Source organism: Vigna unguiculata, chromosome 1, assembly GCF_004118075.2.
Source record: "Vigna unguiculata cultivar IT97K-499-35 chromosome 1, ASM411807v1, whole genome shotgun sequence".
Classification (NCBI taxonomy): Eukaryota; Viridiplantae; Streptophyta; class Magnoliopsida; order Fabales; family Fabaceae; genus Vigna; species Vigna unguiculata.
The window spans coordinates 1550924-1695102 of NC_040279.1; the positions used below are offsets into that span (position 1 = coordinate 1550924).

The following is a 144179-nucleotide window of genomic DNA, read 5'->3' on the forward strand; positions in this document are numbered from 1 at the left end:
TAAAAAAAAAAGGTTTAAATACCAAATAATCTCAATACAAAAGTTTCAATATTATAATAATTAATTACTTTTATTTTCATGTTTTTTTCTTCTTATATGCATTAACTTCCATGATCTTTTTGTATTTGATTTAAAGTTGAAGTTTCTTATAATATAATAAGAGTGAAGATGAAGATTTATTTATTAATTCAATTGAAAATTCATTATAATAATTTTTTGTAGGGAGAAAGTTAAATCATGTACATGAGTACTCTCTTTAACGAAGAGCAAGTCCGACGAGAAAAATTATTTTTTTTAACAAATTTAACAAAGTTTTCATAAATTGAATTAAAATATATTAATTTTTTACTTTTATTAACCAAAATAAAATATTAAAATTGTAACATCCCATTTAATAGTTTTTCACGCTATCAAATAAAATATTATATCATGATCAAACACAGCAGATAAGAGGAATAACAATGATATACATAAAAGTATATATATATATATATATATATATATATATATATATATATATATAGCTAGTACAATCATCCAAAATTTCCACACAAAACCCTCCTGACAAGTATAGAAAATAAAGGGAGGAGGTCTAAACTACAAGTCTCAAGACTTAGCAGAATCTGGTCCAAAAACTAACACAGTCCACAAGCAAAGAATCATCTCCTACTCAGCAGAGGGGTATCATCATCTGGACTCGGCTCTGCTCACACCAACCGTAGGGATCATTGCAAAGGAGAGAAATTACAAACACAGGCAACATAAAAACAAAAGGGTAAGCTAACTGAATTGAGAGAGAAAAATGAATGATACAATTCACAATGTAAACATCAATCATAACACACAGCTCAATTGCATAATTCTAGACTTGATATCTGGATTGTGTAAGCGACATTGGAGCTCTTGGTGGCTTGCACCTGCAACGGTTCCCAGACTCTGCAGAGTCTGGACACAAAGAGTTTTCACCCGACCGTTCCCAGGGTAAGTCCCCTTCGTGTCTAGGACTTGATCAAGTCCAAAGACTAGGACCTCCTGCTACTCCTTACAACATAATCCATTATGCTCTATCTGAGCGTGAATGATTATTGGAGTTTCAAGATACCAACCAATATGGATTTCACACGTCATTACACACAGACACACACACACACTAACAATTCCACATGAATTTCCCTTGAAATTCCATTCCAAACACATTTCCTCATGATACATACTCATCCAATTCCATCACACAACATGTTAATAATGACATTCCAGGCATATGAGATACTAATTGCACAAAACCACCCTAAAACACACAATATCATACTTTATAACAGAAAATAGAGCGTCCCACTGCAGTGACTCTCGCTCAAGTTAGACACTCTAGCCCAAACGATAGGTTATCTCGCTTAGGCGAGTCAGTCTCGCCTGAGCGAGGCTCTAACAGTGGCAAAAATTAAAAACTGGGCGAACTCTCGCTCAGGCTAAGCTGGCTCGCTTAGACGAGATCGTCTTCTCGCTTAAGCGACCTCAGCTCACCTAGGCGAGACTTCGCGCAGGATCAGGGGTGGGTTTTATATAGTTATATTTTTAAGTGAATTTTGATATATTTCTATAAGAAAATTCATAAACGATGATCAAATTTAGTGATAAAAATATGTTTGAAGTTCAATTTAGAGACTAATTTTCTAACTAGAGAACAATTTATTTGGTAACCAAAATCTTGATTGCTGATGTTAGTGAACCAATTTAAATACAAATTCATAATTGAAATTATTTAGTTACGAACATGGAAACCAATTTTAATTTTTTATTCATATAAACTATTTTAGTTACCAATAACTTTTAGTTTATAAATTGATATCTAAGTTAATCATTAAAATTAGTCATTATTCAATTATATTCCGTATATAAAGATGCTTACATCACTTCACTTTTAGTATTTACCGTGGGCACAATACGTTTTTCCTGATCTTCCCATACTGGAAAAATGTTAATGCTCCAACATCCACACTGAATATGAACCGAATTGTCTCACGATCTTTTGAACTCATTTCACGTACCAGTCTAATGGACAAACATACTATAACCTTAAGTGATGAAAAGCCGACATGTAGGTGTCAAATGATGTGAAAATTGTAGAAATTTTAATAATAAAAAAGTATAAAAATGTAGTTAAATATTTGAAGTAAAAAATAAAATAGTTAATTATAATTTAAAGGATTTATTTTCAAATAATAAAATTTGATGAATAATTATTTAATTAGAAAAAAATATTAGATATTATAAGATATTTTTTGATATTAAAAATTGTTAATATATTGTTATATAATATTATTAGATAATAATAATAAATGATAATGAAATATTGTATTTCCTTATAAGGATGAAAATTTGTGTATTTTATAAATAGAAACACATTTTAATGAAGAGAAAAGGGCATTTATTTTCATGGATGGAACAAGGATGTGTGAGTTTCATTGTGGAAAGAAAGGGAGTGGGTAACAATTTTTATCAACTATAGAGGAGAGGAAGGAAATCTTTTGTTTTATGCGTCACAATTTTACCTTTTCTTAGAGTTAAAGAGTACATATAATAAAATGATTATTTTAATATAAAAAAGGTTATTTAAAAAGTGAAATTAAAAATAAAATGTGTAGACAATGAAAAATATTTTTATATAATGATATAGCTCTTATTTTAAGTGTATAATTTAATATAAACTAAAATTTAAACTTAATTGAAATTAAAAGATATATAAGTTATACGGTAAAAAAATCAACTTAAAAGAATATATAAAAAATTTAAGATTCTTTATACTTTTTCTACATTCATAGTTTTGACTTACAACTTTCATCTGTACCTCGAAAACTTCTTTTATCAATAAACACAATATTTTAATATTAAAGAAAGTTATTTATGTAAAAACAAACTAATTTTAGGAAATCCATATTTATAATAAATATTAATTTTTTTTATAACAAATTCATTTAAGTATCTCCTTAAAACTTATACACGGCTTATTTTAATATTTAAACAGACATTTTTTTAGTATGTTTTAATCTCTAACACAAACTTAATAATACAAAAAACTAAACAAGTGATCAAACATATCATTTATATCGATTCTAAAATCCTACAAAATTTATAAAATTTATATTCATACACAAAATTATTTTATGCTACTCAAAATTTATAACTGAATTTCATAATATTTAGAATAATATAGTACATCCTTAAATAGCTGAAAAAAATGAAAATTTGTGTATTTTAGATGTAGAAGAGAGGTTGTCACTTTTTTTGTTTTTTTTTTGGTGCAATTGCTTTTCTAACTAAACCCCTTTGTTTTATTTTTTGAGTGCTGTAAGAGTTTTAATAATTGGGCTTTAATAATTGGGCTTTAACGGTTAATAACAAAAAAAAATCACTACAATTGTCAGCCCACTACCACGAAGAAACTCGTACGTGACAAGGCCACCACCAACGTTGCTACTGTGTGAGTCGCCGCCGCCGAAAGAGGCGCCACCGCCACGACGTCGCCGCTGACAGAGGAACTGCCGAAAGAGGCGTCACGGCCGTGAATTCTGTCCGCTTGTTCTCCCTTCCGTTGGGAGGGATTGCATCGCGAGAGAAGCACAGCCGCGAGCTCTGTTGGCTTCTCCGCTGACAGAGAAGCCACCGCCGTGAGATCTGTCAGCTTATTCTCTTTCACCGCTGGGAGGATTGCAACGAAAGAAGCTCAATAATGTTATTATATGCTTTTTCATGTACAAATTTTTTGAAACTCTACACAGAATCTAATCATATATAAAAACCTAGACAGGCTTTATATATTCTTGGAAGTTGTTTTGAAAAGAGTTTGACACTGCTTCGCAGCAACTCAATATGGAAGAAAAAATAGACACTGCAGACAAGAAGGTAAGCTTCCTTCGTTAATGCTTTCAATATGTTTGTTCTGTGTTGTTTCTAACGCCTTTGAAAAAATTAATTCAACTTGTGCATTTTTCGCTTTTAAGTTTCCTTAGATGCTTTTAGTATTTTGAATGTACTGCTGTGGAATCAATTGAATATTTTAGGTGGTAAATTTTTACGGGAAACTATGCTGAATGTTTTGGCATAAATGAGTTGATTCCCAAAGTGACTTCTAGATACTAAGTTTTCATCGGAGTATGTTAAATGATGACGGGATTTAAGAGTCGTCGTATACACTTTTAGTTTTGCTAAAATGCAGCTCAGAAAGATTTGTATTGTATATACTCTTGGTTTTAGTTGTGTGTTTCCTGTCACAGTTATTGTGGTGATGAAATCATTGGACTAAATGGTTATGCTTTAATACTTATTTAATAGATGAAAAACTACATTTGCTATAAACCTAGTGAATCAGTTCATATAGAATTAGGGATTTTAGTTTTAGATTCGTACGTTTGCCAAAATTATTTTCAACTTCTTTGGTTGTTGGTGATAGTGATGCAGTCTTTTGTAGTATTTTTGTTTCCCTTTCCTTCTTTCTCCTTTGTCCCAACAATATAACTAGTGCTTCCATATGGGTAGGTGCTGGCTGATATTGTAAAATTGGCACAAAAGAGAGGCCTGAGGGGTAAGCTAGGAGACTGGAAAGAATTCTTGGACAGTCATGACAAAAAGTTTGGGGCCAATTTGAGTGATCCATCAAAGCGACCCCATGAGTTATTGGCAACATTTCTAAAGTCTTTTTCGGAGGACGAACATTTGAAGGTAAATAACTTTTCAGTACCAAATATGTACACATAGACTCAAAAGATGTGAGTTTTATTTATTTCTTGTGTATAGTTTTTTGATAACATCATGCGACATCATGCAAATCAATACTTGTTGGAGCGGATGAAAGATAAATCCCACGATTCCCCGGAACAGGTTCGTTTTAATGGTGGTTGTTCTGCTAAAATCTTGTTTTAGATTTGTATTAAACTTTCTTTCTTGGATTATAGTTGTAAGTAATAATGTTATTTTGCTTGAGTTATGAAGTTTTGTTTTCATTTGTAAGATTTCTATTAAATACTGAGTTTCCTTTCCGTAAAAGTCATACTCACCGCATGTGTTTTGGGCTTTCTACCTATCCTTGTTATTTCTTTGAGTGATTCAACATTATCATTCAATTTCATCTGAGATTGTTCCAATCAATGTTGTCAAAACTGAATCAGGAACCAAACTAGTGTTTGGTTGAAGTCTTCCTAAAAGGCAGTTCAAATTTGAACCGGGATAAAACCGGTCAAACTGGGCATGAGCTGGAAAATTGGGAAAACTAGTGGGTTGGGAGGTTTGACTGGTTGTTTATGAAAACTTGATTTATTTTAAGTTATAATTTTGCTGTAGTTGGTTTTTGAGTTACTGATGGATTTAAATTCCAACCGGGATATAGTCGGTCAAACTGGCCATGAACTTGAAAAACTGTGAAAACTTGTGTGTTGAGAGGTTTAGGTTGTTGGTTCTAAGAACGTGTTTTTCCTGTTGTAGAGAGTTGTAGTTACTAATGGATTTTATTTTTTAGTTCTAAGAACATGTGTATATATATACACGATGTATTATACTTGCTTGCTTTCATATATAACTTCTAATGCTATGACTTAGGATGCATTTAATTGAAGTTTAAATTTTAATTTTGTAATATATATATATATATATATATATATATATATATATATATAATCTTTTTTATTAATACTACTTTGTATATTGTACTATCATATTAAAAGAATAAAATGATAATATTTTATTGAATCTGGTTTGACACTGGTTGAACTCCACGTTAAACCTTTGAACCTTAAACCCATAACTTCACTGGTTTAGTGACTGGACTGGTTTTAAGTACTATTCACATGTATCTTCTGCCCTATTTCTATAATTAATTTTTACATATTTCTAAATTTATACTTTTATGAATTATTCTTTTCCTCTTTTTTATTTAAACCATCATGCCAATTTGATATCAGCTTCCAAGTTGAATATTTCTTGTTTCTTCTAGCAAATCTGAATGTAGAACTAAAGTCTAAAATTGAAGAGAATGCAATTGATAGTGGCTTGAATCTCTATGATTCAACAAAATAAAATATTCTGATGTTACTTTTGCTGATAATTATCCTTTTTCTCCTTACTGGGTTGTGTAATTGATAATGGGTATGCACATTTTTTTTCTTCTTAATTAATGTTGTTGATTTCATTGACATGTGTATTTACAAAAAAAAGTTATACTATAATTTTCTAACAGTCTGATGTTTGCTGCACAGAGGCTAGTTCAAATAACTCTGCAGCATCCGTTATATCCATTGGACTATTCATTTCCATCAATTGATGAGGTTTGTTGACATCATCTGTACCTGAATTTGAAGGGGTCAATAGTTATTCTGATATATCATATATTATGCTTTTGATGTGGATTTGAAGGGGTGGATAGTTATAAATGTTAAAAACAAGCCCAAGGTGTTGAAGTCTACTACAATGCTAGCTGTTGATTGTGAAATGGTTCTTTGTGAAGATGGGACAGAAGCGGTAGTTAAAGTCTGTGTGGTGGACCATAATTTAGAGGTAATTTATGTACACTCCTCGTTTCGCATAGCCTCCCAAAAAATGGTTTCACATAATTGTTTTTAAAATTATTCTCCTTTTCGGGATTATAGATAGATAATTTTCAGAACTTTTCAGGTCAAGCTGAATGAATTCGTAAAACCCAACAAAAAAATTGTGGACTACAGAACAGAGATCACTGGTATCTCTTCTCAAGATCTAGAGGCAGTGACTTGCTCATTGGCTGATATACAGGTGTTTTGTGGGTTTCTTTGTTCTTTTATTGTATAGTCTTTCATGTGCCTAATGAAGATATGTCTTGCGCTTCCATAGAAATCCCTGAAGAAGTTGTTATCAAAAGGAACAATATTAGTGGGACACAGCTTGCATAATGATCTACATGGTAAGTTTGATAAACGTTTTAGTTTACTTTGGTCTGTTTTTAAACCTACTGCTAGATTTTGAGTATATTAAGGGACTAGCGCTTCTAATTTATTTACTAATACAAGTTGTCTGCAGTGCTGAAGCTTGATCATGTCAGAGTCATTGACACTTCCTATATCTTCCAATCCGTGAATGGGTCTATGCACAGAAGACCTTCTTTGAATGGTTTGTGTCAGGTACCAAAGTGGCAAATATTTTATATGCAAAAATTAAGGTTATCTCCATTATGAGAAAGGGTCACATAGTCACTCTTTTGGAGGAATCATGTTGTTTTGGATGCAAAGTTTCTTGTGCACTTGTGCTAGTTTATATCTTGAAATTTAAGATCTTTTTCATCATCCAGGCTTGCCCAAGAAAATTATAGCAACATGGAAGAATAAACGCAGAAATGGCAAATATTGATTTTTGATTTATAGTTTATCACCAATTGTTGTGACAGGCTGTTTTGGGTTGTGCTGTTCGGGAAAAAGGTGTTCCACATAATTGTCTAGATGATGCACGTGCAGCTATGAAGCTGGTTCTTGCAAAGATCAAACATGGCGTTGATAAGGAATTTCCAATTTCACTGGCTCAAGAGCGTGTAAGCGGACATATACATCTTAAGCATTCTTGTCGTTGTAATCATGTTGATTGGCGACTAAAGATGAATGCTATCACTGTCATATTGTTTTAGGTTCCAGAAAATGAGACAGCAAAGCTTTTTCTTCACATGATACCAAATACCTTAAACACTGAAGCACTGCATACCATTATTCCTGGAGAATTCAGAACAGAACTGCAGGTAGTGTGTCTCTCATGGCTATCTCAATGTTCTAGTGAATAGGTTCATTTGTAATTATTTAAATAGTGTGAATATCTTCAATTTGAAAACATTTAGTTTTGTCTCAAGGTAATCTTGTTGGAGGTCTTTTACTGGGTTACATTTTGTGTTTGAGATCTGATGCATCTGTTGCAGCCTAACAGGAAAGGTCCAGGAAGACATTATTCTGCCTTAGCTGTTTTTAAAAATACACAAGAGGCTGATGATGCCTTTGAGAAAGTCCAAGGAATCCTGTTAAAGGTACATATATATATATATATATATGATAAACTAATTTTGCAGTCACTGAAAGACATTTATTTTCTGAGATTGCTGATCTATTTCATACTATGTATATTACTTTATCTTAGGATAATCAAGGGCGTCCACAGAAACTTGTAACATTACTGTCAAGTAAAGTCATGCCTGTCACTCTATATGTTCGGAAAATGGCAAGTGATGAACCCAATGACCAGACTGAATCTAATAAGAGGGCTTTACAAACGGATGAGGCAGTTGATGTTTCCAAGAAAGCAAAGATAGATCAAAACACTGAAGAGGATGCCCATTTAAAAGAGATTGAAGCACTGAATCAAAGATTAAAGCAAAGTGAATTGGAGATCGAATCATTGAAGAAAGAGCTGACACAAAAAGATTTTGAAATATCCACGCTGCATAAAATGGTAGCCTCTTTAAATAAGCGAAGAAAGTAAAAAGTCTAGCCAGGAGATGAAATACTGGATTGTTTGAAGGGATGCTCCTCAGCATCTATGGCAATTTTCTTGAAAATCGGTTCCGGGAACCGTGCAGTTTTGAGACATTCATATTTAGTTGTCAGGTTAATTACTGAAGTTCCAAAAGTTGTTGTCTTTCAGTCCAAATTTGGATTTAAATATTTCTCGAAGGATGAACAAGTGTACCGATGAATTTTTAATTATATATGTATGTTCTATTGACATTATGTATGTTCTACTGACATTCCTTCATACTAAGAAAACTCAGCTAATATTATAAATTGTTAGCTTTATTTTAAATATTTGGAGACATCTATTTCACTGTTCTCTCTTAAATCAATTCTCTCAAATGCTGTAATAATTTCGTTTTCTTTTTCTACTGTAGCAGTAATCCGTTAGTGTTAGTACAAATGACTTATTCCAGTAATTATACCAGTGAGTGAATATAAAACAAAACATGCATATAGAAGAGGAAGACTAATATTATTCAATTTACTTTTTATTTGTGCTTTATGTCAGGATAATTATTAATTAAATCTTATCAAAATGAATAAATATGGCTAGATGAGCTTATAATGGAGTTTATGAAACAAATTATCAAAAGCATCAGAGCTTCTAATGTTACAAGAAGCTCAAATAAAATTATTTTAGTTGGTTAACACCATAAAGACTTTCAAAGCTTCTTTTATCAATAAACACGATATTTTAATATTAAAGAAAGTTATTTATGTAATGAAAAAAACTATTTTTAGGAAATCCATATTTATAATAAACATTATTATTATTTTTTTATAACAAATTCATTTAAGTATCTCCTCCAAACTTATGCAGTGCTTATTTTAATATTAAGCAGACATTTTTTTAGTATGTTTTAATCTCTAAACACAAACTTAAAAACACAAAAACTAAACAATATCATTTATATTGAATGTGGATAACTTGGTAAACCTATGAACATAAGAGAAAATGACAAAGTACTCTTGCTCAATTGAGCTATTGTGGATTGATATAAAGTCCTTTAACTTTTCAATTTCTATGGATTAAAAAAAGACAAAAAGTGAAAATATTAAAAAAATACAAAGAGGAAATTGGTGACAGAGGGAAAACAATTCTAAAGAGTCTTCTCAAGAAGTTAATTAAAAGATCTTTCATCAAAATCAAGTTGTATTTGATGAATGTTGTCTTTAGGCAACCTCTTCAAGATAGCAAGACCTGGTGAAAAAAATTGAAAATAGAATCAGCAATTTTTGTGGGAAAAACAGTGATTTATATTAAATCAACAAGTAAACTCAACTATAATCTCAAAATATAGTAAAAGGACTATTAGTTGCAGACACATTACTGTTAAACTTTTTACTTACTATTACTTCAGTTATTGTATTTTATGGTTACAACATCATTTTGTATTGGTTTGAAGGAAAAATTGTGGTACTAACAAATACTTTTACTTGTGTGTGAAAAAACAATTATCTCTTTGTTAAATAGTAGGATCTTGTTTGTACAAACTTTTTACTAAGTACTTAGAAGAGAAGAAAATAAAAACCAAAAACGAATCAAACTTCTTAAACTTGTTAAAATTAACTGATGCAGAGAGAGATTTGTGAGAGTAAATGGAAAGGTTGTACAAAAGTAAAAGTGAATAAGTTGATTTTAACTTAGCAAGAAGTTTATCATTCTAATCAAGACTAATAAGCTATTGATCCCAACTAAAAATTGGCAAGAGAAATGGCATATCATGCATATTTGATCTTATCATTCTAATATTTACCTTCAATAACTTTGTAGAGAGTAGACCACCATCTATCTTTAGGAATATGGTATCTATGCAGTGTCTCTTCTATGGCTTCATCATGCTTTCCCACCAGAACCTCTTGAAGTATTGTAACTGCATCCTTTGTTTTATGAAGGATATCTTCATTGTCTTCACTACTTGGTTTTGGAAGCAGATGGTGTAATGAAGAAAGAGTAGCAGCTATGGCAAACTGGGTAGCAGCAGTCCAGTGAGTAGAAGCTAGTTGTCTCATATGGTTTTCCAACTCCTTGTTATATTCATTATTGTTCTCTGTTCTTCCAAATACTAGGCTACATAGATACTCAGCATTTGCTTCACCAGTACTTTGAACCATCTTGTAGAAAGCAGTTCCTTCATTTTGTAGGAGTTCCTCTGGTGAACTGTATTCAAGAACCTGGAAAGAATCGAGGAAGATGAATAATCTTATTGACTTAAAGAATGTGAAAAAAGAATCCCCCAAATCTGATAGGAGCAAATATGATATGAGTACAGTAAATTCCTTGGATTCAAGGTCAAGGATTCCTCCAAAATGAACAAAGAAGCTGATAATTCTCTTCTCTTTGTTCATTACAATTCAAGGTTTATGTAGTAGATGAATTACTGCAGTAGTGACAAAATACGATAACAAAATGTCTAGCTGGCAATACAACAAAACAAAATGCAGAACACAATATCAGAATGGAAAAACAAAATTCCTCCTATCATAATATGACATATGAGTGGTACAACCATACATGGATGACTAAGACTTTGAAAAACTGACATGCCTTAGGTTTTCTAATTTTAACCATTCATGATAAGATCTAATGATCAATATTTATTCCTTTCACTTTCACAAAATAGGTCTTCCCACTTGAGTTCAAATACATTTCCTATATATGTAAGCTTTATTTCTTAATTCAGAGACTCATTTGCAAGTTGGTTCTAATAGTAAAAAGTTTTCACTTTAGTATAGTGTCTCTAGTATGAAATTTGATCTGTCCATTATAAGGTGGGGCTGTAACTTGTAATACAGTGAAGTATAGGACTATAGACACCAAATTGAAGATAGGTGCCATGTGTAGTGATTAAATGTAGTATATTTTGGTCCCTAGTCCTACGCCATGCAATCATTTCCAATTTGGTTCTTATAATTCATCAGAACTCCATGCCAATCTCATTGTTATAACAGTAGCCATTGAGGACAACATTCAGGTATAGAGAGGAAAAATATAGTTAATCCAATTCATACATGTGAAGATTGGTTCAGCAAAATCTTGTTAAAGGTTCTTAGACTGTCTACTGTATGAGACCATCCAGTGGATGATATGCAACATCTAGCATATGTGGTGGATAGTCTCAGTAGTCTCTCAGTAATCTCTAATTACAGTGAATGTTGCATTAGACGTAGATTGAAGTTCATTAACATTTCAATTGAACCATGTTAGTTCTGTGTGTAATTCTATGGACTTACCCGGCCAGAATCAAGCAGCAGAATCCGATTGCAGTCAATGATTGTATTTAGTCTATGTGCAATGATGAGCATTGTACATGACTGAAACTCCTGTCTGATAGTTTTCTGTATAAGGGCATCAGTTCTAACATCTACAGCAGCAGTAGCTTCATCCAGGACAAGAACCTTCGATCTTCGAAGCAATGCTCTACCTAGACTCAGCAGTTGCCTCTGTCCAACACTGAAATTGTCTCCTCCCTCTGAAACCTTCATTCAGTGCAAAAGATTACATTGTCATATTTCATATTTGTAGTTGATAATTCAAAAAATCTCTCTAGGAAAAAACCAATCAAATAAAGGTATTGAGAAGATTATGCCACAACAATCTGGGTACCTACCTGAGCATCAAGACCAAATGGATTTCTTCTTATTACGTCCTTCAGATGTGCCCTTTCTAAAGCCTCCCAAAGGTCAGCATCATTGTGCTCATTAAATGGATCAAGATTGAAACGAACAGTCCCTTAGAGAAAGGAACAACAATCTTAGAAGGAGAAGTTTCACTGAAGCTAACAATCAATTTTTATTCACCAGTAAATGAAAATTTAAAATTATACAATATTAATAATAATGTCTTAATCCCTATATTCTCAAAACAAACAATTCCTGATCTTCAGGCTTATTTCATGGTTATGAAAAGAAATAAAGGTATCAATAACAAAGCTTATGTTGTTCTATTTGCAGTTTTTTACAATATCATCCAGTCATTTATTGCCACATTATTGTGATAATTTGATTATCAGAACCACTTGTAATGTCTTTTTGCTCCAGTAATATGTTAATTCATGATTGGATGATAGTGTATAACACTCATGACATCTTGGCATAGTAATACCTTCATATGGATTTCAATCATAAGATCAAACTCATGTTTGATTATCAATATCTGAGATAGAACAAGAATTATATGTTCATGGACATACCAGAGAAAAGAACTGGAGACTGTGGTATGATAGTAAGAACTTTTCGTAGATCTGCTAGTCCAAATGTGGAAATATCACAACCATCAATGATGATTCTTCCTTTTGTCAGTTCCACAATCCGAAATAATGCATTAAGCATGCTAGATTTTCCTGCACCAGTTCTTCCAACTACTCCTATCTTCTCAGTTGGAGGTACCGTGAAGGACAATCCATGCAGCACCGGAGGAAGTTCAGGCCGGTATCTCAGAACAACATCCTCAAACTCAATTGATCCTGAGGTTGGCCATCCGGGTGGGGGACGGTTGGTCTCAATTACACCTGCAGCCTCAGTTTCCAAATTTATATATGTGTCAACACGCTCAACAGCATTGAAACTATTTTCAGCTCTACTTGCTTGCCTAAGGACACCACTTAAGAGATTTGTTATGTTTAAAGTATAACTGAGAAGTAAACCCATTGTAGATGCAAACAAAGCCTGGTTTGAAGCTCTTGCATTCTGCATGACTGCAGATGTTGCTATCAGCCAAATCATGAGGCCTCCTAATGCTTCTAGCCTTATGGTGAGCCAACGGTTTGAACTTATGTTCACAAGAGTGAATCTGATGTTGTTATCCATGAATTTTCCATTGATGTGTGCCATTCTGTCATATGCTTTATAAGCACGGATGCTTGACAAACCATTCAATGATTCACCAAAATGTGCATAAACAGGAGATCTTGTAATGGAATCCATGCGCTTTACCTCTCGAGCCGTGCTCTGTCAGGCAAGATGTTAGTAGAAAAATACCAATAACTCAAAGTAAGACCACATTGTGTCAATTCAAAATAACAAAATCTACTGGTCTTAATTTCCAGAAGGGTGTTTTTGTCCCACCTTCACTTGCACACCATTTTGTTAGTAACTTGTACTTTTCTTTACACTAACTTGTTATTCCACTCCATGTTGATAAATTTTCATTCATTTAGAAATTAGTAACTTTAAGAAACTTTAAATCAGAATAACAATATTGCAGAATGAGAATAATAAGAAGCAGGACGGTCCTGAATCAGGCTTTCGTTATGACCAGGAATCTAGCTGAGATAATGTTGCTGTGATTCAGTTATGAAGTTTGGAGACTGTAAACTATAGATCATGAAAAATGTTTCCAGTGGATGTAGAAGGACTTCAATCTCCAGATATGTGAAAGATTTTCCTTGTAGTATCTACTGCAACATAGTTCTTAAACTTTTAACCAAATGGGTTTTTAGATTATCCTGATCAGCCAATCAATGGCAGTGCCCCTAGCCTAGATTTTGGACAAAACAAAATCCTAAATTTCAATGTAAATTTCTCTGAAAAATATATAATGCCCATGTAGTGTTTGTACTTTTCCATTGTTTAGTTATTAGTTTTTATTCATCTATCTCTCTAGCAAGAAAAAAGAAACATCTTTATTTCAAGTTATCCAAATTGCAAAAGTAGATAAAACTAACTTGGCATGTAAATCATTCCAATGAGACAGGTCTAGAACTATGGAAAAGATATGGATCATACCTGATAATATATATAAGCTGCATAAAAGAAGATCAGAAGTGGCATTATGGCCCACAGGGAAATGGTGCTCACAGTGCCTATAAGAACAAATGTGGAAAGCAGTTGCCAAACTTGCCCCAGAAACGTGTTCATCAAGTTAAAAACATTGGTATCTATATCTCCCGTATCTTTTGCAAACCTATTAATTATCCGACCAACCGGATTAGTTTGGAAGAATACCATAGGAGCTCGGAGGATCTTATCCAGCATTGCATTGTGCAATCTTTTGGCAGCACGAAGACTTGAAACGATCAACCAATAAGAGTTGGCAAGTGCCACAGATACCTGAATGCAGCAAAAGAAATGTTCATTTCATTTTCCTTAAAACTGAAAAATGAGCAGAAAGCTACAATATGGTAAGTCAGATAGCTTGTTGAATGATGAATATTTTCTTGAATAATGCAAATTCCTTAAGAGTAAGGTGAAATATGCTGAGTACCAAGCAGAAAAAAAGAGACTCATTGAATAATCACCTGTCCAAAAGAGAAAAGTGCATAGATCAAAAGAAAATATGCCGGATTATTATCTGCAGTGGAATCTTGAGATGTCCACACGCTTAACCATGTGCTACTTGAAATTCGAAGAACTTCTGTTAATGTGTAACATCCAAAGAGTATGGAAACTACCCACAGTCCTCCCAGTGCTGATTTGTACCTGTAAATTTGGATGTATAATCACAGGTCATAATCAAACTAGAGCATCTAATTTCATTCAAGCAGCAAAGAAGTTCCAGTGAGGCTAAAAGGAAAAGAAAAGACAAAAATCAACATTTTGTCATTTTAATGGATAGAAAAAGCACATAAGGGATTGACTAAAATCATTTCCAACCCAAAATCTTAAAGGGTAATGGATTTATGGGTGTCTTTTTCCATATATGTTGCTCAACTTTCTTATTTTTATTCAATATAGGACTTAAACTCAGATTTCCTAACATTTTTTAGTCCTGATCATTTCACTATCAACATCATGTTGTTCATAGATAATAACAATAGCTCAAAGGAAATAGATTCGTCTTTTTCTGAGCTTTCACGGCAATCTTACCTCATTATAACTTTCCAACTAACCACGCCTGTTTCCCTTTCCTCTTTCTTAACAAGTACTGATTTTCGTAATTTTCCTTTCTTCTCATAGCTTACATCACTTGGTAATTCAACAATTGCTTCATTATTCAAGGGTAAATTTGTATCCTTGTCATGACTTTCACTATCTCCATTATTATCTGCTTGTTGTTCCATTTTCCCAGCATTTTCCATTAGTCTCTGAAATAGAGGCCCACTTTTTGATAACTCCTCAAATGTTCCCTGCTCCTTAATCATGCCTTCACTAACCAGAATGATTTTATCCACCTGAGGGAGAAAATGTAGCTGATTGGTGACAAGAACTCTGGTTTTTCCTCGCAGTCCTTCCTTTATACAGTTCCTGAAAACCTAAAATGCAACTGCAAATCAGACTATGTGAGGTATGATCATAGCCATTTACAAACTTTTAAATGGTCAACCATTAAAGGGGATTTCTAAAATTCAAATATTTATATATACTATAGAAAAGAAAGGCTAATCTAATAATCTAATAATGTACATGAGGCATTCCTTATATTAGTATCTTGATAGTAAAATTCAGTTGGATTTTAATCAATGTCAACGATAATAATTGTTAAGATGGAACTAATTTTTGAATTTGAACCAATGTACCCTGTATTATAACAAGGACGTGTGTTCTAAAGGATGATAAGAAATAAGAATGATACCTCTTGAGCAATATGAGCATCAAGAGCACTCAATGGATCATCAAATATATATACATCTGAATTTGAGTATACAGCCCTAGCTATGGAAACTCTTTGCTTTTGTCCACCACTAATATTGACTCCTCTTTCTCCAATCTCTGTAAAATCAAGTCCCTGAAAGGACATAAACGTGATGATTAAAAAATGAAAGTTCCCATTAGTTTAGAGAAGTAATAAAGAAGATGACATTTTATAAATCATCTTACAGGTAGTAAGTTGAGATCATGCTGTAAAGCAGTGATATCAATGACCTTCCGATATCGTTCATGCTCAAATTTTGATCCAAATAGTATGTTTTCACGAACCTGAGAAAAGAAAGCAATCAGAATATGGTAAATGATGAAATACATTTATGAAAAATGTGTTTAACAAGGAGAAATGAAACGTGAGCAAGCTTCAACTCACTGTGGCATTGTAAATCCATGAAATCTGAGGCACATAAGCAACAGTGCCTCTGATTGTAGCATTTCCATCGGCTAAAGGTGGTAACTCTCCAATCATTGCTGAAATAAGAGACGTTTTGCCTTCTCCAGTACCACCAATGATTGCAACTAAGCTGCCTACTGGTATTTCCACATTGATATTTGATAATGTTGGTTTCTCCTCCTGTGAAATGAATACAATTTTCATGTATAAAGTCAAGTGTGCATTACTAATTAATACCAAAATTATAACATGTATTTGAAGAAAAAGAAAACTGTAGGTCCACATTCATCAAAAGCAACATCATGGTTACATCTAAATCTTAGCAGGAATATATTAATATTCTTATTCCAGTTGACTGAGATTATGCTTATTTATAGAGGGTGTAAGGTAGAAGGAAAACCTAATCATAGCTTCTTGTAACATGATATGGCATCACAATACTCTTGTTAGAAATTCAAGGTGAGTTGGAAATTTGACCTTAGGATCCCACGAAAAGTATCCATTCTCAATAGAGATGGCTGGAAGACCAGGTTCAATAGGTGGATTTTGTTTTAAATCTCGTTCCTCAGCTAAGAACAGTTCCTCCAAACGCTGTAACGAGACATTTGCATTTGCTACCTGTAAGAAAAGAAAATCAGTAAGCAATGTCTTGACACATAGCCAACTAAAGCAAGTGTTAACTGAATCTGACAAGGGACTATGCCAACCTGACTGAGTAAGTTTGGTAGCATATTTAAAGGAAAGCGCAAAACTGCAAACAGAGATAGTGAGGTAAATGCTCTTGCAGGTGTCAATTCTCCACCCAGTAAAGTGAAAATTCCAAATGTGGTCACCGTCACAAGAACAGGGATGCTGTTTAGTATAAAAGAATTAAGCTGCAACAGAAGACAAACAGTTATCAGGAAAGCTATATCATTGATAATATGAATACTATTAATTATCCACAGGAGATCGAGAACTAGAAGCATAACAATGAAGCGTCATTTATCTTAGAAACCAGTTTCTTAAATCATACTAGATGATCTTTTCCTTGAAAACAATTTTATACTCATAAGGTATTGTATATTAAGTTTGAATGTACTTACTGACCCTGAAAACCATGAATCTTGGGCTACTTTTACTTAAAGTTTATAGTTACTTCAATTATTGTAAATGAATACTGCACTCTCAATACAAAATATGGGAAAGTAAAATTCTAGAATTGTGTCAAGGCTCATACAGCATATAGCAGTTGGGCTTTGCGGAACCATGATAGTTCGTCATCTCGTATGCTTAGAATTCTAGACTGAAAGCTTGTTTCCCATGCATAACATCTGAATCATATCAGCATATCACAGAAACTGTTAAAACACAAACTAAGCTTGAATGTTGTAAGTGGTGATTTTTTAAAGTGTTCATACTTTACAGTATCCATGGCAGCAAGAATTTCATTCATCAGACCAACCCTTTTGTCTGTCTGTTGCAGTCCTTCCTTTGTCAATTTTCGCATCTTGCTAATAACAAATGTCTGCTCGAAAAAGCAACAAATTTATTAATTTATTCATTAGACCAAAACCTATAAAATAAAGAGAATAATTATCATTGGGAAGACGAACAAGATACCAAATATACCAGTTTCAACTTATACTAAATTCAAGTCTCTCAAACATATATATAACAATAACTTTATTTATTTATTCATTGAGTCAAAACCTATAACACAAGGAGAATAGTTATCATCTGGAAAATGAACTAGAAGCCAAATATACCAGTTTCAACTTATAGTAAATTCAAACCTCTCAAACATTTACTCTTGTATATTAAAATTAATTGAAAGCATCTTAGAATGTGGGTTTAAACTTAAACTCATCCTACAAAATCAACTTGTAAGGTAAAAGTTGTCTTCAGTTATATAATTCAGGCATATCTCTAGTCTACATGAAATCTCCAACAACCATAATACTACACATGTCTGCATGCTACAAAAGAAGAGACAAAACTTGCCTGCAGTGGGATAATAAGGACTAACATTAGTGATCCAATAAGTGAAGCAACCCCTAGTTGCTGGTAGAGGAGAACCATAGCTACAGTGATACGGAATGGTGCTGACCATAGTCCATGAAGTTGTTGACATATTTGCTACAAATTACAAAACACAATAAGGTTCATACCATACAGCATTTTACATTCCAAATCATAATCACAAAAAATGTTCAGCGTATAAGTTGACTTGAATATTCTGTCTAAGCAAAAAAAGAACCTGCAATGCATTGGCATCTGTTGTTATCATATTCATAAGCTTCCCAGATGAGCACTTCTTTCGACCATCATTAGTTAGCCTTAAGGATTTTCTAAATATAGCAGCCACCTATAATTAGACAAGGTCACATCATATAAACTGTTTTGATAAATAAAATAATAAATAAATTTGAATAAACCAGTTTATTGAAGTCTGTCTAGATTGGATGAATAGGGTATCTGAGTTCTAAAGAGAAAGAGACATCATACCAAAGTTGATCTAAGCCGAAAACCGACACGCATAACATTCTGAAAATACTGTGCTTCACAAAGAACACCAGCTGTCTGGAAAGAGTTGAGTTGAACCACCAGTTAGTTGTTCTTTTCTTCATGTTCATAAATGCTATCAAGAGTATAAAATAGTTATGACATTAAAAACAAATTCTTCTCCTTGTGAGTAAAACAAATATATTCCTCCAACATTCTTCGTGCATCAAAGATATCAGGGAAATTCTAATCCTAGTTTTTGCCATGGAAAAAATTATGGCTGCAGAAAAAAGCTATATTGGAAATATTCATTTTGGATGAATTATTTGTATATGAAAATGCAAACTAGCATGAGAAGATAAGGGTAATTTCCCTTTGGTCTGAATAAATAGTACACCATTTAATTTTTCTGAGGCAGGCTATAGAGCAAATACTAAACGAAGCTTCTCTGTTTTGGCCAAGATCTTTGAAAAGTATGTACTCATGCTGTTCATATACTGTAAAACCCTTAAAACATGTTCTAAATTGGACCAAAACTCTTTAAGCTATAAAGCCATACCACTCCAACAAATATAGAGAAGGCGTAGATATAACCAATCCAGGATGGATCTCCTCTTTGCATTGACTGCATTCATGATAAGAGTAAAATATGATAATGTAGCTGGAACAAGCCAAAAACATACTTATAGAAATGAAATGAGAAACATAACAGCGAAATTATCATTTAAAAAGATGAGATTGTGATAATAACAAGCTTGAGCTTTTATTTATATATGAATGGTCAAGATTGGAGTAAATATTTATTTGCAATGAAATATCTCTGAACAAGGAAATTTGCAAGACAATGTAATCCATGTTTGAAATCGAACTCAATCTTCATGTTTTAGTGCTTAAGATTTTTCTATGTAGTAAAGGATGATATGATCTCAAAACAAGTAGGCATGTGAACTGACAAATTTTAATTTTTCTGTGTCCATTCTTTTATTTATCATGTCTATTCGGTGTATGCATGTGTTGATGGGTTTATTACTGTATGATTGTGCTTCTCTGTGCTCTTTATTTTCCTTTTACATCAACCCAATTTGGCTTTAAGGAGAAATAAACTTACATCTAAGAGGTGATTCAGCAAAATAGGTCCCACAAACTGAGAAAGATCATTACCAATCTGCAAAGACCATTAAAAATTTCAAGTTCCAAATGTGTCAATGCTATAAGCTCAATAATGTTATTATATGCCTTTTCATGTACAATTTTTTGCAGACTCTACACAGAATCTAATTGTATATACAACAAAGAAAACAATTGTACAAGATGCTCTAATAAGATTACTGGTTACTAGAAAATGCAAAAACAGGATGTTGCCATGTACATTGAATATCCTCATATTGCGTGAAAGACTGTTTCAGAGTTCTATTTCCAGGCCTTCACCAAGCTGCTTCAGCTTTTGATAATTCTTTAAGATGGTAAGCTAACTAACTTAAGTTTAGCTAATTTTTATTTTGTTATCAAATAAATTTATATCATTTATGTTTAAATTATAGGACAGATAAGCCTCGCAATGTGCAATGAGAAAATGTTTATTGATGCATTTGAGCTTTGAAGCAATCAAGTTAAACATCAACTGAGGATCAAAATGTTCACCTTAAAGAAGCCTCCCATCCAAAACCTAACCAGACATCGAAACCAAATCACATTAAAATATGAGAAAATAATATTACTAAGTTCATCTAGTAGAATCCAAACAAAGACTAAACAACTAGGTAAAGTGAGTCTAGATTCTATGCTGGTTTTTTGAATAGGATCCTCTATTGAACATTAAAAATACACTAATATCGATATATTAAAATATTTTTTAATTTAATTTAAAACATAAAAAGTCAGTATCTATAGGTGTATTTCGAAGACACAACAGTAAAGTAGCACAAAAGAACCTCGCAGAGAATCAAAATTGGAAAAGACAAAAAAGTATCATAAAAAATCTGCCAATAAGCACCTTTTCCCCAGGCTACTGTTCAATGCTCTTAAAAGACATGGGTTAGAGCTTTGAAATTCTAACATCCAACAGTTTTGGAACCTGTATTAACAATAAAGTAGTGTAAATTGTGTATACAGGATGTGAGAATTTCATAGAACCATAGAGTACGCATGGAGAAAACAATACAAACTTCTCAGTTAATGTCTCTGTTTCATCCCATTTGTCTAGCTTCCAAACATCCTTTTCAGTTACGGGTTTTCTGTAGCCTTGCTTCATGAGTGGAGTTATCCATCCAAAAGATATTCCTACACAGAATGCAGAAAACATGTTAGTGCATAGATTCACAAGGATAGAGACTACTTAATTGCATAAAATGGAAAACAACCAAAAAATACACTACAAATTGTGGTCAGTAAAACAAATTGTAAAGCTAAGAAGTTACTAATGCTACTCACTAGAGAACACATTGGCTTGCCTCTCAGGGCAAACTTGATCTTCTCCACAAAGAGGTTCATATTCACCATGGTCGGGTGCATCAGTTTGCATTGTTGAATGACCAGAATAAGGAACCAAATTAGGAATGTAAACAAAAAGTAAGGCACCAAACAACACCTACATCAGAAATTATGCAATGAATATCAACATGGTAGCCAGCTTTAATAAACCAACACACTTCCTAATGTTGCAGTCTAGAAATGAAATCAAGTTACAAGTATTATAGAGATTGCTTTCTTTGATCTTCATTAATGGAGGAAATGAGGAATTTACCTGGCAGATGACACTGCTAATGTACAGAAACAGAGCAGATCTGAAAAAATGAAATCAAAGCTTAAGTATCTTGCCACATATACTATCAAGAATTTTTTGTCATAGAAGTGAAAAGACAAGGTATTAGGCTTAAAATTGAAAGCTAACCTGCTGCAGTAATCTTTCACTGATAGAAGAAGGTTAAGCACTACAATATCTCCCACCAAAACATACATAACTCCACAACGCACCAACCATCTAAATTTTCTGATATAAACCTTTGTTTCCAAGAGAATGAGAGTTATCATTGAGCTCCAAGTAAGTGTTTCAACAAGCAGTGCCGCTATCTGCAAAACCATAAAAGCATGAAGCGGTTAAAATTGCATATTCCAACCAAATTGTACAATTTTTTGTTGCAGTATGGCATCTAACAAACTCCCAGGTATCAATAGTTAAACTGAAGGCATCATCAAATATCAACTTTGAGTGATGGAAGACACTGTGAATTCAAGCAAAGGAATCAATCTCATTGGAGTGTAGTATGCAACCAACTATGCATGATACACCCACCTCAAAAGGAGCGAAGCTGGTTTCACCACTGAGGTTGAAAGCTGAATTTCCAGTTAACAATCTCAACAAAGGTTGAGCAGCACAATAAGCAGCCAACATTCCCAGAAGATAATTATAGTAATTTGATCTCAAACAAAACCTCTGCACCTTTGCATTGCAAGTGATAAGCCATATCCTATACAAGCACAGGCCTATAAGAACCAAATTGGAAATGGAGATAACAAGAGTGTTGATTGCACAAGGTGTATAGGGTCCAAAAGCACTATCCACTGCTTTATCCCAAATGCTGTTTTCTGCTGGCTTGCAGTACCAATTCAATGGTTCAAACCCCATCTTTTGCTCACTCATCCAACACAAACCTTCCACAGATTTCACCAATAATGCTCCAAGATCTCTTTTCTCAATACAAAAAAAGAGTAGCTGCAACTCAAACCAAAATATAATCACATTAGAACAATAAAAACAAACTGGGGTGTGCAAAATAAATGAGAAGAAACACCACTCTGTACTTAACCATAGAGGAAAAACTTCAAACACAAGGAATGTGAGTGTGACTCCCACCTTTTCGGTTCACACGATAAAACCAACATGAGCCAAAGCTACACTTAACTATGTTAGTGTTACAGCTGCATGAAGACCCGTCTTAAATTTTTGTACTTAAACTGAAACCAAGGAAACTTATCAGTACCGCAAGTGAGGTTAGTTTCTGACTCAATTCACAGTACTGTGAACAGGATTAGTGTGTGAGTGTGACCCAGTTTACAATATCACTAGCAAGATTATTCTCTGGCATAAGTTTGAGAAACTGTGACAGGGAAAAAACTTAAAATATTGGAATTTTATAATTGGAAACTAGATATACCAGATAATTGACCACTTCTGATGTATGAGTTGTCTGTATAATATACCTGACACTACTTCCAGCATAAAACTTTAGGACATAATATTTGAGGATGTTGTTTTTCTTATATACTACTCAACTTTCTCTACTCAGACTCTCAACTCATATTTGGATTCTTAAGGACTAAATAGTAGCAAAAGTACAATGGCAAATGACAGTTACAAAAAGAAAAGTGAAGGTTGAAAAGAAGTGAGAGAGCACAATTGTGGGGTGGTGTGAGAGGGTATAAATGGAGTGTATCATTTGACATTATTGTTGCATGACAAACATTATTTGATACTTTATAGATAACATAATGTTTTAGACTTTGCGAGTGATGAAGATAGGTTCAACACAAGTCCTATGATACACGACAGAAGAACACGTTGAAAGGTTGAACCAAAATCTGAATGAGACAAACATTATTCCAAATGAAAATTCTTTGCTAACGTCACGGCTTACGGGTTAAATCCCATAGCTTAGTTAATTAAAATGAAAATAAAGATTCTCTGGTTTCAATATAGTTTTAGAACATTTTCCCCCAAGTTATGAAAATTGATAAAAAAATTGTCATGTCTTCAATAATGAGTTCGAATGTGGGACCAAATCCAGCACCTCAATGACGTCAATGGATAGTGGGAGTGCGTGGCCACTGTTGACTTCAAGAGAAATATTGAAAACTTAATCAATAAAAAAATTATTGAAATTCTTAAAATATGAGACTTGATTATAGAAGTCTTAAAGAATCTTCAAAATGAAACAAATGTTAGGTTTATATATGTCATATGGGTTATAGTCATAATCATAGAGAGATTGTAGTTTTATATGATTATATGACATTAATTTTATACATATAAGATATTTGATACCACTTTTATTTCCAAAACCTTAAGATAATAGTGTGTTATGGATCATTATTCTTATATAATGTTTAACTTTGTCTATTTTATTCAATGTGAGACTTTGACTCACATTTGGACTATTTCCGACAACAAATTATATTGAAAATGTGGCGTTAACATGACTTCTCATACCGTGTTCTTAATCTTTACTTCACCCACCTCATGTGAAACCATACAAGTAAAACCAATTTTGTGGTTTTTGAACTTTAAAAAGTAATTTTTGTTGCCTTTTTATGGTGAGATAATTTTTTCTTTACTTCTGTGGTGATTGTTGGATGTTAATAGGAAAAATAATTAGCATCTAATAAGGTAAACAAAGGTAAATAATGAATGGAGTAAATGATACTAAAGTAAAATAGTAGAAAAAGTTGTATGATGATAATTACCCTAATTATGAAATATAGGAAAAAAAAATTCCATAAGGCAAACTTCATTTTGCACTTACAAAATTTCTTTGTGTTCGTAAATTTTGTATTTTGAATTGTCAATCTAAAATATAAATTATATAATTCAAACTATATTTTTTGTTTTAATATATACAATTTGAAATATAATTTTTTATATTCTAAAATATGTATCAAATTATATAATCTAAAATATAAATATATTATGAATTGGTCCAAAATACATTATTTATTTTATATTTTAAAATGTATAATCTAAAAGGAAAAATGTTATATTCAAAATTGTAGGGTGCAAAATATAAAACATTTACGAGGAGAGTGGTTGAAATTAAGAAATTATGAAGGTGGAATGGAAGAAGAAGCTACTTTCCATAATATTGTGAAAATATGAACATGTGATGCCTATGCACGGCACTATATAGGGTAGGCATGGATTGACTATTTTATTAACATATGTTTGAAATAAAATAAAGAAAATGAAATGTCATTTACTATTATATTAACACATTTCTAAATAATGGATATATATAATCATGTGTTTAATGAATATTTTAAATATTAATAACTGTGTTTTTTTATCTTTGAATTATGAGAAATAATAGTTGGTTTATAAATTTTGTAAATAAATAATTATGATAAAATTTAATTAAAATTTATTATTAAATAAGTCGAATACTGATTTATTATATAAACTTCCAAGTATATCAATTAGGAATTCTCAGTAAATGCTAACTTCTTTATTAAAATAAAAATTATTAACATTTTAGCATCTATCCGAAGGAGAGGTTATTAAATTAGTAAATAAATATAAAAATAGAATGTTTTCGTTGTGAAATTATCCTTTAATTGTATAAATAAATATTTACCGGTGAAAATACTTTTCATAAAAAATATAAATAAATAGAAATTAGTAATGTAAAAAAATGAAAATAAAGAAATAAAAATAAAAAAATGTAACTTCAGTAAATATTAGCTATTTTAAAAGTAATTTGGAAGGCTTTAATGATTTCAAAAAATTGTCATTTAAATAATGAAAAAAAATAGAGACACTTGGTTATCTTATATTTTACAGAAACGATAAAACTTGTTTATCTTTTACATTCTATAGTGATGTTGGACCATATTCTCGAATACATTTATGTATTTCAAAATGCTTTTATTCCATTATTTATTATCTGATATGTCTAATTCAAAAGGTTTTAGCAATTGCGTCATGCACCTCATAATTTTTTTAATTTCATTCTTATCCTTTTGTGTTGTTTCATTCAGGGGAGACACTGGCTTGGTGAGCTTACTCCGGAAACTTGGTGAATGTCTGGTGAGTTGCTAGTAAGGTCCAGGAGAATGCGAAACTGTGGCATGCTATGATTTTCGTGGTCCAAAGGTAGGTTGAATGGTGAAGGTGATGTCACTCAAAAACAGACTCCTGCTGAATAGGTTTCTGAAAAACATAATCCCAGATATAGTTCCTGAATAGATCTTGTGTTGTGTTTAGAAAAGAAAATTCGAAAGTGCCAAAAGATAAATGTGTTTTTTGGAGAGGTCATTCCGATAGTGCCGGAATTTGCTGACCGGATTTAAATTTCACTACTCTCGAATGTTATTTCCCAGAACCACATTTATAATATTAGATTTTACTTTCCGGAATATACAAGACCTATTCTGAAAAATTGTTTCAAGAATTTGGTAAATAATGGTTTTTTTATTTCTTAAAATTGATTTATGGCAAAAAATAATATAGATCAATTTTTATTAATCAAAATATTTAATGAGATCCTTCATCCGCATTTGACCTAAAAAATAGGATGAATTTGTCCGTCTGACACAAAATATAGACTAATTTTTTTGGTTTGTCCACGTTAACATTTTGAAAAACTCTTTTTCGAATGCCTTTTTAAGAAAACTTGCTTTTAAAAGTATTATATACTAGAAAACTCATTCTAAAATACATTATATGCTATTCAGAGAGTTTATTCCAAAAATTCTATAAAAGAAAGTTTGTTCCGAATTACATTTTCCACATTTCGGAAATTCTGTTTTAGAAATCTTATTCTAAAAATTCCAAAAATACTTGTTCAAAAAAATTCTAAAAAATATAACCCGAAATTTACTTTTATGAAAAATAAAATAATATTTTGAAACTTTGGAAGGTGTGCTAGGAAATTGTGTGGCTGCAGAAACGGAAGCCATTGGTAAAACTTAACACCAACTACGAATTTAGGTAAAAAATCAATCCAATCAGACTTGATTCAGTTATGGATTGGTTCAGGTTGGATCTTTTACCCATCTGAAATTTAACCACCAAGAAGGTCAAATATAAAAAAATGTAGTCTAAACAAGAAATCCTTCATTTCTAGAATGGGAAATTACCGACTATTCGGGTCAGTATTTCTTACCAACTTTTACCGGCTGACCCTCCCCATCCACCTCCACCACCACCACCAGAAGGAGTTGCATTCTTCCCCCACCCTAAGTTCTCACTTCCGGATCCACCATTACCTTGTCCCAAATCTCTGTTGTCTTCCTTCCTGTTACCAAAATCAATTTTCACAATGTTCAATAAAACTAACACAGTTCAATGTACATTTGTAACTTGGTTAATTTGAGCACATATTCAGTTATATTCCAGAGTTCAAGCTCAATTCTAATGAACTTCAAAACAAGCTTACTCACCTCTCTTCATTAGAGTTATTCCCACCCCAACCACCAGATCCTTCGCCATTGGCTTGGCTTCCACTCCATCCTCTTCCTTGATCAGGACCTTGTCCCCAATCACTAGATCCTTGGCCATTGCCTTGGCTTCCTCTCCATCCTCTTCCTTGATCAGAACCTTGTCCCCAATCGCTAGATCCTTGGCCATTGCCTTGGCTTCCATTCCATCCTCTTCCTTGATCAGAACCTTGTCCACAATCACTAGATCCTTGGCCATTGCCTTGGCCTCCACTCCATCCTCTTCCTTGATCAGAACCTTGTCCCCAATCACTAGATCCTTGGCCATTGCCTTGGCTTCCACTCCATCCTCTTCCTTGATCAGAACCTTGTCCCCAATCACTAGATCCTTGGCCATTGCCTTGGCTTCCACTCCATCCTCTTCCTTGATCAGAACCTTGTCCCCAATCACTAGATCTTTGGCCATTGCCTTGGCTTCCACTCCATCCTCTTCCTTGATCAGAACCTTGTCCCCAATCACCACCACCCTTGTAAGCATCACTGTAGTCACCATCTGCATGGTTATTTCTACCCCAACCACCACGTCCTTGGTCATCACTACCTTGGCTTCCCCTCCTTCCTCTCCCCCGTCCTCTCCCTCTTCCTCTCTCTCTTCCTTGATTCTGGCCAGGTTCAAAACCACCATCATTTGTATCACCTTGGCTTCCTCTACCTCCTCTTCCTCTTCCCCTACCCCTACCCCTACCTTGTCTCCCACCATTGCCTTCACCAGAACCCCTCACTTCCCAACTATTGCCTGCTGCAAAGGAATCATCAGCACTATCATCACGAGAGCCAGACCTAGGGCCAAATCCACGTCCACGGTCTCCACGACCACGTCGAGGACCACGACCACCCCGTTGATCATTGTAAGCTAAAGAAGGCAGAGATTCAAACAAATCAGGTCAAAATATACAAACTAGAAAAAAAAAAGGAGAAAGAATAAAAAAATCTTCAATGATATTAGTAAATTTCTTCCAGGAATTAATGTCACACCATAAAATCGTAATGATAGCATGCATGTTAGACAATAGTATCTAGGGTTGTGTTATATTGCAACAACATTTTCTCTCTCTTTATCTCTTTATGATGCAATCTTTTGTACAGACAGATGCTATCGACATGATTGCTTTATTATATTGGAATTTGAACAAATAATCCATGATCATGATATTCTTTTCGGAGGAAGACTGCAAGAAAAATAAAATTTTAAGTTGATCACATGAGAACAACGCTTCTGGAAGAAATAAAATGTGTTTCATGTTTCTAAAACAAAAAAGAAAGTCATGTCGAAGTTTATTCATTTTACACGTTATTCAAACTTATCAACTGCAGATGCGAGTTAATCAAGTCAAACAAAAACTAAGAAATTTCCCGTTCCCGATACTAGTTTATTGGAAAGTTGTGAAAGATGTTAGACATGTGCAAGATCAACAACTTACAAGGAGAAAGACTCAGAAACTTAGTATCTTAATATTTTAGTCTTTTATAAGAATTTGTTTTGATATTAAATATCTCAAATGTCTCCAAAGAACTCCCAAAGGACTAGGTTTATGTTAGTGAGAAGGGAACATAAGTTCAAGATAATCATTGGCTTCAAAACAACAGTTTCATACTGCTTTATAAGAAAGATGGGGACTGATGCATGTGAAGCAATTGGTTGAACTAAGCTTGCGTATGAATGAAAATGATGGTGGAGATCATGAAATACAAGATTTCAGGTTGTTAATATTAATTAACTCCATTCCCAAAACGAATATGCACACTTTCCCCAAATTTCAAAACATCTAGGGACATATGTTAAATAAATTAAAAGCATCAAAATATAAAACTTTAAGAGTCCTACTTATACCATTTGATTCAGTGTGTTGATCTACATTGCTGTTTCTCCACCCTCCTGACAAGGAATCACTAACTGAACCAACTTTTATGCTGGATTTTGCTAGCGCAACATTATCATTGATATGATTTTGAAAATATGACACCAACAGCTCAATATTTTCGAAAATTTGCTTCCTGAACTTGAATCCTTTTGGATGGATAGCCACAAACTCATGATGTGGATTTGTACTTCTAATGTAAGACAAGATGAAAGTGCCAGGATGTTCATACGAAATGCCAAAACCATATGCTATCCTGTTTGGATATTCGTCTTTCTCTTGTTTTAACTGTTCATCAACCTCAGCTTTTGTACCATTCTTAAATTTTCTGAAATTAAGCATAGCTTTCAGATGAACTACCAGTGGATTGACATATAGTTCGATAACCTATTTTCACGACAGAGGAAATAATTAGCTGAAGGAAAGAAGTAAATCTCAAAAGCATCAAGAAACGACAGCCGCAAACACAAGATAAACAAATTCAAATTAAATTGCTTTTCGGAGTAATTATCCATGGACCAATATACAATTAACTAAGAAAAATAATCTAGCATTGCCTGCTAATGTCTTAAACGTATAGACATTTATTTTTTTTGCATAAATTTACTGAATTTAAAATAGGAGCCTAATAGTGACATAAAATCAGAAGCCTTGATTTTCATATCATGATTCATTGCTACAGGACAAATAAAAGAAATTTCAAGTGTGTAATAAATTGGTATGATTGAAAGCAAGGAGGAACAATAAGCACGTGGATGGTATAAGGAGGAATTGAGTCCAAATTCTTTACTTGATTTTTTGGTGTTGTCTTCTACTGAGAATTAAAAATACACTATATTGGTTCCTTAAAAATCTTTTTAATATATTTTAAAATTTCAAAATTAGTGGTTATCCGTGTATTTTGAAGGCACAGCAGACAAACAGCAAAGAAAAAATCAGCAGATAATCCAAATTTGAATTGAAACTTCTGAAATCTGAGTTAAGGATGCTGACCTGATTTATGTTCTCAAATGTTTCCTCTCCTATTTTTAATGTCTCTCCAAGTTCTGCCAAGTTTTTTAATTTACTACCCTTTCCACCTTCCACGATGTCTTTGTGTACATAAACACTATTACAAATTTTAAGAGAGAGGGTCAAATAATATAGACCCCTTGAACTTGGGTGAAAGATATATTTCCCAACTTCCTGATCTGCAAGGAACTGTTCAATAAAGAATATATGAAATGACATCAGCACAAAATGTTTGGAAAATTACATTAACTCAAATATCAAACAATAAATAAATTAACCTGTTTTGCTTGATCTCCAGTTATATTTTGAAAATTAGGGTGAGAAATCATCCTGGACAAGAAATGTTTATTTCCAAGCTCCATCTTTTCTGTTCCCTCCAATTGACTCAATGAAATGGTCTTTCCTTGATGGTAATAAGGATCCATGTCATGGAAATTTTGGTCGCCATCATTCTTCAACTCACTCACCTTACAAGTCAGATGTACCTGGCATCTGCTCTTATCAACTAATTTGATCTTGCATGCAAGCACAACACCTTCACGCAAATTTTCTGTTAAAGAGATATTCTCAGTTCCATCTGAAAAGTCATCCTTAAAAAGTACTGCAGCCATTCCGGAGTGTAGGACACAAAATGCCTGTCGAGGAAGCACCTTACGAACTGTTGCCTCAACTCTTTTTCCTTCTACTAGCACATCCCCAGTCTCTCCGGTTATCATGCAAAACTCTTCATCTTGAGTTGGTTCCGTGTAAGGCCTCCTAGGATCTTTAAAACCATGGAGTAATTCCATCTTTATGTCAAAAAGGGTAACCCTTTTGTTTTCACCGTTTTCTATTTCCAATCTATCAGCATATTCATTTAAATCAAATTCTTTTAGCAGGTTTAGGTCATTTTGAATGCATTCAATTGCACTCACTTCGGAAACATCAGCTTCTGGATTTTCCTGAACAAGTTTCCTGTAAACAGCTCTTGCTAAATCCTCTGAAAGATTGTACGACTCTGGATGAATTCTTGTACGGTCAAGAGTATTGTCTGCTATATCGCAAGAAACACGTAAAAAGCCAACAGCATTGCAAAAAACCTTGTTTGTGTTCAGCCCAAATTTAGCAAAATCCCTTCTATTTCTCACATCGGAACCCCCAAGCAATTGTCTACAAAAAATATCGGCTTTCTTGGGTCCAAGACCAGAAACAAACTGCAAAGGGGCCAACAGCCAGTCATGTCTGACTGCCAAATTTATGTCTATGCCTACTTGATTTGTAACATCTGTCATGACCCATTCAATCATTTTCAACTTCTCATCACTTGTTAGGAATTTCTCCAGGGGGGTCACCTTCCAATGGACAATCTTATTTTCCTCTCCGCATAGTGTTGCCACCATAGCCAGTGGGTTTAGAAGATAACGTCCAAGAGCCACAGCTCTCCTGACAATGCCTGCAAATTTTCAAAACGAGATTGTCAAATGGTATATTAAAATGTCAGTAAATAAAAGGCAGAGAGAAAATGCATGGCAACTGCTTTCTTAGCTTCTTAATCTCCTATGGATTACCATCTTGTCTAGGAAGCTGCCTCGTGGAAATTTCTGAATCTTCGTAAAGACGAGGCAAGCCTTCCTCCCCTAATACAACTGTAGGTAGTCCGTTCATTCCTTGACTGAAGTTTTGAACATTGTGCTCTGAGATCATGGAAATAATCTGATTGACAGTAGAAATAATGCATTCAACTCATGGTGTCTATTAACAAAAGGAACAAAACCATGAACTAAAGATAAAGAAGCCAAGGAAGCGGTTGCGATATATTGGTAACAGTAATATAAAATAAATAAATAAATAGGAAAATGGATAAATCCAATACAAAGGAAAATTGATAAATCCAAGTTGTTGTTGCAAAATTGAGAGACAATGTTTTGAAATACAGGAACCGCAATTCATAATGGCAGAGAAAACCTATGGAAAAAATTCAAGGCACCAATCTAATTTTCATACTAATGTGATCATATTGTGAAAAATCCTTTTTAAAATTAATTATTTTTACCTGAAAATGAATAGTATATTCGTACGTTTCACATTACAAAGCAAACTGTACAGAAAAAAGTGTTTCTGACATGGTGCCCCAGGGCATAGTGCTAAATATTTCATCCCAAACTATGAAAATAACTTGGTTTTAGCTACTTCTTTTTTACACAATAAAGCAGAAGAAAATCCAAAATAGTATCCTGCGGCATTTGCATCTCTGCCTCGCAACCCAAACCTTCTTAAAAAATGTAAAGCAACAAAGCGGTCAGGCTTTGTTGAGCTTTGATGTCTCACTCCAGCCCAATATATATACGATTTTCTTTAATTGAGATGCATTCACATCACTCAAAGATGCTAGACAGTTTCTTCCCACTAAAATGCATGATCAGTCTTAAGTGGGAGGAAGGGTTAAAAATGCATAATCGAATAATTGGTCCCATCAAAGAACCCAGGTCTGCTTAAGGATTTAGCTTACCTCGTTAATGTCCTCCCTCAACCTCAAACAGGACGCATTACCTGCTCCTATTACGATAACTTGTGGTTGATATGTCGTTAGGAACCTAAGGATACACTGTTGATCATTTTTCCTGCTCTGCTGGTCAATGATTTGTTGAGATCGTAGTGTAAGCGACCGAGCATGCATCACATCAACCAATTCTCCTCCAGAGTCCAACATGACAAATGTTGTACCTGGCTTTCCATTTCGCCAACAACAAGCCATTACTCCCTTCTGCTGTACAGTGTCATTCACATCTTTCAAATGCGGTGCCACGGAGACCCTGTTCCATAATTGCATTGCATACTTCATTAATACACAGTTTTTAGCCTTGGCATTTAACAAAACCCGTGCTTCCTTCTCCATTGAAGGCAAAAGGAAATTGGAAATGACATCCTGCAGGATTAATTTACGCTGTTCATTCCAAAGCCTAGTAGATATTCCTTCACTATCTTTGAGATAGGCATCATTACAGGTCATTGTCAATTCATTTATGGTATGATCAGGCAAATGTATTTTAACTTGAAGAAGCTTCTCTTCTTCAGCCTTCTGAATTAATAGCCACTGGTAATCCTCAAACTTCGAGAGAGGTTTGTCCCGCAACCACTTAACACCAGCAAATTCATGGAAAGAGTCTATAGCTATATTTCCTTCCAGTGTAGGGTTAGTTGAAACTAAAGCCTTGTCCATAAATATGGTGCGGATATATTTCCTGAAAGGAATCTCACTGCTTAGCATCACTGCTGCCTGAAAAAGAAAATTGTACATTAGTAAGGTAAATTTATCAATAGACATTGGGTTATGAAGACAGATTAATGAATTCAACAGTATACCATGTGCCTAGCCCCTTTAAGTACAGCTTCTGAAGTTTGAAAGGTTTCACACTTGTACATTGAAGCTATTTGCTCTGGAGATTCCTCTGAATCTTCTTCTTTGTTTGTTCCCTAGAGTCCAAGAATTTCTCGAGTCAATTGTCACCCAAAAAAGCAAATGTAATTAAGAAAATATTCATGCACATGTAAAACATAGTCAAAGTTTTACCACTTGAGAAAGAGTAACTAAAGAACTGAATTTCTCAGGATCGCCAAATTTGCTTGAAAGTGACCCAAGACCTGCCTTATTGCAATTGTAATACAATGATTTCGTCATAGGCCTTCTAAAACCGCAGTCAAAAGACTCCTCGACTGGGGGGAAATGCAAATTAAACCTCCTATCGATATCATCAATCTCAGTCTCTGTTTCAGCATTTTTGAGCATATTGATGATTGAATCAAAAATCTGCTCATGAAAACTGGATTCTTCAACAAGGAAAGACAGTTGATGTTTTTCCTCAAAATGTTTGTTATAGTATTCCATGAGCAGGTTCTTCCGCTTCCGAAGAAGCCACCACTTTTTATCTAATTCTTGGATTATCCAGAGCATCTACACGAAGAACGAAGGTATTCCATCTACTGTTATTGTATTCCATCAAGTTCTAATGCATTAATTTCTTTCATTCAGTAAATTTTCTATTTTAACCATCTACCTTCTTTCTATGCAACACAAACAGTAAATTTGAAATTACCTTGTGCATTTTCAGTGATATATTTTCTGATTCATCATTCAATTTTGGATCTTCCAGAAGACTAAGGCATTGTTCCTTCCGGTACGTCGCAATAAAAGGAATCTAAAAGAGTAAAGAAAAGACAATTTTAAGAAAATCTAAAAGGGAATCTTAATTGCTGTATAACCCAAAAATGTAAGTAAAATCATATAATCCTTACATCATATTTCATTTTATGATGTAATTCCAAGAAACTAATAATATCTTCCCTTTTGGCTGTATCGACTAGTCTGCAGGAGTTAACCTCACTAAATAATGGATTTATGTTAGATGCTAGTTGACCTAGTATCCAAGAACTTTCTTCTTCTAGACTCATTCTGTCAATTGGAGATCCTACAATGTCCTGAATCATCTGTAAAGAATTGGAACAGATTATACTTCAAATAAAAATACTTGTATTGAAATTTTTATTAGTAATTAGTAATCAACAAATATTTTGAAATTATGACCTGCATCCTCTCAGGCATATCTATATCATGATCCTCTCCAGGTACATACGAGTCAGCAGGGATGAACGATTTATACTTGTTAGGATCAACACACTGAATTTGATCATTCTCAATGCGCTTTTCCAACCGATCTTCCTTGCCAAAACTACGTTTGGCTCCTTTTGAAAGTGAAGGTGAAGGTTTTATGCCTTTCAACTTTTGTTGTCTATAGTAAAAGTTAACAAAAGAAATCACATATTAAAGAGGTAATAACTTATCTGACATAGGTAATGAGATCAGAGTAGCGAGCCATTGAAAAAACTACCGGTATATAATTTCATAAGTTTTCATATTTGTTAACCTCTAAATACCTGAGAAAATCTGCCTTCTTGAGGATCACAACCTCTTCATCCACTATGAAATCTGCCATGTCATCTTCAGCAATATTATCAAAGAGTGGTCCTGTACATAAAGGAATTCTTAATCAATTACAAACAATAGTAAACTAGATGATTATCGGATCACACTGCAAGATATCATACGTCATTTTAGTACCCAAACGAAAGAGAAAATGAAGATAATAAAAACATAAGCAAATACAGCTCACCTCCGTCATTAGAAGAGTATTCCATCAGTGCAGAGTCTACACCAGCCTTTCTGAGCCTCTTCAATTTTCCATCTCTCTAGAAAACCGAATGAAGATGGAAGAAGCATGTTATAAGACGAAAATAAGACTCTCTGGTGCTTAGAAATAAACATACAGAAGAACTATCTGTAGAGTAGAGGCAGAAACTAACCAATGCTTCTTGATTGATGCGCCTGTTCTCGCGAATTAACTCAAGATCCTCGTCATCAAGAACAATGGTTCCCAAGGATTTCCTGAAAATGGGTACCAAAAGGACCCTGTTGAATAAACAATGCAGATGTATGAAATTGCATAACAGGATTATACAACCTCTTTTTCTTCTTTTGTGCTTGTTTTCGACTTTCTTCTTCACCATCTTCTTCATATTCGGGGTCGTCGACAATAAACCCATCAGTATCAAAAACATCCAAGTCATCCTCTGCTTTTCCATGTGAAGCCAGTAAACAATAAATCACAATTTGTTCATTCAAAAGACCACTATCATCAATGATAATGTATGTCTGGCACCAATGTATAAGTATAAGTCTTCAAGCAACCATGAAAGATTCAACATGATGATGGCAATATGATAAAGCTAAAAAATGAACAACAAATATAGTTTGCAGAATTTAACAAAACCTAAAAGTGAAAAAAAAAAATGGTTATGAATTTTTCGCGAAATGGAGCAACGAAACAAAAGGGTACATGCTCTTGTATATATCTTGTTTGAATTCCCATGAAAAACACAACAAGACAGACAATGCCTAGTTCTACCGAAGATTTGAATAAGTATATTATAGAATTAAATTAATTAAATATAATAAACAATTACAATGCTAATATAGTGAGTTTGATTGGTATGAATATCATCGTAAACTTTTGTCCTAAAGGATTTTTTTCAAGAGTTCATTCCGATAATATATTTTAAATGAGTTAAATATATTTTTAATTATTAAATTTGACAAAAAAAAATTAGATTAAAATGATTAAATTCATTTAATTTAAAAATTTAAAAATTTAAATTGGATTAACAAAATTATATTCCTTCTATTTTAAAGTTTGGAAATTAAAATACATTAAAATATTAAAATCATGACAATTTCTAATCTTCCGTTAAAATTCAAGAATTAAAACCATACTTAATTCTATTTAAAAATTATTTGATAGTTTACACATTTTCTTTTTACTTATTCAAAGCGTAAAAGTTATGCATTACATCCGATGTATGAATACAATAAGGATAAAGACTCTGATCATAGAAGAAATTAGACCGAACAGTGGGTTTTTCGAAAATAATTTAATATTATATATTTTTTTGGGACGTTGAAGTTGTTTTATTTTTCATTCACGTTCATGTCTTTTTATACAATGGACTACCTTATTTGCGTTTAGTTTTTCAAAAATAAGTATTAATTTAAAAAATATAATTTATATTTATGTATTTTTTAATTTTTTTACTGTAAAGATAAAGTCTTTCTTTCTTTTTAATAAATAAATTTAATTTACTTCTTAAATAAGTAATTATTTTAAAATACTTATGTTTTCTAACAAAGGATACGTAATTTTTATAAATAAGGAACAAAAAGGACAAGAAAGAAAAAAAAATATCTAACACGAAGATCACCAGAGGTGATAACTGAGATGGGCATTTCATCCAAAATCCATATCAGGATATTCCTATATTAAATTAAAAAATGTAAAAGATGAATAAAGTACTACATTAAAAATTATATTATGACCCTTTCTTTTCAAAACTATCCTAAGGATAACATAGAATAAAATCTCTATCTTGGTTCTTAAGAACTCAGTCTAGATTGGAGGAACTATATTCTTAAGAGGGGGATGTTTTCATAACTATATTGAAATTCTTAAAAATTCAAAACAACTATTGTTGTGTTATTGTGATTCATGAGACTCCAATTCTTATTAAATTTTTAGGTTGAAGTGCAAAATATGAAATGTATGATAAATGTTAAGAATTCATAGGTTATATATAACTCTTAGCAACTTAAAGTTGTAGTTATCTAGGAAATTCCAGCTATAACATTCTTTATCATTGATATTACCGCATTTAAGAGTTTAGTTTAACAACTTGCTAAAATATTTCATATATTTAACACACACAAAAAAAATCACAGTCATTAACTTTTTTTACACTCTCATTCTAGGACAATCACCAATTAAATCCCTAAATTTTTTTTGAAAGAATATAAATTCTACTCTAGTAAGTAAAAAATTTACTCTTTCCAATTAACATAATAATCAAGCAGATTAATAAACAAAGTTAGTTGATTTTTGGTAAATTTTTAAAATAATATTACTAATGTACTAAGTTTATCTTAATTAATGACTTCTAATTTTTTATTATTTATTAATATACACACATATATTATTCATAGTACTTAATAAAGATATTAAAAAAATTGATGTTTCATATATAAACTATAAAATACACTACACAAGAAAGCATCAAAGTTTTTCTAAATTATCCCTTTTATAAACAACTAGAGAAGTATAGTAAGATATTTTTCCATTAAATTGCATCATTAAACTCCATAAATATATTGTTATATTTTTTAAATAGATTTGACATTAAATTATCTAATGCAGATATTTTTCGAAAAAAAACATCCACCATCATCAATATTGCCAAATATAACAGAAACTACTCACTACACTGTTCACTGCTATCTTACTACACTTTTTTTGTTTGTGAGAGACATAAACAACAAAGAGAGCAACTAATAAGGAATAAGATGATTGAGTTTTGCAATGTTCATAAACAGTTCTTACCGTCTCCTTCGTAATCAGGATCAGGTTCTGAACTCTTTCCTTTCATTCGGATTTTCTCTGGAAAACAGAAATCAGGAAGAAGAACCGAAGAACCACAACCGAGACAAGAACATGCAAATGAATAAAAGAAGAGAATGTGAGTGAAATAAGTGAAATAAAATACGAAAAGAAGAGAGTTAACAGGTGTTGTTATTGATTTTCACCTTGTTCTTCATCGGGATGGTTCTCTCTTCTCTCCCTCCCCATTCTCGCCGAAACTATCAAACCCTAGACTCTGGTGAGAGGTTACTCTGGTGAGAGGTTTCTCTGGTGAGAGATTTTGAAAATGAGGAAATGAAAAGATGCATTGCAATGCAGAAGGCGTGATATAAGTGGTGTTTCAGAAAACCGTGAGTGTGTCACGCTGGCGACTCAGGTTTTGATTCGGCAACGAATTCCGAATTTTTGGTGTACCAAGCGTGCCCTTGTGTTTCTGTTTATTTACACGAAGGTCACTGAAGATTTGCGCTTGCATGTATCGCTATGATCTTGCCACGTCAAGAGAGCGGTTACGTGACACGTGATAGAGGAATGGAAATTCAACAGGTTGGAAAGGATAGATGCGTCATTTTAAACACGACAAGGCCATGCATAGATTGGAAGAGCATTGCAGTACCTATGTTAAGATGTTTTCAATTTTTTCATAAAAAATGTTTTTATGTGTTCAGGTTGATGAATGATAACGTTTAATTATAGACTTTAATATTATTATTATTATTATTATTATTATTATATAAATTATGTTAACATTGATTTTAATAATTAAATAAATTCTTATAAATTTTGGACTTTTAGGACTAAATGCTGCTTCTTCTTTTTTTGTAAGGAACAAGATTGTACATTGGCAAAACTATAACTACTAAAATTTGAGAATATAAAGTTAATTTCTTTTATAAAGATTAAAGTTTGATAATATCATTATTAAAATCAAATATCAATACAAGATAAATGAATAACATAGTCTATTAAGTACAAGTCACTAGTAAAGTAGTGTTATTTTTTCCATATCATGTAAGCTATATTTTTACATAAGAAAAATAATCATTGAAAAATATTATTTCATAGACTTTAAAGATAAATTTTTCACACTTTCTATAACTTGAAATAATGAAAACTCTTTTTCATATTTTAAAAAAACAAATAAAATCATTAGGACAAATATTTCGTTCAGTTAAAATAATTAAAATGTACATTAGTGTATTTGAGTCAATTAATTAAGTTTATGATTGAGTACTAGTCTTTATATATAATGTTAGTGTATTTTAGATTTATCTAACATTTTTAAATATGTGTATAATATGAGTAAGATATATTTTTCTAAGACGTGAAGTTTTTACATATAAATTTCAAAAAGATAATATTTATATATATAAACGTTTTTCATAAAAAATTATATCTTTTTAAAATTATATTTTCTTTGAGATTTTGTTTTTAAAGGGGATATATTATTGTTATAGAAGTATGGTTACACATTTTTTTTTTTTTATAATTATGAAAAGTTCAAAATATGAATTTTGAAGGTAACATGAATGTTCAAGTGGCATTCAAGTTTTTGTTAGCATAGATTAAGATGAATGCTCAAGTTATGACATGATTGAAAAAGATTGAAACTATTATCTATCCTCTAGAGTAATTAAGTATCAAGTGAGAAAAGATCATTCAAAAACATTAAGATGTGGTGGTGGTGCATGAGATTCTGAAATATGTAAGATCATGCATCAATGTGTCGATGTTCAAGCACCAATATGTTTTGATGAGATAGTGTGATTGATGCTCTCAAACTTGTTAGGTTTTATAATAAATAGCATAGCTCATGTGTTGAGATGATACTTAAGTGTTAAGAGTATACTCAAGTGATGCTAAAGGGACTATTTGAGCGAAAAATGTCATATCTTAGTTAAATTGGATTCAAGATTAACTCATCTATTGTTGTACTAGTCAAATTCAATTTTCAAGTGTTCAATTGGACCGGTTAATAAGAAAAAATACATCTTTCAAAAACCAAATTTCATAAACAAAAAGAAAAAGGTGAGGGAAAAATTAATATATTTTTTGTTACAATATAACATAAGGAGGAAAAAAAAGAATTAAATACATTATTTCAAATGATATAAAATATTTCATCGATTTGTATAGAAAATACAATTCAACATGTATTTTTAATTCAAATACAACTAAGTTATAGAGCAATCTTTGGTACATACCTGTAACATTTATAAAGGTATACACAAATACTTAATCACAATAGAAATGTTTGAAGATGCTACAATAAAATGAAGCAACATGTTAACAGGGAAAGTTAAAAGGAAAAGGAGGACAAGAGGTATATTTGTCCACTTTTTAATTCAAATACAATAGTTACAAAGCAATCTTTTGATAATGTTTGTAACACTTATAGAAGTATTATACAATACAAATACTTAATGACAATTGAAATGTTTAAAGATAGTAGAATCAAAGAAAGGCACAAGGAGGTGGAGGTCGAGGCTTTGGTCCCAAAGGAAAAGGAAGCAATATGTTAAAAGGAAAAGGAAGACCACGAGGTGGTTTATTGTTCAATTGTGCTTTGAGTCTCTCAATTTCGTTATTTGATTGAATTTGAATTAACTTATAATGTTCTTCAGCTTTAACTCTAGCAACTCTCTCTTCTTCCAATTTCTTCCAAAGATATGCGGTTTCTTCCTTCAGCTTTGATTCCACCTATATATTAAAATTAAATTTTTTAAGGAACAAACCTAAAAACAAGTATTAATAAGATATGACATTAAATTTTAAAATGTTTATCTATAAAACGACAAGATTATACACAGATACAATATGTGTATCAGATACGACACGCATATGATACGTCGATACATTTATTTTGAAAATAGTAGGATATGATATGTGATATATGCACATTTAAAAGTGTATAACAATTTTTGAGAACATAATAAATATATGATTGTTATTGTGCGAATCCAAATTAAAATCATATATATCAAAGTTGTAAACATAAAAAATTAAAAATTATTGTCATTATAAAAGTATTGTTGCTTTAAATATCAGATACTTCATTTAGAAGTGTTGGTAAAGTATCTTAAAGTATTAGACACGGATACGTATACCAAATGGAAATGTCGGTGCATCATATATAGGTGATATCTAATATATAAACTTTTAATAAAAACATTTGTCTAATACATATGTGTGATTCTATTATCCATCAAGTACACATCCTTAATTATCTTATAATTCTACTTATAAGAATTTAATATCAAAACTAAGTTAATAACATGTTAACATGATTAGATTTAACATAATAATATCAAAACCAAATGCTATGAAACAAATATACAAAACATTAAGATAACATATACCACATTAGTCATTCGTTTTAGCTCATCCATATATTGTTGTTGCATTTGCATTTTAATCTCCATCATTTCTCCTTTTGAATATCCTTTAAGAGAGTCAAGAGCTTTTTGTTGGTCATCCCTTATTTTTGCTTTCTCCTATAGAATCAAATAATGAGTTAAATGTCATTATATGCATACACATTATCAATCTAAGTGTAAGTATTCAATAACCACTTTCAAGTTTATAATTTCACCTTCAATTGCATAAACAATTCATTTGTAAAGGGTTGTCCACTATTATGTGATATAACCTTGTTCACAAGATGAAGAAGTTCTTGAACTTGTCCAGATTGTTTTTCTTTATCTTTAGTCTTGTTATCAAAAAGCACTTTTCGATTGCCGCATAGAACCAAAATATCCTACAAACATGTTACAATCTTATCAAAGTCAACAAAAATCTATAATATATATATATATATATATATATATATATATATATATATAAAAGATATTTGGACAAATAATACTTGGAACAGTATGAGTGATGAAAAATGATTGAAGAACATGAATTAGTTAAATATGAAAATACAATTAAAATATTAAAACATAAGACAAGAAATATTTTATTAATTTACTTTTTGTAAAAAAATAATTTTAATAATTATAACTTTATTTAAGAAATTATTTGGAAAAATCATAAATTAGGTAAAAATAATAATAATAGTCAAGGGAAAGAATTTTTTTAGAAAAAATAAAATTATAAGAAATTTTGAAAATATTTTTCTTAAAATGTTTTGTTGTTTAAAAAGTTTTTATAATGAAAGATTAATTCTTAAAAATAAACTCAAATAACGTTACATTAAACTCTTTTGTAAATATAGTTTTTTTAAAATATATTAGATTAATAAATAATTATATTGTATTTAATGAGTGTAATATTTAGTACTATTGTTTCATTTATAAATTTTAGACCATATTCATTATAGCAATGGTCAAAAGTAAAAATTACTTAGTGATCACATTTAAAATGAAATTATGTTTCATTAGATTTTAATTTTGAGGATTTAAATGTAATTTAATGTGTTTAATTTTTCATGATGGGAATTATAAGAATGAAAATAACATATATTGGCACAAATAATAACAATAAAAAACCTTAAGAGGTTGTGGACACTTGTTGCCAATGTAATCATCAAGTGTCACTTCATTTTCTTCTAGTTCATCTCCTCCCGTAAAAACAACAATCATGTAATCAACAATTTTATGTCCAAATAATGCTTGCAAAGCAAGAAAAGTAGCTTGTTCTTCTTCTGAAAAACGAGTCTTAACAGAAAAGATCATAAGAATAGCATGAATTCCATCCTTAGCCATGTCAATACATTTAACTATTTCCCTTCCGACCGAATGAGTTCCATCGAAAAATCCTGCAAAAATACGTTAAGTTTTAGATTTATTATTCGTGAAAATATAATTTATTTCATTTGTAATATGTATAGTTTTTAGATCTTGATATGTATAATATCACTATTTCTTTCTTTACTCATCACGAAACAATAAAAAATATTATATCTTAGAGAACCCTAACGACAAAGAATAGAAACAAAGGAACCAATAATTTATCAAAATCAAAAATAAAAATCATAGTATTTTTTAATTATATAAAGATAATTTTGTTTATAATCAAAGAAACAATTATTTTTAAGGATTCAAAATTAAAAAAAAAAAAAGGAAATCCCCATATTTTCAAGTACATTAAATTATATTTCTTTATAGTTCTAGGGATGTAAAACAAAATTTTGGCCATGACAAATTTAAAGTTAAAACTAAATTTAATAGGTGGCAAGGAAATTTAGCAAAATGAAAAATAATTGAAATTAAGTACATAATTGCATATTTTGTTAGACTTAAAACACATTTAAACCTTAATATATGCATGTTAAATGTTCAAGAAAGGAGCCTTACATGTTAAATTTTCAAGAGACAATGATGAAAAATCACACTCCTTTTGACTCAAATTAAATGCATAAACATGTAATGTGTGATAACTTATTATGTTGTACCTGGAGTATCAATAACATTAATGGTTGGTTCATCTTTAGTTCTTTGCAATTCACAAACACGTGTCACACCAGAAGAACTCATCCTTGATTTGAATGCTCTTCTTCCAATAATACTATTTCCCGTTGCACTCTTACCATTACCTGTACGTCCAACTAGAACTAGGGTTCTAACTTCATTAAAGGATAAAGTTTTATCCATCACACAACTGTAAGGAAAAGATATATTCAATTAAATTTTACCAATACAATAAAAATAAAAATGTAATATAATGATAAATAATATGATAAAACATTTAAGTAAAAATAAGTTTTGAAATAAGAAGTAAAGATCTTGATCACCAATTGTGTTAACTTAAATAATGGTATCACTAAATAGTTTGTTATAATGTTATAAATGATATAATAGTTGCATGCACAACATATAATATGTTTATGACATACATAAGAGAAAACAATGAGATTAAATGTAGTACATGGTATTTCTCAACTTTCAATTGTATGATTATTTGGTTTTCTTTTCTAACATTGAAAGGCCTTTTATAGGAAGAAACTATACATGTTTGGGGGGAAAGACTAACAAGAAATCCTAGAATATAAAAAAGCATTTAAAGTGTGTTAAAGAGTAAGAAGAAAATAATATTCCTAAATAAAAGATATGGGCAGGGAAAAGCATAATGAAACGTGGACTTGAGGTCAAATGAAAAATAAAATGAATTGTAAGTCCTCCACCTCTTGAAGGACTTGGAAAATATAAAAGTTAATTGAAATAAATGAAAAACAAAATTCCAAAGCATGAAAAATTCACATGTAACTTGAAAAAAAATCACATGTAACTTTCTTTTCAAGGTACCTTAAAATTTTATTTATACTTTTCTTGAAAGTATTGTTGTTTGGCTAAATAACACATATATCAATATTTCACCAATGTATACATGACTTTTTATGTTGATTTTATAAAACTGAAAATATACATAGTTTAAGTTTTTTATGTCAGTCAAATATTGTTAAAGTAATTTCAAGTTAGTTTGTCAATTATCTTTAAGAATGTGAAAAATTTTATGCAAAAACTTATAGATATACATAAAAGTTCATTCTTTGTTTCATAAAAAAAAATCTCTCTAAAAATACATTTTCTTTAAGATTTTATTTTTATTAAAGGGGAGATATTATTAGTATAGAAGTATGGTTATACATGTTTTTTATAACTATGAGAAGTTCAAAATATGAATTTTGAAATAAGTAGTTGGGATTCACTTTGGATGTATAGATGATGGTTTGGAAAGTGATACAAATGTTAAAAGTTGTTATGTTGTTGGAGAAATAGGTGTTTCTAAGTCAAAATGTGCTTTAGGAGGATGCTACTCAAGTTTTGTTAGTCATTCTTGCATAGACTAATATGAACGCTCAAGTTATAGCTTGAGTGAAAGAGATTGAAACTATTATCTATTCTCTAGAGTGATTAAGTATCAAGTGACAAAAGGTCCTTCAAGTATTAAGATGTGGTGGTAGTGCATGAGATTCTGAAATACCAAAGATTATGCATTGATATGTCGACACTCAAGCACCAATATATTTTGATGAGATAGTGTGATTGATGCTCTAACACTTGTTAGGTTTTATAATAAGTAGCATAGCTCAAGCGTGAGATGATGCTTAAGTGTTAAGATGATACTCAAACGATGCTAAAGGGACCAATGAGCATTTGAGCAAGAGAAATGTTATATCAATTATATTTTCTCTAGAGGTGATAACACTCAACTGATGTAAAATCATTCAATTGAGAATGTATTTTTTTTTTGTATAAAGAAGTTACTTTACTCAAGTTATAAAACTTGTTCTAGCATTTTGCCACTAGTAACAAGGTGACATATTAGTTTATGCAAGATATTTTTTATTTATGAAGTGATAATTTTAAATGCATGTGTGTAGTAACATAACTTGATTGAAAAGAAAGCCAAAAGCTTGATATAGAATTTAACCAAAATATAATTTAATGTGTATACATTTACAATAAAAATATTTACTGAGAAAAATTGTAGGAGTCATGATCCCTTAAAAGATTAGTCACTGCATGAGTGGTATATGGGATTTTTTTTGTTAATGGTGATGATAATGATGAAATACATGAATTTGTATAATATACGTGATATGTATATTGCATGTATTTGAGTAACTTTTGTGTTATCTGTCTTCATGAATAAATAATCATCGCAAATATGATTATATAGGTGTGCTTCATCAAATAACATCCACACACCTATGATTACCAAATGGACGTGGACACTTCAAATTAAAAAATATAAATAATTAAAAATACTTTATATTTTAGTTAAATAATAGGAAAACAATTAACTTACAATTACGGATGGTAAATAAATTTATCTTCGTAGGTATTTTCCAAGCTCGTTTTCGTTTTGAGGGAGAATCTTCATATTGATTGAATATGGGTATGATGAGTATGGTAATATCCTTCTTGTTTAATTGGATATGGAAACAAGCACAAGTATTTACATATCCGCCCATTCTTGTCCTCGTACTCGTTTTAATACTCATCTCTTTCTTGTGTGTATATGCACATGTGAATATATATTATTCTCTCAGTATTTAGTTTCACAATCTTTTTTTTTTCTTTTGCTATACACTTTTTCCTCCTTTCTTGTAGTTGTTTGGCTTGGTTTACATCCACAAAATTCACTCATATATTAAAGGGTTAAATATGTTTTTGGTCCCTTAACTTTCAGTGAATTTTGGAATTAGTCCATTTCGAAACTTTGGACCAATTTAGTCTTTCATCTTTTGAAATACGTGGATTTAGTCCTTTTAATCAAATTTTGTTAGGTTTATTTGATGTTTTGTATGTATTTCAATATTGTATTTGAGTTGTTTATAATGTTTGACACATTTTTGCTTTAATGTTAAGTCAAATACTATTATGAAACGCGCTTGAAATATCAAATAAACTTAACAAAATTTGATTAAAAAGATTAAATCCACATATTTTGAAAGATGAAGGACTAAATTGGTCTAAAGTTTCAAAATGGACTAATTTCAAAATTCACTGAAAGTTAAGGGACAAAAATCATATTTAACCCTATATTAAAAGTACTTTCCCTCTTATTATAATTTTGATTATACATTTTTGTGTTTCAAATTATGTATTAATAATTGCAATTAATTAAATAGTTTGTAGGTATTACATCTATTTTTTTTTTTTACTTCTCTTTAGTATTTTATTTGCTGTATTTTAACATAAGAATGTTTCACTCTTTTTTCAATTTCAACTGTTCAATTACATAAACTGATATAAAAAATTTATCTTCTTTAACCTTTTTATTCTTATTCTTTTACCTTTTTATTCTTATTCTTTTGTTTCACTCGATAGATTTGATTAAAGTGTTTTAACCAATTTTGAGATGCAATTGACGAAAAGGTAGAACAAAAGTCAACTTAATTTTTTTTCACCTAACCAAGTGAATAATTAAGTCTAATATAAAAATATGTTAATTGTTTGAAATTGTGAAACTAACTAATTGCTAATATTAGAAATCAAATATTTTCTACTTATTCCTAACATATTTTTTAGTTGTAAAAAAGCATTAAAATTTCTTAATTTGCAAATTAGTCCATAAATATGCATCAATTACAAATTAGTCGATAAATATAAGTCCAGTACAAATTAGTCCTTGCATAATTTTCATTATTTACAACTTAGTCTCTATATACTTTTAATGATTAAATACTAATCCCTAGCTAATTCTTATAAACATTTTGCTATTAATACAAATTATATAAATTAAAAATTGTAATGACTAATATTTTGAATGCCTATACTTTTGATAAAATGTATTCCTGCTGTAAAGAAAATAAAAATGTTAGTAACATAAATTTAGTTACTGTAGGGCAATTAATAGAAAAATTTACAAAATAAAATTGGGTCAAGTATTGGACTATGTAACACACCACTTTTGTTGCATACTATACATAAAAATTATATTATTTATCAAAATGTTACGTTTCTTTTTTTCAGAACTTTGAAAAGTTTAATTACATATCTTGAACGGAAAATGAATTATTTGTGAAAGATTAGATTTATTTATGTAAAGATATTAATGCAAATAAGTAAATGATGATTTAGGCATAAATGAAACATAATTAAATTAAAAAGTAAAAAATGAAAACTTTGGTCTCACAAGATTATTTAGTAAACTAACTTGTAAATGGAATAATTAGCGGAATGGGTATGAAGAGTTGACCAAGGCTTTTCGGACCACAAAAATCATGTAGTGTGTCATTAAGCACTTTAAACAAATTGCACCAAACCCATTTGTACTTTTTGTCAAAGAAAAAATAAGAGAAAACAACAGAAACTTATACAATAAAATTATATTCATGATGTTAAGATTGTCCAAGTGGATTGAATTAGGCAAAATAATTGTTCCTTTGTCTTCTTAACCTTTTAGTCTTTGGTGTTATGGCAACCGTATAAATAGACCAAAAATAGCTTGCGATGCAATCCCTAAAGGTTAAGAGAAAAATATCTTCTATTAGCCCTTAAACACATACATTAAGATAGATCAATATCTTTAACAAAATTAAAATGAATACATCTAATCCACTCTATTTTCAACCAAATTGTTTCACATCTCAAATTTCAACAAAATCAAATTTCCCATAATGTAGCACATACAATCTTTGCAACAATGAGGTCCAAACATTTTATCAAAGCTAAAAGTCCATTTGAAATTATATCATAAAACTTGTCAAAGATGAGTTAAAATGAACCAACTAAGTAGCATTACATGTAGACAAAGATTCATATCAAACACTTTCATAGATTCATCTTACCCTTCAATATTTTTTCACCCTACTAAACATATAACATCACAAATAATATATTAGCAAAAGGTTAACACCAAAATTTATCCATGGCACCTAATAGAGAACTCAGAAGAACAATTTACTAAAGATTACTTTACACAAACACAAGGAGTTACAGAATCTTGAAGATATAATACCCTCCCACAGCACCAATTTCTTCATGTGCCTTACCGACAAAATAAATCCCTACAATTTCAACAACACCACTTCCATACATAAGATCAACCCAACACTGTTTCTTCAATTAAAAATGTATCTACTAAATCAATCTAACAGCAGACCTAACAGAAACATAGAACATTCTGAAAGAAAGAGGTTACTTAGTTCAAGAGCTAGTGAACTTGGTAACAGCCTTGGTTCCTTCTGAGACAGCGTGTTTGGCCAATTCTCCGGGCAGCACAAGCCTGACCGCAGTCTGAATCTCCCTCGAAGTGATGGTGGGTTTCTTGTTGTAGCGGGCAAGTCTGGAAGATTCTTGAGCAAGCTTCTCGAAGATGTCGTTGATAAAGCTGTTCATGATGCCCATGGCCTTGCTTGAGATACCGATGTCAGGGTGAACCTGCTTCAGAACCTTGAAGATGTAGATCTTGTATGTCTCCACACTCTTCTTGCTTCTCTTCTTCTTCTTGTCGCCGCTGGCTCCTCCCTCCTTCGGAAGCTTCTTTCCGGCCTTTGGTTTCTTCTCAGCCGGAGCCTTGTCTGCCACCGTGGACTTCTTCTCTTCCGCCGGCTTCTTCTCCGCTGGCTTCTTCTCTGCCTTTGGTGCCATGGCCGATTGAGATTAGGACACTCTGAAGAAAACTAGGGTTTAGAATTGGGAATTGGAACAATTGAAACTGTCGAAACTATGATGGTTGAAGCCGTGAATGAAAAGAGTCTGCGAAGATTGTTAATATATAGAAAGGTTCTCGCGTTCTTATTGGTTAGTGAGGTTTGGTGCGGATCAGTGACGTGGACATCTATTTTCTGTGCTCAAGCAATACATTGACGGACACGATTGATTCAAATTGAATCAAATGTCTGTAGATAGATGAACGATTGAGATGGTTTTCAGAATTTAGTGCGCAACATTTTTTTTTCCTCCACTTGAACTATCTAAGTTTTTAAGATTTACTTACATTTTATAATTTTATAATTTAATCGAGTTTATTTTTGGTTATGAATCTTTTATCATAGACATTTGAGATGAGATATTTTGACCAGTGAAAAAGAAATTTTCAATTATTTTTTAACAATTCATCATTAGAAAAGTTAATTCCAATCTTATAAAATTTGGTTTAAGACACTTTTTATATATATTGTTTTGATTAGTATAGGTTTTTACTTTTAAAATTATATTCGATTTACATAAAATATATGGTGTGTAAAGAAACTTTGAGTTGTCTCAATTAGACTTTTGATGTTGAATTCTTTTATAGTTATTTAACAGCATGTCTCGATATTTGAATGGATTTGTAACTATTTTTTTAATATATACCATATTTACCAATTTTATGTTTTATTAAATGTTTTTTTTTAACATTTTATAATTGATTAATTATCAAAAATATATAATAAATTTTTATTTATCACGAAAAAAATGTGAATGCACACAAACACACTTGGTTTTACTATTTTTCTTTCCAAATTAATTTTTTAAGTAATCCCATCAAGAAAAATTATTTTTATAACTTCTGTTTTAGATACACATCTTTTGTACAAATTTACCCTTTTTTAGTATATTTCATTTTAGTATATTATCTTTTAAAATGTTGTAATTACTTTTTTAATTCCCTATCACTGATTTGTAACTATTATTTTAATATACACCATTCTTTACCAATTTTAGCCTCTATTTATATATTTTATTTTTTAACTTTTTGTAAATATGTTTTGAATTTGATTAACTATCAATATTATATGATAAAATTTTATTTTATCATGAAAAAAATATGAATCCAAATTGAAAAATCTTGTTTTTTTTTTAAAACTCACAACCATATTAGAAGTCTGAGAATACAAAGCTCTTTCCGTCAAACATTTCCTCCTCTAAAACTTCAATATTCTTCCTAAATTCGTTCACTCAAACTTTACCTTCTTCTTTATCAGAATTTGGGGTTGTAGTCACAACAAAAGTCTACCCGTCGTTTTTGTCATTCAAGTAAGTTAAAATTTTAGCCTCCTTTGATGTCCAATTTGTTTTTGCCTTGCATGCGATTTTCCTTTGATTGCATATGTTCTTAGAGTCTTTGATATAACTATATGTTAATAAGGGGTTTTTATGGTTGCACTGATTGCTTTTATGTTGTATATAGGTTGGGATAGAGCATTCGAGAGATAGAAAGCATTTAGAATTCTTAACTTTTTTTGCGTGTCTTGTAGAAGTGATGGAAACTAACTATAATTTATGCATGTGGTGATTTTATTCTAGTTATTAGTTGTGTGTTTGGTGTGATGGAAATGGGAATTTGGAAATTTTTTCTTGTTTGGGATTTTAAATATTTTTTCTTGTTAAATCTATCTGCTTGCAAATGTGTTGTTATGAAATTGCTAAGAAAATCAAGTGTGTTAGAGCTAAATTGTGAATTTGGGGGTATAATTAAATTGGAAAATTCTACTTGGACAATTGCTTAATTTGGTACAAATAAAAGAATGTTTTAAGATGGAATTGAGAAGGAAAAGAATGGAAGGTAGCAAATTGAGCAATTGAGCAAGTTAAGAATCTAAGTACAAAAAAAAAACATGTTGTAATGGCGTTGGACTATGTTGAGGGGCGTTGGGCGCCATTTTTAAATTCCAAGTCAAGGACTACTTTCACGTTAGGGTATTGGGCGGTAAAGAGTGTCATTAAGCGAGCTGTCTTTAGAGGGCTTTAGTGGTCTTTGGCGCTAGGCGCTAGGTACCATTGTTAGGCGCTCAACACAAAAGGCTCCAGAGGTTGTCAGTGATGGGCGTTAGCCTAGGCCGTTGGGCACTTCAAAGATAATGAGCCTATGTGATGCTAGCATTGGGCGCCCCCTCCAGTACAATTGGGCTCCATCTCATGTAGTACTTTTTGTTTTACTGAATTTCTTGTTTATGGATTTTGGCTTTTAAATTATGAGTATTATGTTGTCAAGTAGATAATATTAATGTATAAGATGATGAAAATTCAAGGAAATTCCAAGGGGAATATCATATTGTTATGTTTCTTCAATGTATGGATTAATGTATGAATTCAAGTAAAGAGATATCTTAACACTTTAATAAACATGGTAGTCAAAATCGAGATCTTATTAAGGATTGAAAAGGAAAACATAAATCATAAATCGAACAAGGATTGAAAAGGAAAACATAAATCATAAATCGAACAATCATAACACGGATCGTAAGATTCTAAAAATTTCATTGTCACTCAAAATTCATGACTAAACTTAACAATATATGAAATAAAAGAGTACATCATTAGGTGCAAACACAACATCCTTGCTATATAGGAGTACCAAAATAATAATTCATCTAAACCAGATCATATTGTAAGTTAAATTCATAATCTTTATAGGGGCCTTCAGCTCCATCATTTCCATCTCCTTCACCATTCAAATTAGCCATATCCAAGTCTTGAGTATGTAAAGTTTCATCCTCCTCAACTTCTAGTGGAATCAAGTTTTCATCCAAATCCAATGCTTCATTCTACTCATGCTCATCTTCAATAATCCATTCTTCATAAGATGAACTATCATCAATGTTAATTTGAGTTGGTTTTCTTGTTTGTTTCTTCTTGGCTATTTTTGAATTGGCCATAACAAAACCAACATCATTTGTTATGCTTTGCTTTAGCCTATTTATTCCCTTTGTATGAACCTAAACAAACGCAAAGACACATATGATAAGCAAGTAATCACTAGACTAGTAATTTATTATAGACATATATTATAACATTAGCCTACCACCTTAAAGGAACTCCAATTACACTCACATCCGTAAGAGCTACATGTTAAGCTCAATACATGAATGACAAATTTTTAGAGTTCAGGATACTCATCATCATAAGACTCCAACCAATCTACTGAAGTCTTTAAATTAATTAACATAGTAGCCAAAGGACAATCAAAACATTTTGCTTGTTTTTTGAAATAATCAATTTGAACATCAATGAGAGTTTGGTCCTCTTTATCATCCACCATCCTAGTTAGACATTGCATCAAACCTCGTTTTACTTCCAAATTTGCTTTAAATTTAGGACGGTAATGCATTTGAGGGTTAAGAAAATAGCTCGAAGCATGCAAGGGCCTATGGAATTGCCTATCCCACCTTTCCCTAATGATGTTCCACAAAGGCAAATAACTAACCAAAATACATTAATTGAGTTAGTTTTTTTGTTTTTCACTAACAATCAAATATAGATAGTTAGATGATTAATACCTTTATTTGACAACATTGAGAGCCTTTTTAATATTCTTCATTGCTTGGTCCATTGCTTAATAAAGGAAATGCACCATTCAAACAAGTTATTATATTCTTCCAAAATTCCTTATTGAAAACAACATCTTCAACAATTTTACCATTAATGGTTTTGGCAAACTTGCTAGACTTCCACTCATTGCTACTAAACATGCTAATTAAAACTCCTTTGTTCTCATGTAAGCATCCTAATGTCAAGTACGATGTAACGAAACACCTGACCTTATCATATCTCTTCCCTTTGTGAAACGTTGTTGTAGAGAAATTAGAGAAGATCTTGAACATATAAAGATAGTAATTTTTTGACCTTTTGGAATTGTATCCTCATGAATAAGGATCTTCTTCTCATAGTCCTCCAACATTAAATCGACACAATGTGTAGCACACAGTGTCCAAAGTAGCCTTTTTCTCTTTGTCATCAACATTTGACCAATAACTTTATAGTTTGTTGCATTATTTGTGACAACTTGAAGATCGCGAGTTTTAAGTGAAGTGAGATTGAAGAGGATGAAAAAGATCCTAGACTCGTACGATCTTACATTTTGGATCACGATTTTAACTACCATGCTAATAACCATTCACACTCATATACAGTATGATGAATTATATGGTGAGAGTAGTCAAAGGTCTTAATCTAGGGGTTTTCCCTTGGCATAAAACATGAAGGGGATTGACTTTGTGTGTAGTAGGGAAAACTCACTGGCAATGACTTTGTAGAGCATCAAAGGTCACCACAAGTGCATGTCTCCCGTGAATCTGATATCAATGCATGTATCCAGATAATTGAGTTATAAAAGTCGTTATTTACATGTTTCACTACTTTGTGACTGTTTGAAGTGTTTGGTATTATAATATGTTTACTTCATATATGGTTTCTTTATTGATTAGCTCACCATCTCCTGTGTTTGTGTCTTCTTGGTTCGTTTTCTTCTTTTACAATGGTCACCTTTATAGGTGTGAGCTAATGAGGAAACAAGTGATGTCTAAAGAGTGTTCTAAAGGCAGTTGGCTAGTTTATAGGCTTTGTTAGCCTAGTTATTGGCACTTTTTTAAAAAAAATTAAGAATTTTGTTTTCGTTAAGCTATAATTCTTGGAGTTGTACATATTCAATCATATGTTATACTATTATGATTGTATCGGGAATTCAAATGTGAATCTAAATCCCACATTGAGTAAAAATAAGAAAGTTGAGCATCATATAAGGATAAAGACCCATAAACTCATTATTTAAGGTTTTAGATTAGATGTGGTGTCAATTCCTTATGTCTGGGTGAGTTCATGTCTCATTAGTATTATATATCTCTAGTGATTTTTCTCGAAAGACCCAACCAATTATAATAGTATATTGGGTGTTGACTCTTTTGTTCTTTATTATCACATATATAATATTTTATTTAGTAGTTTTATACTATTAAATGTATTATACAACATATATTTTCACTGATTTTCTTTTAAATTTTATCGTTTTAAGTAACTGTTATTTTAAATTAAAATAATAATATTTTTATTTTTATTCACCTTTAATTTATATTTAATTATATTTTAAAATAAAATATTTTTTTACAATTTTATTTTTTTAAATCAAAATATATTAAATATTATTTTTTAAAATTAAAGTAAAGAAAGGGAACATGCTTAATAAACACTTTATTTAATGTAAATGCTGATAGTAAAATTATATAAATAATTTTTTTATAAACGGTACTAGTAAAAACATGCATACACATTCTCATTTATATTTACATTTATAAATATATTTTCGTTATTTTATAATAATTATCTTTTGTTATCGTAGAAAATATTGAACACATGCTCAATTTTTTGTTATCTATTGTTCTAAAAGTAATTATCAATAGTAAATAAAATAGTGAACACAACAATATTTATTCATTATATATTAATTGCATAAAATTAAAAAAAATTTTCAGGACCTCTTGCAAAAGGTTAAAATACTTTTTTGTCCCAATTTTCGTCAAATTTTTTCAAATAAGTCCTAATTTTGGTTTTGTATTTAAATAGGTCCTAATTTTCGTCAATTTTGTTCAATTGGTTCCTTTTTTACTAACATCGTTTAAATCATTAACGGCCCTGAACAGTGACTGCCATGTGTCACTTTGTGGTTTTTTTAATTTTTTTTAAGTTTTTGATTTTTTTATAATTTTTTTTAAATGTACACGTGTCAACCTAGTAGCGTGCCACATGTCACCTCGTGATTTTTTATTTTATTTTTTAATTTTTTAAATGTCCACGTGTCAATCCAGTAGCATGTCACGTGTCAAAGTCAATGTTCTATATTCAATTTGGTCCTTATATTTATTATTTTTGTTCAATTTAGCCCCAATTTTTGTTAACATTAATTAATTTGGTCCCTCTCCAAATTGAAACCAAATTTAATTTTTATATTAAAATTCACATTTTTTATTAAATATTTTTATATAATATATTAAAATTCATATCATTATAACTTTGATATAAAAGTTAAATTTTATCACATCTTCGATAGGGACCAAATTAGTTAATGTTAACAACAATTGGGACTAAATTGAACAAAAATAACAAATATAGGGACCAAATTGAATATAGAACATTGACTTTGACACGTGACACGCTACTGGTTGACATGTGGACATTTATTTAAAAAAAAACAAAAAAAGATAAAAAAGAAATTCAAAAAAACCACGAAGTGACACGGGACACGCTACTGGGTTGACACGTGTACATTTAAACAAACTTAAAAAAAAAATTCAAAAAAACTACAAAGTGACACGTGGCCGTCACTATTTATAGTTTAAACTGTGTTAGAAAAAAATGACTAAATTAAATAAAATTAACGAAAATTAAAACTTATTTAAACACAACAACCAAAATTAGAATTTATTTGAAGAAACCTAACCAAAATTGGGAAAAAAAAGTATTTTAACCTTTCCCAAATTAATAACGAACATCAAGACTATTTCATTCTCACCCTCTCTTCCTCTCTTCTGCTTTTCCTTTGTCTCCCTCCTCGCCAAATTTCTCCGAATTTCTTATCTTTTTTCACATTCCAGTTCACTTCAGTTTTCACTTTTGGAACCCTTCCTTCCTTTTCAAATTAGGGTTTTATTTTCAATTGGAACCCTTCCTTCCTTGCTCACCTTCAACCTTAAATCTGTAAGTTACCTTTTTCCTCTGTGTTTTTGTGTTTACTTTATTTTCTTCGAATTCCCATTGCACACAAATTAAAAAAAAAAAAAATTGTTCCACGATTGTTTTTCTCTTGGTACAACTGTTTTAGTTTCTTCCTTGAGCATTTATTCGCCGAAACCCATTCATACTGGGTCTCTCAGCAAGTGTGTTCTGTTTCATTTTGTTGGCTTTATACATTTTTCTATTTGGAATTTCCTATAAATTATTCAATATATGTGAAGCTCTGGGAAAATTTCATGTGTAATGATATCATTTATTCTTGCTTCGATTTCTTGTTTGTGTAATGCCTTTTGAAAGATCTATATGTAATTGTTGCTATTATGTCATCTCTTTTTCAGTCACAGGCTTGAAGTTTATGTGCATAGAAGTAGAGTAGATTCTTCGTAATTTATACTTGTTCTTGTTTTCTTTTACTTAGGAAACCAAAACTATCCAAAGGGATTGATTTGGATTTTCTTCTTCAAAGCTGAATCAGTCTTCCTAGTTGACACCCCTAAAAACAAGATATTCAAAAGTTCAAAAAAACTATGAAAGAATTATAATTTACCTCCTTTTTTATGCTTGGTGTTGTGTCAACAACAATACAACTAGATTTTTATTTTTATTTTTTTGTAATTGAATATTTTTTTCTCCATGCTTTTTACTAGTGCTTGTAAAAGGAAGAGAAGGAGTAAGCAAGCACATTTGTATCTCCAAGATATGAACTCTGTGGCAAGGCGTTGCTTGTTCAAAACTTCAGGTTTCACAACTGAACCCTTCAATATTGGGTATAATCAAATGCAGCAGCTTCAGCAATGCAGAGGCATACGAGTGAGGGTCATGGATGAGAATTTGGAAATGGCATTGGCATCGATGCAGCGTAAGATGCAAGGAAGTGGGATTGAGAGGATGATAAAGCAGGAACAGAGATTCCATATCAAAAACTCTGAGAAGCGTGTTTTAGCCCAAAAGAACTTGGAGCGAAGGATTCGATCTGAGGATTTTGCTAAGAAACTTAAAACCATTATGATCAAGAAAGTCAGGTATTTAGCACCCATATAAAAGACAAAATTTTCTCCTTTACAGCATTACTCAAATCTGCACTGTATCTCTACATCGCACTATTTTCAAGTAATATGTTAAATGCATGATGTTTTAGGTAAGTTGCAATGAATTTCCCTCAATGGCATGAATTATTTTAAGCTATGAAGCCAACATATTTTGACTCGAGCACCTTGAGGTGGTTAATATCCAAAATGTAAGACACTAGCACAAACAACACATAACCTTTCCTTTAATAATGGCTTTGTGTCATTGTAAAATAATAAAAAATAAGATGGATTTTACCATGTCATTTGGACTCATCTATATAGCCTACTCTCTAAACATAGTAAGATATATAGTTTTGCATAAGATATCAATTTGGCCTGCAATCTTTAAGCATGAAGATATTAAATTGGGATCGGTTGATTTGTTAGTTTGAAGTTTGGAAGTAATGTTATCCACATGAAAAATCTTGAATCAAACTACTTTGTTAGTTTGAAGTTTGGAAGTAATGTTATCCACATGAAAAATCTTGAATCAAACTACTGATAAAGTTAATTTATCATTGACATAAGGCTTGAAGGGGAAACATGCAACTTCTAGTCTCTTGGACAAATTCATTTCTTATCAAATGTAATAAGCATTTTTTGTTGTTGTTTGTATCCACTCATGTTAGTGATTTTGTTTCTGTCGTGATTTCATGTTGGTGTCATTGACTTTGGAACTGAAAAATGTTATCATGTAACATACAATGATATAGGTGGCCACATGAGAACTTCATTTTGATCAAAGGCATGTTATAATATTATATCATGCTAACCTCGGGATTTTATTCCACTTCATTCCCTAATGCTTACCCCTTTGGTCTTTGTGATGTTCACATTTTATACGATGATGTTGCTTTCTATTTGTTCTGACATTTTGTTTATTCTGTTGCAATATCACAGGGGTCTATGAGGAGGTTGCATTTGGCACCAAAAATGGTCATCATAAGTTGCAGTTATTTTGTAATCTGCATGCCATCACCGCAGTTGACATATTCTTTCCAATTGCCTTGATCAGGTAGTGCCATGTGTATTTTGTAGCTGTTAGGGTAGCATATGCATTTGCAAATTGCAATACAAAAAGTATTCATTTGATGATAACTAAGACAATTGTGTGGTTAGTTCTTGAATCTGGGTCAAGACGTTGAATGTTGTTAAGTTGTGCTGGAAGCAGTTTTCAAGCAAAATTTTCTTGTGATTTTTTTTTTTCTGGTATAATTTATTTAATATGCTCCTTGAAATGGAATTAACGTATCTTATGAACTCTATCATGAGATGAAGTCTTGTAGTAAAGGACTTCCTGACATTGTCCTCTACTGAGTAAAGAAAATATGTTGGTATATTAAAATTCTTTTTAATATATTTTAAAACATTAAAATCAGTGTTTATTTACATTTTTAAAGTACATCAGAAGGACAACACTTAAAAAAATTAATAAAGGATCCAAATTCATGTATATTTAGATTCATATGAACTAGATGTCTTGTTAACGTGCTACATGAATTGCAATATTGAAAACTTGATAAGATTACTTTTGTTCAAATAATTTACAAAACACCAGACTCCCAAAGCATAAAGAAGAGAGGCACTTGAAATTTGAAATTAGCTCTTTCATGATTTTCAAAAGCTACAAATTCATATATGAAATATATAAACACTTAATTTGGTAATGAAGTTCAGAGAAAATTTTATGAGTCGTACAGTATGGAACAAAATTAAATGTACATAACAACTTACAAAATCTGAGCCAAAAGTTACATGTTTGGATTCTGGATTGTATTTACTGTTGGTTATAGTTTGTCAAGGAAAAATGATACTTTGACATTTTCAAATACAATAGGATCACTTTACAATTCACTTATTATTAAAATTTTAAATTAAAAAGTCAAATAAACGTGATTAAAATATTATTACTACTTTGAGTAGTTGAGTTAGTGATTTTTATTTAGTGGGTTTAGAACATCACCAGCCTTTATCAAGATGTGGAGAAGGCAGATTCTATTATAATTATTATATTATTCTATCACCATTTGACATAAGTTATTTAATAAAATATTTAATACAAATACAAATATATCTTTATTATTCGAAGTTGGTAAAATTATTTTATAAAATTTTAAAATAGTTAAAATAGTTAAAATCAAGCACATATTTTTGTTATTCTCATTTCGGAAATCAAGAAAATTAATACTATTTTTTTAGATATTTTCTTAAGCTATATAAGTTTCTGGTTACCCAAAAACTATATAAATCCTTTTATTTCTTTCAAATTTTCAGAATTCAAAAGTTCAACTGAATCATCTATAGAGAAAAAATTATATAGATAAACATTATAACTACAAATATTTTCCTTTCAATATCCGAGAGAAAAGGACGAAGAAACTAACTAAAAGTTAAGCAAATATTTTTGTTATATATATATGATCATTTTTCTAACCCACATGATTTCATAATCAATCAACAGAAGATTCATCTACTCAAGTTAATAGTTCAATATTTCATTTGTGGTTCTTTTTTCAATTAGGTCAACTTCTTAGCCAATGACTTGTGATGCTTTCATATTCTAGAAAGTTAACTTCGAGTTGAAATCAGAAAACACTACTTTAATATATATTCTAATACATGTTAGAGAAATATGAGCAATCATCCACTAACCACCTTATTCAACTACATCATTTTAAATTCAAAGGAGTTCTTTTCCTCAGTTAACTCAAAATTTTGGCAATTGACTTTCAACAAATATATATATATATATATATATATATATATATATATATATATATATATGCATTAATATTATCATATGTTCCTCTCACAATCTCCATTCCTTGGGGCCTTGAATTCTGCACTATCATTACTTATTTTATTCTAAAATGACAACCCTAAATTGTCTATATGACTATAACACATTGATCCATTTCATTACTCAACAACAATGGCAACAAGCATTCCAAGATTTGTTGGATCCATCATGGTGACCCTTTTCACCATGGCAAGTTCACAATCCCTGAACTATGTGAATGATGACTGCCACAACTCAACAACAAAAGAACAAGCCCTAACCCTAACATTCAGCACCAACCTTAACACCACCCTCTCAAGGCTCTCTTCTGATGCTGCCACAAGCAAGGGTTACAACCACACCACCACAGGAAATGGTGATGCTGTGTATGGCCTCTATGACTGCAGAGGTGATGTCACAGGACCCTTCTGCCAGTTCTGTGTCTCCACAGCAGCCTCAGAGATTCTGCGGCAATGCCCTAACAGATCCTCTGCTGTGATATGGTACAACTATTGCATTCTCAGGTACTCAAGCCAAAACTTCTTTGGGAACCTCACCACAACCCCATCATGGGAAATTGTGGAGAACTCCAAGAACACCACTGACCCACAAGAGCTTCAGCAAGCTGAGAGCTACATGCAAAGCCTGAAGAGAGAAGCCACTGTGGAGACCAACAAGTTGTATGCAATGGGAGGGTTCAATTTGAGTGATGGTGAGGAAAGGTTTGGGTTGGTGCAGTGCAGTAGGGACCTCACCAATGATGAGTGCAGCCAGTGTTTGGAGGCCATGATTGAAAAAATTCCTCAGTGTTGTGCTACAAAGAGAGCATGGCAGGTTTTGGCTCCAAGTTGCCTTATAAAGTATGATGATTTCATGTTCTACCAGATTACAGATCAAACTTCTTCTCCTTTGCCTAATCCAGGTACACTCATGATCAAGAGTTTGTATTGATAAACTTTTTATCAATCTAAAATCATTAAAATCAATAAGTCTCACATCATAAACATCATAATAATATACAAGTGAGTACAATCCTTACAATTTTAAGATTAAATTAGACTTATTTGCTTTGTTCAAACAGTAACAATTTAACAGTTGGTATGTGTAACTATCAAGGTAAATGTAGTTTAAAGATTGTGTGTAATTGTCTTCATGAAAACACGGTCAATCATGTTTTCAACTTTGATTACTTTCTTGGTTCAATTAGTAATAATAAATCAGTTGCTATGTGTAAGTATCAAGGTAAACTGATGATTAAGTTTGTAATAATGACAACAAGTGTTCAACAGACTTGACTTTGGAACATGTATGGCTTAGAAAACCATCTGTGTTTGATAAAGAAAGCTTGAATTTAATTTCTTGGTGAAAAGACAGCATCACTTTTTAAAGTATAAATCATTCTTCTTGACACTTTCTATCTGAAAAGTATTCGTATCAGATTAGTGTTTTTTTTTTTTCTAAAATGTCAAATCACCCTACGTATACACAAAAAAAATATTGGAAATTATTTTTCAAAAGCTGGACATGAGCCTGCAAAACTAATATAAATATTCAGAAATACAATATTTATGTTTAATTCGAAATTAATAATAACTATATATGATATCTCTTTGATAGAAAATATATCAATTATCATAATAAAACAAAATTAAAATATCTTCTTCTAATCATACATTTTCTACCTTTCAGGCATTTTCCATTTAGAAAAGGGCGGATTCTCATCAAAGACTATGGAGTCATATAATTAAAATAGTTTAATATTATGCACTCTACAAAAATTTAATGTAAATTTTTCTACGCTGTGAATGATAAAAAATTATTATAAATGTGCTTTTAAAGGTAATTATTATAAAAGTTAATAAATTTATTGTAGACATAGTTAATTGGCAACGTAAAAGCCGAGACCATGAATCTAATAAATTGATTTTTTATTTTCTTAGATTTTGATGATGGGAAACAATATATGCGTGTGTGTGTGTTTTTTTTATCTACCAGAGAAAAGAATTTGCATGTTCATATTTTTTGTTGTTGCACTTGCAGCTAAGAAGGGAGGTTCAATTAGCTCAAAAACATTGATCATAATCATTGTGAGTGTATTGGTGGTGGCACTAATTTTTCTAAGTTGCTGTGTCTACTACTTGTGGAGAAAGTATTTGAGAAATAAAGGTGATTACCATTACATTCACATGCTGAAGCATTCATCTGAGGAAATAATGCAAAATAAAAACTGACTAGTTAGTTTCCTTGGTAGATGGATGGATATCAGTGAACATCCCTAGATCTTTTCGTGGCCATGTTCAAAGAGAGGAAGTACTGAATTCAGACCTTCCAACAATCCCTTTAATCTGGATTCAACAGAGCACTAATTACTTTTCAGAGTTGTCTAAATTAGGAGAAGGTGGATTTGGTCCTGTTTACAAGGTGTCACTGAATTTTGGATTTTCTTTCAAGCTATGCACAATTTTTCTTTGACTCTTTCTTGGCCTACTTATTTGACCTTTTCTTTCTTCCTTTCATCATTATCTTTCAGGGTAATTTAGAAGATGGAACAGAAGTTGCTGTCAAAAGACTCTCTAAAGCATCAAATCAAGGTTTGGAGGAGTTCAAGAATGAAGTGATCTTCATAGCCAAACTGCAACATAGGAACCTTGTGAGACTCTTGGGATGCTGGATTGAGGAAAATGAAAAGCTGCTTGTGTACGAGTACATGCCAAATTCTAGCCTTGACTCTCATTTGTTCAGTAAGTTTTGACTAAACTTAAGGCCTTCATTTTCTATTTTCCTCATTGCTTCTACAAGTCTATCAGTAGTTTCTGAATCACACAATTTCCATATATATTTTCTATTCCATATGTTACAGTGCTAACAAACAACCTATTCCTCTGTCACTTGCATGCCAGATGAGGAAAAAAGACAGCAACTAGATTGGACGTTAAGACTGAGTATTATCAATGGAATTGCAAAAGGACTTCTGTATCTACATGAAGACTCCAGACTTAGAATAATACATAGAGATCTAAAAGCCAGCAATGTTCTTCTTGATCAAGAGATGAATCCAAAAATATCAGATTTTGGATTGGCAAGAACATTTGAGAAAGGCCAGAGTCAAGAAAATACAAGGAGAGTTATGGGCACCTAGTATGTGTTGGTGGCAATTGTTCTATATCATGACACATTAATATGTAATCAATTACCCAAAATGTGCTATGCTAAGTCTTTTTTTGATTTTGAACAGTGGATACATGGCTCCAGAATATGCAATGGAAGGATTGTATTCAGTAAAATCTGATGTTTTTGCTTTTGGAGTTCTTCTACTAGAAATCATACATGGAAAAAGGAACAGTGGATTCCATCTTTCAGAACATGGCCAAAGTCTTCTTGTATATGTGAGTTTTCTGATATCATACCATTAAGAAACAGATACTAGTAAAGAGATCTTCTTTGAAATTTCTAAACATTTTCGTGTGATACACAAACAACAATTTGTATAACATCATTTTTTTATGTCTGTCTCTCTAAAATATCATTTATTACGTCTCAATTTTCTCTTTGCAGAGTTGGAGACTTTGGAGTGAAGGAAAAAGCTTGGAAATGTTAGATCCAGTGCTGGAAAAGACATACAAAGCCAATGAAGTTATGAAATGCATACATATCGGTCTGTTGTGTGTTCAAGAAGATGCAGCTGATAGACCAACCATGTCCACAGTTGTTGTCATGCTGGCAAGTGATACAATGGCCCTTCCAAACCCTAATCATCCTGCATTTTCAGTTGGAAGAAAGATCAAAGATGAAGAATCAACATCAAAAGGATCCAAGGATCCTTCTGTTAATGATCTAACAATATCAAACATTTCACCAAGGTAGTGTATATTATATGATAAAAGTTTTGCTTTGAAAATCCTGACATTGTACAAGAAATTACAAGTTTACTACAAATTGGACAGCCTCATCTGCATTTGAGAAGCAGTTTCATGTTTGGAATTGCAATACATATAGATTCTATTCATACATTATTGATTACATAATCATGAGCAAGGTAACACAGATGGCAAGACTTTCATGTTAACACTATGGAGAATGAAAAAATTAAAATTACCATTAACGTCCCTAAAGCTGACACTATGGAGAATGAAAAAAATAATATTAAAAAAGGAGTGTCTGTATAGCTGATGCTGTATAAAGACCAACACAAAAACGAAAGCCCCCTGCATTTATTGTTTATTACCATATTTTCTTGCAGTATTCATCATGAAAAAAAAGTGATTAATCTAGTTTAACCAAATGAGAAATGATATATGCATACTAAAAAGTGTGTAATTGTTTACATTTGATAGATTGTAGAAAAATCGTCACCAAATGACAAAAAATGAAAACCTATTCTTTTTTAAAACAAAATAATTTTGCATGTTTAGACATTAATTGTCTGTCTCCAGACTAGTTAGTATACGTTTTATACCCTAATCAAACTAGCTACTTAATATCCATCATATCAAGATTGTGTGATATCAGATTAAGTTTTTTAGAAATATTATCTATTCAATATTCATCAATAAAGTGGTATTTCATTCCATGGTAAATTTTCACTAAATTAAAGCCTATAACATATGTCTTAGATTTGTCAGTGGAAAACCTAACAGGAAGTTATTTCAATTGTTATATTCTGGCTATTTTTTCCACATGCATGGGTAAGAATGTTTGGATTTGCCATCGATCATTTCCAGACATATGAACTGATCTAGGGCATACTTAAAGTTTCTATAAACGCAGAGCAGCAAGTAGCAACCAATAAGAAGGATTATTTCATGGGTCCTTCATTTAAATAAGAAGAGGGTAGCACCAATATATTAATAATCAAAAACACAATTAATCAAATAACAAATCAAGTTTCTTGGCAAATGGTTGTTACTGCTGTTTCATTTTATCCAATTCTAAATCTATTTTTGCTGATGATTGTCAAGATTCAGAATCCCTACATATTCAATCGTTAAGCATTCTCCTAACCTTCATCTGTAGTTTTTGTCTTTTGTTGTGAATTATAAATCTTATAACTGAGTGACTAAATAAATAGCCAATAAGAGGGATAGAGGAGAGGAGTATCATCAACCGAACTTATTTGTTATTTGTTGGAAGAAAGAGAAGGGACACAAGGGTTTGATTCCGTCCTTCTGTTGGTAGTGGTAAAGACTTGTGCAGTTCCCTGTATATACGACTCTCAACTCAACTTGTTGGAAGAAGGAGAAGGGACATAAGGGTTTTTCCCCTCGACCAATTGAGTGGGGAAATTGGATTGGCAACCTTTGCAAATATCAATCAGTTATGTTGCACATTGATTGCAGTCTAAAATATACTTTTGTACAACTCTCAACTCAACACATTTGTACTTTTGTTGACAACTTTTGCTGTTTCTGATCAAAATTTTGACAAAAAAAACTTTGCATCCCCAACAGATCAAGCAAATTCTGGTTGATTGATTGGGTGGTGAAATTGAATTAGCAACACTTGCTAATAGCTTTTACACACCATTAGTTGAATTCTTACATTCAAATGTCAAACGATAAGAAAATTAATCATGAAATGGCATCAATCAGAATCAAATACAGAACAAAAAGGGCAAAAATATTTCAACAACTTTATTCTTGAATTTTATTGTGTATATCAAAGAAAAGAAGTTTCACTAATTTGTATGAGGAAAATGGGTTTGCCAACTCATCGATATTAAAAGGAATCTACAAGAGAAAGAAAGGGTTTAGCAAACACAGATAAAGACAAGCATACTGTTTCTCAAGAATACATTCTCCTACAAGGGGAAGAAATAAAGAAAGTACCAGCAGACTACATCACGGAAATCAATTCTTACTGTTGCTGTTATACAATGCAAACTTATGACCAGAGGTGGCAGAGAACAATGGACGTGACCTCCTTCACAAGGCATTTTATCATCAAAGTCCCTTACGAATGCCAGTCAACTGGTTCACAAGATCTTTTTCTCCAGATTCTATTAGGATATCGATTGCACCATCTTTGTACGGAGGTTTTAGCGAAACTGATTTCTTAAGCATTATCTTGGCCAGCTTTGTGGCCTCCGTCAGGTGGCTTCTTTGACAAAGGCCAACTAAAAGAATAGAATAAATACCAGAGTCAATGGCGGACAAACATCCCTTGTTCTCAATTGCTTCAAGCAAGTAGAATCCATCCAATACCTGGGCCTTCATACAAAGCTCCTTTAGCAAAAGGCTAGATGCCAAAGTATCAGGTCTGGCATCACCAGAAAGCATTTCCATGAATAGCTTCGTTGCTTCTTCCACCTTTTTAATCCTTATCAATGAAATCACAAGTGAACTGCAACAATCACCATAAGAAACACCATGTTCGACCACAAACTTATCAATCAACTTGTAAGCTTCTTCCACACGACCCTCAACACAAAGGCTATCAACCAAAGTAAAGACAGTAACATGGTTTGCATGGCACCCCGAAGCTTTCATTCTATCCAGAATATCCAATGCTTCCGCCCATTGACCTCTCTTACAGAAACTTTGAATCACAGATGTATAAGTAACAACATTTGGACTGCAATCCCCACCTTTCTCCATTTTATCCAACAACTCCAATGCCATTTCCATGGATCCAGACCTACACAAGCCGTCTAAAATGGCTGATAAAAGGACCAAATTGGGTGAACATCTATGCACTCTCATAACCTTAAGCAAAGAATAAGCATGCTCTGGACGACCAGCATCACAGAATCCCTCCACTAGTGCCATGTACGTAATAAGATCAGGGTAAAGACCGTTCAAACTCATCTCCCCGGTCAACTTCTCAGCCGTTTCAATGTCGCCATTCTTGCAACACAGCCTAATAACCACATTATACATCACCGTGTCAGCACGGATGTTGAAACTCTGCTCCAACTTCCTCAACACCCACAATGCCTCTTCAGCTAGTTGAGCTTCTTTGCACAGCTTCAGAACCTCCCTGAACATGTTGGCATTGACTAAACACCCTTCGGCCTCATAAGACAGAACGACATCACGAATAATTTGGGGATTTTGCCGAATCCCTAGCAATTTGCAAGCTTTGTTGTACGTGTAAGCACTGTGCCTGTAGCCAGATTGAACTCCAGCCCAAACGAAAAATCTGACACCCAATAGAGGTTGCTTGGGATGACATGAGTTGAGGACTTGAATGACACATTGAGAATCGAGTTCAGGCTTAACCTTGGACAATGAGTTCTCGACACTGCCACTGCTTTGGTGGAGATGGGTACAGAGGGTATCGGCCATGCCCATGCCCATTCGGTGGGTGGAGAAAGGAAGGGTTTTGAGGGCATGGCAGCGCGGAAAAAGCCGAAAATTTACAAATTGGGGCATAAACATAAACATAGTGTGATACATACATAGTTTTGCATAAGATATCAATTTGGCGTGCAATCCTTTGTGAAAGCACCCCACATGAACCCTAGGCTTCCAAAATTTGCTGACAGAAATTGGGGTATTAACATATTTTCCTACCACACCTCTCCTTTGGAGCTTATTGGTGGTGACAATGGAAGCTGAAATTGGGACTGGAGAAAGGGGAAGAGAGAAATGTGAGATGGGGGGTTTCACGATTACAAGTTCCCTTGTTTTTCAATGAGAACATGATAGTAAAATTAAATTGTAATTTGATTTTTTTTAATTGATCTTTTATTTTTTATACATCTTTACGATCAAATTTCTTCATTTTATAAATAATATATTTGGATAAATTAATTAAAATATTTTACATTTTAATCTCTTGTTTAAAAAAATAATCTTTCATTTTACCAATATTTATTTTAATATATACAAATTTTAAATTAAATTTAAAAAATATATTAATATAAGTGTAACGTCCCATTTAAGTAATAAAATAATTAAATGAAAATATTATACAGAATAATATAAGTCAAGGAGTATAAGGTCGTTCCTACAAGTATACAAGATACTTTAAAGAAAAGTAATTAATGGTACACCACAATACCATACAAAACAGGGTAAAGGGTCTAAATAAAGTATTCAAAATACAGGACTAAGATAAAGCAGTACATGGACCACAACCCTAAAGGAAGACACAAAAGTGGAATCCAACTCAGAGTTATGCAGCGGACTCACCATTTCCCTGTTGACCACAAGGATTTCTTGCATTTGCTCACATCAATCAATTGATGATCATCGTAGCAAGAGAAAACCACACACATAACAATCAAACAAGCAAAGGGTAAGCTAGAGTAGAAAATAGTTTATCATACAGTTACATACACTTTTATAATCCAAAATGCATATGTCAACCAATCATATTATGACATGCACACAATACACTAAGACTCAAGACACATCTCATTCGGATACATATAATTATTCGGATTCAGCGAATGCTTGCACTTGTGGTGGCCTTTACTGCTCTACCGAGCTAATTGTTACCGTGTTTCATCCCCACGCACAAGGTTAGTCTTAAAGTGTTTCAGGCCTCTTGCTACTCTCACCATTTGAGTTAGTACGTTTTATGTGAGAATAACTGACTTTTTATAGTGTCAGGATGCAATCATTACCTTCAATCTTTACTAAATTATATAAATGAATTACGTCATGACCAAATGAGGCACCACCATGAGATCTCATCTAGAGATTCATGAAATTACGCCCTGACCAAATGAGGTACCACCATGAAACTATCATGGAATTAAGTCCTAACCATACCAACATCATATTCCATCAATCAATATCACATTATTGTTCATACCAATTCCATGTCACATTTATAACCAACCATCACATACTGATCACATGCCAAGATCATACCAAACTCATCATTCACAACCCATAATCCATTTTACTCATGCATATTCACTCATCTCATATTTTAACATAGCAATCCAACTTAACAATACATTATGCAAACGATTTTGGGATTTTAGAAATAAAACTACAGCTTGTGTAAAGCTCCAAAAATTTTGTATTTATATTCAAATTAAATATGATTGAATCAAGAACCAAATGAAAAAAGAACCAACTTAATTGAATAACTATAAAGAAAGTTATGCACCAAACAAGCAACAAAGGAATGATGTCAACAACCAAACTACAGTGATCTTACGATAAAAGTTGCTCTCGCTACAGAGCTCCGATTCAAGATCTGACCGATTAAAGTCAAGAACTATGTGTTAAGGATCAGTTGTTAAAATATCAGCTCGATCCAACGGTTAATGAAGTAGGAACCTTCAATTTATGAAAAATGTGTTGTGCTATCAACAACCAAACTACAGTGACCTTGCGATAAAGATCGCTCTCACTATAGAGCTTTGATTCAAGATCCGACCAGTCAAGATCAAGAACTATGTGTTAAGGATCAGCTGTTAAAATTTCAGCTCGATCCAACGGTTAACATAGTAGGAACCTTCATTTTACAAAAAGTGTGCAGTGTAGAAAAAAAAGTAGCGCCACATCAATCAAACATACTCGCACACCATACATTTTTATTTCGACCAACAGCCTCATTCAAGCATCACAGCCATACAAACAGACCAAAAATAGGCAAAATGACTTTAAAAACATAAACTCTAGCTTCCCTTACCTGGAAAAAAGCTAGCAGAATATCCCGACACCCAAGCAAGTGAGTACCACCGACCACGAAGCAGATTCACGAGCTTTAAAACAGTGGAATAGATTCAAAATGGGTTACCATGGTGAACCTAGTTAGAATCATGATGACAAAGCTGAGAATGAAAAAGGTACGGTGGAAAATCAACTTATATGGACTGAAGAATGGAGTTGAGCTAACACGAAGAAGGGTAAGACCCAAACCCTAGCAGAGCTTCTGTGGAGAGAAAAGGGAAGAGTGAGAACACTGATTTTGGCAAGTCAGTGCATAATGAGGGACCTTGGCTGCTTTAGGGGCTTTGATACCCTATGGATCAGCCTTTAGGCCCAACTGATTAGGGACAACTCTTAAAAATAAGAACAGAAAATAATTGAGCCTTACAATAAAACTATGTAAACTGAAATTGGAACTCGAGAAAGGGGAAGATGTAATACTATGTAACAGATATTCATTAATAACCATTGAAATATTTAGTTTTCAAGCACTGATCATATGAATCTAAAGTCTAAGACAATTGAAACTTCTAATTGTAGTTCTTTCACTAACCTATATTTTTCTTTCATATCAATATTGATTACTTATTAAAGTAGCTTACCACTCAAACTACACTTTCATAAAAAGAGCACACACATAATTAGATTACTTTTATAAGGAATGCTTCACCTTGTGTTTTTATTAATGAAATATTTCAACAATTCTAAAAAAGTAAGATGTATTACATTTGAATTCTTTACGATTAATTTTTTTTTCATTTTTTAAATAATATGTTTGGATAGAGTAATTGAAATATCTTACATTTTAATTTCTTGTTTGGAAAAGATAATTAAATTTCTCTTATGAAATAAACTTTTATTTTAAAAAAATTATTTTAATATGTACAAATTTTAAATTAAATTTAAAACATATATTATTCAACTTAAAATATTTAAATTCGACCAAATTTCAATTAGGTCGACTTGATGGAATTTGGCCAAACTTTTGTCATCATAAACTTAGTTCATCTTGGCCAAATTTTGGTCGGAGTCAACTTGGTTGAATTCGACCGGGGTCGATTCAACCAAATTTGGCCGAAATTCTAACAGATCCGACTTAATTGAATTTCGCGAAATTTCAATCAGGGCCAACTCCGCTACATTCAGCCAATTTTAGTCGGGGACGACTTAGTTGAATTTGGTCGAGGTCGACTCGGCCAAATTGCGGCCAGGATCGACTCGACAATATTTCGATTTAGCTAACTAAGCTAAATTTTGCCAAATTTGGTTGGGGTCAATTCGGTCGAATTTTCGTCGAGGTTAACTTAGTCAATTTTGGCCAAAATTCGACTGGTGCTGACTTAACCAAATTTGCAAAAAATTTAATTGAGGTCAACTTGACCAAATTTGGCATAATTTCAGACGAGGTTATCTCTCCCAACTTTGTTTGAATTTCTCTTTAGACAACTAGGTCAAATTTGGCCAAAGGTGACTCTGCCAAATTTGACAACAATTCGGTCAGTGTCAACTCAACCAAATTTGGACAAATTTCAAAATGTCCGACTCAATGGAATTCGAACAAATTTCAGCTAAGTCAAACTTCGGTTAGAATCGACCAACTTTTTTTGTGTAGACGACTTGGTCAAATTCAACTAAATTTCATCCAAGGTCAACTCGATCGAATGCAACCCAATTTCAAACGAGGCCAACTCGATCAAATTTGACCGAATTTGATTGAGTCAGCCTTGGTCGAATTTCGACCGAGTCAGCCCCGACTGAAATAGGTCAAGTTGGTCATGGCCAAAATTTGGTCGTTCTCAGCTCCGACCAAATTTCTATTGAGTTGGCTCTGACCAAATTCAATTGAGTTGGCCCTAGCCAAATATTTGGTCAAACTTAATCCAGTCACCCCAACCAAAATTTGGTTGAATTCGATCAAGTTAATCCGAACGAAATTTCGACGAAGTCGATACCGACTAAAATTTGACCGAATTCGGTCGAGTCAGTCTTAGTCGATTGTTGGTCGATTTGACCCCAAACTTTTTCTATCCTGACCAATGAGGAATTCCACAACTTGTGGAATTTCAATTTTCTTTATTTTTTGAATGAATTTCAAATTCTATTATTTTAGTTATTTGAAATACATTTTCTATTTAATTTCTTTTCAATTTCTCCATCCGAACAAGTCATTTTACTTCAAAATAATTTAAATTCTTCAAATAAATGAATTATTCTCTTGAATTTTCTTTTAGAAGTCACGTATTAAGTATATCCTACCAAATACTAACATCTATTAATACCAAGACCTAAACTTACAAACGAATCTATGAAAATATATCAAAGTAAGTTTAAGATAACCAAAGTCTTACATCTACATATGTCACAGTACGTAAAAACTTCTCTCTCAACTTCTAATCATATGGTATCTTAGTTTATATAACTTAGATCACCAATAAAACAAGATGATCTCTATTACAATATAAACATCAATACTTAGTATTCAAAAATCAAACAACAATTTATATATAATCTCAAATATTAATCATAAATCCAAATAAGTTTCATGTGAATTTTAAATCATTGCACATTTCACATATACATCTTGTCTCAAATATAATATAATATAATATCTGACTAAAACATAATAATCAAATATAACAAAAACATTAAATGATAAAATTTAAACTATATAAAATAATCAAAATAAAACAAATAAGTTAACCATATCAATTTCAATCAATTCATTAGACCTTCATAAAATTAACATTTACTGGTGAGATCACTTTATAATCCGATAATCTATAGTAAAATATTATCATAAAGTAATCTAACTTTCCTTACCTATTTTTCAAAACAAAATTTTAAACTCTAAATAGTTGAAAAAATTTAAGCACCTACAATAAGGTATCAAATATAATATAATTGTTTATATTATAAAACAAGTTGAAATAAATTGTCACTGACCCTCAAATCCCTAAATTAAAAAGAAAACGCCATTGTGACCCTTTCCTCGATTGAAATTGACATCATTAATTTTATAAATTATTGCCAATTATTATGCGTAAATCAAAGTGGTCAATATATTACTACTAATCGGTAGAAAGTTGTTACAATGTTATGCTTTCTAAAAATAGGAAAACTTGATTGAATATTTTGTTAATAGTGGAATAAAATTGAAATAAATAAATAAATAAATAATAGTGTAACATTCAAAACAAATATGAAAAGATATAAAATAATATAAATTTATTATTCATAATATCTAAAAAATCCTGTAAATATAGTAGATTCATTTTTTCTTTGAAAAATATAAATATATGGATAATGCTCTTACATGTTTCTTAATGTAACATTATTTTCTCATGTGTTAACAAAAAAATAAAAAAATATCATAGACAATGCAAGTAAAACATAATTAAGATTAAAACAAAACAACATTTCTCATTTAGTCATTAGAATCCACAAATAATCCAAAAAAAAAAACAAATATTGAATAACTCAATTCCAATTTCATCAACAGAAATAACTATTTTTTTTAAGTATTTATTATTGGGTTTTAGCTATTCAAAATTGTATTATCACAATATTTTTTTTTCTTCAAAATAGTTAATCAAGTTAACTTCTTTTACCTTAAAATTATGTGTTTTTCAAAAAATAGCTCCAAAGACTTAGAAAAGTCAGAAAATCCTAACTTTTTATATCATTATAAATCTAAAATAGTAGAAATTCATTTATTTGACACAAGTTTTAAATGCAACTACTAATATTCCACACGAAAAAAAAAATAGAAGACTAGAGATCTTGTTAAAAAGAAAGACTTAAGACTAAATTTGAGTCATAATTTAAATGCAACTACTAAGATTACACACGAAAAAATGAAAAATAAAAGACCAGAATCTTAAAACTAAAATTTGATCAAGTCAATTGTCATACATTTGTCTTTTTCTATTATGTATATGCTTAGATAAAAAAAAAATATGAGAAATGACATAAAAAATATAAAAAGAAATAAGAACTTTTATATTTTAGAGAGATAAAACATTTTAAATCAATAAAAAATAAATTTATTTTATATGATATACAATCTTAACTTTTAATAATAGAAATATTTGTTATTCTTTTAATTTAAACTTTTTTTTTCTTTTAATCTATAACAAAGAGTCTTCATTTTGTATTACAAAATCTCATAAATTTTCGACTTAAAAATATATAAATATAAAATAATAAAAATTACTTAATTTTTAATATAATTTTATTATACTATAATGTTTGGAAGCATTTTTTTTTTTGCAAAAATTAAGACAATGAACAATTGAAATATAAGATAAATAATTAGCTAAAGTTTCTTTTCCGTTAGCAATTTAATTTCAATTTAATATAAAATATATTTATAAATAGAATCAAAATTCTGAATGAATATTGAAATGGAATTTAAAGTTTAGAGTGTCTACTTATAAAATGGAAAATTAAATTTTGAAAGTCAATTAAAATTTAAAGATATTTTTTACAACAGGAATAACATCTTAATATTAATTAGGCTTAACATAGATGAAATCAAAATTTAAAGCGATTATTTACAAAAAACAATATTGCCCAAATATTAATTAAGATGGAAGTATAATTATCAAAATAACTCATATATGATTAGTAAATAACTTCATTTCTTAATCACGTAGTTAGAGGCTTAATCTCTGTTCTGTGTATAAGAAAATAGTTTTAGTCAAAAGAGCTATTAATATTTAAAAAAGAAAATAGTTCACACTCTTCTTTGACCTACCAATATCCTAATTAAAAAGTTGAAAGTAAAAAATTTAAAATTGGCCTTCAAACTATTATAGCTATTAATAAAAAATTAAAATATATTACATGATTTAACAGTTGAATTTATAAATAATAACTTCTATTGAAGAAAAACAAAAAGGTGAGGTGTGGTGTTAATGGATCATTTACATATTCCAATTTATTGTTTATGCTGAAAATTCAACATATGTTCTTATCAAACTACATTATATTAAGCTATTATCACATTAATTGCATGTGGAAATGCACGTGGAAATGACCAAAGACTTTTAAAAGTATTTGGGGTATTAATGTTAATTAATTTTTTCTATTATTTCTATTCAAACCTAAATTGAGTAACGAATACAATTTTAATTTATTTTGCCATGAATATTGTTATATTTTATAATTATTAAAAATATGTAATTACTTAATATTAAGATTTGACTCAATATTTATTTATATCTTTATTTACCATTTTACAACTTTAAGATAATTTTATTAATAGGTTTTTAATTATTAATTAACTTATTAACTTTCTACTACCTATTTAGTTTTCAATTACCTTTCCAACTAATTTTAGAAACATAGTATAGGAGAGTTGAAATGTCTAAATAGTGACAATTATGGTTAGGTATGCAATTATAAACATAATAATGACAAAATATACATAAAAAATGACTTAATATTTAAATGTGAGAAATAATTGTAATACATGTTTTAAACCTAAGAAAAATTATAATATAAAATAATGACACGATTTATAAAGAGTTATAAAACTTTTAAACTTGTTTAATGCAAATGATATTTTAATATTTGCAAACAAATATCGAAAATAATTGAATAATGATATTTGTATTATTCTATACCAGGGAATACTATTATGAAGAGTTATATATATATATATATATATATATATGTATATATATATATATATGTATATATATATATATATATAATGTTACTATTTTTAAATTGATATATGTGTATGGAGGGTGAGAGACACAGGGAAAGAAAGAAGGTTATTTGCACATGTACAACTTTCATTGACTTTTTATCTTAATCTTATTTTTTTTCACCTTCTTTCTCTCTCATGTATTATTTATTTATCTATTTATTTGATGTTTTTCATATATGAATTTTGAGATTATTCTATATTTTTGGATGAAATTTAATAATTTGATCAGTGCACGCTAATTTATTATTAAAGATTTTCAGTAGAAAATGACAAATCGAACCTTTTAAACAGAAGAAAAACAATGAGAGACCAAATTTGTTTAATTTCTAAAATATTATGATTTATCAACATTTCGATTTGGATCATTTATTTATGTCAAACACGTATTTAATACTTTAAAATATTATATATATATATATATTTATCAATGAATTCTTTAATTTATAAAATAATAATAATTTTATGATGATAATAATTTATAATTTTTTATGATAATAACTTTAATAAATATAATTTTAATTTGGATTCACTTTTTAATGTATAAATATCACATATCATATATTATTATTTTTAAAATTTAAAAATTAATATATTAAATATGTGTTATATCTGATATACAAGTCATATTTATGAAGGCTGTTTTTAATGCAAGATTTTTTTTTATTATTTTTCTTTAACTAAATATCTCATCATAATTATTTTTGAAAGACCCCTCCGGTACGTATTTCCTCTTAATTGTGCAAAATTACCGGTAAGTTTGACTCATTATTGTATTCAATTTTGTTTTCAAGTACTAAGCTGTTATATTGAGAAAAGTTTATAGTTTTTAAATATTTTATTTTATAAACCTTAAATATATATATATTAATTATCATTTTATGAAATAAAAGAACTACTTAAACTAATTGAAGTAAACACAATTATTTTTTATTGGTTGAACCTATCTTCATAATTATTAAAGAAACCTTCCAACACATATTTATGGTTATGGTTACAAACATACCATCAAGTTTGACTTATAATTGTGTTTAAGCTATAAGATTGAGGCAAGTTTGCTTATTTTTCCTTGATCTTAGCCAAACAAAAATTAAAGTTTCCAATTTCATCATTTTTTTTTCTTTTTATGTCACAATCAGTGTAGTCCAAATCTGTCAGAAAAAAATAAAATAAAAAATAAAAAAAAATTATAAAGTGATAAGACATATACACTTTTAATATTTTTCAATATCTTAACCAAACATGATGAAGACATTGGATGGTGCAATGCCATTTGTAAAATTTACACAAACTCAATTATTTGGAAGCCAAACACGGTTTTAACTTTCTTAGAGGAACCAATGTTGACCAAATGCTTTAAGTATTAATCTATGTGTTCATTGGCACAAACACCAACCCTATCCTATTGATTGTAACATATTATAAAGATTCATCAAATTATACCGAGATCGATATATATTTCGATCTTTAAGTATGATAATAAAATTGTTATCATCGTACATTTGAAATATTATTTCTCTCATGATTTTATTTTTAAAAGTTCTTAAAAAATATTTAAATCGTTTTAGATTTTAAATTCTTAGTTTTATAAGGCTATTGAATGCAGTAAAATTAATATGTATTAATTAGTTCGATGATACCCATTTTTGTTTAGATGTGTCAGTTTAATACCTGTTAGTAGGAAAGTATCAATCGAGTCTCAACTTTTAAAGAAGTGTCTCAATCAAGTCTTTTTCAGATAAAAATTATTAATATCGTTCACTATATTCATGACTTTTATCACTAATAATTTTGTAAATAATTTTAAATATCAATATCATTAAAGACGTTAATAATTTTTTTCTTCAAAAAGACCTAATTGAGACATCTTTTCAAAAGTTGAAATTCAATTGACACATTTTTTCAAGTGAGTATCAAACTGACACATCTAAATAAAAGTGGGTACCATTAAACTAATCAAACCTAAAGTACAATAATAAGTGATAAGAAAGGTTGTCGAACTTGGGATGGCTTCTATTTCATTTATAGTAACATAGGAACTTTAGTAATTAATGTAGACACATTTCCGATCAAAACAATAAAATATTGCAACCATGTCATGTATTTGACAAAAAAACTAAACGATACAAAACTTAATTGAAAAATATATAAATAATGATTATTTAATAGACAAGAGACCTAACTAAAAGTATCCAAATTATAAGACTATGATGATACTTAATTCAGCCAAAACAATCTTTATAAAGATAAACGAGTATTCACCAATTTTGAATTTTTCTAATACTATATGGGTTTCACATTTGCTGCTGCGCACGGTCAAAAAGATGATGCTACGAACATGAAAATGAGCAAATGTCAAACGTTTGACAAATCGATGATGCATGTATAACTTCCAAATCTAGGCCTCCGAAGCACTCCTGGGACAACAATCATGTTACACATTACTGGTGGTGATTGCAGCAAAAGAAGAATGATCCATCAATGGTTGTTCATCATCAAACTGGTGTACCTCGTTGGTTGCTTTGTTTCTGGTCAGAACAGTAGCAACTCACAACAACCACTTGATTACAGATATGCATGTTTGGACCAATCTTCTGCTCCTATTTCCACTTCTTACCAAACCAACCTCAACAATTTGTTCTCTTCCCTCTCATCTCATTCTGCTACCAGCAATGGTTTTGGGAACACAACTTCGGGTGTTGATCAAGACACGGTTTATGGACTCTACCTTTGCCGTGGCGATGTTAACACCACCCTCTGCAACACTTGTGTCCAAAACTCCAGCATCTTGCTCATGAACCACTGCCTCAACAATGCCTCAGCTATTTTATGGTACCCCTTTTGTGTTGTGAGATACTCAAACCAGAATTTCTTCGGCAATCTCACCCTCAGGCCAAGGATTCCCATGTTTGATGCCACTCAGAATTCTACCAGTGCTGGAGAGTTTGATGGTGATGCTCAGGTTTTGATGAGTGGTTTGATACAAATAGGGTCTGAGGCACCCTTGAAGTTTGGAACACACATGTTCAACATAAATGGCACTCAGAGAAGGTACGGTTGGGTGCAGTGCAGCAGAGACATCACATCCGAGGAATGCAGAACATGTTTGAGCAACATGCTTGAGGATGTCGAAAATTGTTGTCAGGAGAAGAAGGTGTGGCGTATCTTTTCTCCAAGTTGTATGGTCATGTATGAAACTCAGCCTTTCTTTGTGAATGGTACTGATTCTGCACCACCACCTCAGCAAGGTATGATGAGTTCAGTTTTTTTCACCTTCATTCTCAGACATTCATTTGCTATGGTTTATTATAAGATCAGTGAAAGTTCATTCCTCTAATTTGAATTGATGATTAAAGTGTTGTTGTTAACATCTTTTGTTCAAGATTATCTTGTCACAGATTTCAAAATTGTGCTAGTTTGATCATGAGTTTTTATAAGGCCTGAAATAAACTTGCTATTTTCTCTAGATAGTGCAGCCACAGATGGGGATAACAGAAGGTGGTGGCTTATAGTAATCATTGTCGTAGCTGGAATTGTAGCACTAGCTCTATTGGCTATCAGCATATTCTACTGCTACTTGAAGAGGAAAAAAGGTAAGCATAAAGAGCATTTGATAAACTTCTTCAGAAACACTTGTAGGAGAAGAAAATAGAAAGAAGAAAGCTTTTCCATAAACTAAAATCAGTTCTTGTTTATGTCTGATAATTTCATCTTTGCAGAGAAACAAACTATGCAAGAGGAGGGACTGAATTCAATATTTTCACAAGAACAAACAGATAAGGAGGAGAGTATGAACACTGACCTTCCCATGATTCCTCTGGGTACTATTCTAAAATGTACAAACAATTTTTCTGATGAACAAAAACTGGGGAAAGGAGGATTTGGACCTGTCTATAAGGTAGTAAACTAGGATATCAGACATGATGTTTTCTTGTTTGGTTTCTCCATCTGCAACATTCTTACTTAGAAATTTTGAAAAATATTCTAGGGTATATTACCAGATGGAAGACAAATTGCTGTTAAAAGGCTCTCAAAAACATCAGTTCAAGGTGCAGAGGAATTCAAGAATGAAGTGATATTGATTGCCAAATTGCAGCATCGCAACCTTGTGAGACTGTTGGCTGGTTGCATTGAGCAAAATGAAAAGCTGCTAGTTTATGAATTCATGCCAAATTCAAGCCTTGATTTTCACCTATTTGGTATGACTCCAAAACAACGATCCACTTTGTTCATTATTTCATTTCTCATCATTGAAACAAATCAACAATTTGGCAGAAGATCTTGATATATATTCAGATATAAACTTCTCTGAGTTTGATTACATGTAACAGAAGTTAGTTCATGCACAAACACCAACACAACATTTTGCTACCTAGTTCATATTTCTCACTTTGTTGAATGGCATGTTTATGAATATAGTGATCATATTTCTTAGAATTGCATTTCAGATACCAAGAAGGGTGTCCATCTGGATTGGAAAAATCGATTAAACATCATAAATGGGATTGCTAAAGGGCTTCTATATCTACATGAAGATTCAAGACTAAGGGTTATTCACAGAGACCTGAAAGCTAGCAACATTCTACTAGATCATGATTTGAATCCTAAAATCTCAGACTTTGGATTGGCAAGAACATTTGGAGGAGACCAGAGGCAGGCCAACACAATGAGAGTCGTTGGAACTTAGTATGAACCATTTTCCTTCTTTCAATTGCCACATAGCATCATGATTCATTTTCTAGCCTTCTTCTCTTGCTGAATTTACATGAGATTGATGAATTTTACTGTTACATTGATTTTGAGCAGTGGATACATGGCTCCAGAGTATGCTATGGAAGGTTTGTTTTCAGTGAAGTCAGATGTTTTCAGCTTTGGTGTTCTTTTGCTAGAGATCATCAGTGGAAAAATGAGCAGTAAATTCTATCGATCAGACCAAGGCCAAAGCCTTCTCATATATGTATGTTCCCTAACCTTGTTTAGGTTTAAATATGTTTACTGATACATGCACCCACTTATATGCTATAAATCGACTTTATCTCTAGTCAATGTGAGCAACCCATGATTCTGATACATTTTAAGAAGTGGATTTTAAACTTAATTCAATCCTACAAGACCGACTTGTAAGATGAGATTTGCACGTACTCATATACTATAAATTAGTCTTATCTCTAGTTGACATGGGAGTTCCATTAGTTTACTTTAGTCTAAAAACTTTCTTATATATGCATGAGCATGATGTCAAACATATTATTTAGAAGAGTACTAAATTACTAATAATACTTTTGTTGTTGGTTGAAACTTGTTAGTTCCTAGAGTTTCTCTATTATTTAACCTTATGTATCTTCATTTTGTTCAACTGGTTCTATCTAAATCATCTGCATTTACTATCACAGGCATGGAACCTCTGGTGTGAAAGCAAAGGGTTGGAGTTGATGGATCCATCAATAGAAAAATCGAGTGTAGAGAGTGAAGTTGTGAAGTGTATGCACATTGGACTATTGTGTGTGCAAGAAGATGCAGCAGATAGACCAACAATGTCAAGTGTTGTTCATATGCTTGCAAGTGACACAATGAGTCTTCCCTGCCCCACACGCCCTGCATTTTCTGTTGGAAGAGCAGCCACTGAAAGAGAGTCTTCATCAAACACTTCTACGCATTACTCTGTCAATGAAATAACAGTCTCTGAAGTGATACCAAGGTGATGAATAGTAGATAGGTTGCAAGAAATGTGCATAATCAAGTCTTTGGAACTCGCATAGAAGTAATGTGTTTAGGAACATGACATGATTCTTTGGCTGGTGTATAAAAGTGTGAGTTTTCAAGAGGACATTCAACTTGGTTGTATTCTTATATGATTTAATTAGTCGGATAGTACCCACTTTTATTTAGATGTGTCAGTTTGTTACCCGTCTTTTAAAAAGTGTCAATTAAATCTCAATTATTGAAAAGATGTCTCAATTAGGTCATTTTCAGCAAAAAATTATTAACACCGTTAACGGTATTAATATTTAAAATGACTTTAAAAAATTAAGTATCGATATTTATATCAAAATTTAGTGGTAATAATCATGAATTAAGTTAACGACTTTAGTAATTTTTGTTTGAGAAGGATATGATTAAGACACATTTACAAAAGTTAGTACTAAATTGACACATTTACAAAAATTAGGACTAAATTGACACATTTTTAAAAGCGGGTACCAAATTGACACATCTGAACCAAAATGTGGATACCTTCCGACTTTAGTTTAGCAAATTACGTCTTGTAGTCTCCATTATTTCTCCAATCAAGTCTTGGTAAAGTTAAAATCAATGAAATTTAATCGACAATTAATTTATCATCAAATTTTGAAACCTGAAAACTTGTTTAATGTGGAATTCAAACTTGTGTCATATATTCTAATACAATACTTTTATGATACTAATAATTAGTTTCATGTATGTGTGAATATTTTTCATACCTAACTTAAAAATAAAGTTAAATTATATAAATGGATTAAAATGCTTTCTTTAAAATCGATTTTGTAAGATTCAATTTTACTTTTCAAGACATATAATAAAAATTAAATATATATTTACTTGATTTTAATAGTTTTATTTCTTTATTATGAAAACAATTTTAATTTCATTTCATTTGTTTTGAACAATTTTAATTTAGTTTCACATTAAGAAAAAAACAAGTCTATAATTTTTTTCTATTCAAGTGGTGATAATTGTTTCAACTTAAATTTTTTTATCATATATATATATATATATATTTATTTCCATTTCAATAGTTTTTTAAAGTTTATCTATTTTCAGCTACATCATATCCGAAAATTTCCTTGAAATGAATCATAGGTAATATTATTTTCTTAAAAAGTAAAATTGAATGACAGAAATTTGAAGCATAACTAATATTTCTCTAAAAAATATGAGTGACACGTGTTAGTGTGCCATTGGTCTGTTCAGGAAATTCTCTCGCACTGTTTTGTTTTCACTGGATCCTTTGACTGAATCCGAATGAACATTTTTTTCTTTTCTTCTTTTGATCCGCGAGAAAGTGGAAGCTCCAAATTTTGGTCTCAGTTTTTTCCAGAAAACCCTAACCATTCCAATGTGGTATCCCAATTGGCTCCTGCAATTCAATGACGCGCCGCTGCAGTCGGATTCCGTGATCTGCGGTTAAGATTCTATCGTCATCAATTCAATTTTGTTGGTAATTCAAATATTTATTTCCGCATTTTCTCACTCCAATTCACTATTCTGTAACTGTTCAAGGTTTACTATCTGATTTCTTGAGTTTTAGCTTCATATTACTCTCTAACTCAATTTACTTTAATGTTTTTATGTAAAATTAAGTACTAAATTTCTTTGTAGTTCTACTCTCTTTTTTTTTTTTTTCACTAATAGATTCATAAATTTAAGTTAATAAAAAATTCGATGGTGAAAAGTATATGAAGTAGAAGTATAAGTAAGAATAAATTTCTCTTTTAAAATTCCATTATTACAAAAAAAAAAAAATCGAGGGTCTAATGTTTTTTTTTTCTCGTTTTGTTGTGGCAGTGAAAAGTGTCTACTCTTTACAACAGTAATCATATTTTTCTTTTTAAAGCGTTGTATTTTATTTTGTTTTCTTCTTATTTTAATGTGGTACATTAAAGTGGACACACCTACGTAATCACATTTTGTGTTTATTTGATGTGTTGTATTTAATTTGAGTTAAACATTTTCTTCTTGTTTTTCGGTTTGGTAAAGAAAGTGCAAACTGTGTACTCTAATAATCACATTTTTTTTGTCTTTTTTTTAATGTGTTGAATTTTGATTTGAGCTAAACATTTTCTTCTTATTTTTGTTGTGGTATAGGGAAAGTGCACACTCTTGACTGTAGTAATAGCTTGTTTGTGTGTTTTTTTTTATTATTATTTTTTTTATTTTTTATATTGTACTGAGTTCCTTTGCTACCGAGTAATTGCACTTGTATTCTTGCTAGTGAGTGAAAGCGATATTTTCTGGGCTGGCATTTTTGGTTCATGTCATGCGAGAGTATATTGGGACCAAAATTTAAATATGCATGTGGTTTTTGTGGTTTAAATATTAGGAAGATGCACTTTGTTTTTGTGGTTATTGATATTACAATATGCATCTGATGGTTTTCTCTTATTATTGAGATTAATTTAAATATATATATATATATATATATATATATATATATATATATATATATATATATATATATGGTGTTGTGAATGAAAAGAAAAGTGTATGACAAAGCATGGATTATTATATTTGACAGTGAATTGAATTCTTTAGAAATGGAACACTATGATTTGCAAAGACAGAGAAGGGATATGAGAAACAAAGGAAGGAACGTTGTGTGGTCAGTTGCGATGGATAAGTGTCTGATTGAAACCCTGGCAGCTCAGGCAAAAGGTGGAAACAAAATTGACAAATGTTTCAATGAAAATGCCTACACGGCTGCCTGTGTAGCAGTTAACACTCGCTTCAACTTGAGTTTGAATAATCAGAAAGTTATCAACCGCTTGAAAACAATTAAGAAGAGGTATAGAGTAATAAAAGATATACTAAGTCAGGAAGGTTTCTGGTGGAACCCAAGTAAAAAGATGATCGAGTTTGACAATGCTGAGCTTTGGAAGAAATACATTGCAGTATGTTATGTTACATTTTTTTTTCTCCATTCGTGAATGGGTGTGAATTTTTGTAAAATACTTATTATGGTGTTCTTTTATTTAATGAACAGGCACATCCCGATGCAAAAGGATTCCATGGAAAGCAGATAGAGATGTACGATGAGCTTAAAATTGTGTGTGGGAATTATCAAGCTCCTAGTCGTTGGGCTAAGATGAAGAATGGAAGCAATGTAATGGATATGAAGAATGGTGAGGATGAATCAGTCTCCTTTGTTTCTCCTAGTTCAGAAGAGGTGAGCGAGACCGCTGGAACCGAATCATACACTGCATCTCCAGAATTTGGCCAGATGCCAGATGGTTTTCAAGAACCTCCCGTGATCCAGCCTGTAAGACAACTTCCAAAACGACCTCGTGCCTCAGATGCTCTTCAAGATGCATTGTTGACAGTGGCATCAAGCATCCGACGTTTGGCTGATGCACTGGAGCAAAGCAAATGCTCATTTGATGCAAGTGCGTTATTACAGGCCGTGATGGAGATCGATGGGTTAGAAGAAGATAAACAGATGTATGCATTCGAATATTTAAATGCTGATCCTGTCAAAGCCAGAGCCTTCCTCACATACAATGCAAGGATGAGAAAGACATACCTGTTTAGACAGTTCTGGTGGTGGAGGTGAGGTTGAACAGTGCCTTGAAAGTTTTTTGTTGTATAGATGATCTGGGGACTGTTTCACAGATGTATTATGTTTGAGAATTTTTTTAGTGATGTATTGTTAGGATAATTGAATGTATAGAATCGTAACAGTGATAGTAGATAGCCATATGCCGGATATATTAGAAACATTGTCCCTTCAAATAGCCATGGCCATTTGAAAGCAGGGCAAAAAAGATGAAAAACTGTGCACACCACATGTAATATGATGCAAAAATATAGTGGCATGACTACTAATAAAGTGAAAAAAGAGAGAGAATATTCTAATGAGTCTTATTTAAGTATGTCCACTCACATGTTTTGGTAGGCTATGATCCCATAAAAGGATAAGATTCACCAGTAATCCCCACAAGAACAGTTTCCATTTTTGAAATGATGGAACCTACGTAAATCACGCACTATAATTTCTCTTCCTGTCACAAGTGAAATGTACTTAGTGGCTTCATGGCAATCACCACAAACTCTTAGATTCTTCCTAATGTGTATTGTTGTGCCAGGACTTGTATTTAGAAGTCCATAGGCAATAGCAAGCCTCTCACTATGGCTACTGAGCAATTGTTCTTTCAGGTTTTCTTCCACATCCCCAATTGAATTTGTTTCAGGCACATAACCAGCAGCCTTTATCTCATCTCCAAGAGTCTCAAGAAAAGCATAGATTCTTTTGGATTGAGGATGATTGGTACTTCCTGAGTAGAATGCATGAACTTCATTTCTCATCTCCACCAAACTGCAACCTGGAGTTTTGTGAAGCCCCTTCTTCTCCATGACTGTTCTCACCTCGGCTACTTTATCCCACATTGAATTAGAGGCATATATGTTTGCTAGCAACACATGATACCCTCCCTCATCTGGGTCTAACTCAAATAGTTTTTTTGCAGCTTTCTCTCCCAACTCTACATTTTGATGGATTTTGCAAGCACCTAGCATTGCACCCAGAACAGAAATCTCTGGTTTGACAGCCATCTCCTGGATGAAATTCCAGGCATCATCCAACTGACCCGCACGACCAAGGAGATCAACCATGGCACTATAGTGATCCAAATTAGGCTCCAAGTCATAATCTTCCTTCATGCTTTTGAAGAGGAAGAGACCTTCTTCCACAAATCCCGAGTGACTACAAGCTGAGATTACAGACAAAAATGTTATATCATTTGGCTTAACAACTCCCATCTGCATCTCTTTGAAGAGATCCAGAGCTTCTTTTCCTAGGCCATGTGTCCCATATCCATCTATCATTGCATTCCATGTTATCACATTTCTCTCCTGCATCATGTCAAAAAGCTTTCTTGCAGTTTTGATGGCTCCACATTTTGCGTACATATCAACAAGAGCAGTGGACACAAAGACATTCTTGTCCATATAAGTTCTTATTGCCAGGCCATGAATCCACTTAGCCTGGTGGTTGACTGAGAATTCTGCAATAGCACTAATTACCCCTACCAACGTAAAGCAATCAAGTTTAGTGCCTTGAGATCGCATCAGACAGAATAGATTCAAGGCCTCCTCTACACACCCGTTTTGTGCATATCCTAATATCATAGCATTCCAAGTGACATTTGTTTTCTCCTTCAAATGATCAAATATTGAGGCCGCTATATCAACTCTCTTGCATTTAGAATACATGGATATTAATGAGTTCATGACTGACACATCAAAATCAAGTTTCAGCTGATCCAATAGTTTATGAACAAACCTCCCTCTTTCAAGATCACCTAAATTAGAGCAAGCAAGTAAAGCTCCCATCATGGTAACACGAGTAGGTACCTCCCTTTCTTCCAACATCTTCAGAAAAGTTGCAAAGGCTTCTTCAGATTCACCATTTTGCGCACAACCACAAATCACGGTATTCCATGAAACAACACTCTTTCTACTCATCCCCTCAAAAACCATCCTTGCAATCCTTGCAGACCCGCATTTGAAGTACATATCAAGAAGTGCATTTGAAACATTAACCAGTGATTCAAATCCCGACCTGAAAGCATAACCATGGATTGACCTTCCAATCCTCAAAGCCTTCATATCCGCAACAGCCGGTAAAACACTGACCAATGTGACAGAGTCAGGCTTTTGGCCAGCTTCCTGCATCTGCGAAACCAAATGCAACGCTCTCTTGGCAAGGCCATTCTGAGCATATCCCGAAACCAATGTTGTCCAAGTAACCAAATCCTTCTGGCGGCATTTTTTCGAACATCTTATATGCATCATCAATCTCCCCACACTAGGCATATAAATTCACAACAGCAGTCATGGCAAACAAATTGAACCCAAACCCATTAGTTATTAACTGTCTATGAATCTCTCTACCCCTTTTGAGGTCCAAATTCCCTCCACACAATTCCAACAAACATGTATAATCACCCGCAACTGGTCTAACCTCATCACACATCATCATGTGGAAGAAAGACAAGGCCTCATCCAAACTCGAGTTTTTTGCATACCCTTTGAGCATGGTGTGGTAAAGCACATCGACCTTGTGCTCAACAGGTTCAAAGACAGAAGCTGCTTCGCTGATACTGCCAAATTTGCAGAATAATCTGATAACCTTGGCTTGAAACACATGCTCATTGTAGAAACCGTTTTTGATGATAAGGGGGAGGATTTGATAAAGCTCTTTCTTTGAGGTGCAGTTTTCTAATAGTATAGCTGAAGGGTGCGTATGCCAATATACACGGGTAAGACTGTAATTATCTTGTCATAAAGAGGTTGCTGCTGTGCTAGTTTTGGAGTTTGTATTGCTAACTGTGTCGGACCAAAATGGTAAATGGCATAGAGCAAAAAGTTTCAAGCTCATTCTTTAGACAAATTGTACCAAGTTCTTTCGATTCATGGTACTATTTTGTAACCAAACAGTTGAACATTACGTGCATGAAACCATGGTATTGGTCTTTGAGTGGTGCTTGAGTTGGTTCTTGCATGCATGGGAAGAGACACCACACATGGAGTAGTTGAATGTACTTGGTTTGACAAGAGTTTCGGATTAGTCAAACAAAGGTCTTGTTTTATTTTTGACGATAATAATGATAACATAATACTATTATTAATAATAAAATAACAAGGGATAATAAAATAATCTAACTTTCGCTCTTTCTTTTCTTATATAAATAATAAAAATAAATGATAATCAATAAATTATTTCTAATGAAAACAATAATAAATAATATAATATTATTATTAACTAACAATAATAAAATAATATTTATATGTTTTTGCTTTAAAACAAATAATCTGAAAAAGTTATTTTCATGTCTTTAAAAAAAAATTCCACTATCTTTGCTCTATTTAATGTATTTCTCTTCTTTTTTTGCATTTATTTCCTCTCTTTATTTCTCACTGAAACGAGATACTTCACTGGTTAGAACCTATAATGCACGGATACGATACATGTATCAGATATTATATGTATCTGATACGTTGATACGTTTATTTTGAAAATAATATGATACAATATGTAATAAATACATGATATATAAAAATTGAAAAATGTATAATAATTCTTAAAAGCATAATAAATATATGACTATTATTATGTGAGTCCAAATTAAAACTATATTACTAAAGTTGTCAACATAAAAAATATAAATTATTGTCATCATAAAAGTACTATTACAAGAAAATTCTTAAATAATGACCAATTCTTGTAACAAAAAATATGTTAGATACTAATTTTCTAATAAGAGACCAATTATTTTAGTAGCTAATGTTAGGGACCAATTTAGAAATCAATTATTTTGATAGTCAAAACCTTGGTAGCTAATGTTAGTAAACAACTTACAAACAATTCATAATAAAGACTATTTTACTTATCAATTTAGAGACCAATTATAACTTTTAAACTATTTTAGTTGTCAATAATTTTTAATTTTTAAACTAGTACTTAAATTGGTCACTATATAGTGATTAATTATTTGTTGTCACAAAAATTATCATTATTCAAATATTTTCTTGTAATGTACTACGATTTTATAAATTAGATACTTCATTTAATAAATATCGGTAACCAAATTGAAGTAAGCGTAAAGGAATGCATTTCTATTTTATTTTTATCCAACAAAATATTGTTGAGTATAGAAATATTTTCCAGTGATGAACAAATTATACATAACAAAAAGAAGAATAAAGAAATATTCGGATAGAACAAGAAAACTTCTCCAAAATCCCTTTCAGAAACACTGATAAACAAAGCAAACTCACCTCCAGCAAATGTTGATAACTTGGGAAACCAATTTGTATGAACAAAAGACATTCGCAGGCCAAGACAGCACTATAGCATTTTAAGAGGACCAAATTATAAATTTATTCAAAAAAATATACAATTCAGTAATATAGTGGCATTAAAAAAAATGACACTACTCAGGAAAACAGTGCATGACCACTGCTAAAACTTGGCACTTGAATAAGATGTGGTTAAAGGTTGATGCAAATAATTCCATTCTTATAGGGTAGCAAAATTTTGAGCTTGTACTTCCTATGAGGTACTCAAGTTACCCAAGTCTAGGTTCCTGTAGAAGGAACCATGATGATGGAATGATGATAACAAATAACAAAGGTTTCTATTGATTTACCAGTAATCCTTACAAGAACATCTTCCATTCTTGAAATGATGGAACCGTCGTAAATCACGCACAATTATTTCCCTTCCTGTCACAAGTGAAATGTACTTGGTGGCTTCATGGCAATCACCACAAACTCTTAGATTCTTCCTAATGTGTATTGTTGTGCCACGGCTTGTATTCAGAAGTCCAAATGCAATGGCAAGCCTCTCACTATGGCTACTCACCAATTGTTCCTTCACATCTTCTTCTACATCATGAATAGAATCGGTGTCAGGCACATACCCAGCTTCCTTGATCTCATCTCCAAGAGTTTCAAGGTACGCATAGATTCTCTTGGATTCAGGATGATTAGTACTTCCTGAGTAGAATGTATGAACTTCATTTCTCAACTCAACCAAACTGCACCCAGGAGTTTTCTGGATCCCTTTCTTCTCCATGGCTGTCCTCACCTTAGCAACCTTTTCCCACATTGAAGCAGATGCATACATGTTGGCAAGCAATACATGATACCCTCCCTCATCTGGGTCTAACTCAAATAGTTCATCTGCAACTTTCTCACCCAATTCTACATTTTTATGGATTTTGCATGCACCTAGCATTGCACCTAAAACAGTAATTCCTGGTTTGACAGGCATATCCTGGATGAATTCCCAAGCATCATTTAGCCTTCCAGCACGACCAAGGAGATCAACCATCGCACCATAGTGATCCATTGCAGGTTTCAAGCCATAGTTTTCCTTCATGCTTTCAAAGTAGTAGAGGCCTTCTTCCACTAAACCTGAGTGACTACAAGCTGCTATAACAGAGAGAAATGTTATCTCATTTGGCTTAACAGATCCCTTCTGCATTTCATCAAAGAGATCCAGTGCTTCTTTTCCATGCCCATGTGTTCCATATCCATCAATCATTGCATTCCATGTTATCACATGTCGTTCTTCCATCGTGTCGAAAAGACTTCTTGCAGTTTGAATGGCTCCACATTTGGCATAGGTGTCCACAAGTGCTGTACAAACAAACACATTCTTGTCCATCAAAGTTCTTATAGCAAGTCCATGAATCCACTTAGCCTGCCGGGTAACTGATAAATCTGCAAGAGCAGTAATTACGCTCACCAATGTAAAGGAATCGGGTTTGATGTCATGAGATTGCATCTCACAGAATAGATTTAAAGCTTCATTTATACATCCATTCTGTGCATAACCTAATATCATGGCATTCCATGTAACTACTGTTTTTTGTTTCAGGTTACCAAACAGTGAGGCTGCTATATCAACCCTCTTACACTTTGAATACATGGATATCAGAGAATTCATAACTGACACGTCAGAACCAAGTTTCTTTTCCTCCAACAATCTATGAACAAATCTCCCTCGTTCTAGATCACCCAGATTAGCACAAGCATGCAAAGCCCCCATCATACTAACATTAGTAGGTTCCACCCCTTCATCCAACATCTTCAAAAACGTCGAAAACGCTTCCTCAGATTCCCCATTCTGCTCATAACCATTAATCATCGTATTCCACGAAACAACATTCCTGCTACTCATCCCCTTAAACACCAACCTTGCATTCTTCACAGACCCACATTTGAAGTACATATCCAGCATCGCCGTCCCAACATTAACCATAGACTCAAACCCAGCTCTGAAAGCATAACCGTGGGCAGACTTTCCAATCCTCAAAGCCTTGACATCCGCCAGGGCCGGCAAAACAGTGACCAACGTGATGGAATCCGGCTTCTGGCCAGCCTCCTGCATCTGCAATACCAGCTGCACAGCCCTCCTGGCAAGGCCATTCTGTGCGAACCCCGCCACCACCGTGTTCCACGAAACCAAGTCCCGCTGCGGCATTCTCTCAAACATCTTGTAAGCATCCTCGACCTGCCTGCACTTGGCATACAAATTCACCACAGCAGTCATGGCAAACAAATTTGACTGAAACCCATTAGTTATGACCATCCCATGAACCTCCCTCCCCCTCCTGAGATCCAAACTGTCACCGCACAGCTGCAACAAGTAGGTGAAGTCATACACCACAGGACTCACCTCATCATACCTCATCCTACCGTAAAACTTCAGGGCATCACGTAAAGCTGAGTTTTTCGCGTACCCTTTGAGCATGGTGTGGTAAAGCACGTCGAGCTTGTGCTCCACAGTCTCAAAGACACGTGCAGCTTCAGTGATGCTGCTGAACTTGCAGAACAAACTGATAAGTTTGGTCTGGAAAAAGTGCTCGTCGTAGAAACCGTTTTTGATGACAAGGGGCAGGATTTGGTGAAGCTCTTTGAGGGAAGTGCAGAGTTCTAAGAGTACGGCTGAAGGGTGTCTGTAGACATGGGAAGGGATGAAAATTCTTTGGTAAAGAGGGGCTGAAGGCCGAAGTGTTGGTCTTTTTCTGGTGTTTGGGTTCGTGATGTTGGGAACTGGTGGGGGGCGTAGAGTGATGAATTGGGTACTCATTCTCCTTTGAGGTTTCTCACCTTGGACGCAATGCAAAGGTACCCAAGTTCTTTGGATTCATACGTAAGAATCGAACTTATGTTATGTCTGCATGAGCTCACAGACATTGTTTCTATCCATTCTAGTTTTCATTTATCCTTTTATTTCGATAATCTAAATAATCAAGTTTATCTTAGGTAGTTATGCATGTTATGTTACCAAAATAAAATTCTAATATTTGTATTTCTTTTTGGTAATATTTGTATTTCTATTATTTTTCCCAGACATCAATTTTATTTAAAGTACCTTTCTTTAAGAAAATTTTAAAAAAAGACTAATCTTTTCTGCGAGATCAACCCCCATTGGTGAACAACTAGAATGGTTGAAAAAACAGTTCATGTCTGCTGTGATTGTAGTTTGTAAAAAGTGTTGGAAACAAGATAGTTAGATTTAATTAGAAAGAAGCTTTGTCTTGTTTTAGAGGGCACAACACAAGAGTTTGGTTTCAGCAACAGGGCAGAAAAGAACATAAGGCACTAGGAAGCAATTGATGCATTTCATTGGAAAACAAGAACAATCCATGAAGATAGCCATTGCAGCAATTATAGAAGACTCAAAAAGTCCTACAGTCTCATGAGAGGAGGAGAGGTGACAAAGCTCCTAGGAAGACTGAATATGTCATTCCCTTCAAAAGGGGATGTCCAATCTCTCAAACCACTAAAAGATGAAGTGTTCCTACTCATGCCAACATTTTGTAGCCCTGCCATGCATGAATTGCTCATTCTGTTGCCTGAAATGTTTCTGGACAATGCTGAGATTCCTAGCCTCAATCCACCTTGTTTAGAAGACAGGGAAGTGCAATCCAAAGTCCAGTCAACTCTGGTGTAGTCGAACTCCGGCATCATGCCGCCGCTGTTCCAATCCACATGTGAGTGTGAGCTGAATGCTGTTGCTGCACTCTGACCAGAAAAGAGTCCAAGGGAAGGTGGAACTGTAAGAGAAGGTGAAGGTTCAGTTGTGCTCCATCGAATTGAAGGCCAAGGTGATGAAGTATGATGCATTGGCTTGCAAAATAACCCCACCCCAGATGGTGAGGAATCTACATGTCCAAAAACATACGGATGTTCTTTATAATAAGCTTGGTAAAACTGGTCCATGTTCACATTAGCCACACTTCCTCTGATGTGGTTTTGCAGAAACATCCCATTTGATCTTACATTTTCAGCAGCTGGATAATTGTTTGCATACAAACCTTGTGTCCCTGAAGGTGAGGTATTTCCCCTAGAAATAGGGTCTTGCTTATCATTTCTAAACAGTGGATGCTGCTGCTGCATCATGACTACTGGCTCCCTATCCATTCCTTGGTGGAACATTCTCCCTTTGTTCCCAAAGGAACTAAGCTGAACCTCTATTTTAACAGATGGAGATGATGATGATACTTGTGTGGAGGGTACCATAGCATAGGTAGCAGAAGGGCTTGATCCTGAAACAACCCATCTTTTCACTGGCAGAGCCATTTGATGATTCATGTGTAGAGACAACAGATTCTTGCTTTGAGGATCTGGGAACACAGAAGCTGCTCTGGAATACTTGAAATCACCTTCAACCTTTTGCCTTTGCTGGGTTGAAACTGAAACAGATGACAACCGCTGTGATCTCATCAGATTCAAACCACTGATTTTAGCAGACTGTTCTGGCTTTAGTTGGCTCACTGAAGATTCTTGCTTCTGAGACTTTAAAGTGTTTTCTGCCTTACGAAGGTCCCCTTCACAGGCAACAACTACCCTTTCAACTTCTTGCTTGGAACAATTGTACCTTGCCTCCATATCAGATACTTGCACAAGCTCCTCACTCACATCAATTTTCAAATTAGCCCTGAGTCCAACATTGGAAGTAGTGGTCTTGGTGTGAACTTCACCTGCTTCAAACAACCATGATACTGATTCCTCTATCTTTCCATCATTTAACATTAAGGCCAAGGTTGCTCTATCAGAAGAGAACCCCATTGCCACCAGGAGCTGTGCAAGTGATTCTAGTTTCTTTGACATCAGATACCCACAACACCGGTTATGCAGTTCTTGAGCTCTCCTTTCCCTCTGGCGCTGGTGTTTCCTCTCGTTCTTCAGCCGAATCTTCTCCCTCCGGTCGTTGTCAGAACCCGGAACACCCTCCTGCCCAATGGAAGACTTTCTCACTTTCTCTTTAGGGTCTTCTGATTCACCAGAGCAGCTTCCATTGTTAGAAACTGAGTCACATTCAGACACTGTCCCTTGAAGACTACTTGGATGCTCATATGTGTCATCTATCTTTTGAAAATGAGTGTTGCCATTGGTTGGAGTGAAATTAGAAACTAATGCTGTTTCCAGGGAAGGAAATGAGGCAGTTGAAACTGGATTATATGCAGTAGCAGAAGTACCAGTTGGACCAGTTCCATGATTACTGGTACCATATGTGGTTGGAGTGGCGTTCCTTTGATCCTTACCAGCCTTAGATTTTGATTTCGATTTCACTGGAGACATCTATTCAGTTTTCAACTTCTTTCTCTATTCCTGCCACTTATATATAGAGAAATTAAATGTCTACTTCCTTCTACAAGTACTGAACCAAAACAGATACATAATCTGGAAAATGGAAGAATCATTGAAAACCAAAGTGGTTGAAGAGTTACAACTTCAAATTTCAAAGACAGCATACATGAGATCAACTGATCCATTAGCATCATCAATCCTTTCTTTAGGTCCTTAATCTTTTAGTATAAACAGAGTGCCACTAACACACACACAAACACACACAAAAGAGTGTGCTTTAAGATGAAGTTGTTATCATCAACTTCAACCTGTTTATACCTGTTTCACCTTCTTGGCTAGAAAACAAAGCTAATAAAAAACATCAAAAAACACATCAAATCAATGAAAAAGTTCAAGAGTTTGATTACTAGCTTTCCCTCAACATGTTAAACAGATGTAAGCACAGTTGAAATCATCAATGCAAGGACAATTTGAAACCTAAAAGATAGAAAAATGACTGAATAGACCAAGATGGTTTTAAACGATGATGACACAGTGAATTTTGCAGTTAGTGTTAGAAAATGAACACATATTAAACCATGAAAACAGTCCATAATGTAGATATTCAAAAGACAAATGTTAAGGGCAATGGAGAGCACTGTTAATAAGTTTCAAGTGGAAAGCTTTTTTATTGGAATGCATAAATATGTGCTATGATTTCTCAATGCACTACTTCCATATGATTTCTAATAACAAAATTCTTCTTTTGATTCTTCTAGGGCAATGGTTTCGGAACCCTATTCCAGTACTCATTTTCATAAATTTTTAACAACTGCATTTCACAGACATTCCACCCTCATTTTCTCTATCAAACTGGCCCATCACACAATGCACATGAACAACCCCATCTTCTTGTTTTCTACCCTCTAAAAGCATAATCATAACCATCTGAAAAGGAAGAAAAAATATAGAGATGGGTTTAAAAATAACATCTTCAAAATCCAAACTTTAACCCAGTTCCATCACTTCAAAACACAAAAGATTCATATTCACACACAGAACAAAATGGAGAAAAAACAAGACACCCATCAACAAAATAAATTCCCAGATCACTGAGCACTCTACATTGTTCAAGCTTCAATAGATCACAGAAGTATACCTATGTTGTTGTTAGTGTGTTTTTTCTTTCTGCTTTATGGTGTTTCTTGTCTTTCTTTCAATGCATGACTTGTCATAAATAAACTGAATAGCAATGTTTTATAATATCAAACTTCACCACTATTTTCACTTGTCTAATCTTCTGTATCACACATGGCACAAGTTCAAATATAACAGGGTCAAACGTGGGAGTTTGTAGGATGAACATTGAAAATGGATCATATGAAGAAAAGGAAAAAAATAGTAAACTTTTCGCATAAAAACTAGAAAAAGACTCACTCAAAAATTAGTTGAAGGTCCGAGTCCAGCGAAATAAACCAAATCCATTTTTCTTATTTGGTTTTGAATTACAAATTTAACCTAAAAAACAAATTTTCATAGAAAAAGAAAAAGTCTTTGTCTATCCGTAATTCCCTCTCAGTCACTCACTTAGAATGTTGCTAAAAAGAGAAATTTTAAGGAAGACTAGTTTGTTTTAATAAAAATTCAATTGAAAAATGTAGTAATAATAATATATTATATTAAATTTATGTGTGTATTTAGAAAATTACAATAATATATTTGATTGTGATATATATTTATATTACGTTTTAAAATTGTTATAACCTTATATTATCATTCATTATATTATATTTAAGCTTACGGTCAAAAAAGTTACGAAATTATTTGTCTCATGATGATTAATGTTGTTTCATCACAAATTAATTATAGCTTTTAAAATTATTTTAGTTATAATAATTTTTAATTTATAAATTTTGATATTTAAATTGATTGTTATTTTTTATTTTTAAAATTATTTGTTGTTTAGAATTGTTTTAGAGTAATGTAATAAGTATAATGTGCGTTTATATTGATATATGATTCAGTTTCACAAATATGAACGAAAAATCTAACATAATCATAATAAAAACGTGATTTTATTTTCATGTTAATATAATTACTTTCCATTTTCTGATTTGATTGTTTAAAGTGATTTGGTTAAGTTTTACAATCTCTAGAAATTAATAGTTGGTGATTTACTAGTTTGAATGGTGGAAAAATAGGTGGAGAAAAAAAATTCATACGTCAAGAAGTAGTTCAGAATGATGGAATAAAAAATTTCAAAATATTAGAAATATGTATTTTGAATTAAAAAAGAGAGAGTCTTCTTTTGTGTTAATTTTTAAAATAAAAAACTATTATATTAATATATAAAAGTATATTATTTAAGTATTCATTATAATTTTTCATTTTATTAATACAAGTATATTTGTTTATATTATTAAAAGTGTATGTTTTTTTCTTCTAATTTTACGTTAGTTTATTGTTTAATAATTAATTAACTTTTATAGAATAATTAAATTAAAAAATTTTGAATTAGTCTCTCCATTCATTAAATCAATGTTCCGGTGTCAAGTGGGATGATAAAATCATTATCAATCATCATGCATCCGAAGTTTTAGAGTATGTATTGAATTAGAATTTTATTTTTAAAAGGCGTCTCAAAAGGTGGAAAGAAAAATAAATATTTAAATTGTCTTAAATCTCAAACTTCTAAACAATGTGTGGACTATGGATATGGTAGGGAGAGACACAATCATTCTTTACTAAAAGTGTGGTTGAATGCATAAACACTTAAAAAGTATGATGGGAGTTAAAGACATCGATAGAGATCCATGAAGAGAAAAACTAATAGATTTTTTTTTTTTTATAAATTATAAATAATTTAATCATTTATAATTTAGTCAATAGATTTATCACTATACTATCATTGCATTAAGTAATAATTACGTTATTACATGAAATTAGAATAATTTTTAAAACTTTTCAATCTAAAGTTGTTACAAATGAACATGTTCAAATTCTAAACTTTCAATAAAAATGTATAAAAGTTGTTTTGGAAAGAAATTAATTAGGTTTGTTATCTATTAGTCTACTCATACAATTCATTTTATATATTATATCATATTTGATAGAAGTAACTCTTCATCATTGTAGTTAACTTGAATACAAATATATCTCATAGATTTTTCAGAATTTTGAAGTTAAATTAATAAGAATATATAAACTTCTTTAACTATCATCAAGATAATTCTCCCATCCTCCATATTTTGAAGTGAAGGTTCCACCACCGTGAAGTTGTGCATATTCACATATTGTTTCTCTAACACAATGATCCCATGACATTGCAATATCCTTTAGTGACAAAGGTTCACTAAGCATTCTAAGAGAGAATTTTAACTTCAACTTGGCTTTAATTGATAGATCCTCTAAGTCCTCACTGTTCAAAATGAAAAAACAATAAGAGAAAAACTTAGAATTTCAACTTTTGACCCCTTTTTTTATGGTTATGCGGTCAGTCACTCTGAACCATTGGTTCTGATATCACTTGTTGAAATTTTTAGGATTTTTGAAAATATGAGAGATATGGAATATATGAGAGATATATGTGATATGTTATACAGAGGAACATATTTTTGTATTTTATTGATATATCCTATATATAGAGCAAAATATAACAAAATATCAAGTATAAAGTATTTAAAATATCTCATTCCTAATTTAAAATAATAACTAATTTTTAAAACTGAAATATTTTCTAAAAAACCCTAAAAATCCCAACACAAATTACTAAAAATATATAATATCTTAAAAATAGAAAAAAGAAATTCAATTTTCAAACCTTGTTTCTGATGGAGTTTCATCTAGAATAACAGTTGAGCAATTTGGGTAGCTTCTTGGAATGTGCAACCAAAGTGGGTTGATTGTTGGCTACATGATCAAGATTATAGTTAATAAAATGAAATAAACAAAGCAAATGAAGGTTATGTATAAAATTAAACATAAATCAATTTACCTTTTTGTGATCATGCTTTGATATTGAGTTTAGATTAATAGTCACTGAATTGAAAAACAATTTGACAGTTAATCCTTCACCACCAAGTGCAATTCGTTCTTCAATAGTAGTCGGAAAGATTTTACTTTTGTCAAGAGCTACCTCAGTGTCTATTAGTTGCTTGTTTATATCCTTTATTTCTTCTAAAAGAGTATGATTTTCCTACAAAAGTTATCAATGCTCAAATTGTGTGAAATGTGTTACTTTTTTTTATATACAAACATAACCATACAAAAACAATGAAATGATTTAGTGTTTAAGGAAAATGAATGTAAAGGTTTGGATAAAATTCTCTAAAAACACTCTTAGGGAAAAAAAGTTTTCTAATGAGGTAAAAACTTATCTGAAATTTGATATGTACACATTTTTTTCATATAGCTTCTCAAAATTCTTCTTTTTAACTTGTGCATAGCTTAGTTTTATATTTTGAAAATTTATTTCATTTTTATTCATCATATGCAAAATGATAAATTTGTCTAAATAAGGTGATCTCATTACTCTAACAATACAAACAATAAAATTTTGAAAGTTGTAGAAAAATAATATTCATATGAATATAAAAATATGAATAACAAGATTTTTTACAAGTTATGAGAATAATATTCTTGTATAATGTAAAGAAAAATATGTTGGAAATATTATAGCTCAACACCATCAAATTACAAGACATTAATGATTTCTAAGATATCACATTCTAACTATAATAAAAGAGATAATTTGTAACGATTAAGGCATAAACGATTTGAAATATAGATAAACAATCTCTTAAGGATATTATGATCTTCATCATTCAATAGTCTTATCAAGACAACCATGATTTTGATAATAACAAATAACACTAGTTTTTTAAGAGCTAATTATAGTTATTATAAGTATATATCATAATAAACAAGTCATCACTTAAACAATAAGACAAACCAACACAAAAAAACCATCTACACCAACACCATATAGAGTAAATACAAAATCTAGATGATAACAAATCAACTAGAAAATACACAAAGTATCTAAAAGACACATAGTCTAGACAATGTCTACTTGAAGCCATTAGATGTTAAGCCATGTAATAAATGACAATTTTCAATTACTAGATCATCTACTCTTGTTCAAAATCAAGTTCTGAATCCACACGTGTGTGTGTGTGGTGTGTGGGGGTGTGGGAGGGAGGGAGGGTGGTTGTGTGGAGGTGTGGGTGGGTGCATGGGTGTGGGAGTGTGGTGTGTGTGGGGGTGTGGGTGGGTGTGTATGGTGTGTGTGAGGGGTGTGGGTGGGTGTGTATGGTGTGTGTGTGTGTATGTCGGGAATAGTGTGCGTGTGTGTGTCGGAAATAGTTCAAGTGTGAGTCAAAGTCTCGCATTGGATATAATAGATAAAGTTAAACACTATATAAGATGAAAGACTCAGAAACACATTTTCTTAATGTTTTGGGTTAAAAGTGGTTTCAAATGCCTTATATGTGTAAGACCAATGTCATATATATATATATATATATATATATATATATATATATATATATATATATATATATATATATAGAGAGAGAGAGAGAGAGAGAGAGAGAGAGAAAACTACAATATCTCAATGACTATAATCCTATATGAAGAAATATATAAACTCATCAGTGGTATCAGAGTCAATGGTTCGACAACATAACTATAACAAAAAAAGGGTCGCCATATGTCGTCACCATATGCCGATGGTTTGAGGATTGACAACATAATCATAACAAAAAATTGTCACCACACACCTAATGAGAAATTCACCAATCATACATCTGATGAGAATATATATATATATATATATATATATATATATATATATATATATATATATATATATATATGTATATATATATATGTATATGTATATATATGTATATGTATATATATATATATGTATATGTATATATATATATATGTATATGTATATATATATATACATATATATATATATATATATGTATATATATATATACATATATATATATATATGTATATATATATATATACATGTATATATATATATATACATATATATATATATATACATATATATATATATATATATATATATATATATATAGTGTTTATAAGAGCTACTAACCTTTCCTAAAACATTAACACAAGGATAATGATTTGTATGCAAGCTTCAAGGAAGCTCAAAGTGACAATAATAAAATACTTCGAAAAGTCAGAAATAGCTTATTGGTAAATAATTTTGTTTCTTTATTACTCTTGTATGAAGTACCACCTATCATTTTAAAGTTTTTGCAATAATCCTTTTGCAATATTTTTCAACCATCAGATGATCATTCTTTTATTGTCTAATCATTGTTCTATTGTGAAAAATTTTCAAAACATTTTTAAAAACTCTTTTCAATCCTTTTTCTAAAACTAATGTGTTATTTTGGTAACTATTGTTCTACCATAAAAATTTAGTACTAAGAAATATTATTATTCCAAAATTTTCAATATTTAGGTTTAAATGAAATAAAGATTACATGAACTTCATAGACAATAATCAATTGATAAAATATATTTGCATCAGAATCAATATCATTCCATAAGAGCTTATTGACAATATAAAAATATATTTGCATAGAAAATGATGTGGCACTAATTGTAATCATGGGTTAAATCAATAAAGTTATGAAAAAAAAATGTAACTAAGTATATATGTTTCCAATAATGTAACATGAAGCATGTTTTAGCAAACAACATTTTCGATAAACATACTATAAAATAAATATAACTCTTTACCATTTAGGAATTTTACCTGAATAATGCTTGAATTTGAGAAATGTTTCTCTGAATTAGTTTCCTGCATAACATTGTCCCCTATAGGCATTGCATTAATAAAACGATTCATTTTCATTTCTCTTTGACCAAATTTGCTACGAGTCAAATATCTTGCTTGTGAATCCGTCACAATAACTCCCTTTGAGTCAACTACAACAATTGGTGGTCCATTTAGTGGTTCAAGTGTTGAATTCTCATCACTCGAATGGAATATCATTCCAATCTCTCCACAAGAAGCCACCAAGGCTTCTGCTGATATGGAAGTCAACTACAAATATATCATAATTGTAACCTTTTAGTATGCATATAAAAGCCTTTATTATGAAACATATCATGTAATGAAGTGTAATCTAACCACTTTAATCAAGTGTTGCATCGCAGGGCTTGAATCATCACAAATGGAACCATGATTTTGAAAATTTTCTTTCACTTTATTGCAATATTCAAGTAAGGGTGGAGTTAAAATTGTAGAATTGCTATTGATAGGTGTGATTTCACCACTTGTTTGTTCTTGCACAACATTTCCATATCCTGGTAAATAAAAATTATAAAAAGTGTTTGTTATTAACCGTTATATAAATATACATAATTGTTGGGAATAGTCCAAGTGTGAGTCAAAAGTCCCACATTAGATAGAATAGACAAAGTTAAACACTACATAAAAATAAAGACCCATAACATCATTGCCTTAAGGTTTTGGGGTTAAAGTGGTGTCAAAGGTCTTATATGTGTAAGACTAATGTAATATAACCATATAGAACCACAATATCTCAATAACTATAAACCATAAACCACATATATGAAAAAATATAGTGATATCAGAGTCGGTGGTTCGGAGTAACTGGCCACATAACCATAACCATAACCCAAGAAGGGATCACCTAAGTGACTGACAACATAACTATAACTAAAAAGGGATCACTTATACACCTGAAGAGAAATATAACCATAATCCATATATAACAAAAACATACGAAAGAATATATATATATATATAAATAATCCAACAATAATGAATATATTAATTTCATACAAAGAATCATACCTTGTTGTTTGATGTACTCTTCTTCTGGATATGAAGTGAAAAATTGGTTTGTGACTTGCTGAAAAATTGGCACTGTAAAATAGGAGTTATGTGGGCTAAATACTTGTGTTATTGGTTTCTTTATATCTGTTTCTTCTACTTTATTTGTAGATGTCTCTCCCACTTGAGCAATTTTTGATTTGGAAGGAACAATTTTATGTTGCTCAATAACTTGTATATATTTTTCCATCTTATGAACTTTAGACTCAAAATCAGAAGTAATTTCTCTTTTGCTTGCTTTGAAGACTGAAAAAGTAAATTCCAATGCCCGCATATGATGCTCACATTTTATCATGTCATGTGTCTTTGGTTCTGGAGGAAGGGACTGAAACTTTTGTGCAATGAAAAAAAAAATTAATTATAAATTTGAATGAAAGTTTTCAAATTAATTATAAACTTGAAAACATTATCTACCTGCTCATATCTTTTACTCAAACCTTTGTAAAGAATGTTGAGTTTTGTGAAATATTTGCATTTTGCTGTTTGGATCTGCAATAAAAGTGTGTTACTAACATCATCACTTCATAAAGCTTCATCTTTGTTTATAACTATCAATAACAAAAACTAAATTTATAATAGTTGTTAAAAAAAGGATCAAAATACTCACAAGTATGAATATAAATGAACAAAAAGAAATTACCCAAAAAGTTAAAAAAAAAAAACAGAAAAGAAAAGCTCATAAAATAATAACAAAGTATAAATTTTTTATTAATTTATGATAAGAACTTTGAGAGAACCACAATAGAAATGTTACTTATTGTAATTGAAGAGTTCAAGGCCTTATAAACTGCATGCTAGCATCTCAAAATCTATTTAACATATTTGTCCAATAAATTTGACATTGATAAGCATAGATTGTAATGTACATTCACAAAAATCCCTTTCAGAAATCAAAACCCAATATTGTATAGTCACCCTTTAGACTTTGATATAAAAATTTCTTATTTAAAATCAATCTCAAATGAATAAATAAATTACAATAAATGTGATTTGTTATTATATAAACTAATATTATTTGTTATAGTAAAAAAAGAATGATATTGTTAAAATTGGTCAACATAATCATTAAATCATATGATAAAAAAGTTGTTAGAAGGTCATAGGGATGACAAGAAGTTGAGTAGGGTACAGATAGTGTCTATCTGCAACAAAAATTCACCCGTTCCTCGTTTGTTTATCTGTCAAATATCTGTTTAAAAAATATTTGTGGATATTTAAAAACCTTCAAATACACGTGGATATGCATAAATATTTAAAAAAAATATTTCATAAATTTTTAAAATAAAATTTAAATAAAATTACAAACAAAATATAAATTTAAATTTAAATAAATAACATAATTTAAATTTAAATTTAAATTTAATCTAATCTAATAAAATATAAATTAAATTTTATTTTAAATTAAATTTAACTTAATATAACATAACTTACATTTTAATTTTAATTTTTTTAGATAATAAGTATCCGTATATATGAATAATATGATTTTACACCCGACCCATTTATAAACGAATATTACAATACTCATTATCCACTATTCGAAAATAACAAATACCCATTAATACCAACTATTTATCGTAAATTTTATTCGCAAACGACCAACACAAATATTTTTACTATCCTTGTTTAACAAAAGATACAAGGTCAAGATAAACTTTACCACGAGATGCAAAAATTTGAATTTTGTTTGTCTTGGGAAGTCGGTAACATGTGAACTCATACATTCCAATAATCTTTAATACGATATAACAACTTTTTGCAGTAATATGTAAAAATTGTAGTCAATTCAAGAAAAAAGATGTTTAGTACTAAAGTTACTTCAAAACATAACGTAAAATCTACTTACAAGTCTAAATTATTTTATTCAAGTTTATTCAAGATACCTACAAATGAAAGTCTCACCGTACAAAACCTATTATATCCAAAAATTAGTGTTGCATTTTTTGAACTAAATAGCGAATAGCTAAATATAAAAATTATGAAAGCAAAGTATTATGTTTAATGTTACCTTCTGATAAATTTGTTCCTGCCATTCTGCACTTACTTCTTTTTCTCCTCCTAAAACATAAAATCAAAATATATCTGGTTAAATTAATTAATTAATGTTTTTAATATAAATATCTAGTTAAATTAATTCACGTAAACCTTTTTTTTTTTAAAGGACGAAAATCAATTCTAAAATATTGTACTCACCAAATTCAGCATCTGAACCAAAAACTTGTGAGGACAAAATATTGCATTCCTCACTTTGAAATGGTGGCTTTGTTTTCATCTTTGTTGATATTCTTGTGATGTACTCAGCCTACAAATATATAAATGAGTAAAATATTGATTTTTTTTACAATAAAGTGTTTATAATACTATGATTTTAATGAGATAAAAAAGCAAGTAATTATAAAAAGAAAAATGGACACAAAATAAAAACATGTAAACTAAATTAAGATACCTCATCTTTGGCAGTATCGAAAACCTCTTCTTCAAATCTTTCTACAGATTTCAAAAACTTAGGTACGTTTTGCGTCCATGATGAGAGAGGATCTCGTTTGAGAAAATGTTCAGCACTGTGAAAAATCAATATTTCATGTAATTAGATTCAAATGAAGTTTACAAGATAAAACATAACTAGATACTTATCATATTCTCTAATGTAATTATTTTTTATTAATTAAATATTTATATAATGATTTAAGTTTAGTGGATGATTGAGGAACACTTAATACAAGAATTGTCAGGTTTTTACAGAGGAGGTTTCACTGGGGAGAACAACATCAATGAGATCTGAGTCTAACTACATAAGACACTAACACCACTCTCAACCCAAAACCTTAAGTCAATGGGTTTATGGGTCTGGATTCTTATATAATGCTCTACTTTCTCATTTCTGATCAATGTAGAACTTAGACTCACACTTGGATTCCTAACAAGAATGTCATAAACAATAAACTTGCTAACAGTACTCACAATTGATAATTATCATCAACAATTATCAATATTTTGTAAGTAAATTCTTCTCACATTTTCTTTACCATCATGTTACGACGGTCTTTAGATTTCCATCCATTTACTTCAATAGTGGTTACATTTGAAATAAGTCTCCTTTTGTTTGTGTCCATTTTGCATGTGAAGATACTCAATATTTACCTGAACAATTCATAAAGAAAGTGTAAGGTATATATATAAATATATTCATATATGAAGAATAAAGGGAAAACTATAATTTGACACTTTTCTTCAATTTCATAATTAGAAAAATTAAAAATTTGATTTAGATCTTTAACTCTTACAACCTATGTTGACTCGTTCTATCTAAGCACATGGAATGTCAACCCTAAAAATCTTAAAACATGGAAAATACTAAAATCCTTAGCACTAGAAAAAAATAATATAAACATATTTTCAATCACTTGAAACATGCTAATTTTCCCCAAATTAAGCACCAAAGAACAAAGAATAAAAGAAAATTCATACATGAAGAAACCCACTACAAACATAAACCCATAATCACTCCCAAAATGTTGAAAAAAAAGAGGGGAAATAACATGCTTGAAAAGAAAAAGAAACACAAAAATATTGATACCTATGTTCTACTTCTCCAACCAAGTATATTAGCTTTGTAAAATGTACAAGTCTTTATATTGTGTATAAAGATGGCACAATACGCGTCATGCAATGTTATTTAATTAGAGACGTTATTTTGCAGACTTAATAAATAAGTTTAAACATAAATGTGTAACGTCTCAATATAATTAAATTAAGGTTGTTGTCTTTTTTTGTCATTAAGAAAAAATATTTATTAAGTTAATTAAACTATAATTTTAAAAATTAGATTAAATGAATGCATCATAATGAAAAATTAATGAATTAGCCAACTATCTGGTTCAAATAAACCTCAAAACCGAATCATGGAAAATATTCACAAAAAACTAGAAAAGAGATAAAGGAAAATGTTGAAAAATTAATAAAAATCGACAAAGTGTTGTTCACAATCGGCAAATAAAAAATTTAATAAAAATGCCATTTTCGGATTTTAGCTTCTTCAAAAATTAATTAAAAAAATAAATGAATCAAATTAAAACTGACCCATTAATTAGTGACATGTATCAATTCAGGAAAAATTTAACCTATTTAATATATGCTATATTGTTTCATTAATTTTATTGTGTTTAAATAATACTATATTATAAAATGTGATTAATTATGAGGAATCGATTATGGTATGAAATTTAGTAGTTACTCCATTTATGTTATTGAGTTGGTAAAGTATTGTGACTATTAACTTAATGTATTTGATGAGATATTTATATTCTAGTTATAGTTTAATATATATATATATATATATATATATATATATATATATGTGAGTTTTTAAAAAAAATCTTATAATTGAATTAAGAGATAATATTTTTTTTAATATACTTCAATTTGGCTACACTTTTTTTTTTTGTTTCAACTATGTATAATGCATCGAATATATGTGATGGAAATTGGAAATGACACTGAAAACTTTGATTCGGTAACTTTAAAATACAGCAACAATGAATTGAATGTTCTATACACAATTAAGGGAAGAAGGCACCAAATCAAATTATTAGAAAGAAAATATTTATAGTGAATTTTGTAAAGCCTAAAAAGGAAAACGAATAAAGGAAAAAAAATTGTATTTATTGACTTAACCAAAAGTATAGAAAGGGTATTAACAAGTAAAGGAAAACGTTGGAAAAGTAAAATATTAATGCAAGAAAGAAAAACATGAAATGATACAAATAAAATATATCTATATAAATATGTAAAGGGATTCTTCTATCATGTTACACACATTTTATATCTCTATTTTATTTTTAATTATACTTTGAAATTTAAAATAATTTATGATAATATATAAAAAGATACCTTACTGATCCGATGATCTCTGAGCGGGAAAAGTCCACAAACAAGGATCCTCACGTTCAAATTAGTGAAGAGTATTTTGTAAATATGAGAGTAAAGAATGAGTATTGAATTAGACTATCATGTGTGATTAAGGGTATATATAAGTTTTACTAGGCCGCTTAGTATAATAACAAATAAGACATACTCAAGATATAACAATATATTAATATATATAATTACTCGATTCAATTTATTATAACTTGAATTTTGTTTATATTATCATAAATATCATCTTTTTTTTAGTTTAAGGGTGTTAATTTTTCATATATATCTCACATTTGGATCTCATGCTTATTAAGCCGTTTTTAGACCTAACAATAATAATATATTTTGGATAGGGTATGTACAATACATATATAATATTATAATTTTACTGTTAATAATATTTTAAAATTAAAAAATAAAAATAAACTACTAAAATACTAAAATTGATTATCATAGTCATTCATTGTATTTTTTTTTATAATTATCATTTCTTATAATACATTGAGGCACAAGTTTTATATATATATATATATATATATATATATATATATATATATATATATATATATATATATATATAAATTGGTTACTAACATTAATTACCAAAAAAGTTGATTATTATTTATGAATTTTCTTCCAATGATTTATATATATATATATATATATATATATATATATATATATATATATATATATATATATATATATATTCATAATATAAACAATTTTAGTTATCAATTTAAAAGTCAATTATATTTTTTTATTCATAATAGAAATATATAAATCACTACAAGAAAATTCATAAATAATTACCAATTTTATTATAGACCAATTTCTTTGGTATTAACAACTTTGGTAGCTAATGTTAGTAACCAATTTAGATACCAATTAATAATAGAAACTATTTTAATACCAATTTAAAAATCAATTATAATTTTTTATTCATAATAAAAACTATTTTAGTTACCACTAATTTTTAGTTTATAAATTGTTATTATATTGTATAAATTGGGTTATACATCATTAATTAATAAATTAATAAATAAATGTACACACAAATTTTGAGTTAAGACAAGGTTTAATTAGTCAGATGGTATCTATGTGTTAGTTTGGTACCCATTTTTAAAAATGTGTCAATTGAGTACCAATTTCTGAAAAGATGACTCAATTAGGTCATTTTCAGCCAGAAATTATTAATATCATTAACAGTATTGATATTTAAAATGACTTACAAAATTGAGTATTGATATTTATATTAAAATTTAGTGATAAAAGTCATGAATTACGTTAACAACTTTAGTATTTTTTGTCTGAAAGGGATTGGTTAAGACACTTTTTCAAAAATTAAGATTAAATTGACACATTTTTTAAAGCGGGTACCAAACTAACACATCTGAACGAAAGTGGGTATCATTCAACTAATTAAACCTTGAAACAAATAATGATAAATGCTTTTTTTTCCCTCATCTTCTAGTGTGTATGTAATACGGATAATTAAATTATTTCAATTTCTGAAGAGAAAACATTTAATTAAAAGATATAGAATGCAACAAATTAGACTAAAAAATAGTTTAGTTGATTGAGTTTTTTTTAGTTCAATTTAGTTTAGAAAAATTACTTTTTAAATTTAATTAAGTTTTAATATAATTTAGTTTAGTTAATTAAATATTTAGCCAAAAATAAAGAGTCATCTTAACTTGTTCCTTCCTAAAACTATATACTCATTTTTTAACAAATTAATTATCGTACGATGTAATGATCAAATATTGACTAATACTTTCCATTTTTCATTTTTTTTTTAAGTTTCTTACTAAATACACCATATAGAATGAAAACTTGATGGGGATTTCTCTTTTTTTTTCTTTTAATATTTTCTTTTAGGTATAATTATTGATTTGGTAACCCAACTTTTTGGTTAAGTTGAATTTGATATCCATATTTTTGGTTTGTTCAATTTAGTATCCTAATTATCTAAAGAGATTCAATTTGGTCCTCTCCATTAAGTTGAAATTAACATTGTGTCCGTACAGGACACGTGTCAATCCATGAAATTTTTAATATAATTTTTTTTTTATATTTTTTTTCAAAAGATTTAAAAATTGCCACATGTAAGTTTAGCATTGTGCCACGTGGCAGCTTACAATCATGACACATGATAATGGTAATAGTTGTTTTCAATTTAGTCCTCTATTTAATTTTTTGGTTCAATTTAGTACCCCAAATATTTAAAACGATACAATTTTGTCATTTCCAATTTGAGACCAAATTAGTAACTAAGTTTTATTATAACTTATATATACATGTTAAAATAATTGTTTTGAATTTATACATCAAATCACTACACCTAAATATTCAAATTATTTTATTTTTTACAGGTGTAAAAAATTTCATGTGTAAAAAATTACAAAGGTTAAAATGTAAAAAATAAAATAATTTAAGTATTTAGGTGAAATAATTTGATGTATATATTAGAAAAAGCTATTGTAACGTGTATATATAAGTTGTAATTAAGCTTATTTACTAATTTGATCTCAAATTAGAGAGGACGAAATCGGATCATTTTAAAAAATTTGAGTACTAAATTAAACCAAAAATTTAAATAGAGGACTAAATTGAAAATAACTATTATCATTGCCACGTGTCATGATTGTAAGCTGTCACATGGTACGATGATAAACTGACACGTGACAGTTCTTAAATTTTTTGAAAAAAAAAATAATTTTTTGAAAAAAAAAATTAAAAATTTTATGGGTTGACACGTGTCCTGTATAGACACGGTGTTAACTCCAACTTAACGGAGATGACCAAATTGAATCTCTTTAGATAATTGGGGTACTAAATTGAACAAACCAAAAGTATGGGTACCAAATTGAACTTAATCAAAAAGTTGGGGTACCAAATCATTAATTATACCTTTCTTTTAATGTACAGGGACTAATTATTTTTAGTTAGTAAAATTTGTTATTAATTAACAATTCTCTTATAGTAAACAAAGAGAGTGTGAGATGACTAAAATGAGGAGAAAGAAGTTCCAAATCACAAATACTATAATTCTTACCATATATTAGTTAATTTAGTATCTTTCAATTGATTTTTTTAACTTAGCTAGATTTGTATGCATGGTAAATATAAAATTTTATATTAGTATAAATTTATTTTATATTTATTTGTTGAGAATTCAAGTATGAATTTAAATCTCACATCAAGTAAATATGAGTGAGAAAGTTGAACACTCATATAAGAAAGAAGACTCATAAATACATTGTTTTACAATTTTGGGTTAAAATTGGTGTCAATCTTTTATGTGAGTTAGGCTAATGTTTCATTGGTATTATGTCTCCTGAGTAAATCCCTCTCAAAAGAACCATCAATGTATCAAAGTTGAAGGTTTGTCTCGAGTTTTATTAACAAATAATGGTTTAGGCATGTGTATCTTATTATGATGACCAACAATACAAATAACCGATACTCGTGGTTTAAGATGCTTCCACCCAGAATACATGAGAAAGTTAAACACCATATAATGAAAAAGATACATCAAGTTATTACCTTAAGGTTTTTGGTTAGTTGTGAGATTAATTCTTAGGTTGTACTATTGTTTTAGTAGTGTTATATTTTTTCGTTAAAAGATTCATCATTATTTATTTAAGTAAAAATTTATGTAACATATATTTAAAATATACTAAAAAAATATGAATTTGTTCATATTTTATTATTTTATTATTATTGTTCAATTTAAAAAAAAAAACATGAATAATTATGATTTTGGGTGTTTGTAAGAACTAAACAACTCTTAATATGTAGAGGTTTCTAGTATGTTTGGACAAAAATTATATGTTAAACATGACTTCAATTTAATAATTAGTTACATTCTGATTATGGAATTTGAAACATTTGAACATTTAGACTCATTAATTAGACCTTACACTTAAAATCATTTTTGGAATATGTTCTTTATGTAAAGATCTTTGACAAATCGGTTCAAAGTTTGTTCATATATATGTTCACTCTTTGCTAGCATAACGAAAAATAATATTTGTAAATAATTTACCAGATTATTTTCTTGTTTATGAAAGATACTTACATTAAATCAAAATTTTAAATAAAAGATCATGGCCATACTCCTGAATGTTTTATATGAATTTTTAATAATCTATAAAAAATGAGATTTATAGCATATGATACTTAATTAGAATCAAGAATATTAATAAATATGTAGAGTAGTAATTGTCTACATATTTACATATCTTCTTATATTTTTTTTTAATTTTTTTTTTAATTTTAATAAAATATATGTTAGAAGAATTTTGTATTTTATAAATACTAATATCCAGTGGAGCATTTCAAAAGTCCTCTATATATCAATATCAATAGTGTTAAATTGATGAAATGTCTTAGATAATTGTTATTTATGGAATGCATTAAAATGATTTTTTTTTCTAAATTAATCTATAATAATATACAAAAATAATTCTCTCTTTTGTGTCCATATTTTAAAATATCAATTTTATCCTTTAAAATATAATTATTTATTAAATTTTCGATATATTTTACTTTATTTATCAACGGTTATTCTTTCATCTTTTTTGATATATTTCACTTTGTTTTTAATAAATATAATTTTATTTTATATATTAACTTAATAACATTATAATATTATTATCTACTAATATAATATCACACATATTTATAAAATACATACACATCCTTCACGCTATCGTTCTTGTGTATATGTTAGTTTATTTGAATTAGTTTACTTGATTGATATCTTTTGATGTGCTACAGTAGTGTATTAACATGAAAACTTAAGATAATACAAATTATAAAGGAAAGAATTTATAAGTTACTAGCCCACACGTGGGGAAATTATAACCCATCTAAGAATTTTTATTTTTATTTTAATGGAATATATTGAAAAGAATTTTATAAATATTATGAACACTAAATTATATGCTAGTGTTTATTTTTGGATATTACGATTTTGTTTTCATTTTTAATTTCTGGTCACTGAGAGTTAGTATTACCCTAAAAAGTGAAACTAATGATTTCATAGTTCATGAAATATGTTTTCGAAATTTTCTCATTTATTTTATAAAAGGATACGTAGTTATTATCCTTTATTTAATATAATGCAAAAAGTAATCCTAATATTTTCAGTTTTCCCTCCTAAAGAACTATATTCAAAACAAATTAATGAATGAGAGTGCAATGACATCTATTTGATCTTGCATTATTTTGTAATTAATAAAAATAACTGTCTTCAATCAGATTCAAACAAATCAAACATTAGTAATTTGATAAGAGTTCATTGAGTTTAGTAGGTTCATATGGCTGCAAGTAGAAAAAAAAAAAAAACTCCATATAAATAATTAAATGAATGCTAATTAAGAGAACAAAAATTAAGTGCGATATTTTAATATTTTCATTCCTTTTTAAAATCTTCTTTGAATGAATTAAGAAATATAATATATTTATTTCTTATTTTAATAAAATAGTTATAGAATTTATTATTTGACTTCTCTTTAAATATATAAGTTATTTACGGATCTGAAAATATATAGAATATATAAAAAGACACATAAAGATATAATTTATACCAATATATAAAGAAAATACATCATTTGATAACTTCTTTTGGTATCATTTTTTAATTGGAAATTTTTACCATTAATAAATAAAGAATAACTTATATATTTATTTACTAAAATAAGTTATTGAATAAATTTTATTTTATTTAAAATAATTAAATATATTTTTCAAGAATAATGTCTACATAATTTTTGAATACTATTTTTATAAAATTATATATATTTTAGATCATATTATTTTTTGTGCTTTAATGAATTAATCATAAAAGTAATAACATTACATATTTTTCATGTAATGAAAATGTAAATACATATACATTTTGCACATGTGATTTCTCTGGTAAATAAACAAAATAATTAATGTAATATTGAACTTTAAAAACTACAGAGTGACAATATGTCCAAAAATCTGACAATGGAAAATAAATAATTGTTTAAAATTGTATAGTTTATCAAATATATCTATGAATACCCATTGCCTACGTGTAAAAGTATATGTAAAATTAGTAGATTAGTGTCTAGTAATGTTGTTCAGATAGCATATATATATATATATATATATATATACTCATGATTTTTTCTAATTTTTATAACAAATAATATTTACATGATAAATACGAATATTGTTCGATTAATTAAGAGATATTACATAAAATATGTCACAATACAGTTCTAATCTATAATAATATATAAAGAGAATTTCCTCTTTTATATCTACATTTCAAAATACCAATCTTACCCTTTAAAATATAATTATTTATTAAACTTTTAAAAATTGACTGTTATTTTTACAAACTTTTTATAAGATGTCTATCTCTACTTCTTCTCTTCTTCTTTATTTATCAACGGTTATTCTTTCATCTTTTCTGATATATTTCACTTTATTTTTAACTTAATAACATTACAATAATATCATTTACTAATATAATATCACACATATTAAAAAAATACGTACACGCACACACGATAGTGCTTGTGTTTAAGGGACTAAAAGAAGAGTAGAAATTAACACTAATTATTTTGCTTCTCATCCAACTCCCATTTTGAATTATTGACCTTATTACTTCGATCTTTTCCTTTCTTAACCATAATCACATGTCCAAATGGCAAATTAAATTTTCATAAATCAAGAGTATTTGGTCTTTTTAATAATTATCAAAAGTCATTGTGGAAAATCACAAACTCATAACTAATGAGTCAATAAACTAATATATCACACCACCCTCCACAAATTAAAAATAAAAATGAAAAAAAAAACTCGAAAATTCTTAAAAATATGTATAATTTGACACTAAAACATCACAGTACTCAGACAATTAAAATAAAAGAGTAACTACCCTTCAAACAGCAACTTAATAATTACTCACATTAAAACAAGATCAAAACTAAAGTTTAAGCGACAAATCGATTTCATCAGAAGAACTAGGATTTGAAGTTCCTTCTTTCTTGGTGTGATCATCATCATTATCCTTTACATGATTCAATGGAGTCAAATTTGGTTTGGCAGTAACATTTGCAGAAGATTCTGCAAGGAATGGAATACTGTGTCTGGTAGTACCATGATCATGTTGTGCCCTAAAAGTTGTGTCACTCCCCATAATCCTAATTCCAGCATTTGCTTGCAAACCAACAACAGCAGAAGAAGAAGAACAAGAAGAAGAGTTCATCATCTCTTGTCTCAACAACCCTTGACCAAACCTTAAACCTAGTGAAGAAGATGAAGGATACATAGGTTTGTGAATCATTGACTCCATTCGAATCCCAAGTGTCCTATTGTAAGATCCATAGAAAGAGTGTGTCGGATTATAAGGGTAATAGGGAAAATTAGGGTTCCCAAAAGCACCACCATCAATCCCTTGTCTACGTTTTGCTAGGGCACGTTCTTGTTTATGAGCGTTCTGGTGTCCTCCCAAAGCTTGTGAAGAAGAAAACTCTTTCTGACAGAAGTTACAGGAAAAGGTCTTATTAGTCTCTAACGATGGCTTCTCATCTTTGTTGCGTTCATCTCTTCCTTGAGTGTGATTTGCCCTAGAAGACGAACCCTTGGCATTGAAAAAATCCAATTCCACTTTTGACCCACAAAGTGTTTGATCATTGGAAAACTTAACAAAATCTAACACCATGTGGGTTTTGGAATTGGAAACCTTATTACTTTCTTCAAATTTGATACCTTTCTCCTTCATTGTTGTCACCTCATGATGCTTCTTCCCTTCTTCAACACTAGGTTTATGGAAAATGTCTTGTGAGGTGCTTGAGGCTTCAGATGAATAATCTTCCAAATCATGTGAAGATGCCATAGGAAAAGAAATATTCACTCTTTTCAATCTTTTGAATTTGTGGAAGTGATTGAATAGAGAATGGTTATTTATTCAAACATATATGTGTTAATGCAAATATCTTTAATGAATAAGGAATGAGATCTCATGAGTTTTGCAGTTACTATTTAGCATAAAAAGTTTGAAGAGGTTTGAACAAGTTTTTGAGTAATTTGTGCATGATCTTTGCACTCAGAAAATTCCTAAATTGGATTTAACTGCACCTTGTAGTGTGTTATTTACTCAAGTAGTTTAAATCAGGATATAATTGACATGTGGTTAATTGTTGAAATAGCTTCTGTGTAGTTCAAATTTTAAGTCAAACCAAATTGCAAATTACTTGTTAAAGTATAAAATTACTTGGGAAGTTTCCATTTAGAAAGATGAATATATATGGAAGAAATTTTGGGATATAATTTTGGCTTAATGATTTTAATTACACAGTCTAATATGTGAATAATTACTTAAATAGTTAAAATCTTTTAGGGGCAAGAATGTGGCTAATTACTCAAATAATATATCATCTCTACTTCTATGTACTTCAAATTTGATGTCAAAGCAAAAATGGAAACTTTGAAATTACTTGTTGAATTAAAATTACTTGGACATTCAAAAAAGCTTCTTTGGTGGAGAAATTAATGGAAGTAATTTTGTGATGTAATTTTAGCTTCATTAATGCTTGATATTGTCATAAACAAAATCCCTTGATTTTTTCCTAGCAAATTTATAAATTTCAAATATTTTTTAACCCCTAATTTACATAATTAATTTGAATGATTACCTAAGCCATATATTAAACTAGTAAATAACATATTATACCACTAATTCTTTTAATAAAGTTGCATCTTTTTGTTTTAGTTTCAGTTAAACCACAACTTCATAACATGTTCTAATAATTACTTAGGTTTTAGTTTCAAGACTTAACCAATTTTTCTTTTTTTTTAAATCAGTAAAATTCATGTCATATTTGTGAAACTCATCTTTCATCAAGGACTAATGAACAAAATTTCAATGGTCCTAATTTGTAGATTTTAGTTCCCATGACTCACACACATTCATATTTTAATTACAATAATATTCTTGTCATTGTGGAAGTTGATTTTCAAGTAAGGACCTGTGACAATTTGAGTGGTCTAATTTGTAAATAATGTTTTATAATTTCAATAACATTTGTCGATGTTCATTTTGTATGAACGACACAGTTTTGTAACATTAAGGAATGAGATAGTAGAAATGTGTAAAATTTTTTTAGTTAAATTTTATACACAATCATGCACATGTTTTTTTTTATTATATGTTATTAACATAAATAATATATATATATATATATATATATATATATATATATTTTACGATAAAAATGGATTTCATATGATCATATACAAGTTTGTATATACATGGTAAGTTTTATTTTTATAATTATTATTTTAAATATTATATTACCAAATATTAATTCATAGTGTACTTTAACATTGATGGTTATCATTAAAAAAATGTATAACTATAATTATGACATTTTTAAGAATATATTCACTACGTTATCAATTTATAATAATAACATTGATTTGAGTTAGACAAATCTATAATTATGAATATTACGCTATTAAATAATGAATATTTTAAAGATAAAAATTATAACATTTAAAAATATATCTTATTATTTTTTACAATTTATTATAAATTTAAAAATATATTTTATTATTTTTTATAATTTTTTATAATAATGATAGTTTTTGGTTGAGTTAATTTAGAGAATAATTTATGTAATTGGTGAATTTATAAAAAATTTAGAGTAAAATAAGTTGTTTAGATAATAATATTGAAAGAAGATTGAAATTTTGGAATATTTAAAAAGTATTTCAAATAATTAAAATAATAAAATTTTAAAATTCGATAAAAAGTTACAATTCGACTATTATATATATTGAAAAAATAAAATTGTTAAATATTATTTAAATATTTAAAATTTACTTGTAAAGTTTAATTTTGAAATGAATGTTTCCAAAATGAAATTTTATGTTAGAAAAAGAATTAATTACTTTATCTAAACCAAAAAATAAAAATGTAAGATAATTACTTTATTCAAATAAAACATTTACAAAATAAAAATAATTCATTACAAACAATTTAAATGTCATGTATTTTAATTTACTAAAACTGCATCCAATCATAATGTATAGGATTATAAGATTAATTACTTTAAATAGACGCTAATTATTAAGACAATTCAAAATATTATATTATAAATTTAAATGAGTTAAATATATAGGAATGATTTGATGTGTTAACTATCATTTTATATTATATTAGTTTTGAATTTACATTTACTTACGTCTTGACATTTGTTTGTGTATTTATTAAAAAAATTTAGAGGTTTGAAAAATAAATAATAAATATTTTAAATTTATAATTAAGTTTTAAATATATTTAATGTGAGAAGTAATTTATAGGTTTGTAAAGTCAAGTATAAAACCTTATTTTCCAAACTGGTGCACTTTTTTTTTTTTTTAAATTCTGAATAGAGATAAGTTATGTAAAAATGGAATGACTTCGTCTTGAAGAAGTCGTGCAGAAATGGGACGACTTCAGTTAAGCAGAGCTGAAGTCGTGCCAAATTAAAGAGATTTTAATATATTTGGTAGAAGTTGTTAGAGATTGAAACGACTTTACTTAAGTTAATTACGAGAATAATCAAAGTCGTACTTGAACATACGACTTCAACATGAAAGCAAAGTTTTGCCAAAATGGAACAATTTCATTTACAAAGAAAGTCTTGCCATAATGGCACGACTTTAGTATATTGAGCTATAAGAGAAGTCTTGTCGTAATGACACGACTTCAGTGTGAATTTGTAGCAAAGTCTTTTCATCATGGCAAGACTTCAGATGAATCATATTATTGTAAAAAAAATTATTTGGTTCTGATAATATTAAATTGAATAAAGAAGTTAAAATTTTATTGTATATAATAAATTATAGAAGAATAAAATAGATATAAAAAATGTAAAGAAAAGAAAAAGTGTTTTTAATAACAAATATGTGAAATCCAATAATTTTTTAGATGCTATATATTAAAATAAAAGTGAACAATAAAGTCGATAAACTGAAGTTACGAAAGTTACATAAAATAAAATTTTACTGTCTATTTAGGCATTTGCTTATGTTATGACCAATACTTATGCAAAAGGAACATTTTTTTGGTTTATTTGGCAGTGACTAGTCCATTTCGTTGTGGATACGAGTTGTAGTTCGTCTTCTTGGTTTTTTGTATCGCATGTGAGGGTCAGACATTAAATTTGGACCAGTAAACGACAACGAAGAAGACCTCCTTGTGACACATGCTCTCATAGATAACTTTCACGTCTTATTATAATGGAAAAAATCATCATGAAATTTAACTAATTAATATCATTAAAAAATATTTAATTTTTATTCTGCCCAACTGAAGTCATCCGAATATGATATGACTTTTGCATTACCAATATAATACTGAAGTCTCTCTAATATGACACGACTTCTTCATTAAAAATTTAACACTGAAGTATTCCCATATTGACACGACTTTGCTTAGATAGTTAATTAAAGTCGTCTCAATTTGGCACAACTTCTTAACAACAAGGAAGTCTTTCCATGCTGACACGACTTCAGATCATTTTAATTAAAGTTGTCTTATAATGACACGACTTCTTCATTGTGAAATCATGCCATTTTGGCACGACTTACCCTTCGCTGAAATTTTTAAAATTTCTGCATCTCTTTGGTAATTACAAAAAGTAAATTGCACCTTTATGGGGAAAAAACCTTCTTTGTAATGTTATTTTCCATTAAGTTATAAAGATTGAAGACTTAAGAGTAAGTTTATACCGACTAATTTTAAATATAATTTTTACTGGGTTGTATGTATTTAAGTACTCACATATTTCAAACTACTCAAATTTGATGTTAGAGTACCAAAAATATTGATTCGAAATTACTCATTAAAGTAAAATTATTGGACTCATTAACTATATATTCTGAAATAATTATAACTACTTTGTCCAATATTACTTTTATATTAAAAAGATTACATGTTGATTAAAAATATAATCGAATTAATTAATCTAGATAAGTAAGGGTAACCATGTCTTCACAATTTTTTAAAGATTTATTTAGCTCAATTAAAATTAAAAAGTTATTACTATAGTTGAAATAATAAACTTAAGTAAAGGTGTCTTGAACTAATTAATATATTCACCAACTTCAATGACCCTAAGGTTTAGGTTTAATGTTTAAAGAAGGGTGTACCAATAGTTAGGTTGTGAAAGGTGTCGTGTAACCAACTCATTATTTTGTACTATGTTGTCTTATGGAAAACATCAAACATAAGTATGATAATTGGATGTAGAATCATAAATATTTTTACACTAACTATTTTTAGCATATCACAATGATGTTTCAAACATTGAATAACTATAAAGCCTATAATGATAATAAATTAGTATAAATTTGTAACATTCTTTAAAATATATTGTTATTAAAAAAAATATTAACATGTTTGTTTTCTATATTTATAATAATGATTTATTATTTTTTATTTAATGTAGTTCTAAAAAAAAGAAAATAAATATATGAAAAGAATTAATGATTATATTAGATACGTCAATTCATCATCTTTTAAGTAACAATAAATTAATAAAAAAAATCTCAATAAACTAAAAAAAAACATAAAGGACCACTTTAAATTATATAAAAAAAAATCGAATCGTTTTCAAAAAAAATCTTTAACAACCCATGTTGTTTTGCATCATAATTTTTGTTGTCAGGTGTTGTGCAACGATTGATCCGTCGCAAGCGTTCCCTCACAGCTGTGTGACGTTGCAGGTTCCTTCTATCGTCATCACAAATTGTTTCACTGTTTTCGTTTCCTTCGTCAAACTCGTACGGACGAGTATTCCGCTGAATCAATACCTCGTTGGTTTCAGAGACAGCCACCTTCGGATCTGAGACGAGCGAGACCAGAACGTTTCGCTTCCTTTGATTTTGTCTTCCGCTTCGTACTTTCCTATTCTCAGCTTCCACATTTTCTTCTTCTTCGCATTCTTTTTGTTGGGAGTTTCGTTCCTCTGCGTCTGACCAGTGATTCGCTACAATGAGGAAGAAGCTCGACACCCGTTTCCCCGCTGTAAGTAAAAATTCGTTTTTTAGCTATCAAAGTTTATTCTTTGCGTGTAACTCTACTGTTTGGGGTCTCGGAAAACTGTGGAAAGTGAAAGGAATGTTTTTTCGACTTTCATTGAGTGTTTCTCATTTGGGTTTATGGTTATTGGGAGTTTCTGGAACGGGGGAAGGGGGTTGAATTAATTGGGTAAACTGTAATTCAGTGTAATTTCTGGGAATTTCTTTGTTTGTAGTTGATAATTGGATTTTGTAATTAGTACTCTTCGAGTTGGAGTTTTGGGGTATGTGGCGGAGTTTAATACTTGGAGGAAGAGTTGTGCCAAGTTTAATTTCTAGGAAGTTGTTTGTTTGTGGTTGGTAATTTAGTATACTTTGAGTTGGAGTTCTGGGCATGTGGTCGTGTTTAATACTAGGAGGGAGAGTTTTGTCGATTGTAATACTCCTACACGACTTGAGCAGAATTGTCTCTTGTGGAGAATGCCTGTGGCGGCGTACTAAAACTAGGTTTATAGTTATTAGGGTGATTTAGAGATTTGTAATGCTAATTTTGGGTGCTTGGCGTAGTTTGGGTTATGTGAGTTTAGTTAGTGATGGATGCGTGAGTTGAGACTGTTGTGGAGATTTATGATGATAAGTTCATTTCATGTGTTGTGGGTTTGGATTTGATGGTTGTAATGAATTGTTCTTATGAAGCTGAAATTTACTACCTTTTTTTGTGAATCTGTGATGGAATGGGTTTAGAAATATGATAGTTTCTTTGATGATTTTGCTGAAGCAAAGATATTGGAATTATATAGACTGTAAAGTATATTTGTACACATGTACAGGAACATGATTTTTTTCTTCAAGTTTATACTCTATTTATAGGTTAATGATAGTCCTTGGATATGTTCTTTATAATCATAACGACTTGAAGTGCTCTGGGAGATTTATCTAAATGGTTATGCCTTTTATTGTTTTCTGCTACCATGTATTTGCTGTTTTATGTATCAATTCTCAGATTAGGTGACGAGTACATCATAGCAACATGGTACTTTGACCTTCCCTTGCTTCTTGTCCTTACATGATTTTCCTCGCTTCTTGTACCCTTTATTTTGTTAGGTAGCTGACAGAGATTCCAATCTCCATATCACAAAATTTGAAGCATGCAGAAGGGGAAGGGGATGGGGTGGGAATTAGACTCTATGTGATAGGAACTAAGTTTTCAGTTGAACCATAATTCTCTTAACAAATTGGAGTGTTATTCAGATTCAATTCTTCCACTTTTCTGTTCCATTATTTAATTTAAGGAAAGAGATATTTTGAAAGAATGCTTTATCTGATGGGAACTATAATTTTCAGGCTCGGATAAAGAAGATAATGCAAGCAGATGAGGATGTCGGAAAGATAGCATTGGCAGTTCCTGTTTTAGTATGTAAGTTGTTTTTACATACTACCTAGTCAGTACCTTGCTACAGCTTCGTCATTTTCCTCATTGTTGATGTCACTCTTGGCTTTTTTACAGCTAAAGCTCTGGAGTTATTCTTGCAAGATCTCTGTGACCGCACTTATGAAATAACTCTTCAGAGAGGAGCAAAAACCATGAATGCATTGCATTTGTAAGTCATTGAATGTTTTTGTTTAAAGTTGCTTCTACTTCAATGAACCTTTTGGACGGAAGTGTGTTATTTGTGGGCATTTTACCCTGTGCTGAAATTTATGTTAAACGCCTAAGGTAGCAATTCCTAGTTCTTATCACTTGGTTAAAGATGGTCAAGTTCCATTTTACGTATGATAAAATCATACTATATGTTCATATATCTCTTAACTCATTTCATGTGATAATTTATTGATTTTGATAACTCCATTGAATCTGCTTTTTGGTTGGAAAAAGTCAATTAACTCGATCCTTTTTCTTTCCAGTTTCTCCATCAGAATTACATCTTGAGTATATAGCAAGTCTAGTCTAACCAGTGGAAAATGTAAATTGCAGGAAACATTGTGTACAAAGCTATAACGTCTTCGACTTTCTGAGAGACATTGTCAGCAGGGTTCCTGACTATGGGCATGGACATGGCCATTCCGAGGCCGGAGCCGATGACCGTGCCCTTTCAAAGAGAAGGTTTGAAGTTCAGTAACCGTTACTTTTTCCTTATAGTGTCTGATTTAAGTTAAATCATTTAACCATCCATATTAGCAATTGATACATTTAAGAATGCTATACCTATCAGGAAAGCTGCTGGTGTTGAGGGCAATGAGAGTGATGAAGAGGCCAAGAGGAGTAAGATGGTAATTGCATTTTCATGAAAATCCATGATAATATATACATAATTATATTTCTCAAATAATGGTAAAGTGTCACACACACCGACAATGGCGCAAAATTCGTTACATTTATACTGTCTCATAACTCCTTGCAGGAAATGACTTTTGTTAATTCTGCCATTGAATTATATGTAGCTACCATGTTGAAGTTCCACTTCATTCTAAATCTTTTTAATGTTTAAAGCAAAAGCATGTGTTATCAAGTGGATACTTTTGTTTTGCTTTGTTTTTAGAGTAACATTTTTCATTAGAAGTTGTTGTTGTTAGGAAGGGAAATTGTCTTGTGTGTAAAACGGCCTAATCTTAGACTCTATTGTTTTGGCCAATAACATTTTTTGTGTTCATCACAGCGCGAGTTGGGCCACGCCGGCACTCCTGGTAGAGGAAGAGGCCGAGGAAGAGGAAGAGGCCGTGGCCGAGGGGCTCGACCGGTTGAAAGAGACATCAGTGATCAGCAGGTTGAATCTGAGCCTTGCTCCTCTATTCAACAAATTAGCAATGATATTCCTAACACAAGTCTGCCAATAGATAATGGTGTGCAATCCAAGGAGGATTCAAAGGAGACTTCTGCAGTTCATGAGGAAAGTGCTCAATCTTTCCGTAACATTGATCTGAATGCTAACATAAACGAAAATGAAGACAAAAATGCTGGTGCAGCTGTTGAAGCTTCATTGCCTGAGCCTTCTGACATGGACATTAAACATGAAGTTCCAGGTTGGTCCCTATCCGATGTCGACAAGATGGCCATTGACACTATGCAATTGGCAACCCTTGGAAGTAGACTAGAAGAGGATGATGAAGATTATGATGAGGAAGGGTGAATAACATGCACCATTTGAAGAATAACCACTTACTACTACAACTATGATCACTATCTTCTAGTAATCACTGTATGTGTCCCATGCTAATGTGATGATGACCCCTTTATGATGATCCTTCTCTTTTTCTGTTCTGGTATGTATCTGATCTCGTGTAGCAGATGTAGATTTTTTTTTTCTTAATTGTAATGCTAGCATCATCATGCACTTTTAGGATTTAAATGAATGTTCTTAGTTGACAACCACAGTGCTAGTTCAGGATCAAACACTTGGTATATCTGAGTTAGTAGTTGATTTCTTTATGTTGGATTGTTCAAGATATTTGTTAACTGATAGAATAGTTTTCTAGTTTTTGTTCTTCAATTGGAGAGAAGTATCTCAATGGATGTCAACTACATCAAAAAGCAATGAAAGAGTCATAATTATCAAATTGCTGGAGAATATTAATTTTACTTTGGGTATGTTTGTAACTTAGTTTTGGAGGGTAAAGTTTTCATTTCTTGTAGATATACTGTTTTAATTAGCATAAACTTAATGTTATAATCTCTTGTTTTTCTATAAACATCACAACTCAAGAGAAAAAAACAAAGTTATGTTCCTTTCCTTTTTTTGCCTTCAAAGTGTTAGGTCTTGAGCCTTAGGCCTTGTTTGCCTTCAAAAAAACCCTTGGAATTCAGAGTTTATTGCTTTTTGTCAAATTTACAAAACACCACTAAGGAAGGGATGATATGGTAAGTTTATTGCTAATTTGTCAATTAAAATGTTAATAAAAATACTTATGGCATCTTTACTTTCATGATTATCTTCTATCAATTAATGAAAGAGATTAAATTAAAAAATTGTCATACAAAAAATTCATCCCCATATCCATATTCAAATCTAACGGGTATCAAAATTTTGTTTCATTCCCACCAAATAACGAGTATATTCTCATACCCATATCTGTTTTTTAATTATTTCAATATTAATAATTAATTTTTATAAAATAATAAAAAATTACTTTAAGAACAACATAATATTATCAAATATTCAATATTAAGAGGATGGTTGTTTATTCGATATCAAATATTTAGAAAAAAATTATAATTGCATATATTTCAAATTAAAATACTAAATAAAATTTTATGAAAACCAAAACATTTATTAAATTTTCAAATATTAATGAATTGATAAAATTTAAAAATATTTTATAAAATATATAAAAGAAAAATAAATATTCAAATTAAAATATATTTTAAATGTATATTTATTTCAATTCTTTAAATTCTAATGATTATATTTTTTATACATTAATAAAAATGATAATACATCACTTAAAAAACAAGTATTAAACTAATAATAGCAATCTTGTATCTTTTGAAATTTAATACATGTTGGATGGTGATAAAAAAAAATCATGACAATTACATTAACTTTTAAATTATAATAAATAAAATTTATTTATACAATTGTAGTGATAAAATTACAGCAAGATTATAATGAGTTAGAAAATAGAAAATAATTATAAAAAATATATCGAAATAGTATTCTACATGATAAAAATAAACAAATAAAAATATTAAAAAATTATCAAACGTGTGTCTTAGAAACAATTTGAGAGACTATTAAATGAAATTGCACAAAGGACCTTAAAGATCTAAGAAAACTTTTCAGATATCAACATAATCAATGGTTGAGAAATAACAAAAATTATTTTAGCAAAACAAATTTGTTCTTCAAATGAAACAAGAATTAATAATTATAGAGTAAATAAGATAAATTTTTTATGTTACCTAGTAAATGAAATGTTTATGTTATTTAACACTTAAAATTGAGAGTCTTAAATATATATATATATATATATATATATAATGTTACTTAATTAATTGTAAATATTTTAATAATTTAAGCGGAGACCGGAATATGACGAGGACGAATATTATAGCAGGTATGGGGACAGGACGAATATGTACATCCTCATACTCATCTCCATACTCAATTAAAAAGTCGGGAATTCTCCATACTCATACTCATACTCGAGATTTTTTCTTAAAAACGGTGACAGATTCAAACAATATCTACGAGACGAGTTTTTTGGTCATTTCTATACGTGACTCGATCTAAAGTATCAGGGCACCTAATTATACAATACAGAGATTCTATATTAAAGAAAATAGATTTAGAGATGAAACTTAAAAAAAAAAATGAGAAATGAGAAGTATTAATCAATATGATACTAATCAATACATCCTACAATAAATAGTTGTAGGACGTAACATGTCAAGATGACTCTTAATTTTCGCTATATGTTTAATTAACTAAACGAAATTACATTAAAACTTAATTAAATTAAAAAAAATCTAAACTAAATTAAACTAAAAAAAGACTCAACTAACTAATCTTATTTCAAAGTTCATATTCAGTTCAACAACTTATTTTTTAATTTATTATTATCAACACTCCTAATCATATCATTAGTCTCGGTGTGAACACAATTAATGTTCTGACAACTAGCATCTAATAATGAGTAACCCAATAGACAAACAACCACCTCTATGGGTCAAAGCACTAGTATTTAATTATATTATCACGAATATTGTTGGTGTACCATCACAGAATAAAAAAAAATATTCCCATAAAACAATGTCTGGTCAAACTTATCATTTTCTGGAACTTTTTTTTTTAATTATTTTTTAATTCAAAATAAAAAACATTAAATAAATAAGTAGAATAAAGCGAGTGTGAAAAAATATTCTAAGAAATTACTTATATTCTTGTCAAAATATAAGATTATCATGCACCTCTTAAATTATGTTCCTAATAAAAGTTTTTTGATGAAAAGAAGAAAACTATGAACATGGAATCACGTGCACCTCTTAAATTATGGAATAAAGTTCAATAATATAGGATGACATAAACCATTAACTTCAAAAAAGAATTAATCATAAAAAATTACCATAGAGATGTTTTGTTCCTTCCTTGTTGCTTGAATGAAATACTCAGTCAATGAAAGAAAACCTCCTTCTCTGATAAAAGAATATTTTGAACCTGTCACACTTTGTTCTAATATAACTAATAGTCTCACATCATTTAAGAGTCAAGGTCACACTCAATTTAGATACTCTTTTTTTTTTCAAAAACAATGACGAAATTTCACTCTCTAAATAAAAATACTTCAAAAACATGGTAGTTGTTCCTAACGAATTTTATCGTACAGAGACTTGGGTGGGAACATATTAATTATTCCCATACAATATCAAACAGGTTGGTGAAGGGAAATGAAAACACAAGAACCTTCAAATATTCAGGCATTAAACAATGATTTCTCTGACAAGTTGAAAGCAGCAGCATATAGAAAACATTTTCTTCAAACTCAATCTGCAAAGTGAAATCCAGAAATTCACCAAAACATCATACATGATAGATTTGTAAGCTCCATTTGTGAGATGAAATGGCAGATAGTGCAGTATCGTTCGTAGTGGAACAACTGTACCAACTTCTAAGAGAAGAAGGAAATCTGTTGAAAGGGCTTGGAAATGATTTTGCAGACATCAAGCACGAATTAGAGAGCATCAAAGCCTTCCTAAAGGATGCAGATAGAAGAGCTGGAGATGAAGGAGATACCATTAATGAAGGAATAAAAACATGGGTGAAGCAGTTGAGAGAGATATCTTTCTGCATTGAAGATGTGATTGATGAATACATAATGGATGTGGCATACAGGGGCAACCACCATCCACCATGCATAGCTTCACTCCAAAAGATTGCTCACCAAATCAAAACCTTGAAGTCGCGTCATCGGATTGCATCTAATATTCAAGATATCAAGTTAGCAGTTCAAGGAATCAAGGAAAGAAGTGAAAGGTATGTTAACAAGAATGGAAAAAAATATATTACTTTGTCAAATATGTTATTTAGACCAGTTAGTTCTCTATGTAATCTATAATTAGCAATCGATTTAATTACTTATTTGGTTTCTCTTTTCGTCCAAAAATATCAGGTTGGTCATTCGGCTTTTTATAGTTTTAATTTGGTCTCGATTTGTGAAAATTGATATAATTTGGTCATAATTTTGAAAAAATTGATACGATTTACTCCTTTGAGACGGATCAAGAATTTTTCATCAAAATTGATACTAAGATTACGTTAATTACACCAATAAAACAAACTATTATTATTTACATATTCAATTTTGATGAAAATTTTTTGACTCGTTTCAAGAATTTTAACGGAAATGATCGACTTACAACAATTTTTCACAAATCAAAACTAAATTCATCGATTTTCACAAATCAAGACCAAATTGAGATTAAAATAAAAAAAAGAACTGGAGGACCAACTTAAACATTTTTGGACAAAAACAGATACCAAATTAGTAATTAAACCTGATTAATAATTAAACTAATTAAAAGCAAGACTAAAGGGATACAGTTCTAATGATAGATGTTGAATGGCTATATAAGAATGAATAATAGCCTATAAGCCAGAACAATGCTTCTAAATGTATTATCAACTCAACCTTCATCTTTGTAACTTTGCGAGATTTATTTTCTAATTGCAAGTATTATCTCTAACAAGGTACAAGTTTCAATCTGCATTTGAAGATGGATCATTGAGCAGTTCTAGAGGGGCAAAAGATTTCAAATGGGATGACCCAAGAATGGCTTCACATTTCATTGAAGAAACTGAAGTGGTGGGATTCGAACTCCCAAGGGATGAGTTGATTGGTTCCTCAATAAAAGGAAACGACCAACTCTCACTGATTTCTGTGGTAGGCATGGGAGGACTTGGAAAAACAACTATTGCCAAACATGTTTTCAATAATCAACAAGTGAAAACACACTTTTATTGTCGATCTTTCGTGACAGTTTCTCAATCATACACTGTGAGGGAGCTATTGACAGAAATGATACAGAAGTTTTGCAAGGACGCCAATGAGCCTACTCCAAAAGGGCTGCACAACATGGACGATGAGACATTGGTGACAGAATTGAGGCAATACCTTCAGTCAAAGAGGTATTTGGTAGTGTTTGATGATGTCTGGAAAGAAAATTTTTCTGATGAGATTGAACATGCCTTGCCTAATAACAACAAAGGAAGTAGAATCATAATCACCACTAGAAACATGCAGGTTGCAGAGTATTTTAAGAAATCAGTTGTTGTTCATGTTCACAGACTCCAACATTTGTCTCCAGACAAAGCATGGGAGCTCTTCTGCAAGAAGGCATTCAGATTTGAACCTAGTGAGCAATGTCCAACTGAGCTTGAGGAGATGTCAAAGGAAATTGTTCAAAAATGTGGAGGGCTACCACTAGCAATTGTTTGTATTGGAGGTCTTTTGGCAACAAAAGAAAAAAACATACTTGAATGGAGAAAGGTGTGTCAGAGAATGGAGTTAGAGCGCAACACACATTTAAACAGTTTGAAATGGATTTTATCTCTTAGTTATGATGATCTTCCTCACAATTTGAAATCATGCATGTTGTATTTTGGTGTATATCCGGAGGACTACTCTATCAGTCGCAAGAGATTAACCAGACAATGGATGGCTGAAGGGTTCATAAAAAATGAGGAGAGAAGACCAACGGAGGATGTTGCTGAAGAGTATCTGACACAGTTAATAAGTAGAAGTTTGGTTCAGGTCTCAAGAGTTGGATTTGATGGTAAAGTTAAAAATTGTCAAGTCCATGATTTGTTGCGTGATATCATCATCAGAAAAATGAATGAGTTAAGTTTTTGCCACATAATGCGTGAGGATGATGAACTAGACACAGTTGGAATAACTAGAAGGTTTTCCATAGCTTCTTGTTCCAACAATGTGTTAAGGAAAACTAGTAACTCAGGCATTCGTGCTATTTATGTTTTCAAAAAAAGTGAATTGCCTGAGGATTTTGCAGGTAGCTTATCTGCCAAGTTTAAGCTTTTGAAAGTTCTTGATTTTGAAAGCACTATGCTAAGCTCTGTTCCTAATAACTTGGGGAATCTTTTCCACCTGAGGTACCTAAACTTGAGTCATACAAAGATAAAGAGTATTCCTAGATCCGTTGGAAATTTGCTGAACTTGGAAACCTTGGATCTAAGACAGACAAATGTGCAAGTGCTACCAAGAGAGATAAAAAACCTCACAAAATTAAGACTTCTTCCAGTCTACTACAGAAAGTATGAAGGACATTACTCTATGTTGAATTTCACAACTGGGGTGAAAATGCAAAAGGGTATTGGATGCTTGAAATCCTTACAGAAGCTTTACTTTTTGGAGGCTGATCATGGTGGATTAGAGCTTATGCAAGAGCTGAAGATGTTGAAACAGTTAAGGAAGTTAGGTATAAGGCTTGTGCAAACAGAACATGCAAATGCACTATCTAGTGCAATAGGGGAGATGAGGCACCTTGAATCTCTCAATGTAGGTGCTAAAGATCAGGATGAAATCATTGACTTGAATTTTGTATCAACTCCAACCTCTCTTCTGGTGTTGAATTTGAAAGCTCGAGTTACAAAGTTTCCTGATTGGATTCCAAGACTAAAGTATCTTGTTAAGTTAAGGCTTGGTTTATCCAATTTGGAAGGAGATCCACTGGACTCACTGAAAGATTTGCCGAGTCTGTTGCGGCTCAATATGTGGGATAATGCATATGTTGGTGAAAGTTTGCATTTCAAAAGAGGAGGATTTCCAAGGTTGAAGGAACTGGATCTCACTCGACTCAGCAGATTAAATTCTATATCTATAGATGAAGGAGCTTTGCTTGGTCTTGAACACTTCAGATTTAAAGATAACCCCCAAATGAAGGTGGTACCTCATGGCCTCAAACACTTGAAAAACCTTCAATTTCTTGGCTTTGCTGATATGCCAGCTGAATTAGTAGAAAGCATTGATCCAGCAAAAGATGGACAAGATTATTCAGTTATCAAGCATATTCCCCTTGTGCTCATTCGTCAGAACGTGGGACCAAAATTCCATGACTATGAGTTGCGTCCTATTCCCACATTAGCCGCTGTCTGAAATGTAAAGGTACTTTTTCTTTCTCATGCCATTTTTATTCTTGTTCTTATGAAAGTTCAGTTAATTACTTGCTTATATACTGATCAAACATACTATTTTTGTGGCTTTGTTGACAGAAATTCAAATTTGCCCATATTGCAGCTCCCAATAATGATGCACTTTGTCTGTTCATTCTTTTCATGTAGCTTGAATCTTCGAATAAGTTGTTCATATTTCCTTGACTATCCTGCTTTCACTCTTGGAATATGTGAACTCCATGTTAATTTGACTTTTCTACAATTCCATCTAGCATGTTTTAGTATAAAGCACAACTCTATATATTTAAGAATGCAGCAGCAAAACATTGTAATGAGTTTGTAGGTGTTTTTCTTTAAATATTTTTCAACTTTTTTTATCTCTGTTCAATGTGATAGACTCAAACTCACGTTTAGATTTCTAAGAACCTCTAATCCACTACACAATGAAAGTGCTTCTTTGTTCCTCATATAATAACGTTCACCACCAACCACTCACATTACAAGCTTCTGGTTATCACCAGATTTGAAAGCAATGATCATAATTTTGAGTGAAAAAGCTACAGAAAAAGGCCAAATGCACCAACTAACTGACACTAACCAAAATATAAACAGTGAAAGTAAACGTTAACCAAACAAAACGCAACTGAAATATCAAACAGAAAGGAAAGACCTTCTCCTAACATTGACCAAACATTGTTGTCCCTCAGTCAAATTCACTGTTTCATACAGCAAACAATTACTATGGCCTAATTGTTGTCACGACATAAATTAGTAGTTTCCACTTCCATATGATTGAAGTCTTTCAAAGCTTTCCAAAAAGCTTGATTTTAAGCAATTTCTGGAGTAAAACACTCTGCTATAGTTGAGGATGGAGAACCGGATCTTGTTTCTTGAAACACCTCACTACCAAATGAAAAGATAAAGGTTCAATAGAGTACTGATTACATTTTGAAACCGCACTTAAAAATATAATACAAAGTGAATATCTACAGTAGCTACCCTTTCCAAAACATACAGAACAAAAACAAAATAACAAAAGGCACAACTGACAAAACAAACAAAAGGAAATATTTTGTTGTTGTAATTGACTGAGAAAGCAAAAGAGAGAGAATGATCTTAAAGTCAAGGTGGAGGGTTGAGAGAAAAATCATTCACAGTTTTAGATTGGATGTTTTGGAAATGTATTACGAATTCTACGATCTCAAAATTCAAAAATATTATTTGGGCTTGGACAAACCAGAATTCTTCTAGTGAAATGTATATTTTATTGTTCAATCTGAAACTTATTTCGTTCTAACCACGACGTAAAAGGTTACATTTCATCTTCCAAAATGCACGATCCATAAAAACACTAGAATTCTTATACTATTCCAGAATGTTTAATCTGAACAAAAAATGGAATACTTTCATTATTGTTATAATATAATAAGGACAAATCAATCATTTTAAATAAATGGGAACACAGAAGAAATCATGATGCAGGAGGAAAAAACCATCACAGGATCCCATGAAAGTCCTGAATCACAGGAATAGTAAACTTCAGTAGAAAAAATGCCTGGTCATGGTTTTAAACAAAGAAAATTGGAAGCCGTCCAACAACTGTACACGTTCCTCTTCGTTGACTTTAGAGATTAAATTTCCTACAAACAGTATACCCAACGAAAGAAAAAAGGTAAGAGGCACCATATTTCTGAAATGCTTATGCTGGATACATGAGAACAGCATAATTGAAAGGTGCGAGAGTAAGACTGAAATGGCAGAAGCTGCGATTTCTTTTGCATTGAGTGAAGTGTTCCAAATTCTAAAGGAAGAAAAAAAGCTGCTGAGTGGCATTAACAGAGATTTTTTAGACATCAGAGATGAACTAGAAAGCATCCAAGCCTTCCTCAAAGATGCAGATAGAAAGGCAGCAGATGAAGCCAACACCAACGAAGGAATCAGAACTTGGGTAAAGCAGGTCAGACAAGTGTCAGTTCGTGTAGAAGATGTCATCGATGAATACCTCAGGGTGATTCATCAGGTCCCCTGTCATGGATTTGGAGCTTCAATTTGTAAGATTACAAACCTGATAAGAACATCGCTTTCCCGTCATCGGATAGCCGTCGAGATTCAGGACATTAAATTGTCACTTTCTTTAATCAAGGAAAGAAGTGAAAGGTACAAGTTTCAAGTTTCACAAGAAAAACCATCAAGCAGTAGCAGAGGTTGGACAACAGAAGGTACTGGATGGAATGATCCCAGAATGGGTTCCCTTTTCATTGAAGAAACGGAAATGGTAGGATTTGAATTACCAAGAGATGAATTGCTTTGTTGGTTGTTGGAGGGCGAAAAAGAGCGCACATTGATTTCAGTGGTGGGGATGGGGGGTCTCGGAAAAACCACCCTTGCCAAACACGTTTTTGACAGTGAAAACGTAAAAAACCACTTTGATTGTCGTGCTTGCATCACAGTTTCTCAATCCTACACTGTGAGAAGGATATTCAGAGACATGATCAAGCAATTTTGTAGGGAGACAAAAGACCCTCTTCCAGAAATGTTAGAAGAGATGGACGAGAAGACGCTGATTTCTGAATTGAGGCAATACCTGGAGCATAAAAGGTATTTGATATTCTTTGATGATGTATGGCATGAAGATTTCTGTGACCAAGTTGAACTTGCCATGCCCAGAAACAATAGAAGCAGCAGGATCATAATCACCACCAGAATGATCCATGTTGTTGAGTTTTTCAAGAAGTCCTTTCCTGTTCATATTCACAGCCTACAACCATTGCCTTCTGACAAATCATGGGAACTCTTCTGCAAGAAGGCATTTAAATTTGAGCTTGATGGGCAATGTCCGGCAGAGCTTAAAGGAATGTCAGATGAAATTGTTGGAAAATGCAAGGGGTTACCTTTGGCGATTGTGGCCATTGGTGGTCTACTTTCAACAAAATCAAAAACTGTGTTCGAATGGCAAAAGGTGAGTCAAAATCTCAACCTGGAGTTGCACCGTAATGCCCATTTAACTAGATTAACGAAGATTTTATCTCTCAGTTATGATGACCTGCCTTACTATCTGAAACCATGCGTATTGTATTTTGGTATATATCCTGAGGACTCCTCCATTAACCACAAGAGGTTAACTCGACAATGGATAGCTGAAGGGTTCGTTAAATCCGATGGGAGGGCTCTAGAACAAGTTGCGGATGAGTACTTATCTGAGTTAATTTATAGAAGTCTGGTTCAAGTCTCCTGGGTTGGGTTCGAAGGGAAAGTGAAAAATTGTCAAGTTCATGATTTATTACACGAAGTAATCGTAAGAAAAATGAAGGATTTATCCTTTTGCCACTTTGTGCATGAAGGTGATGATGAATCAGCCACGAGTGCATCAACAAGACGTCTATCTATAGACACTAGTAGTAGTAGTATCAACAATGTGTCGAAGAGCACCAACTTCACACACATCCGTGCAATTCATGCTTTTGGAAAAGGAGGAGCGGTTGAGCTTTTTTCAGGTCCTTTGGCTTCAGAGTCTAGGGTTTTGAAAGTACTAGACCTTGAAAGCACATCCTTAAACTATGTCCCCAGGAATTTAGGGAACATTTTCCACTTGAAGTACCTGAATCTAAAGAATACTAAAATACGGTCTATTCCCAAATCTGTTGGTAGGTTACAGAACCTAGAGACCTTGGATATAAGAGAAACTCTTGTTCATGAGTTACCCAGTGAAATAAACAAGCTCAAAAAGCTAAGGCATCTTCTTGCTTTCCATCGAAACTATGAAGCAGAATACTCTCTTCTGGGATTTACAACTGGTGTGGTGATGAAAAAAGGTATAAAAAACTTGACTTCCCTTCAAAATCTTTGCTATGTGGAGGTAGAACACGGGGGAATAGATCTCATCCAAGAGTTGAGATTCTTGAGGCAGTTAAGAAAGTTAGGCTTGAGGCGTGTTCGGAGGGAACATGGAAGAGAAATCTGTGCTTCAGTGACAGAGATGACACACCTTGAATCACTCAATATCACAGCAATAGGTGAGGATGAAATCATTGACCTGAACTCTATATCATCCATACCTCAACTTCGACGGCTTCATTTGAAAGCAAGACTGGAGAAGATGCCTAATTGGATTTCAAAACTAGAGTTTCTTGTTAAGATGAGGCTGGCTTTATCCAATTTGAAAGATGATCCCTTGAGATCGCTGGAAAAGTTGCCGAATTTGTTGAAGCTTACTATCTGGGACAATGCCTATGCTGGTGAAATCTTGCATTTTCAAAGTGGGGGGTTTCGAAAATTGAAGGAGCTGAATCTGGCTCGCTTGAACACAGTAAGTGCTATCCTCATAGATAAAGGAGCTTTGCTTTCTCTGGAATATGTTAAGATTACCAAAATCACTCGTCTGAAGACGGTACCCTCAGGCATCAAAGCCATGGATAACCTCAAAGTTATTGACTTCTGTGATATGCCAACTGAACTTGTTGAGAGCATTGATCCACAAAACGGCCAAGATTATTGGATCATCAATCATGTTCCACTTGTATTCATTCGTCGTTGGATGGGACCAAAACTCAATGATTTTGAAGTTCGCATTATTCACTCTTCTACTAAGGAATTATTAACAAACTGATAATGCTTTTAACGTCTATTATGAAGGTACATACTCTTTCCACAGTATTATTTATCTGGCATGATTACACGATCATTAAAACTATTTCCATTTTCTCTAATACAGACTCTGTCATACCCGTTAGGTGAATTGTATATCTAAGCAATTATACAAATTTCTTTGTATATACTTTTGGTCTCAAAAGAAGAACCTCTTAGCAAGAATGAACGTATCCAGAAATTTATATATTCGAGAATCATTTTATATAATAAAAAATTTTAAGAGCCAAAAGCTATTTGATGACAAATTACAGGAATTGAATCACATAATTTGTTTAGTAGTGATATGCAACTAGCATTTTACTTTCTAATATAAATTATTTGAAACAAACTTTTTGTTTTATATGGAGCTTGATGTTTTACAAACTATATAGTTAAAGAGTTAATTATATTGCTATCTAGCCAAAAGCAATTTTTTTTTTTCTGAAAATAAAATCACAAAATTATTGATCCAAAAATTTTTCCTTTCCAAATGCAGATCTAGAAGAGATGCAAACTTAAATGAATACGGACTTAAACAAATATTTATTGAATTTGTAAAAAATTTTAACTTAATCCGACTCGAATCTGTGATGGGTTAAATTGACTCACAAGTTATAACCCAGTTTAACGGCGGTAATATCAATGTCTCCGGTAAATGGAATTTCCTTGTGTATTTACAAATTGCCATATACTGTCCGGAGATAAAATGTATCCTTCAATATTATTTGAACAAGTAATAACTAATACTTCATTATTATTTTTTTTCATGTCATGGTGCTTATTGCAGGTTGTTGTTGTATTCGAGACTTGTTCATTTGAATGGACAATTTGGTCTTCATAATAAAGAGAAACGAAATTCTTTAAAATTTTGGGATTTGTTTGTGATGAAGATCCTACACTCATGGACACTTTATTGTTCCTTCTTCCTAGACAATTGTAGTAGCTTTGTTATTTTACAGGACTAATTTGTTTTGTTACCGGAATCAACTCTTGCTTACAGTGCCCCTACAGTGTATAAAACTATCAACCACAGTTCCATCCTTAGATGGTTAATCTAATAGGGATGGCAAAAGAAAATCAAATGCGGCAACATACGAAAAATCAATCACGCAAGAACTTCACATTTCTCTCAGAAGTTACTTACATTGAAAATAGATTCAATAACCTACTTCTTCTACTCTAGAAGACTATTATCACCTTTTGGTCCAAATTCGAATCACGTGAACATGCATTAATATAAGCACAAAAATCAAATAAAACGATCGAAACAGGCTGAGGAAGTAAACAATGAAAGAAACGAGGTCATCAGTTACAAGATCAGTGAATGATAGACCAAACAGAAGAAAAAAAAAATACAGATAAAAGGCGATGAAAATGAGGAGAAGAAAGGAAAAATCCTATTGCGTAAACATATAGGCGCGTGTGTATACGATTTTTTTAATTATACGTAATAATATTATATTATAATGCGATGATTATATAAAATAAAATTATATTTATTAAAATTAAAGTGAAATATATTAGAAAAATGAGAAAATAATTTTTGATAAATAAAAAAAGTATAAATAAACGATTTTATAAGAAAATTATAAAAATAACAGTCAATTTTTAAAAATTTAATAAATAATTATACTTTAAAGGATAAAATTGATATTTTGAAGTGTGGACGCAAAAGAGAAAATCTTCTTTATATGAGTAAAATTGGTATTTTAAAATTTAAACACAAAAGAATAAATCTTCTTTATATTATTATTATTATTATTATTATTATTATTATTATTATTATTATTATATATATATATATATATATATATATATATATAACAATAATAAAGAGAATTCCCTATTTTGTATCCACATTTCATAATACCAATTCTACTCTTTATAATATAATTATTTATTATTTTTACCTATTTTCTATAAAATTGTTTATCTTATTTTTTTTATTCATCAACAATTAACTTTTCTATTCATTTCACTTTATTTTTAACATTTCACTTCATTTTTAATAAATATAAATTTATTTTATATATTAACTTAATAACATTAAGATATTATCATTCATATTTAAAAAATACATATACACATACGCGATAACGTTTATGTGTACGTAAATATATATATATATATATATATATATATATATATATATATATATATATATATATATATATATATATAAAAGAAGAAAGAAAGAGATACACGAAATGATGATATTGACACTTCTGTATAGGTCTGCGTTCTACTAGCTAAACAAAAACGGTGCATTGCGGTAGCTAATTACATTTTCATTAGAAAATAAATAATAAATAGATGATTTAATTTATTTATTTTTATTTCTTACCATCAGGTATTGAAAAACATAAACATTTTTATTTTTAAACTCTTATTTGTAACTTCATGTCCTCGTGACCTTTTTTCAAAAATGAAGTTAAGAACTAAAGATTATCTTAGTCAAGATTAGAAGTATAACACAACCTCTAAGTTCTTTTTTGGTGGTAAAAAATTATATAATTATCCTGTTATGCTATAATTAGTTATTTATCATATTTATAATATATTATTTATTGATTTTATTGTTAAATGAGCATATTTTTATTACAATCGTTAATGAAACTACCATATATTTATCATTATTATTGGTCCTAGTATTTTAATTTTTACAATTCTTTTTGCTTTCATAAAATTTCATGTTGTAATAACCTTAATTTAATTACCTTTATCGTATTAACAATTGTATTATATCATAGTAATTATTATAAAATTTGTTATGCTATATGTTACTATTTTTATCATCATTGTCCAGTTTATTATAACGCTCTTATCAATGAATTATTTTCATTATATTTATAATTTATTATTGATATAATTATCATCACATCACATCCTTTCATTATAATAATTATAATTATCATTATCGATCAATTTGATATAATAGTTAACCATTGTTTTCAAGGTTAAATATGTTTTTGATTCTTAACTTGTAATGGATTTCGAAACTTTGTCCCAACAATTTCGAAACTTTATATCAACAATTTCAAAACTTTGTACCAATTGTTGACAGTTGTAACCAAAAATTAGTTTTCAGTTTCAGGCTTTGCTTCTGTTAGAAACAGAGTAAGCTAACAACATATAAATACTTGTTTAGTTTCAAATGCAATGTTGTTGAATAAAGGAATAATACCTTTTCTTTGGTGCTTTAACTATGTCCATTTTCTTGCCTTCCTTATCCCTGTTATTCCTCGAGAAAATAGTAGGTGCGTGTCCTGCGAAAGAGAAAGTGTGGTGAGTGGTAGCAAAGGAGGAACATGGCTTACAAAGAGAGAGAGTTAGAAGAAGCAAGCCTTAGCTTGACGGTGGAGAAGAGATGCTTCGAACTGAAGCTTAGTGCGTGAAGCAGAAAGTGAAGAAGAAAGAGAACGAAGGAAAAGGTGAGAATAGGGGTAGGTGAGAAAAGTGTGTATGTGTGTGGCGTGGAAGCATCAGGAGAAAAAGTAGAGAAAGAAGTGGAGTGGGCCTGCGTAACAACTGCTGAGGCCTAAAGATTGGTATTAAGAGCAAGGTTCAAGAAGAGGAATCTTGGGAGTATTGCTGCGTGTTCTACTCATGGCTGGTGGAGGTGTGATACCGGGAAGCTTACCCATATTTAATGGAAAGGATTATGATGATTGGTGTGTGAAGATGGAGGCAATTCTTGGCTTTCAAGAAATAGATGAGATCGTGAAGGTGGGTTTCAAAGAACTACCCAAGAATGCTGATGAAGCGGCCAAGAAAACATACAAGGAGATGAAGAAATTGAACTGCAAGGCTCGTGTGTTGCTGCATCAATGTGTTGCAGCCAATATCTTTTAGAAAATCTCTAAAGTTGTCACAGCAAAAGAGGTTTGGGAGATCTTGCAAAATGGGTATGGAAATTCTGGAAAACTCAAGAAGGTGAAACTGCAATCTTTAAGGAGGCAGTATGAACTCCTCTCTATGACAGAAAAGGAGACAATGGCAGAATATTTTGGCAGATTGCAGGTGATCACCAATGCCATGAGAGCGTGTGATGAGAACATAGAAGATTGCAAAATTGTGGAGAAGGTTTTAAGGACCCTAACCCCACGGTTCGACCACATTGTGGTTGCCATAGAGGAATCTATGGATCTTGATGTTATGACAATAGAGGAATTGCAAAAATCCCTTGAAGCACATGAATAAAGGGTGAACGAGAAAAAGAATGGTGAGAAAGTGGTCGAACAGGCCTCGTAAGCCGAGGTAGGTCATAGTGGAAGAGGTCGAAGTGGTTGGAGAGGAAGAGGCAGAGGCAAGTCCAGAGGAAGATCTAGAAATAGAAATGGTGGCAGAAATAGTAAATCAGTGGCCCATGAAAATTCTAGAAACAATGGATTTGAAGTCAGAGGAGGAAATCAAAATAGAGGCAGAGGAAGAAGTGACAGGAGGCCATATGATAAAAGAAAAATATAGTGCTATAATTGTAGCAAATATGTGCATTATTCTTATGAATGTTGGCATGAGGATACATCAAAGAATGAGCAGAAAGGAGAGGAAGCAAATTTAGTGCAAAAGGAAGAAGATGGGTCTGATTCAGACCAAGTTTTGCTGATGGCAACAACAACCAGTGAAGAGGAGGAAAGCATGACTTGGTACTTGGATACAAGGTGCTCTAATCACATGACTAGGAACAAAGATTGGTTGATTGATCTTAACCCGTGTGTGAAAAACAATGTGAAGTTTGCAGATAACAGCTCTATTGTGGCAGAAGGAATTGGGAAGGTGATGATTACATGAAAGGATGGCAAGGTGGCCTATATGAGTGATGTTTTGTACGTCCCATGCATGAAAAATAATTTACTCAGCCTGGGACAACTACTGGAGAAAGGATTTATATGAATATGCAACAGAAAGTCATTGAGATATTTGACTCTCAACATAGACTTGTGATCAAGGCACCTTTGTCTAAAATAGGACCTTTAAAGTGAACCTGGACACCATTGAAATTCAGTGCCTATCAGCTATTAGTGTGGAGGAAGAGAGTTGGCTATGGCACTATAGATACGGCCACTTGAATTTCAAGAGCTTGAATCAACTCAACAGTAAGCAGATGGTGAGTGGACTGCCACAAATTCAGCAACCAGCCAAAATCTGTTAAGGTTGTGTGATTGGGAAACAACCTAGAAAGGTTTTTAAAACCTCTGCACCAAAACGAGCTAAAAAGGTATTGGAGGTTGTGCACTCAGATGTGTGTGGTCCCCCTGGACACACCATCACTTGGGGGAAATAAATATTTTCTCACCTTTGTAGATGAGTTCTCAAGGAAGATATGGGTGTATTTGCTAAAAGAGAAAGGAGATGTATTTTTTGTGTTTGAAAAAATTTTGTGCACGAGTGAAGAGACAAGCTGAGAAGAGTTTAAAAATCCTTAGGACAGATGGTGGAGGAGAGTACAAGTCCAAGGATTTTAACAAGTTTTGTGAAGGGAAAGGGATAATGCATGAGGTGACTGCACCTTACACACCACAACATAATGGGCTGGCCGAAAGGAGAAATAGAATATTGGTGGACATGACAAGATGCATGCTAAAAGGGAAAAATTTGCCACATAGTTATTGGGGAGAGGTAGTCACCACTATTGCCTATATCCTCAATAGGTGCCTTACAAAAAGGTTGAAAATAGTAACACCAGAGGAAGCTTGGTCTGGTGCCAAACCACACGTGCAACACTTGAAGATTTTGGGCTCAATATGTCATAGACATATTCCAGATGAAAGGAGGAAGAAGCTAGATGATAAAAGTGAGCCTTTAATTTTGATTGGATACCATCCAACAGGTGCATACAAGTTGTATGATCCAGAAAAGAATTTGGTGGTGATCAGCAGAGATGTGGTGGTAGATGAGGCAGCTAGTTGGGATTGGAAGAATAAGAATGATGTGGTGACACATGTTCCATGTGTCTTGGAAGACAAAATTGAAATTACTGTTGCTATTCCAGACAATAGAAGAACCCAGAGAACAAGGTTCCCCTCTACTAGACTTGTTGGCCATGAAGTTTATGGTGATGGTGTAATTACAAGTGGTGGTGATTTGGTTCATCAAGCATTAATGGCTGACATAGAACCTATCTTGTGGAGAGAAGCTTTGAATATAAGGGAATGGAAGGATGCTATGAAAGAAGAGTTGGAAGCAATTGAGAAGAACAAGACATGGGAGTTGGTTGATCTGCCACATGATAAAATGCCCATTGATGTGAAATGGGTTTTCAAGCTGAAATTGAAGCCAGACGGGTCTGTGGCTAAACATAAGACCAGGCTGGTTGCAAAAGGTTTTTGCAACAACAAAGAATTGACTATACAGAGGTGTTTGCCCCTGTAGCGAGGATGGAAACTGAGGTTGGTCACAGCAGTTGCCAGTTCAAAAGGCTGGAAAATGAGTCAAATGGATGTGAAGTCAGCCTTTCTCAATGACCCATTGGAAGAGGAGGTGTACATTATACATCCACCCATATTTGAGAAGGAGGGGAGAAAACACCTTGTTTATAGATTGAGAAAGGCTTTGTATGGGCTTCAACAAGCTCCTAGAGCTTGGAACAAATTAATTGATGCACTGTTGGCCAAGTTAGGATTTGTTAAATACACAGTTGAGTTTGGAGTGTATGTGAAGAGGACAAGTCATGCAAACACACTCATTGTATGCTTGTATGTTGATGACCTGATCATTACAAGAAGTGTGGAAGAAGAAATTGAAGAGTTTAAAGGGAGAATGAAGATAGAGTTTGAAATGACAGACCTAGGAACACTAAGCTACTTTCTCGGGCTAGAGTTTGTGCACACGCATAGGGGAGTCTTCCTACATCAGAAGAAATATGCACAGGAGATTTTAAAAAGATTTAAGATGGAAGGATGCAATGATGTTGCAGTTTCAGTGCTGCCTGGACTAAAGCTGACAAAAGAAAAGGAAGCTGAAGTTGTGGATGGGACTTTGTACAAGCAGATTGTTGGCTCACTAAGATTTCTTTGTAATAGTAGAGCAAATCTAAGCTTTGGAGTGGGTCTGATAAGCAGGTTCATGCATGACCCGAGAACACCCCATATGGCTGCTGCTAAGCATATATTGAGATACCTAAAAGGTACTACATATTGGGGAATTTTCTTCCCAAAGGTAAATGAGCAAAATGAAGTTGTGTTAGAAGCATTTTCTGACTCAGACTGGTGTGGAGAGAAGGTGGGGAGAAGGAGTACCTATGGGTACCTATTCAAATACTTAGATGCACCAATTTCTTGGTGCTCTAAGAAACAGAAGTTTGTGGCTCTATCATCGTGTGAAGCAGAATACATAGCTGCTTCAGAAGCAGCTTGTCAGAGTTTGTGGCTGGAGGTAGTTTTGGAGGAGCTAAAACTGGACTACAGGAAACCAGTTCAGCTCAACATTGATAACAAGTCAGCAATCAACCTGTCAAAAAAATCCTATTCTACACGGGAGAAGTAAACACATTGACACGAAGTTCCATTTCCTTTATGATCAAGTGAGCAGAGGAAAGCTAACCCTATTTTACTGTCATACAGAAGAGCAAACAACTGATGTCTTCACCAAGCCGCTGAAGCAAGCTAGGTTCAACAAGCTCAGAAAACATATTGGGATGTCAAGCCTAGAATTTTTGGATTAAGGGGGGGTGTTGACAATTGTAACCAAAAATTAGTTTTCAGTTTCAGGCTTTGCTTCTGTTAGAAACAGAGCAAGCTAACAACATATAAATACTTGTTTAGTTTCAAATGCAATGTTGTTGAATAAAGGAATAATACCTTTTCTCTGGTGCTTTAACTGTGTCCATTTTCTTGCCTTCCTTATCTTTGTTATTCCTCGAGAGAATAGTAGGTGCATATCCTGCGAAAGAGAAAGTGTGGTGAGTGGCAGCAAAGGAGGAACGTGGCTTACAAAGAGAGAGTTAGAAGAAGCAAGCCTTAGCTTGACGGTGGAGAGGAGAAGATGCTTCGAACTGAAGCTTAGTGTGTGAAGCAGAAAGTGAAGAAGAGAGAGAACGGAGGAAAAAGTGAGAAGAGGGGTAGGTGAGAAACGTGTGTATGTGTGTATGTGTGTGGCGTGGAAGCATCAGGAGAAAAAGTAGAGAAAGAAGTGCAGTGGGTCTGCGTAACAACTGTTGAGGCCCAACACCAATTTAGTCCTTTATTTTTCGAAATATGTGAATTTAATCATTTTAATCAAATTTTGTTAAATTTATTTGACATTTCAAGTACGTTTCATAATAGTATTTGACTTGACATTAAATAAAAAATGTGTCAGTATAAATAACTCAAATACAATTCTAAAATACGAACAAAACATCAAAAAAACTTAATAAAATTTGATTAAAAGGACTAAATCCACATATTTCAAAAGACAGAATTAAATTGGTCCAAAGTTTCGAAATAGACTAATTCCAAAATTCATTGAAAATTAAAGGACAAAAACATATTTAACCATTGTTTTTATAACATTATTATTATTTACACTATTGTTATCTCTTTTTATTATTAAACAAATGAAAGTTATCATATAACCGGCTCCAAAAGTAATTTCCATTATGTTTTAGGTTCTTAAAATTCTGCAGAACAGAAATATACACAACATTACACTAAAATATTCAACACTTTTTTTATGAAAGGCTCTGCTATATATTGTTTTCTGAGACAAAAAATCACAATCTCCAAACCAATATCCAAATACATAACACAGCATTATCATTCCAATATCAACATAAAACTATAAACACGGTGAATATGTCCTTAGGCTAAACAAGAGGGTCCACATATATTTTGATGGATACATTTTATTTTGAAAATATCAGATACATGAACAAACTTCCTTCAGAAGTGAAAAAGTTGATGACATCAGAAAAACAAGAGATCCACATCCAGAGAAGGGGAAGGAAAACCAAAGGCTCCAAAGAAACAATTGACCCAAAGTGCTTAAAACACCAACAAAATAAGTGTCAGGGCCTGAAGCCAACACTAGGGCAATGTTTAAAAACAGGGAGGAAAAAAACTTGAGCTAAGAAACTCATGTTAGATTCATCCTCCCAAACACCACAATGAGCCAGAGAACTTCCCCATTCATCTTGGAAAAAGGAGTGTAGTACTAAAAAGGAAAGGTCTAGATATTTTTGGTGTTGTTAACTTTAACTACAACACCATGTTTATATACGAGTTTGGATTCTCTACTGAGTTTTCTTGTATTGTTCATCTGCTGTGTCTTTAAAAATATATTGATTTTGATGTTTTAAAATATATTAAAAAGAATTTTAATATACCAACATCAATGTATTTCATTGGTTAGCAGAGAACACCATAGAAAAATTTAGAGAGAATCTAGACTCGTTTATCTACATAGTATGTTTATGCTTCTTTTCTTTCACTGGTCCCTTTTCACGAATAATATCTGTGAACTGGGATGACGCTGCAGAAGATTATTCTTCAAGGTTGTGTTTGAGTCTGCATTTGAGTCTGAGCTAAGCCGTATCTGAATTCAAAACTAACATCAGATACAGAACAATTGAAAAAGTTATATATTACGTACAAACCATGCACTATAGCCTGATCACAAAACAC

General features: G+C 31.3%; 17 protein-coding genes and 1 pseudogene across 29 annotated transcripts in view; 7 read left to right on the forward strand and 11 right to left on the reverse strand.

The window, feature by feature from the left end:
• The first annotated feature begins 3421 nt into the window (after nt 1-3421).
• Nucleotides 3422-8726, forward strand: LOC114174206 (small RNA degrading nuclease 1-like). 3 transcript variants are annotated; one of them, XM_028059034.1, is made up of 13 exons: nt 3422-3749; nt 3859-3900; nt 4534-4716; nt 4792-4875; nt 6246-6314; nt 6403-6543; nt 6661-6777; nt 6856-6925; nt 7042-7142; nt 7406-7546; nt 7640-7747; nt 7922-8026; nt 8137-8726. In XM_028059034.1, exons 1-13 carry the CDS (start codon nt 3738-3740, stop codon nt 8476-8478), a joined length of 1515 nt encoding a protein of 504 aa, XP_027914835.1. In that variant the 5' UTR covers nt 3422-3737; the 3' UTR covers nt 8479-8726. The 3 variants fall into 3 exon arrangements, with proteins under 3 accessions (XP_027914835.1, XP_027914992.1, XP_027914915.1); XM_028059191.1 differs by having other exon boundaries at nt 3422-3729; XM_028059114.1 differs by having other exon boundaries at nt 3422-3900.
• Nucleotides 8727-9405: 679 nt separating this feature from the next.
• Nucleotides 9406-23411, reverse strand: LOC114175221 (ABC transporter C family member 12-like). Of its 7 annotated transcripts, none has more exons than XM_028060005.1 (29): nt 23127-23411; nt 22826-22926; nt 22265-22684; nt 21863-22041; nt 21716-21755; nt 21403-21559; nt 21138-21252; nt 20966-21046; nt 20614-20638; nt 20081-20137; nt 19532-19597; nt 18976-19050; nt 18728-18835; nt 18472-18606; nt 17889-17995; nt 17708-17801; nt 17196-17363; nt 16966-17106; nt 16468-16668; nt 16269-16367; nt 16024-16176; nt 15318-15703; nt 14750-14930; nt 14238-14561; nt 12704-13460; nt 12122-12243; nt 11745-11990; nt 10268-10685; nt 9406-9711 (listed from the first exon to the last, which is right to left on the reverse strand). In XM_028060005.1, the coding sequence occupies exons 3-29, from the start codon at nt 22610-22612 to the stop codon at nt 9632-9634; spliced, it is 4863 nt and encodes a 1620-aa protein (XP_027915806.1). In that variant the 5' UTR covers nt 22613-22684; nt 22826-22926; nt 23127-23411; the 3' UTR covers nt 9406-9631. The 7 variants fall into 7 exon arrangements, with proteins under 7 accessions (XP_027915806.1, XP_027915787.1, XP_027915810.1 ...); XM_028059986.1 differs by having other exon boundaries at nt 22779-22926; XM_028060009.1 differs by having other exon boundaries at nt 23173-23382.
• Nucleotides 23412-26643: 3232 nt separating this feature from the next.
• LOC114177992 (transcription elongation factor SPT6-like) lies at nt 26644-38383 on the reverse strand. The gene is made up of 18 exons (XM_028063641.1): nt 38212-38383; nt 38009-38065; nt 35546-35654; nt 35388-35469; nt 35198-35273; nt 34962-35052; nt 34612-34816; nt 34323-34514; nt 34124-34225; nt 33601-33981; nt 33393-33503; nt 32539-33306; nt 31598-31742; nt 30329-31482; nt 30033-30239; nt 29012-29426; nt 27124-28033; nt 26644-26978 (listed from the first exon to the last, which is right to left on the reverse strand). Exons 1-18 carry the CDS (start codon nt 38252-38254, stop codon nt 26843-26845), a joined length of 5184 nt encoding a protein of 1727 aa, XP_027919442.1. The 5' UTR covers nt 38255-38383; the 3' UTR covers nt 26644-26842.
• Nucleotides 38384-40364: 1981 nt separating this feature from the next.
• LOC114163561 (immune-associated nucleotide-binding protein 9-like) lies at nt 40365-43947 on the reverse strand. 2 transcript variants are annotated; one of them, XM_028047869.1, is made up of 6 exons: nt 43919-43947; nt 43446-43651; nt 42541-42809; nt 41640-41804; nt 41407-41541; nt 40365-40747 (listed from the first exon to the last, which is right to left on the reverse strand). In XM_028047869.1, exons 2-6 carry the CDS (start codon nt 43642-43644, stop codon nt 40502-40504), a joined length of 1014 nt encoding a protein of 337 aa, XP_027903670.1. In that variant the 5' UTR covers nt 43645-43651; nt 43919-43947; the 3' UTR covers nt 40365-40501. The 2 variants fall into 2 exon arrangements, with proteins under 2 accessions (XP_027903670.1, XP_027903674.1); XM_028047873.1 differs by having other exon boundaries at nt 43887-43934.
• A 4416-nt stretch (nt 43948-48363) lies between these two features.
• On the reverse strand, nt 48364-49204 carry LOC114162292 (probable histone H2B.1). Its single transcript, XM_028046130.1, has one exon. The coding sequence runs from the start codon at nt 49090-49092 to the stop codon at nt 48649-48651; it is 444 nt and encodes a 147-aa protein (XP_027901931.1). The 5' UTR covers nt 49093-49204; the 3' UTR covers nt 48364-48648.
• Nucleotides 49205-55684: 6480 nt separating this feature from the next.
• LOC114178370 lies at nt 55685-58199 on the forward strand. The gene is made up of 3 exons (XM_028064228.1): nt 55685-55896; nt 56580-56954; nt 57903-58199. The coding sequence occupies exons 2-3, from the start codon at nt 56632-56634 to the stop codon at nt 57910-57912; spliced, it is 333 nt and encodes a 110-aa protein (XP_027920029.1). The 5' UTR covers nt 55685-55896; nt 56580-56631; the 3' UTR covers nt 57913-58199.
• A 1592-nt stretch (nt 58200-59791) lies between these two features.
• On the forward strand, nt 59792-63801 carry LOC114179009 (cysteine-rich receptor-like protein kinase 10). The gene is made up of 7 exons (XM_028065193.1): nt 59792-60703; nt 61822-61947; nt 62033-62202; nt 62312-62522; nt 62682-62919; nt 63017-63167; nt 63337-63801. The coding sequence occupies exons 1-7, from the start codon at nt 59935-59937 to the stop codon at nt 63643-63645; spliced, it is 1974 nt and encodes a 657-aa protein (XP_027920994.1). The 5' UTR covers nt 59792-59934; the 3' UTR covers nt 63646-63801.
• Nucleotides 63247-67413, reverse strand: LOC114179017 (pentatricopeptide repeat-containing protein At5g47360-like). Of its 2 annotated transcripts, none has more exons than XM_028065212.1 (2): nt 65639-67413; nt 63247-63538 (listed from the first exon to the last, which is right to left on the reverse strand). In XM_028065212.1, the coding sequence occupies exon 1, from the start codon at nt 67173-67175 to the stop codon at nt 65721-65723; it is 1455 nt and encodes a 484-aa protein (XP_027921013.1). In that variant the 5' UTR covers nt 67176-67413; the 3' UTR covers nt 63247-63538; nt 65639-65720. The 2 variants fall into 2 exon arrangements, with proteins under 2 accessions (XP_027921013.1, XP_027921004.1); XM_028065203.1 differs by having other exon boundaries at nt 65607-67413.
• A 9964-nt stretch (nt 67414-77377) lies between these two features.
• Nucleotides 77378-80993, forward strand: LOC114177299 (cysteine-rich receptor-like protein kinase 10). The gene is made up of 7 exons (XM_028062583.1): nt 77378-78353; nt 78573-78698; nt 78825-79003; nt 79094-79304; nt 79554-79791; nt 79912-80062; nt 80499-80993. Exons 1-7 carry the CDS (start codon nt 77537-77539, stop codon nt 80805-80807), a joined length of 2031 nt encoding a protein of 676 aa, XP_027918384.1. The 5' UTR covers nt 77378-77536; the 3' UTR covers nt 80808-80993.
• Nucleotides 80994-82093: 1100 nt separating this feature from the next.
• LOC114194118 lies at nt 82094-84697 on the forward strand. Of its 2 annotated transcripts, none has more exons than XM_028084184.1 (3): nt 82094-82303; nt 83381-83753; nt 83846-84697. In XM_028084184.1, exons 2-3 carry the CDS (start codon nt 83400-83402, stop codon nt 84410-84412), a joined length of 921 nt encoding a protein of 306 aa, XP_027939985.1. In that variant the 5' UTR covers nt 82094-82303; nt 83381-83399; the 3' UTR covers nt 84413-84697. The 2 variants fall into 2 exon arrangements, with proteins under 2 accessions (XP_027939985.1, XP_027939993.1); XM_028084192.1 differs by having other exon boundaries at nt 83398-83753.
• On the reverse strand, nt 84529-87139 carry LOC114194108 (annotated as a pseudogene).
• Nucleotides 87140-88563: 1424 nt separating this feature from the next.
• On the reverse strand, nt 88564-91586 carry LOC114194093 (pentatricopeptide repeat-containing protein At1g11290, chloroplastic-like). Its single transcript, XM_028084150.1, has one exon. The coding sequence runs from the start codon at nt 91457-91459 to the stop codon at nt 89006-89008; it is 2454 nt and encodes an 817-aa protein (XP_027939951.1). The 5' UTR covers nt 91460-91586; the 3' UTR covers nt 88564-89005.
• Nucleotides 91587-92061: 475 nt separating this feature from the next.
• LOC114181815 lies at nt 92062-93957 on the reverse strand. The gene has a single exon (XM_028068393.1). It carries the CDS (start codon nt 93955-93957, stop codon nt 92062-92064), a length of 1896 nt encoding a protein of 631 aa, XP_027924194.1.
• A 3152-nt stretch (nt 93958-97109) lies between these two features.
• Nucleotides 97110-104997, reverse strand: LOC114194101 (mediator of RNA polymerase II transcription subunit 15a-like). Its single transcript, XM_028084161.1, has 11 exons — nt 104876-104997; nt 104307-104421; nt 104054-104162; nt 103869-103918; nt 102275-102349; nt 101822-102191; nt 101132-101307; nt 100754-101044; nt 97940-98140; nt 97766-97854; nt 97110-97363 (listed from the first exon to the last, which is right to left on the reverse strand). The coding sequence occupies exons 1-11, from the start codon at nt 104971-104973 to the stop codon at nt 97156-97158; spliced, it is 1782 nt and encodes a 593-aa protein (XP_027939962.1). The 5' UTR covers nt 104974-104997; the 3' UTR covers nt 97110-97155.
• Nucleotides 104998-113747: 8750 nt separating this feature from the next.
• Nucleotides 113748-114659, reverse strand: LOC114181825. Its single transcript, XM_028068417.1, has one exon. It carries the CDS (start codon nt 114657-114659, stop codon nt 113748-113750), a length of 912 nt encoding a protein of 303 aa, XP_027924218.1.
• A 4822-nt stretch (nt 114660-119481) lies between these two features.
• Nucleotides 119482-123416, forward strand: LOC114166223 (dr1-associated corepressor homolog). Its single transcript, XM_028050960.1, has 6 exons — nt 119482-119837; nt 121175-121247; nt 121338-121431; nt 121806-121934; nt 122044-122101; nt 122488-123416. The coding sequence occupies exons 1-6, from the start codon at nt 119805-119807 to the stop codon at nt 122956-122958; spliced, it is 858 nt and encodes a 285-aa protein (XP_027906761.1). The 5' UTR covers nt 119482-119804; the 3' UTR covers nt 122959-123416.
• A 2581-nt stretch (nt 123417-125997) lies between these two features.
• Nucleotides 125998-135554, forward strand: LOC114181831. Its single transcript, XM_028068427.1, has 4 exons — nt 125998-126798; nt 127513-129928; nt 131498-134583; nt 135365-135554. The coding sequence occupies exons 1-3, from the start codon at nt 126386-126388 to the stop codon at nt 134555-134557; spliced, it is 5889 nt and encodes a 1962-aa protein (XP_027924228.1). The 5' UTR covers nt 125998-126385; the 3' UTR covers nt 134558-134583; nt 135365-135554.
• A 2128-nt stretch (nt 135555-137682) lies between these two features.
• Nucleotides 137683-144179, reverse strand: part of LOC114187015 (cytochrome P450 734A5-like) — a 10581-nt gene continuing 4084 nt past the window's right edge. The window contains exons 7-8 of one of the 2 annotated variants that reach the window (XM_028075119.1): nt 142377-142458; nt 137683-137843 (exon numbers count right to left, since the gene is read on the reverse strand). In XM_028075119.1, coding sequence (XP_027930920.1) covers nt 137728-137843; nt 142377-142458 — 198 coding nt within the window. In that variant the 3' untranslated portion in view covers nt 137683-137727. Of the gene's footprint in view, nt 137844-142376; nt 142459-143287; nt 144091-144179 lie in introns of those variants that run through there. The other variant, XM_028075128.1, reaches the window with a different exon arrangement.

Bases quoted from the DNA above. Each gene is read 5' to 3' on its own strand.
- LOC114174206 (XM_028059034.1), top strand. The intron at 4,876-6,245 runs GTTCGTTTTAAT...TTTGCTGCACAG, and splicing joins CCCACGATTCCCCGGAACAG to AGGCTAGTTCAAATAACTCT. The intron at 6,315-6,402 runs GTTTGTTGACAT...GTGGATTTGAAG, and splicing joins CATTTCCATCAATTGATGAG to GGGTGGATAGTTATAAATGT.
- LOC114175221 (XM_028059986.1), bottom strand. The intron at 19,051-19,531 runs GTATGGCTTTAT...AACTCTTTCCAG, and splicing joins TCTCTATATTTGTTGGAGTG to ACAGCTGGTGTTCTTTGTGA. The intron at 14,562-14,749 runs GTGATTATTCAA...TGCTGCATTCAG, and splicing joins CACTTTTCTCTTTTGGACAG to GTATCTGTGGCACTTGCCAA.
- LOC114177992 (XM_028063641.1), bottom strand. From the start codon at position 38,254: ATGGGGAGGGAGAGAAGAGAGAACCATCCCGATGAAGAACAAG. The intron at 35,470-35,545 runs GTTGTATAATCC...ACCCATTTTCAG, and splicing joins GCACAAAAGAAGAAAAAGAG to GAAATCCTTGGGAACCATTG. The intron at 29,427-30,032 runs GTCAGCATCCTT...TCGTGAAAATAG, and splicing joins CATTTGAGAACATAAATCAG to GTTATCGAACTATATGTCAA.
- LOC114163561 (XM_028047869.1), bottom strand. From the start codon at position 43,644: ATGGATAAAACTTTATCCTTTAATGAAGTTAGAACCCTAGTTCTAGTT. The intron at 42,810-43,445 runs GTACAACATAAT...GTATTTTTGCAG, and splicing joins TAATGTTATTGATACTCCAG to GATTTTTCGATGGAACTCAT. The intron at 41,542-41,639 runs GTGAAATTATAA...TTGATTCTATAG, and splicing joins AATTGTTTATGCAATTGAAG to GAGAAAGCAAAAATAAGGGA.
- LOC114162292 (XM_028046130.1), bottom strand. From the start codon at position 49,092: ATGGCACCAAAGGCAGAGAAGAAGCCAGCGGAGAAGAAGCCGGCGGAA.
- LOC114178370 (XM_028064228.1), top strand. From the start codon at position 56,632: ATGAACTCTGTGGCAAGGCGTTGCTTGTTCAAAACTTCAGGTTTCACA.
- LOC114179009 (XM_028065193.1), top strand. From the start codon at position 59,935: ATGGCAACAAGCATTCCAAGATTTGTTGGATCCATCATGGTGACCCTT. The intron at 62,523-62,681 runs GTAAGTTTTGAC...CTTGCATGCCAG, and splicing joins CCTTGACTCTCATTTGTTCA to ATGAGGAAAAAAGACAGCAA. The intron at 62,920-63,016 runs GTATGTGTTGGT...GATTTTGAACAG, and splicing joins AGGAGAGTTATGGGCACCTA to TGGATACATGGCTCCAGAAT.
- LOC114179017 (XM_028065212.1), bottom strand. From the start codon at position 67,175: ATGTATCACACTATGTTTATGTTTATGCCCCAATTTGTAAATTTTCGG.
- LOC114177299 (XM_028062583.1), top strand. From the start codon at position 77,537: ATGTTACACATTACTGGTGGTGATTGCAGCAAAAGAAGAATGATCCAT. The intron at 79,004-79,093 runs GTAGTAAACTAG...AAAATATTCTAG, and splicing joins GATTTGGACCTGTCTATAAG to GGTATATTACCAGATGGAAG. The intron at 80,063-80,498 runs GTATGTTCCCTA...TTACTATCACAG, and splicing joins GCCAAAGCCTTCTCATATAT to GCATGGAACCTCTGGTGTGA.
- LOC114194118 (XM_028084184.1), top strand. From the start codon at position 83,400: ATGGAACACTATGATTTGCAAAGACAGAGAAGGGATATGAGAAACAAA. The intron at 83,754-83,845 runs GTATGTTATGTT...TTTAATGAACAG, and splicing joins TTTGGAAGAAATACATTGCA to GCACATCCCGATGCAAAAGG.
- LOC114194093 (XM_028084150.1), bottom strand. From the start codon at position 91,459: ATGAGTACCCAATTCATCACTCTACGCCCCCCACCAGTTCCCAACATC.
- LOC114181815 (XM_028068393.1), bottom strand. From the start codon at position 93,957: ATGTCTCCAGTGAAATCGAAATCAAAATCTAAGGCTGGTAAGGATCAA.
- LOC114194101 (XM_028084161.1), bottom strand. From the start codon at position 104,973: ATGGACACAAACAAAAGGAGACTTATTTCAAATGTAACCACTATTGAA. The intron at 101,308-101,821 runs GTATGATTCTTT...TTTATTTACCAG, and splicing joins AGAGTACATCAAACAACAAG to GATATGGAAATGTTGTGCAA. The intron at 101,045-101,131 runs GTTAGATTACAC...ATATATTTGTAG, and splicing joins TGCAACACTTGATTAAAGTG to TTGACTTCCATATCAGCAGA.
- LOC114181825 (XM_028068417.1), bottom strand. From the start codon at position 114,659: ATGGCATCTTCACATGATTTGGAAGATTATTCATCTGAAGCCTCAAGC.
- LOC114166223 (XM_028050960.1), top strand. From the start codon at position 119,805: ATGAGGAAGAAGCTCGACACCCGTTTCCCCGCT. The intron at 119,838-121,174 runs GTAAGTAAAAAT...TATAATTTTCAG, and splicing joins TCGACACCCGTTTCCCCGCT to GCTCGGATAAAGAAGATAAT. The intron at 121,935-122,043 runs GTTTGAAGTTCA...TATACCTATCAG, and splicing joins CGTGCCCTTTCAAAGAGAAG to GAAAGCTGCTGGTGTTGAGG.
- LOC114181831 (XM_028068427.1), top strand. From the start codon at position 126,386: ATGGCAGATAGTGCAGTATCGTTCGTAGTGGAACAACTGTACCAACTT. The intron at 126,799-127,512 runs GTATGTTAACAA...ATCTCTAACAAG, and splicing joins ATCAAGGAAAGAAGTGAAAG to GTACAAGTTTCAATCTGCAT. The intron at 129,929-131,497 runs GTCTGAAATGTA...AAACTTCAGTAG, and splicing joins CTATTCCCACATTAGCCGCT to AAAAAATGCCTGGTCATGGT.